This window comes from Populus nigra, chromosome 14 (genome assembly GCF_951802175.1).
Source record: "Populus nigra chromosome 14, ddPopNigr1.1, whole genome shotgun sequence".
Lineage (NCBI taxonomy): Eukaryota > Viridiplantae > Streptophyta > Magnoliopsida > Malpighiales > Salicaceae > Populus > Populus nigra.
Genome location: NC_084865.1, coordinates 6599696 through 6743874, shown reverse-complemented (window position 1 = coordinate 6743874; position 144179 = coordinate 6599696). Strand labels below are relative to the sequence as shown.

Genomic DNA, 144179 nt, shown 5'->3' with positions numbered 1-144179 from the left:
AAACAATTTTCTCGAGAAAACGAAAATACCCAAGGTCGGTGAAAGAAATTGACCGTGGTGTTACAATCTCCAAAACCCCACAAAACAAACAAAATTGGCACGCGAGAACAAAATTTGTAGATGATCACAAAGGCATAGATGTTCATGGTCTACTGACTGAACCATCTCAGAGACCTGTAATGTGTCCTCAAAGAAGTGAAAGCCGCTAATGCAAGCTCTTCCACACTACTTTTACTGAATCCACTGAAATATTTTCCAACACTGTCATAAATTGCTGGCACATCTAAGAGATAAAGAGAATTTGGCTAGTTCTCTTGATATTGCTGTCTATAAAGAGGATTGTCTAAATACGAGTCTCAGGCGATACAAGCTAGCAATGTCATGCATCTTACAGTTAACAATGGAAACTATGGTAAGTTACCAAAAAAAAAAATTAAAAATTAAAAATAGAGTTGTGAAAAGAAAAGGTTCAACAACTAAAGTAAATGGTGGGTGGGTTTTCTTGTGTGCATGGACGGAGATGTTGGGAAATAGCTCGATCTATTACTTTTTTTGTTGGAAGATTGGATATAACCTAATCCATTTTATTGAATTTTTTTATTGGACTTTAATTTATGTTATTTTGTTAGTTTTTAATTATTTAGTAAATTTTAAGCCCAAATTTAGTTTTCATTTGAGTTTTAATATTTATATATAATTTTAAAATTTATTTTATTTTTTATAAATTAATAAAATAATAAAAAAAACTAGCCATATCATTCATCTTCTCGAGCAATAGACCAACAAACATAAGCACACCCATTAGCCACCATGGCTGCCAATCCTTTCCATAGCTATGCAACCACCAACAAACAGCCGTCACGTTGGAGATAACCCTATACCTACAAATCCATCAACACAACCCTTGATTCAATCTCTTTAGTCGCTGCAGCCACATCCACCAACTAACAACAACAACCCTCTTTTTTTTAGCTACAATCCAAATGAAAAAAATCACATGGCAACCCAACAACAATCCACTTTGTTAATTTGTTATAATAGTTGATATAGGAAGAAGAATGACAACAAACAGGAAGAGAAGCTACCAACATTGGCATGAAATGTTGGTTGTGACAATTAAAAAGGCAGTTGGTAGTTAATCATGTGTTAAATAAGCTAGAGTTAGTTAGTAGTTATTCTATTAGCTGGAAAGGAGATTAGTTAATTAGTGAAGAGATCTTGTATAAATAAGGAGTCTTGTATTTATTAGATTGTAAGCAATAATAGTGAAATCATTTATGTAACCTATATAATTCCTTTATCTTCTCTAATTAGCCTATCTCTCAACCTCATTTCTTATATTGTTAAGGGAGACCTTAACAAATTGGTATCAGAGTCACTTTCCAAGATCAAAGAAAGGTTGCATTTATTCTTAGATAATCAACAATGGTGGAAAACAACAAAATGAATGGCAGAATGACAAGCAAGTGGAAGAACAGATACAAGTTCTTCATAAAAAAATACAATGATTTATGATGGAGAGTAAGAGACAATGGTGGAAGCATACTAAATGAAATGAATATCTCAATACACAAATGGAAACCTTGATGGTTACAATCAAGACTTTCATAAGTGGCCAAGAAATAGAGAAATAAGCAAAGAGTCACTATAATTCAGAAAGAGTGATTCGTTTGCAACAACACCATAACCAAGAGAAAATTATAGGATATAATAAAGGTCATAAGAATGTGTATAATTATCCCTACCTATGGTGGAATTGGCTATATTTCACATAGACAATCCACGAGGGTGGATCATAAATATAGAAGATTTTTTAAGCTACATTTCACTCCAATTCACCAATGGATTAAGATTGTTATACTATATTTAGAAAACACATAAAAAGTATGGTATGCAGGGTTCTTACTAAGAGACCATGACTTAGCCAATTAGGAAGAATTTATACGAGTTATTTGTATGAGATTTGGTAGTAGAAAGGATGTGGTGGAAGAATACAACAAGTTAGTATAGAGAAAAAAAATGGAGGAGTGTGTTGAAAGGTTTAAGGAACTCAATTCTCTTTTGATTACCTTAAATCCTTCACTAACTTGAATTGTACTATATCTCAAGTTTTGTTAGTGGCCTAAAAAATGATATCAAACCAACATTGAAGATATTAAAGCCTACAAGACTGGTATAAGTAGTTGACCAAGTAAGGTGGAAAGGAGAATATAATTACAGTTAAGAAGAAAAGAATGGCACAAAAAATAACTTATTCTTTAAACAATAGAAAATCACTAGGTAGCATACCTTTCAAAACTTCTAGCAATGCAAAAACTAATTTATCATTTAGGGAAAAACTTATACCTAAGTCATTATATGAATAAGAAAGAATAGATATGGGGAAAGGTTTATACCAAGCTATATATATATATATATATATATATATATATATATATATATATATATATATAACTTGAATATGATGAAAGGTGAAGAAGAAGATGATGATGATGAAGAAAGAGGAGGAGAAGAATAATTTTTAGAAGTAAATGAGGGAGTTAACAATGGAATTATGGATGAGGAGGATTAAGATGAAAGTCGTGGGTTATCCCTTAATACATTAGTTGAAAGTTATATGTCTAATATAATAAGAATAAAAGGTAGTTGTCAAAACTAGAATCTCATTATTCTTATAAATAGTTATATTACTCATAGTTTTATCGATGAACATGTTGTAAAAGAGATCAAAACTGCTATAAAAAGAACTATTGTGCTAACAGAAACTATGGTCAATAGCAATGTCATGAGGTGTAATGTATTATGTTTAAAATTTATATGGTTGATGCAAGGACATAAATTTCATGCAGATTTGAGAGTGTTGAAGTTAGGGGGATGTGATATGGTGTTAGGGGTGGATTGGTTGATTACTCATCAATCCTAATTGACTTTATCAATTTGAAGTTGTCATTTAGAAGGTAAAAAAATAAGGATGATTGAACTAAAAAGAATTTATAGATAATTTTTACATCAAAGGTACAAAAGAATTTGAAAAAGGTAATATTTGGTTTCGTTGGTCAGGTTTTCTCAATGGAAATTGAAGGAGGACAAAGGAAAAGGGAAATTAATTCTAAGGTTAGGGTTTTGTTAAAGGAATTTGAATAAGTTTTTGATGAACCAAAGTAATCACCTTCAATAATAACCTTGGATCATAAAATTTCTTTGATTCCAAGTGTTAAACCAATAAACATCAACCCCTATAGAAGCTCTTATGTCCATAAGGAGGGATTGAAAGAATGGTGAAGGAAAGGTTGCTTAATAGGGTGATTCAATATATCATCAATCATTTTGTTTCTCTAGTACTACTAGTTAAAAAAGAAAGACAATAATTAGAGATTTTATATTGACTATAGGCAGTTGATAATTAAAAACAAGTTTTTAATATCTCTGACTGACGATCTAATGAATGAGTTACATGGATCACAATTCTTCTCTAAACTAGATTTGAGGTATGGATATCACCAAGTGAAGATGCATGCAAATGACATTGAGAAGACAACATTCAGAACTCAACATGGACATTATAAGTTCAAAGTGATCACTCTTCTTTTTTTTTCCCACTTGGGTAGGTCACCCATTACAATGAGATCATTCTTTCACGTAGGTAGGTCACCCATTACAATGAGACTATTCTCTGTGTTTTGTTTTACTTGGGTAGATCACCCATTACAATGAAACCGTTTTTCACTTTTTTTTCCTTTTTATATCTAGGTAGGTCACCCATTACAATAAGATCACTTTCAAAACCTTTATATTTTTTCCATTTTGGTAGGTCACCCATTACAATGAGACCACTTTTCACATAGACTTTGGTTATGATTAAAAGAGATCACCAGAAGGGACCTCAAATTAGCCCAACCACACATAGATTCTAGCTTTGATTTAAGGGAGTCGCCAGATGGAATTTCAGGATGACTGAGCTACACACCAACTTTGGTTCTAGTAAAAAGGGATCGCTAGATAGAATCTCAGGTTGACCGAGCCGCCAACGTTATCTCAGTTTGGAAAAAAAACAGAGAAAAACCCTACCATTAGGAAATTCTTAAAAGAAAAAAAATAAGAAGGTTCAAACCCTGCCCATCAGGAAGAACAATTTTAGGTTTTGGTTAAAGCAAATCGCCAAAGGAGATTTTAGGTTAACCCAACCGAAGACAGAATGATGCGAACCTCATGATCATATGGTCACGCAACCCACACGCAAAGACACCAATTCTTGGAAAGCCAAGTAAATCAGGTTTGATAGGAGTGTGACACAAAGATAACTTGTACCTAGGCACCAGCACTATTGGAAACGGAGACCCCCACCCAACAAATATTGATTCACGAACGAGAAGTGTAAGGTTGACGCCACGAAGATGGTTGTTCTTCGATAAGTTGTTTTTCAATTCATTAGAGAACCATGGAAGCGAGATTATCTCACTAACAAACACACACAAAGTGTGGTAAACAAGAAGTTTTATTAATCTGAATTGTCTAACCTTACATGTCTGGTTATGCCCTTATTTATAGTGACTCCACACTAAAATAAACCCTAATGGACCCCTTATGTGGACTTATATGATGCTCACTTACAATTAAACCCAAATAATATAAATTAACCCTAAACTAAGAAGAAAATAATAATAACAATAATAAATCCAAATTTAATATCCTAAATATAATAGGATCAGATTTGTTGCCCTTTAGAAGTCCCATATAAGCTTGGAGAATCAAATCTAAAGGTAGAATTAATTATGAAATCTTCTTTCCTTTTTTTTATAGTTAGGATGAATAAGGAATCCTTGTAAGAAAAGGATTCTAAAACATTTATGAATCCTTGCCACACTTGGAAACTATGTTGCAGCTCATTAAAGATCCTTGTAGAATTAGGAGATTCCCAAAATAAGCTGCCACATTCTTTTAGGAAAAGAATCCTAGCCAAATAGGAAGTCCACAAGTCAAAAGGAAGTAAATAACAAAATTCGTAGGAAAACATGTCAGAAGATTTCACGTAAAATTTCAGCTCGATCCAACGATCGGATTGAGATTTGTGATTGTTTCTGTAAAACTGGATAGTTGCACATTTTACGTCAGAATCCGAATTTGACCTTTCCTGGATCGTATTATTTTGGTTAAAGCGAATCGCCAGATGAGATTTCAGGTTAACCCAACTGAAGACAGAATTCAGAGGATCGCCAGATCAGGATCTCAAGATGAGCAAGTTGCACATAGTTTTGATCATTAGTTTCAGGTTTAAGGGGATTGATATAAAGACAATTTCAGATCAACCAAACTTTAAGAAGATCAATTCAATTTTATTTATCTTTATAAAACTTACTACACAAATCTTTGATCCGTAAGCATTGTAAAGAGGAGGGCAACTGTCATAACCCATTTTTAGGTTATTCCCAAATTCATTTTTTTCCAACCTTAGAAAAAAAAACTAAAATAAACTAAAACAGTGTCGTTTTAAACGACACTATTCTACTTCTTCCCCTACACACGCAGAGGCAGGGGAAGAAGAGATTTTCTCCCCTGTTTTTTCCCGCTCCCCCTCTCTCCCACTTGTATAAATCCTGACGCAGCCCACACCCCTCATCTACTGCCATGATGAAGATTGGATAAGGGAGTCATGCCTTACGGGCGGTTGAGGCGACTACATAGAGACGCCTCAGCCACCCTACCTTGTCTATAGGATTGGATAGAGACAAGGTAGCTCCTCTCTCCTCCTGCCTATAAATATAGGGGAAGAGAGCAGAATAGGGAGGGAAAAATTTTGAAGAACGAACTAAAGATTTGAGAGAACAAGAGAAAACAAAACAAAGAAGAAGGAAGGAAATAACAGGGGAAAGGCGGGGAAGATTTGAAAACAGGAAGGAGTTTGTTTTAAAATAGAGGGGGAACGACCATTACTCTGCAGCAGCTGCCGTCGTTACTCTCCATCACCACCTAAAGCACTGGTGCCTCCAAAAGCCGCCACTATGATTCACTGAGAATAGGAGCACCACACGAAGCCACTACAGAGATTGGAGAAACCTTGTTGATAGAGGGAACGAAAAAAAATGAGAAAGAAGAAACAAAGAAAAGCAGAAGAGAAAATGAGAATAACCATTATAAACCACGTGTCATCCGCATAGCCACCACCAACGCCATCGCCAGCTGCCACTGTCCTCCCAGTTGTCGACAATAGCACTTTCACCATGAGAAACAGAAAAAGAAATAGAGAAGCAGAGGGGACAGAAACAAAAAGAAGAAGCAACGCAAAATAAAAGAGAGAAAAGGAGGATTCGTCATCTCTAGCAGTACTGCCAACAATAGCAACCATCGCAGGTCAGCCCACCTCCCCTTCTTCTTCTTCTTCTTCTTCTTCTTCTTCTTTTGCTTCGTCACCTTGGTCTTCACTATTCTGCTAATGAACAGTGGCTACTGAATTATAATTTACTCTCCACTGTTCACGTAGCATGCGAACAGTGGAGAGCCATTGTTCATGGCAGGGCCAATTATGGCTCAGCCCAAATAGCTGGGCTGGGCCGACCCACGTCAAAATAGTTGAGCCGGGTCCAATCCAAAAAAAATATTTTCAAAAAAATTTGTGATTGCCCCGTGTATTTTTGTCTCAATTTTGTATAATATTGGTTTGTATTTTTATACCGTAAAGATACAAATTCAGTATTAAAATACCCGGTTTTCGTCAAAACATTGCAAAATTATATATATATAAAGTCTTGTTTTCATGCATACGACCAAGTCTCTTGAAAAATTCATATCATATTTTCATACAACAAAGAAAAATTCTAAAAAAAATTTAGCATGCATTTCGGCTTTAATAACTAGTTTATTAAAGTCACAAGAACTAGGCTAATATTTAAAAAACAAAAAATTATTTTGTTTTCTTTTAGTATTTGGGATTACGAATTTATACGTAAAATATATTCCTGATATTAAAAAGGTATTCCTTTTGATGACACAGAATGATTAGGTTTTTACTCGATAAGATAAGGATCTCCTTACCGAGGAGGACTTTTCTTAAACCTTAGACAGACCAACAATTAAAAAACATGATAACACCTTAGCTTTTATCAGACAATTATATAATACAGCCTACTTTAGGTCGGACATATTTGGGGTGCTAATACCTTCCCTTTACGCAACCAGTCCCCGTGCCTGATCTCTGATACCAGTTAGGGTTCCTAGTGACTAAAATACTAGGTGGCGGCTCCCATTTTATTTTCCACAGATAAAAGACAAGAATCCCTTGTCCCCCTATATTTGCCAGATAGATAGATAGATACACATATACCTGAGAGTGGATGATTCGCCGCGACGCCACACACGTGCGACATGGATCACAATTCTTCTCTAAACTAGATTTGAGGTATGGATATCACTAAGTGAGAAGACAACATTCAGAATTCAACATGAATATTATAAGTTCAAAGTGATGCCTCATGAGCTTACAACTGCACTTACAACATTAAGAAGTCACATATAAGTATTAGAACTTTTTCTAAGGAAATTTGAGTTGATTTTCTTTGATGATATTTTGATATATAGCTTAACTTTAGAGTCACATATCAGTCATGTTAGAATTGTGTCGAAAACATTAAGAAGTCATTAGTTGTTTACCAGGCAATCTAAATGCTCATTTTATAAATTTAAAATTGAATATTTAGGGTATATTTTATCAGCTAAAGGGGTTGCGATAGATCCTAGAAAGATTGAATCTATAAGGAATTGGCCTACTCCTAAAACAGTACTAAAGCTTGAAGGATTTATTGGGTTGGTAGGGTATTATAGAAAGTTTATAAGAGGATTTTAAATTAGAAGTAGGTCATTGATTGAATTGCTCAAGAAGAACAATTTAAAATGGGATAGTATACATAAAAAGCTTTAGATGAGCTTAAAACAACCTTGTGTGAAGCTCTAGTACTTTGTATTGGCTAATTCTGGAAAGATTTTTATCTTGGAAACTTATGCTTGTACAACAGGACTAAAAGCAGTTCTTAATATAAAAAAAAAAGGAAGACCGTTGGCATTCCTAAACAAGGCTTTATGTTTAAAACATTTGGGGTTGTCAATATATGAGAAGGAGTATTTGGCCATTTTAATGGTAGTAGGAAGATAAAGACATTATTTAGAACATGATCAGATTGTCATAAAACAATTATCATAAAAGTTAGATATTTAATTAATAAAAAGATTAAATTAAAAGGACAGGACTAACAAAAATATTAGGATTACGATATTAGATTTATTATCGAAGAAAGAATAGAATAAGGCTACTGATGCATTGTCAAAGAGGTAGCAATTGATAATAAGGAGTTAAACATGGCAAACTAAGGTAGTCTAAATTTGATTTTAGCAATAGTACCATCTTGGTACAATAAGATAATGAATATTTGTAAGCATGATCCTCGATTATAAGAAGTCATTACTAGCAAAATATTAAGTGCAGATAGTTAGCCTCAATACAGTCTAATAGATGGAATATTGAGATATAAAGAAATGATTGTTATTAAAGGGAATACAAATATGAGAGATAAGGTGATCAAAATTACTCATGATTCTTGTATTGGATGTCATATTATTGTTCAAAATTCATATAGGAGGCTTAAAGTTGTATTTTATTAGCCTATGATGAAGAGAATGGTGAAATAATATGTGGAAGAGTATATAAACCTTGTGTTGAATAACAAAGATTTTAGTTGAAAAACAATGAATAAAGGAAAAAAAATTCTGACTAAAGAGAAAAATCACTAGTAAATTAGTTAAAATCTTGGGTAAGAAAATAAATATGAATCTATACAAAAAAAATATTGATGATTGGAGTTTTAATGAAAATATCATAGAGGCTATAAAATGAGTGACATTGTCATAATTATGGAGAAAAATTCTTCTCCCCCTGCTTAAAAACCTGTCAACCATTGGTGAAGAGGAAAGCTTGAGAATTTTTCTCTCTCTCTTCCTTTCTTCTCTAAATCCTCAAGATCTTATGGTTTGAGAGTATGATTAAAGGTGTTATACCAATAAACCAAATTAAACTAATAAACCATAGAGAGAGAGAGAGAGAGAGAGAGAGAGAGAGAGAGAGAGAGAGAGAGAGAGAGAGAGAGAGAATTGAGCAATTGAGGAGAAAGTGAGGAATCTTTGGAAATGGTTGGAAAGACTTATAAAATTGGATAAATTAGTTATGGTAAAAGGTTTCTATCCTATTAATTTCAACTGTTTACTTGATTTTAGTTAGGGGATTGAAAATTTCAAATTTTTAAGTTTTAGGTCTTATGTGAAAATTAAAGAGAAATGTAAATTTGTGTTACTTCTTGAGTAATGATAATGTATATTACATGATTAAGGACTATATAGGAGGAATTAAAAACCATTTATGGGGAAATTAAGGAGGGCATTAGTAACTGATCATGAATTAAAAATTTGGGGAAATTGAAAAGGGAGTAAATTGTATTGTTTTTGGCATTCTAATGATGTTGAAAATGAATATGATTGATTGTGAGTGTTGTAAGGTAGATTACTACAAGTTTAGGTAATGTTATCACATGTGTTTGGTATAATGATAGAAATGTGAAAAATTGGACAAATTATATTGAAATTAATGTTCTTATGATATTATGGATATTGTGTTTGGAATAATGATGGAATTGTGTTCGAGCTTGATTGAGATTCATATGAGATAAAAAAAACATTTAAACATTGAGTTATTTTTGTAAAGGGTAAAAAGAAAAGTATAAAAAAAAATGATGAAATTATGTGATGTTAGTGTTATAATGATGAGATATGCTTAGAATTACTTGGGAAGTGTAATTAAATGGTTATCTATATTGGGTTGTGGGTTAACAAGTTGATGATATGAAAAATGAGAGATATATGTTAGATGTAAAATGGTAGTAAAGAAGATGTAAAATTAAGGATAACAAGAGGTACTCATGGATTAGGTTTTGCAATATCTATACCCAAAAACAATTTTTTTACTTGAATCTAACTTGAACCTGATTAGGTATAAATGAAACCTGACCCAATCAGATTTTGGGTATCCATCAGGCATCCCAAACCAAAATTTTCTTTTGTCAATTCAATGACAAACTATAAATAAAGAATCTTCTACTATGAAAAGACAAATTACATCCAACAAAATCCAAAGCTATATTTTGAATCTAGTCTAATGAATTACAAAATAACTCATCTCAACCCCGGAACATAGACAAGGCATGCTAAAGAAAAAAAAAGTAAAATTACACAAAACAATTCATCTTAACCCTAGATCAAGATAGGGCACACTAAAAAAAAAAAAAAACAAGTAACAACATCTTTGGCAAACCATTTCCTTATAACCATTGTTTCAACTCTCAAACTCATGGCTCTTCTAAATGCATCAACTTCTTTAAAAAGATCAAACTCCCCTCTTCTTCATCAACTCCTCAACACATTTAGCCAACAACTGATCATCTTCCTTCTCACTCTCTAATAACTTCTTTAAATGGCATTCAACATCATTTTTATAACTAACAACCCAAATAATCCCCAAATAACATAAAAAAACATAATGAAAGGATCCATGATCTCTAGCAAGATTCCAACCCTCTAGCTTCAAAAGGGTCATTAGAGGATAAATTGAAAAGATGAAGCAAAGAAATAAAGTGGAAAAGAAAGAAGAATATTGAAGACAGAAGAAGCAGCTAGAGAGGAAAGATAGTTAAATGTGAAACAAACCCTAAATTTTTAATTTGTATATGCTTAGTAAAAATGTAATTTTTTCAAACTCTCAAGTTATTATATATTAATGTGGTTTATGTCAAGTTCGGGTAGGGTTTCAAGTCAGGTAGGGCAATAGGTAGGGTTTCAAGTCAGGTAGGGCAATATCCATACCCTACTCAAACCTGACCTTTGGCCTTTGAGTATTACCCAAACCTGACCCGAACCTAAACAGGTAAAAAAATTTCTTATCCATTCAAGTTGATTCAAGTCAATATCCATCAATTTTCGGTGAAATTGTCATCCCTATGTAAAATGGCATACAAATACAAGTGAGTAATATGAAAAATGTGAGATTGTAATGAGATATAAACAAGTAGTAAAGAAAGAATAAATTATGTGTTTAGACAATAAGAAAGGAATAATCATGAGTTGAATAAGTGTGAAAAATATATTAGAATGAATTGGATACTAATTAGAAATATTTCTTTGAGATCAGGAATAATTCCTTAATCATATCATATGAGATCAGAAACAATCGTCAATGAAGTTTTGTCACCAAGACAATAGATGTAATAGACAAATCATTAGCCTTATTACTTAGCTTTATTAATTTCTGGAAGTAAATTGCTCCGTAAAACATCAACAACCCTTCTATATTGCTCTATTTGTTGTAGCTTCTTAAGCCTTTTCAAATATTACAACTTTGTTTGAGTGGATTATTGAGCTTGAATTTCAAATAATGCCTAGTTTTTCTTTGAATTAAAAGTTGCTCTGGTAACAATCAATTTTATATAAAATAAGACTAGACATCTCTTGATCTTCTCGATAAAAAGAAAAGCACATACACACTTATACTAATTTAAAACAACAATGAAACTCTGAAAAACATATTCAACAGTTGGTAAGATAGCCAATAACATAACATGAATTCCATGCTCTTGAGATGGAAATAAACTCAAGTTAATTACCAATTTCATGCCCTTAATTACTTCATCTTCTCATGTCCTTTCTTCTATTCCAAACAACCCTAAAGCAACTTCAAGCATTTAAGTAAAGTGGAATGGAACAATCAATGTGTACAACATGCTCACCGCAAAATCCACGAGAATATTAACCAAATATCTATCTAGGATATGGCCCACGTTACTCATGGTCACAATGTTTCTAGCGTACCCTCTCAATTTTAAACTGAAGACTCAGAACCCTTCACTAGCACACCAAAGTTCTTAATGAAGTAGTTATCTTAGAACCTCCTTCATTAGATCAGAAAGAACCTTACACTTGACATCATGAGGTTAGTCTCTTCGTGCTTTTCTTTATAAGCATGTGTTATAAACTTTGAAAAGAAATTGGATAATAGAGGACTTATATTTCACTTGCAAACTAAACTTTATATATATACAAACAAGTAATAATGCATGCTATATATTAGATATGGAGTAGTGATGGTACAAGGAGAAACCCTAATGATAGGTTTTAGCCATTACATGCACGAGATAAGTTTATTACCTAACCATAAAAGATTTCTCGTTTGTTCAGTGGTCAGCCTCTAAGGGCCATGTTGGTGTACTAAACACACTCAAGTAGACAATCAAACAAGAGTTAAATGATTTCACGAGTCTTACATAGATTAATAGCCACTGGAGTATTGCTACTCCCTCACCTAATCTAAAGTTCAAGTGTTGTATAAAAGCATGAATCCAACAACAAAATGAAATAAGCATGGATGCTAAAAATTAAAGCAGAAGGTAAACAAGCATAACAAACATATTAACAATAAAAAGACAATAAGCCAAAGCTTAGTCCTAAAAATTTTCTGATGGAGTCACCATTCTTTCATATCCAATACCATATCCAATACCACGGAGAACCCAAAAAAAATGTATGGTATTTTAAAAACAGGGATCAAGAATTGGATAGCGACACCTGATATAATTGTGGACTTTGGCATAAAACTTGGAAACCAGCGGTTATTCTCCAAACAGCCTCGCACCACTACTAGAATAAAGTAGAAAAAAACAGCTTTCAAAAGAAAAGGCATTACTCAAGGCTTCAAGAACTAAAATACACAAAAGTAGATGATGTTTCAGACAATGAAAAAGGTTGGAAGAAGCTGGATAATATTCTACATATCCATACGTAATGCTCAAAGAGAAAAGGATCAAACAAAAACTAACTGCAGGAATCCAAACTCTTTTAAAAAAGAAAAAGTAATACTCACCCAGATTGGGTGAATTCCTGCATAACAGCAGCAAATCCCCTTACAGGTTGTGTAACAGAAATACATTCATTATGTGATATAGTAAGGATAAGAAATCAAATTATAACCAATCTTAGACCACCGTAGGCTATCAATCCTAGAGTGAATGGTTGAGAACTACTTTCATATAATTGGTGATATTACCAATTTTACCCCGCCAGCTCCCTGCTATTTCGAACTTGAACTCCATAATCTGGACCCATGCCCAATATTTGGCTTTAATGTTTGAATCTTTTGAATCGTCAATCATGCATATCAAGATATCAGAGAAGAATCACATCATCGTGTTTAATTTAGCTTGGTTTTAAAATTTTTTTATTATATATTTTATTTTAATTTCTTTTTAATTTTATCCTTTAAATTTGATTTTTATATAAACTTTTATCTTTATTTTTTTATTATTGTTATTTTTTTTCTTATCATTTTCTTAATTGAAAATCTTTATCTATCATATTTGGTCCCTATTCTTTTAATTACTATTTATTTTTATTTTAAATAATTTATAAAATTATATTTTTTAATTTTATCATCTTTTAACTTTTTATCTGATTTGGTTTTCATTATTTTAATTGTTATTTATTCTATTTGAAATAATTTATTATTTTTTTCAATTTCATCCTCTGATTTTTTTTATATGTATGATTTGATCGTTATTCTTTTAATAAATTTAAAAAAAAAATTAAAACATTAATAAGTTATTTTCCAACTTATTTTTCATGACATAGTGAGGTACTGAAAAGTCTTATCTAACACATTTTCTATAACACTGCCAAACATCATAAAATAATTTTCTTTTCAGGAAACTATTTTTAAAAGAAAATTACTTTTTAGGAAACAAGCCTTAAAGGAAAATAAGAGAAACAACATTTTTAAAATTAGGGTAAACTCGTTCTCTGGCTAGCTTTATAAAAGTTTATGCATGCATTTGACAAAATAAATTAAAAATAATTTGTGTCAATAAATACAAATAATAATTAATGATGACTAAAGATGAAAAATAAAATAAAATTATAAGACAAATATAGATTAAGATATTTATTCTTATAATACAAGTCATAAATTTGATTTTAATTAAATGATAATAGAAATATAAACACATATAGAACTGATTGAATAAAATAAAAGAAAAAAATATCATGCAAGATTGTCCATGTTAAACTATCAGGAAAATGTGACTTAGTTTTCAAGAAAATGTTTTTTTTTTATTTTGAATGGAAAACATGTTTCAGAAATTATAAAAAAATTAGAAATGTCATGTTATTTACTGATTATATCAAATTTGATCCTCAAACTTTTAATTGCTATATATTTTGTTTCGAATTTCTTTTTCAATTTCATCTCTTAGAATTTGATATAATTTGATTTTTATATTTATTTTGGACAGAAATCACTTTTCAAAAGTTGTAAAAAATTTAGAAATGTCATGTTATTTGCTAATTATATCAAATTTGATCCTCAAACTTTTGATTGCTATATATATATTTTTTTTCAATTTCATTATTTAGAATTTGATTTAATTTGATTTTTATATCAACTTTAATTTTTATTTTTATGATTGTTATTTTCTTTTCTTTTATTATTTTTTTAATTGAAATTTTTATCTATCAGATTTGGTCCTTATTCTTTTAATTATTATTTATTTTATTTGAAATAATTTATAAAATTATAATTTTTTTTAATTTCATCATCTTTCAACTTTATATCTATCATATTTTATCTCCATTATTTTGATTGCTATTTATTTTATCTAAGATAATTTATAAAATTAGATTTTTTTTCAATTTCATTCCCATTTAAATTTTTAGAGGTAAGATTTGTTCCTCATTATTTTAATAAACTTGAAAAATGATAAAAGATTAATAAGTTATTTTCTAATTTTTTTTTATGACATAACTAAATACTGAAAAATATATTTTAACTTATTTTCCATTACAAAGCTAAATACTGAAAAAATATTTTAATTTACTTTTTATGGCACTATTAAATATAAAAAAAAAAATTTAAAAAAATTTCACAAACAAACCGATCTAAAAAGTATTTTTTGAACCCTGCACTCTCTTAAACCCTAATAAAGCCTTTGAAATCAGTTTTATTCGTTCTCTCTTCCCACCGCCTTTTCCTACCAGTAGCTCCCGAGTTGCTTCACCTCTGTTTTTCACGCGCAACCGCCACTTCCACCATCAATTAAGCAAACCCACTTGTTAAAACTTTTATTTTTCAATTGAACCTATAATCAACCACCTAAAGTTCAAAACTTTAAACAAAAAGAGAGGGAGACAATGGCAGAGGTGAAAGAAGAAGTGAAGAGTTTCAAGGACTTAGGAATAAGTGATCAATTAGAGAAAGAAGAAGTGAAGAGTTTTAAGGACTTAGGAATATGTGATCAATTGGTTGAAGCATGTGATAGTTTGGGTTGGAAAAACCCAACAAAGATTCAAGTTGAAGCTGTTCCTCATGCCCTTGAAGGTATAATTTATTAACCTTTTCTTTCACGATTTTTCTTTTTTTTTTCTTTTTAACAAATTAGGCGTTTTTATTTTGTTTGTGACTTTTAATGGGTGCATATATATATACAGGGAAGGACTTGATTGGTTTAGCACAGACTGGTTCTGGTAAAACTGGAGCTTTTGCTTTACCTATATTACAGGCTTTACTTGAATCTTCACAGAAATCTGTTCAACCTTTCTTTGCCTGCGTTCTCTCCCCTACAAGGTTGGTTTTGTAGTAAGTCATGTTTTTGAAGCTGTTGTTGTTTTCCTTTCTTTTTTATTGTGTTAAGTGTTGGAAATAATGAACAAGTTGTTCTGTTTTGTTGGTTGTTTTTGTTTTCTGAAAGGGAGTTGGCAATTCAGATTGCCGAGCAATTTGAAGCTTTAGGATCTGGGATTGGTTTGAGATGTGGCGTGGTAAGTTTTCACTTTCCATATTATTTGAATTGGTGCTCTTGTCGTTGTCTACACGTTGTCCAATGAACTTTGATGGTAAACTTTCTTTGCTTTCTTTTTTTTTCTCTGCTGTTTCTTTGCTTTTAATAGCTTGTCGGAGGTGTGGATATTGTGCAACAGACTCTTATCCTTGCCAAAAGACCACATATTGTTGTAAGTATTTATTTTTGTTGTTATTTGTAAGTAAAATTCAAATTGCTCCCTTGTAGAACTAATTGAATAAGGGATTTTTTATGATGAATTTATTAAATCACGAATGATTGGTTATCAGTTTCTATCTACATTTGTAGGTTGCAACACCTGGACGCCTTTTGGATCATCTGTCAAATACCAAAGGTTTTTCTCTTCGTACATTGAAGTATTTGGTACGTTCATTTTTCTGTCCTTGTGCAAGCCATTAGATTCTCAAGTTTCTTTTGCATTGTTCTTTTTTTGGAAATATCCTTGCTTTGTGTTGAATTGATTGGATGTTTTCCTGGTTGTATGCATTTTGACCAGGTCTTAGACGAGGCAGACAGGTTACTGAATGAAGAGTTTGAGAAATCCCTAGATGAAATTTTAAATGTTATTCCACGGGATCGAAAAACATATCTGTTTTCTGCAACCATGACAAAAAAGGTTAGTAGTACATATGTATGCACAATTCTTTTGTTTATTTTGATCCAAGTCCTTGCATAAGTTAAACCTCTGAGGCCTACTATGCATTTTGCAAAATTTTGGGGTTAACCCTTTTTCTGGATTTTTCTCATGTATGATGCAATAAAGTGAAAGGGTATTTGCATATGGATCTTAAAAGTGTGAGAAGAAGAACAGCTGATGTAATATTGGCAATTTAACAATAGTTAGATGGTATCATTAGTTCAAGAAATAAAGGCGTATGGGATTGGTAGCATAAAGAAGGGAGAGAGAAATTAATGAGGGAATACTGAAAGTTTGATCAAGTTCTCTTCTTTTTACAGGTGAAGAAGCTCCAAAGAGCTTGTTTGAGAAATCCTGTTAAGGTATGATGACAATACCTCCACCCTTATTTATTCTTCCCACTTTTTTTCCTTATTGGTTTGGTACTACGTGTCATCTTTCAATTCTTTCAGATTGAAGCAGCATCAAAATATTCCACTGTTGACACTCTGAAGCAGCAATATCGTTTTGTTCCTTCTAAACACAAGGTCTGTCCTGTCTCTATTGTTTGGCATTACTTCATAAGATACTGCAAAAAAAAGACTAAATTTATAAGCAAGCATATACTTTTGATGTTTGACACTGATACAATGGAAATTCAACCTATTTGTATGCTCATTATGGAGTTTGTCTTGGCAAACATTTTTAGTCAGGAAGGATCCTATCAGTTTGTATGAGGTTATAAAAAATATTGGATCTAATGTGTTTGAAAAATTTGCTGGGATTCTATTCTGTGAGCCTGTGAAGGCTGTCTCAGAAGATTTTTACAAAAGAACAAGCGCATTTCTGTTTTTCTTCCCAAATTATGTTTCCATATTGGTATAAAAGAGAATTTGTGACTTCCAATTTGTCTGATACCTATATTCAGATGTCTTGGAATTTTTTTGATTTTGAAAGGAAAGGAGGAAATTTTTTTTGAACTCATAACTTTCTAATCTTCCACCAAAAAATAGTATTGGTTCCTGGATCTTGTTTTCTATACAATATCTGCATAGAAAGATCCTCCTTATTTTGGTATGTGTTTTTCCAAAAATATGTTGTACAAGAAGGTGTACATTTATCATTAAAATGCAATTTTCTTTTTGTAGATCTATGGTTGCATGCCCCAATTTTTTTGCTAATCAAGTGCATGCCTTAGGACTTGTGAACTATGTGGTATTGTTGAGCTGATATTTATTGGCTTCATGCTTTATGCACTAGATAACTTTCAATGTGCGTAGAAATTTGTTATTTAATGTATTTCTGATGTCTCAGTCAAGAATTGCTTCCAGTATTTTTAGTTTTTCTTTTGCCATAGTTCTCAATGTTACTCTTATATTTGCTTCATTTTTCATGCTTACAGGATTGCTATCTTGTATACATTCTGACTGAAATGTCCAATAGTACTGCCATGGTTTTCACTCGAACATGCGATGCAACTAGCTTTTTGGCTTTGGTTCTTCGAAATCTTGGTCTAAGGGCCATCCCTATTAATGGTCACATGAGTCAGGTACAAGCACCTCAACTGTAGTGTTTTGTGCTTGATTTTGCTCCATTTGTGAAGATCAGTTTTTTTTATCCCCACTTCAATTCCTTACTTAAATGGCGATTACTAGATCTGCACTCGCTTTGTTAATCAAAAGTTTGTGGCAGCCAAAGAGACTTGGAGCCTTAAACAAGTTCAAGGCAAGGGAGTGCAATATTCTAATATGCACTGATGTGGCAAGTAGGGGACTTGACATTCCAGCTGTTGATATGGTTATAAACTACGACGTCCCCTCAAACTCTAAGGTTAGATCTGCTAGTTTTGTGTGGATTCATACAAGAATACATTTAGAGTGCCATGTTTTAGACCTAGGTTCTGTTTGCATTGAATTATGAAAAGTGACTTTTGACTCTGAGTCATAATTCAAAAGTTAATATTCATAAATAACTTGTGACAAAAATGAGTAAAGTAGAAGTATGTTTGGTAAGAATTGACTCAACAACTTTTATGATGAAGAGAATTAATATAAGTTTGAATCAATAAGTTAGAAGTTATAAATTGAACTATTGATTGAAGTGTTGTTTGGCATTGATGTGTTTTTAAAGGACGCTTTTAGCTAATAAAAGCAGAGTTTGGTTGATACATGCTTTGGTTCGAAATCTAAACAATTTCTAGTTTGGTTGATACATACCATATTTGAGATCTAGTTTCTCAACAATTTCTCTGCAGTAGACAAGTTCTTTTGATCTAAACTATCAATGTTCACATGTTATTTCTTAATTTTTTTTAAAAAAAAAAGACAAAAAGAAAGAAGAATCTTCCTTAGATTCCTCCCCCATGCCCTCAAGCTTCTAATTTTTCCCCATCTATTTTTCTGATATGGCTGGCTCCTCATTATTTTGTGTTGTGTATCTGAACTTTTTCATCTATGCACTTAGTATTACTGGTTATAGTAGACAAAAAAAGGGAGTCATATCAAGACAATCACCTTTCTGATTCTCAACATGTTGCAGGATTATATTCATCGCGTTGGCAGAACTGCTCGTGCAGGGCGATCTGGGGTTGCAATCTCACTAGTAAATCAGTATGAACTGGAGTGGTATCTACAGATAGAGAATCTTATAGGTAAAGCTTGACACTGCAGTTTTGTTTATGGGAGGCATTTTTAAACAAGTGCTTTAGAGGCTAAACAGTTATGCAATGTTACAGGTAAAAAACTGCCTGAGTTTCCCGCTCAAGAGGAGGAGGTCTTGATGTTGTTGGATCGTGTTATTGATGCGAAAAGAATTTCTCACACGGTATTTATTAACTTGCTCAAGATCATTGCTGCTGTCACTGGTGTTGTTTTTGCTGATATTCATATTAGAATAACTTGTGATCAAACACATCTGCAGAAACTTAAAGAAGGTGGGGGTAAGAAGAGGAGGGGTGGAGATGACGAGGAAGAAGACGATGTTGAAAAGTATTTGGGCTTCAAGCACAAGAAGTCCAAGAAGTTTAAGAAAGGAGACAAGCAACACGTCAAGTGAATGTACACAGTTTTGGATGTTTATATACCGTTTCCCCATTTGCTCTTATGTTTGTCAGATTGCTTGATGAGAAAATTGTCATTAGATTTCGTAGTGAGAAAATTTTGGTTTTTAATATTTGTAGATTTAAGTTATTCTGTGTTCTTTTACTAATGATATTCTATTCTCACATGTATTTGGAGATGGATTATTACATCATGATGAACCAGCCCAACATAAATTTGTTTGAACTTTTCTCGACTCCTGACTTCGAAAGGCATATTTAGTTGCTCACATTTATAATAAATGAAAAAAAATAATCTTTTCCTGTCACAACCGCCTCTTCGGACTAGTGAATAGTTATGAATTTTTTTTAAAGGGTTTTTTTTTTAAAAAAAAATTTAAATTAATATATTTTTAATGTTTTTAGATTATTTTAATGCGTTGATTTTAAAAATAATTTTTTAAAAAAAAATATTATTTTGATACATCTTTAAATTAAAAATATTTTAAAAAACAATCGGAATTATACTTTTTAAATAATATTGAGTAGGAATGATTTTTTTAAAATATAAAAAGAAAATAAAAAAAAATTATATGGCTAAGCACTTGCTTTTGTATCCAAAGAACATGTTATTCGAACCGAACCTGTTAATATTTAAGGTTTTTTAAATCAGTTTAATTGGTTTTGTTTTTAGTTTGGTTTTTTCAGTTAATTTTTTTTGGTTTTCTCGGTTAATCGGTTATTTTTAACACCTCTAATGTTATATATTAAATCCAACTGTTATCTTGGATATGGTTTTAGTTATCTTAGATATGATAAAACCATGACCTGAAAAATTAATTCAAGTTGATATTTTTTTAAAAAAAAAATTTAAATGATGATTAGAAGATGACATATTAAATTAATTTAGGTTAATTTAAGTTAATATGTTAAATATATAAACAGGATTATAAAATAATAATTATTTTATAAAAAATAAATTAAAATATATTATTTTATAGGAATCAAATATATTGAATCGGTCAAGTTCATGGTTATAAATTATATTTATTTTTTATTTTTTTATTTAATTATATGATAATAAAAAAAATAAAAAAGAAACCGAAGGAAAACAAAATATTGAGCATCGTCTTCTGGAATAATAGCCTTGCACAATTAATATTGTCGAACTGATAATATATTATCTTTTGGCCTTGCAATTAGTGGAAGAAGTTCAGGCCTCTCAGCAGCAGCACTGTTGTTAATCTTGGTAGAACATTCTTGAAATATTGAGCATGCAAGATAATTGGATAAACAGCAAAACAAGATTCTCCTGGAGTCATCTTGCATGGCCTACCACGGGCACATGTGTTCTTGCTCTAGTAGTGCTGCAACTTCCTTCCTTCATTTATTTCGAGTGTTATTCATCTTAGAGCTTTGCTTGTGTTAATTAAAAATATATTTTCAAATCAAAATTATTTCACAAAATAATCCAAGAACATGAAATTCTCCGGTGAATCAAAACCCAACTGAACTAAACCTTTGACTAAAAAAAAATGAAAATGAACCATAAATAGCACCCCAATCTTGTTTCGTGATCAAACCATGAGAAGTCCAAACACACAAACGGTTGCCTACCTTTCCAAAGCGCACCCAAAATTCAATGCCTCTAACCCATCCCAGTTAGACTACTCTTCCTACATGAAAAGCTTACAACTTTGCATTGAAACAAAAGCTCAAAAAGCAGGCCATTTGATTCACAACCAACTTTTAACCAACGGGCTTGCTTCAAATCTTCACCTAAGCACCAAATTAATCATATTGTACTCAAAACTTGGTGATACAGTCAGTGCACGAAAGGTGTTCGATAGAATGCCTGAAAGAACTGTTGTGTCATGGTCTGCTCAGATTTCTGGGTACTCACAAAATGGGTGTTACCAAGATGCATTATTGGTGTTTTTAGACATGCTTAGAGCAGGTTTTAAGGCCAACCAGTTTACTTATGGGAGCGTGTTACGCGCATGTACTGGTTTGAGGTGTTTGCAGAGAGGGATGCAAATACAAGGGTGTCTCGAGAAGAGTAGATTTGCTAGTAATCTGATCGTGCAAAGCGCTTTGCTTGATTTGCATTCCAAGTGTGGAAAGATGGAGGATGCTTGTTACTTGTTTGGAATGATGGAAGAAAGGGATGTTGTTTCTTGGAATGCAATAATTGGCGGATATGCTGTTCAGGGTTTTTCTGGTGATTCATTTCGAATGTTTCGTTCGATGATGCAAGAAGGTATCACTATTTTTATTTAAAATCTTGAAAGAAAACGTTTTGTTCTTTGTTATATTTTTGTTTATGTGGCTTCTCTGATATACTTGAAATACAAGCACTCAATAGGTATGAACCCTGATCTTTTCACCTTTGGGAGTGTTTTAAAGGCGTCCGGTATGGCTAATGATGTCATCAGAGTCTGCCAAATACATCAATTGATCATCCAACTAGGTTATGGATCACATATTTCTTTGAGTGGTTCGCTAATTGATGCGTATGCAAAATGTGAAAGCTTAGCAAGTGCTCATTGCTTATATAAAAGTATGCCAATGAAAGATATGATATCTTGCACGGCACTGATGACTGGATATGCACGGGACAGTAACTACAGTAGCAAGGCCCTGGATTTGTTCAAAGAAATACAGCAGATGCACATGAAGATAGATGATGTTATATTATGCTCCATGTTTAATATATGTGCTAACATATCATCTTTGAGTGTGGGAAGACAAATCCATGCTCTTGCTTTAAAATGTAAACCCACTTATGATGTGGCCATGGGAAATGCTCTTATTGATATGTATGCAAAATCTGGAGAGATTAAAGATGCTAACCGTGCTTTCAATGAGATGGAGGAGAAAAATGTGATTTCATGGACATCATTGATTACTGGATATGGGAACCATGGACATGGACATGAAGCAATTGCCCTGTTTAAGAAGATGGAATACGAAGGTTTGAAGCCAAATGACATTACATTCTTATCTCTTCTCTTTGCTTGTAATCATTGTGGATTGACAGGCGAAGGATGGGAGTGCTTCAACAGCATGATCAGCAAATACAATATCCTACCGCGAGCTGAACATTTTTCTTGCATGGTTGATCTTTTTGCACGTGGAGGGCTGTTGGAAGAAGCTTATAATTTGATATACAAGATGAATATCAAACCTAATGCCTCGCTTTGGGGTGCCATTCTTGGTGCATGCTACATCTATGGCAATATGCCCCTTGCAGAAGAAGCAGCCATACATCTTTTCAAAATGGATCCAGAAAATTCAGTGAACTATGTTGTTTTAGCAGACATATATGCTGCAGCTGGTTCATGGGATAATGCTTGGAAGATGAGAAAATTAATGGAAGAAAGAAATTTAAAAAAGGCTCCTGGGTACAGTTTTATACCTTACATTCCACAATCAAGTTGAGAAGTCAAACTCATAATTGTCTTAATGTTTTGTTTGTCTTGTGAGAGGAAGTGGGTATTTTGTTTCAAACACTGGGATCTTAATTAAGTTGATAACAGAATACGCGAGAGCTCTTATTTTATCTTATAATACTATAAATAATGGGAACAAGAGCCCACATTCCTCGTCCTGGTTTGCTTCTTGGTGACCGAAAGAGGCTTAAGGACATCAAAGCAGTCTAGTAAAGTACTTTTGGTTCACATATTCATGCTCCCGAGCTTCTCAACACTGAGGTATATGCCATGAACTTTTGTTTTTCTTACCATGTTCAAGATGAGTGAAAAGAACTTTTAGTACTTGTATATATCTACCTGTTTATCTGAAGTTTATACTTTAGGTATTCCTTGCGTATCATCTTCTTGAAGAAGAACCCCTTTGAAAGACAAGGAATTGGAACTTGGAGTGTTCAAGACGGAAGAGCTCAACCTTTCTTTTTGCTAGCACTGGTGAATGGAGGGCCTGGAGGCCTTTTTATTTTGCCCATGGATCAAATAATGAACTGCAATATTCTGACCAGGTCCAATATTAGAATTTGAATTCTGGTGTCAAAATTTCTAGATATGTCATATTAGGAAGTCTTATATATTTTTTCAACATGATAAATTACTGTTTTCCTTCAGTTGAGGAGTTCAGTTCTGAATCAGGTAACGATTTGTTTCCTGTCATTGAAGCCTTTTGCAGAGAGCCTGCTTGATTTTCACCCAGCTTTTTATGCCAAGTTCTTGAAGAAATTACAATTGAGAGGAAGTTCTTGCAGGGAATAGAGAAGGGAGTACTTGCTGTGAAAAGAGAATGATATGAAACTGCCAGCCTCGTCCTATGCTTCATTCAACATTTAAATGCGGAGACATCTCAAGTAACTATTGTTCAGTTATTAGAGAAGCCAATCTCAAGTAAGCAACCCTACTTTCAATTGGAATTAGGATGTCACATGTCTAGTTTCTTTAGTTTGGCCTAAGATAATTAGCTGATTAAGTAATTTACATCGGATTGTTTATAGGAAAGGTGAGTCAGTTGAGCAATTGAAAATCTTGGAGTATGCCAAGGTGCTAAAAGAATCCCAAAACAGAAAAAGAGAATAATAGAATAGCTAAAGTATTTTCCTTATTTTGCTAGTCTTGTTGTATGATCCATACTAGTGAGGCAACATGCAATGGCATTCTAAAGGCGTTTGACCTAGAAAGGCCTCCTGTTTTTTTGCTCTTTGAAATTATTTCCTGTTTTTTCCTCTTCTAAAGAGTTATTTACTCAGTAACTTCGCCTATGATATCACTTATCTCCAGGATACTATCAGGTATAACCACATCTAACAAACATGGACCAGGAGCCTCTTAACATCTTAATTGTGTTGCCAAGTTCTCCTTACCCTGTCACAAGTGCAGCTGGTATTTCACAGGCTTCTGCAAATTCAACATTTTTGGAAATGTCTTAAGTCCTTCAATGGAGCATCCAAACAAGAATGTCCTCGCTGGAACTTTCTGAATCCATCTTGGCATTCATCATCCTTACGTAGATGCTGACAATTAAGAACAAAGATTTTAATTGGAAGGTTTTGTACTTGAATTGTTACTAGTATCGAAGATTCATTATAGAGCTACCATCTCCATCCAGGAGCTGCTCAAATTTAATGCTTCCCCATTAAAGTGGCAATAACCTTCTGCCTGTTCGATATTATGATGTAGAGTGTGTTTCAATTGAAAATGCATCAAAATAATAGTTTTTTAGTTTTTTTATTTATTTATTTTTAACATTAACATATCTAAATCATCTGAAAAACCATTATTTGATGTATTTTTAGGTAAAAAATAATTTGAAAAGCAAATTGCAACAATTACACAAAAACAAATACTTATAAATGATCTAAAATCACAATTACCACAACTGTGTACTTAGATGGAATTGCTACAACAAAACTTTTAAAACCATATGGATTCTTCTTTTTATTGTGTAATCTCATTCTCCATGCTAAGTGAAAACCTAGTTACAATACTCTCGAATATCGTATTCATTTCTTGTAATGAAATCTCGCTCATTTTCTTATATGTTGATCATATAAAACAAATATTTTTTTATTGGGTAAATTAAACTTTACATTGTGGAGTGTAGTTATTTTTTCATTATTTCATAAATTATAGTTTATGTTGGAAAAAAATAGTAGTGGGAAGAAACACTATAAACATGTCCTAAAAGGATTGTGTTGATCCATCATGGGTGATCCAAATCTATTTTTTCCTTTCATCTTCTATTCACACATGTTGGATCAACTCTCTTATTGATTTTGCAATATTCATACTTAACAAAGAGTTGTGTGACTAGGCATACTCTGAGAGCTCAATTGCTATATACTTATTGGGAATATATATCTTCTTGAATAATAAGACATAAAATATATGTAGTATACAATACCCTATATCATTTGTAACATTTTTATCTCTCATGATCTCATTAATTATATTTCTTATATTCATAATTATGTCTTATCATATAAACAAACATAATTGGTCAACCAATGAATACAAGTCTATGTGATATTACCAAAATGATCTTTTTTTTTCTCCATTCCTTAACTTCTACTTAACTCACTTTTCAAGTAATACCCCTGTAGATCGATTCATTCATAATCCTTTAACAACATACTAAGATAACGAACATCAAATCTAAGTATTAAGAAAAGGCACGAATAAAGATTACTTATAATCTTTAAGGTCTCACATAATATCAAATTGAGATCTTAATTTGTATTATTCTTATTGATCATATTATGAAACATATGCTACAATATAATCTCATTTCTCTTAAAGTGTATGTCTTTATCAATAATACCATACATATGATGGTTTTGACATACTCAATGTCTAACTTTGAGTTCACTTACCTATCCATTCACTTTTTGATGAACCATTCACTTTTGATTCATCAAAAACCATATATGGCAATAAGACAAATAAAGTGATATTTCAAATAATCATTTAGGATCAAAGCTATAACACATATTCCAACGGATATATATATATATATATATATATATATTATTGAGGGGACACTTCATTTATTAAGCTTGGGCACTCTTTTATTACTTAGATAACAAACTTTAAATTGTCTCATCTTTATTAATCACAATATAATGGAGACGATTGTTTGTGTGAGAATGTTAATTTTTTATTTGTCTAATATACTTCTCATAATTCTTTTAACGAGTATACTTAACACAAACATGTACTCATGTCCTACAAATTATGTAATTAGACATCGATAACATTGTGAAACTGAATATACCACTGTCATGAAAATTGTTTTAGACCATAAGTTGACTTCAACAGTCTTACACACTTTGTGTTCCTAACATTCCTTGATGAATCCTATAAGTTTTTCCATATTGATTTCTTCTTCTAATTCTCTATTAACAAAAAAAAGTTTTTACATCCATTTGATGTAATTTAAGATCTAAGTTAACTAATATAACTAAAATCAATCTTATCAAAGCAAACCTCATAGCAGTTGAAAATAGCTTTATATACTCAATTCCTTTATATTGTGTGTATCATTTAACCACTAATCAATCTTGCATTTTTTCTACTACCATCAGCTTTTCACTTTATTTTAATCACCCATTTGTTTCCAATGACCTTGTGTTCTTTCAGCAAATAAACCAATTTTCAAAGTTGGTTTGATTTCATAGATTCCAACCATTTTTTTCCATAGCTTTAATCTAATTTTTCTTGCAAGGCAAATAAGGGCTTCATTTATATTATTTTTTTGGCTCCTTTTCATCTTATGGAATAACAATAAGTGTTTCTCTTTTGATCTCAAAAGACGACGAGGAATGATGTAATGTCCAGTTCATCATAGCTGAAATTGATTCATTGATAAATCAATGGCAATGTTACTCCCACTCGAACCAATAATTGTCGATGGATTCACCATGGGTAGCAATTGAATTTCAATTGAAACTAATTCATCATCCCTTAAATTTCTCCCACTTAGAAGTAAACCCGTTTAGATTTATATAGTGAAAGCATTCTGCTCAGGAGTTTCATAAAGATATATGTCTTGACCTACTTTCTCCTATCTAGAAAAATCATTATTTAAGAATGTGACGTCTTGTGATTTAAATTCATTTATATTTCCCCTTTCTTTCTCACCTATGAATACATGTCTTTTTTAGTATTTAAAATTTCTTATAAAGATAAATTTTTTTCCTCGTAGACTTAGTCTCTCATTTTTATGAGAAGAATCATGAGCATAAGCAGCACAACCTCAAAACTTTAAAATACTAAAGTTAGGTTTACATTTTATCCATAATTCATATGGTGTAGTTATAACTGATTTAGAGGGTATACAATTAAGTATATATATGGCAGTTAATAATGCATCACCTCAATAAGTATTAGAAAAATTCGCTTGTATCATGATTGACCTATCAATTTTCTATCTTTTTTTTCCGTAACTCTATTTTGTTGTGGTGTTCCAAAAATAGTCAATTGTTGTTCTATTCCTCTTTCATCATATAATTCTTTGAACTGATCAGATATATAATACTCACGTCTTCTATCAGTTTGTAAAGTTTTTATTTTCATGTCTAATTAATTCTTGACAAAGTTCTTGTATTTTATGAAGCAACTTAAAACTTCTATTATATATATATAATCTAGTAAAAATAATATATAAATGTGATGAAATAGACACTCTCATGCCTTGCCTTCACATTTCTTAGACCACAAGTGTTAGAATTAATTAATTGCAATGGAAATTTGACTACAGTACATTTTCCAAATGGTTTTCTTGCTTCTTTTTTCCAACTAAGCAATATTAACAAATAGACATATTTATTTTTCCAACTTTTTCCAATTGATGCCTAAAACATAAATGCATATCCTTAACATCCATTAATTATACCAATAATAATTTCACATTGCATTTAGAATCAAAAGCATCATCTAAAATCCTAATGTGTCATTTAATTATCATCATAATTAATTATGTAAGGATCATATACTCAAAATAACATATGTTTTAAGATTTCAATAAACTACCAATTTCAAATTAAACATTTTAATTAAAAAAAAATGGAATTACACTACTTAGACTACCGGGTAATTGATGTATTAGTGTTATTAATACTAGCTTCAGTCATCTATCATCTCAATAACTAGATCAACTTTACAAATATATATCACACTACATTTAATTGCACACTAACATATATCAATTGGTAGATGAAATTAATGCATGCATGGCAATTAATGCACAAATTCATTAATACAAAATTAAACATGGAAATAAATGCACAACAATTACTACTACATCATTAATATAAATCATTAATACAAAGTGTATACAAAGATGGGCAATAACACGGTAGAAAGGAACATTTGATTTCAATTTGTTTTTGGCACACCTAAATTTAATTTTCAGCAGAGACATTTTGAATTTTATTTTATCTATTATACAAATAAAAAAATCCATGCAACGGTCCAATAATAATGGTTCGATTAATCCAATCAAACTTGGACGTGCCAAGTTTGAATCTTGGCCTTTACACTTTTGCTTTTTTATATATTTTTTTAAAAATTAAACTGATATAACTGAGGTACAAATTAAAATAAATTGTATGTGTGTCTAAAATAACATTTAGCCTAGTAGCAAAAGACTTTGTAACAAGGTTGTCAAAAGCACATTTTTGACACGACATGAAAAATATAATATAAACTCGAATTGTAAAATTGTAGTATTTTTTTCTATAGTCAAACACCTTAAAATACATAGTTCAAATAAAAATTCATACATAGTTTAAGTGGCTTAAAAATACAATATAATTATTCATGTTAATAGATTTGTTAGGCTACAATTTGCAAGCATGCAAACAAGGTTACATGAAATAGAACATTCCAAATAATCATATGTCACATAGGATAATTTAAGTTTCCAGCAAATAGATGTAATATCAAACTACATAATATATTTTAATTGAAACACCATGAAAACACATAATCAACAATGCCTCACATATTTTTTTTACAATTCAATTTTCAATTTCAACTTCATCAACTCATCATAACCCAAACAATACTAACAATGAAAACCCTTCAATAATACCAGTCACATAACAAAATCTAAACAATACTAACAATTTTTAACTTCATCAATAATGACTCATCATTCATCTCATTCAATTAATAATTTCAAATTTACCAATTTTTATCAAATATTTTTGAATCAAGCCAATATGTAAACAAAAAAAATCATTAACAACTTATTCTAAAAGAATTAACCACAATCATACTTATTATATCATGTTTGCTTCTTCAACATTAAGAACAAAAATAAGTTTTATTAAAATCATAAACATGATCAAATAAAAACTTTTCATTTAATTCACAAACTAAAATTTTCACTAACATCACAAACACTCAATTTAATCAATACAAAGTATTTTAACATCACAAATCTTACTCACAAATCACATTCAAACAACTAAATCAACCAAACAAGTATGTAACTCAAGAATCTAAACACAATGTCCAATTAAACTACAAACCAAATAAAAAATAGGGTTAACATATTAGTGTTTAGGATCTTAAAAATTAACCTTCAATGATGGAGTAGGAGGTCACCAAAGCAGCTAGAAGTGGTGGTGATAATGGCGACATGTTAGCTTCATGCACAAGAGAACCATCATAATTATTGATGTGTTTTCCCACGTGTTGATGAGGTCTGGAGGTGCGTGAAAATTAACCTTTATATGATACACTAATTTTTTCTCTTTCTATTGGTACCAAAGGTATAGTGCACCATCACTGGAGATGGGAGATCAAGTAGGTTGAAGTTTCAAAGCTTTCTCTCTCTACTTGTAACTGAGTCTTCTCAATCTTCTTTGTGGTTTTTCTTCTTCATTTTCTTGATTATCTTTTTATTAAAAGGCTACCATGGTGTGTGTTTAGTTTGTGTTTGATAGCTTGTAAAAGAAGGAGAAAGAGTCTAAGCTTATGTGTGTTTTAAAAGAGAGATATTTTTTGTTTTAAGAGAGGGAGATGTATTTTTTTTATTTTCTCTTGTTTTTGGACAAATAGAGAAGATGAGATTTGAGAACTAAGAAGAAAACTAAAGTTTTATTAAGAAACACACTTATTTTTGTAATGAAATAAGAAGTATTATATTTCTAATAAAAAACATAATACTAGTATTAAAATCACGAGTTTACTGATTCAACCAAGTTAGAACAATTTCAATCCATTTTTATCAGTTTTTAAGTTTTTAAAGTGATTTTGCATTATAAGTATATGCTGACTCGTAAAATTATGTAATTTTACGAGTCAACTCCTGATTTTAACAACCTTACTTGGCAAGTCATTACTCAATTCATATCCCAAACAACAAATATATATATATATATATATATATATATATATATATATATATATATATATATATATATATATATATAAGTTAATGATGTTACAAAATTTAACAGAAGGATAATCCTCTAAACTTATAAGAGCACAAACAAATGTATAATAGACAAAGATGTATATATGCATTTAAACATATAAATTTGCATAGTAAAAAAATGACCAAAACTAAAGTTCTCCTTTCCTTTTTTTTAACATATTCTATTTTTTAAAACATTAAAGATCTATAACTTCTTTATACTTTAACGCAAAAAAATTTATATAATATATCATTTGAAAGCCTGACAACTCTACTTTCAAGTGGTATTACTTTTATAATCTAAATTCTACTATATCATTAAATAATAATATAATTTATATTGTATTAGATGATAATAATGGAAGTAGGCTTCATAAACACTAATTTTGGTTGAAGTAAAAAATAAAATTTCAATGGAAAAAACTATTTTATCATTGAAAACATGATATAACAACATGCTCTGATACCAATGTTGGAAAAAATAGTAGGAAGAAAACAATATAAACATGTTCTAGGAAACTTATATAATTAGTATGAGATAATCACAGTAAATAATAATAAATCATGCTTTTTATTCATTGTCTAAATATATCTTATTTACAAAAACAATTTTTCTCAAAATTGATACAGTTTTCTTCGTAAAGTCCTTTTTTCTCTTTATCTTTTCTTCATACCTTTTTCTTGTGTTGTTTTCTTTTTAATGTTTGTTGCTGTTAATAGATATATTTACAAGTGTAAAGAGTTACAACCTTTGCCAGTTATTGTCAGGATATAACTCTTCATTATTTTCCCTTATATTACCCTAGTAATATAAATAATATTAATATGAATTGGATTAACCCATCATGGGTGACCCAAATCTATTATTTCTTTTAATTTACATCATTGATCAACTCAAAATTTAAAATAAGATAAAAAGATGAATTTACTCTCGTATTTAATATATTGGTTTCTTTTTTCAATATCTTACCATTCCTTCTTTCCTTCTCTCTTTTTATTCTCTTCTTTGTTTTAATCAAAAGAAAAGAGATTGTTTTAATCCAAAAATAGAAATTGGATACAAATTCACCACTTACCAAACAATTATTTGTGTACTAATAAGACGCCTTATGATTTCTCCCTCTTCAAATAAAAATCATTTAATCCTTCCAAAATCCTAGTAATTACACAGTCATAGCCACTCCACCATCCACAAAAACAACAACACATTGTTGACCATCCAAAATAGCCCACGTCAAAGACTAGTCACGATAGCTTCTTCATATCTAGCCACCACATTGTCAAACAAGCCCACAACCTAGGGGACTCCAACCAAGAATTTAGAACAAATTCATACAATAGCCACCATAACCAGGACCACCGATCATTTTTCTTCCTTGTCTTTACCTTAAACTAACAACTTCTGCCACCATTCACCCAAGTCAAACAAGGATTCCAACTTTCACTCCACCACAAACCAATCAACCTAAATTGAGCGAACCTAACAACCTCTATTCATCTTTCTTTGCCCTTACTAAATCAGCACAACCATCACAACTCAACCTTGATCCTCACAGCAACAACCAACACTTGTCCAGCAACAAACAAATTTTCCTCTCTCTCCATCACCAATGCTAAGAAACATAACATCAAGAACTTTTATGGGCATTGTTTTGAAGAATCAGAGGATATTATATTGGTCTAAGAACACCATATTTGGTTGGGTGCTAGTGCATGCTCGTTTCAAATTTTAAATCCTTTAATTCAACTTAGTGTATCAATTTCATATAAGGGTCGACTGGAGCTGGTGTTTTTGTGGTAGTGAGGATTGCATGGTGATTGTGGAGGAGATGAGAGAGAGGGGGTAGATAAGAGGGAAATTGTTGGTGAGACTACTTCAATAGAGGAAAAAAAAAAGAATAATTATTGTTGGTGGCTAAGGTTTTATGATTGGAAGGGAGAGGAATAGTTTTGTTTTTTCATTAGTTTCTTTTGGGTTTTTTTTAGCACGTAACTTAATGGAAATTTCTTTATTTTAACACAGCATAAACTCTTTAGTCATTAATTAAAATATAATAAAAATCTTGTAAATAATTTTAAAATTTTTTTATGCATTTCAATGAGGATGTAAAGTGTTACACAACTTATAAACTATAAGATGTAAATTATATTTTTTGAAAGAATAAAGGCAAAATAAAAATATAACTAAACTACTTAATGTAAAATGTAATTTACCTTTTTTATTTTATTTTTTTTAGAATGAGGGTAAAATTCAATAAATCTTTTTGTGTGTTTGTATTAACTATTATCTATTTTGTTATATATATAAACTATATTTTTTTTATTAAAAAGGAAATCCTCAAACCTCTCAAACATGTTGGGGGAAAAAAATTATTTCCCTAAACTCCAGAACGATAAAAAGAGATATAAATAGTGCAGAAACCATCCATCCTGATTCCATTCTTAAACCGAATCTGTTTAGAAAAAATATAGTTTTTAACTATGGTTGTGGCTTTTAAAAAGCTATAAATTATAAATTTAGAAAATAACACAGAAAAAGATATAATATTAACTTTTAAAGTATCATCAAACACTTAAAAACCACATTTAAAAACCATTGTCATAACTAAATTAGCGATTCACGGATACTATTTACAGATACTTAGGTTGTATTTGGAAATGTGATTGAAAACATGTTTGTTAAAATAAAAAAATTTTATTTAAAATTATTTTTTATATTTTTGAATTATTTTGATGTGCTGATATCAAAAATAATTTTTAAAAATAAAAAATATATATTATTTTAATATATTTTAAATAAAAAATACTTTAAAAAACAATTAGTTATTTTAGTCAGCTACCAACCAAACACAAATAAATAAAATGCTCTATCTACCATCTTCGCTAACCCACATGCACCACAGCATCATTCATCTACCACTGTCGTTTGAGCATCACATAGGTAACAAGTGGTTCTTATAGGACGACATGTCGTGAGTTCTTTATAAACAACAGGGTTCTAAGGGCCCTCCCTCCTCCTACCCTGCTCGACTTTACCATCTCGTGCACTTCAGATCCCTCCTCTTCTCTCTCTCGGTGTGTGTGTGTGTGTGTGTGTGTGTATTTCTTGGCTTTGTATTGGTTTTTGACTAGCGTCATTTTGGTGTCTTGTTCAGGTTTGCAAACCCCACAAAGACTTTGGGTGGCAAAAATAATTGGTGATAAACCCACGTACTCTCTCTCTCTCTCTGTCTCTTCCTTTCACTTTGATTCTTTATAAAGAAATAAATGCCCTCTTAAAGACTCTCTATTTCCTTGTTCTCTTGATATTAGAAATTCTTGTTGAAAATTCAGTTTTGAAGCTTTGATGAGCTCAAATCAAACACATCATATAACATTTTATCTTTTACCCTTAATTCTCTTAGCTTCAGTAATCACTGTCCAATTTTTTAGCGTGTTAATGTGTTTCTTGAAGGTTTTTCCCTAATTTATAAGACCCTGTTTCGGTTTTATTGAGATATTGTGAGTTGACATGGAAGCAAAACCCAGTTCTTTAGTTATCAAAGTTGGCTCCCTTTTGGTAAATTCTCAAAGATTGATTTTTTCAAGCAAAAACCCACTATGTAGTTCTTGTATATTGTCTGGTACCTTCAAGTCTGTGACATGTTCGACAATAAGCCAAACCCAATCCGAAACTGTATCAGGGGGTGGTGCAGAGCAACCAGCTAACTCGGTTGAAGTTCTGAGGAGGTATGGTTGTAGCGATGATGACATAGAGAAGATGTTCCTGCGACGCCCTTCTTTGCGCAATGCTGATCTTTCCCAGCTTCAATTCAAGCTAAATTTACTTTGGGGGTTGGGTATCACATCGAATGACCTTGTTAAGATCATTAATTGTCGCCCACGATTGCTTAGTGTTCGCATAAATCATTTTTTTGATGAGCGTCTGGAGTATTTTATGACCTTGTTTGGATCAAGGGAAACCCTACTCAAGGCCATTATTAGAAATCCTTCTCTCTTGACATATGACTTTCATAATAGGATTAAACCTGTCATCACACTATATGAAGGACTGGGTATTAGTAGAGAGGATTTGGTTCCCTTGCTATTGTCACGGCCTACTATGATTCCGCGAACTTCATTTAATGATGAGAAGATGGAATACATACGCAAAAGTGGGGTTTCCAAGGATTCCAATATGTTTAAGCATGTGGTTAGCATCATTGGTGTCTCAAGGAGTCAGACCATCTGTGAGAAGGCAGCAAATATAGAGAAGTTTGGGATGTCGAATGAAGAAGTTTGGCATCTTATCGGTCGTAGCCCCTATCTCTTGACACTATCTGTTGATAAGGTTCAAAGGAATATGACGTTTGTAGTGGGCACAATGAAGCTTCCTGCAAATGTGATCCTTGAACACCCATTTTTGCTTTACAATAATCTGGAGGCTGTGTTGAAGCCGCGGTGGCTTCTTGCTGGGAAGATAGAGGATATGGGTCTTTGCCCGAAAATTAAAGGATCATTGATGTTGAGGGCACTTAGGATGGCAGAACAGCGATTCTTGAAGGCATTTGTTTCATGTCACCCTGATGTTGTTGCTAAAGAATTGATGGAGTTCTATACAACGGCAAAATGTGTCAAGCGGCTGGCCGTGTCATCGAAGAAGGCAGTGTTTAAAGGATTTCCTTTCTGAGTTTTGTTGCATGCCAGGTGCTCATCATATTCCAGCTTTAATCCATCTGATAGTATGATTGAATTGCTGTGCACTTGGTGGGGACTCTGAAATACGAGTCATTGTTTACGCAAATGTAATGATCTTCTATGATGAGGTAGTCCACTTGTTGTTCATTGATTAGGAGATTGAGGATATTCAAGTTCAACTTATTGAATTTTATTTAATTATATTATTGGATGTGAATTTATGTTTTATTTTTTTATTATCTAGTGAGTTTTAAGGTCAAATTTGATTTTAATTATGATTTTACTATTTATTTGTAATTTTTTATATTGTAGAGAAATTACATGAGTTGATAAAAATGTTACATACTTTTGGTTTTACAACCTTTATTTTATCTCTTTTTAGCTTAATTTTTTTTTTATATTCAATCCTTTCCTTTCTTTTCTTTTCTTTTTTGTTAATTCTAAGCTTGTTTTTATTTATTTATTTAGCTTATCTTAAATCTTTATTTGTTCTGGTTTTGGTATTATAGCAAATGTTTTTTAGTTCTCGTAATTAAATGATGAGTATGAAAAAAGTTTATTTTAGCTTTTTTGTTTACAATCAATTTTTTTTAAAAAAAAAGTTTACTTGATCAAACACGTTTTTAAATTTATTTTACCCTAAACCCTGATAATTATTTACCAATAACCATCATAGTAAAATTGATCATTAATCTAAACATGTCATAACTATTCAAACAAAAACTAAAAAAAAAAGGATAGATTAAAGTAAGAGTTGAACCAATAAATCATGAGGGAACAAAACTATAAAAAACAAAGTTTGTTCAATAGAATTAGTGAATGGAAGGTTATAAAATAGAAAATTATATATTAGATTGTATATAAATTTGATAGGATTAGTTAGCTGCTATAAATTAGGAGTCATTTTTATTTAGGATATATGATTTGATTTGGTTCTTGATTTCTTGTATTCTTCTTTAATTATGAACTTTGTATAAATTATTTTTTATTCAAGTCAATATATTGATTTCTTTGTCTTTATGGTATCAGAATAAAGATTTGATCACTAACTCTTTTAAAAAAAAACTCTAGAATTATTTTTCATCCCCTTGTCGCTCTTGTTTACTATGTCAAAGAACCATCTCAACCAAATAGCTTAAGCTGTTAGGTGAGGTTCTAGGATATGATTTATATTATTCTCTAACACACCATCTCAAGTGAAAGTCCTTTGGACTTGAAACTTGCACAGGCCCACTTTACCTTGTGCTTAATTTTTATCCAATAAATGGGGATTGTGAGATTCGAACTCGTGATCGCTTGGTCATCAAGGCTCTGATACCATGTCAAAGAAGCATCTCAACCAAATAGCTTAAGCTGTTAGGTGAGGTTCCAGGATATGATTTATATTATTCTCTAACACACCATATCTGAAACAAACACATGTTGATGCTCAATCCTTCAATAACAAGCTAGAGTCAATCTAGATCACCACCATCCATTTTAATGGCAAAAACTTCTTGTGTTGGTCTTAGTCTATGCACTTGTATATTCGAGGGTGAGGAAAAATAGTTTATCTGACTGACAACATGAAGGCACCAAAAAAGGAGAACCTAGCATATGCTACCTAGGATTCTGGAAACTCCATAGATGAAGACATCGACTCCAATTATGTTTTATTCAACGACAAAGGAACTTTTGGATAATGTAACTAAATGTATTATGATTTGGGTAATCAATCCCAAGTTTACAACTTGACTTTGAAACTTGGTAAATCCATCAAGGAAAAAACAATATCACCAAATACTTCAACACACTGAAACTGTTATGGAGAGACCTTGATATGTTTAATGATTATGAATGAAAATCTACAAAGGATTACAACCATTACAAGAAAATAGAGATCTTTTGGATTTACAAATTTCTTGTTGGACTCAATGTTGAGTTTGATGAGGTAAAAAGGATCATAATAGGCATAAAACCCTACCTTTAATTGACAAGGTATTTTAAAAAGTTAGAAAAGAGGAGAGTCACGGAGGGGGGGTCATGCTTGGAAAACAAGAAACTATAGATCATATAGAGAACTCTATATTGGCTGTTGTTGATACAAATACGAGTAGGATTATTGCAAATCAGCGTAGGTGGATAACAAATCATTGTTTGTGGTGTGACTTACTAGAAATTTCATGGAAAACCACTTACTTGAAAAAATAACACACTTAGTGACAAACCTAACCATATAGTTGAGAAGAATCATTTTAGTAAAAAGCAAATGGACTAGATTATAAGACTTCTAAATTCCAATTCATCATCTGGTATTCCTTATGTTTCCTTGGTTCAAATAGGTAGTCATCATCATGCCCTATTTTGTTATTCAGATTCTGCTTCTTGGATCATTAATTCAAGTGTATCCGATCATATGACTAATCATTCCTATCTATTTACAAATTATTTACCATGTTCTGGTAATGAAAAAAAATAAAACTTCATATAGTAGTTTCTCACCTATTACATGAAAATGGTTAATAACAATTTGTGAGAGTATAAATCTTAAATTTATCCTCAATGTTCCTAAACTTGCTTACAATCTTATATCCATAAGTAAACTAATCAAAGATTATAACTGTTGTGTAAGTGTATTGCAAATATGAAGTGAAATTGTTTCTAATGAAGTCCTTTTGTAAGTATATCAACAACTTGCTCAATGGTTGAACATATAGCTGCAAATCATTCACTATCAATCTTTTATTTGATAAAATACTTATCAATTTTCACATGTTATGTTCTATCTTGAAGAACTGGATTATATAGGAAGAAGTACTATAAAAGGATCAAGTTGATCCAAATACTGACCTTTGGGTTTATACTAGAAGAAGAACTTATGTAATAGGTAAAGACATGTTTATCACCCCAACATAAGATCAACCAAATTATTTAAAAGATGGTCCTGAGAATATCTCAAACATTCCTACTTCTGTTCTTTCTAATAATAAGCATTTAGACATTTACATTCCTATAACTATTAAAAGGGAGTCCAATCATGTACCAACCATCCCATTACTAAATATTTATCTTACCAAAAACTTTTTAATAGTCATATAGCTTTTACCTCTAAGATATCTCAATTGTTTATTCCAATAAATATTCAGGAAGCTCTAGGTGATTCAAATTGAAAGCTAGCAGTTTATGGAAGAAATGAATGCTCTGAAGAAAAATGGTACTTGAAAAGTAGTTGACTTACTAAAAGGAAAAAATAAAGTATGGTGCAAATGGGTGTTTACGATTAAATACAAAGATGATGGGAGCATAAAAAAGTACAAAGCAAGGTTTGTGGTAAACGACTTCATGCAAACATACAACATTAACTAACAAGATACATTTGCTCTTGTAGCCAAAATAAACTCAATTCGGGTGTTATTATTTTTAATAGTGAATTTTAACTGGCTTTTATATTAGTGGACATTAAAAATGTTTTTCTAAATTGAGACTTGGAAGAAGAAGTCTTTATAAACATGCCACCTGGGTTTGAAGAGGGGATTGATAAATATAAAACCCATAGATTAAAAAAAAAGTCTTTTATGGCTTTAAACAATCTTTTATAACATAGTTTCAACGTTCTGGAAAAGGCCATAAGACGTCATCGTTACTATCAAAGTCAAGTAAATCATACTATGTTTTATAAACATTCAGAAGAAGGTAAAATTGATATCTTAATTGTTTATGTGGATGACATAATCCTGACAGGCGATGACAATGTCGAGCTAAAAAGACTTAAGAAGAAACTTGATAATGATTTTGAGATCAATGATTTAGGTGCTTTAAAATATTTTATTGGAATGTAATTTTCCAGATTTAAGAAAGGTATATTTGTCACTTAATATAAATATGTACTTGATTTATTTGGAGAAACAAGGTTGTTGGGATGCAAAGTAGCTAAAACATCAATTTAAGCCAACTTGAAGCTCCGACCTACCAAAACTAAAAAAAAATTATGAATCAAGAGCAATACCAAAAACTCATGGGTAAATTAATTTATTTGACCCATACATGCTCAAATATAGCCTTTGAAGTAAGTATGATATCATACATTCACCAAGCACAAAATACTTTGATGTTGTTAATAAAATCTTTAGTTACTATTTGAAAGGGACTTCTGGAAGAGGTATGTTGTTTAAGGCCTCGTTTGTTTGCTGGAAAATAATTTTTTTTTGGAAAGTGAATTCCAGGGAAAGTGAATTCCGGGAAAGTATTTTCCGATGTTTGGTAGTGTAATGAAAAATAAGTTGGAAAACACTTTACAGTGTTTGGTTATGTCATGGAAAATGAGCTGGAAAATAACTTATTAATGTTTTATTTTAATTTCTCAAGTTTATTAAAATAATAAGTAACAGATCTTATAAATTAAAAAGTTGAAAATGAAATTGAAAAAAAATATAATTTCATAAATTATCTCAAATAAAATAAATAATAATCAAAATAATAGAGATCCAATCTAAAAATTAAAAAAATAAAAGATGAAGAAATTAAAATAATAATAATTAACATTTCATAAATTATTTCAAATAAAATAAGTAACAATTAAAAGAATGAGGACCAAATTTGATAGATAAAAAAATTTCAATAAAAAAATGATAAGGAAAAAACAAATAGCAATTATAAAAATAAGGATCAAAGTTAATATAAAAATTAAATTTTAAGAGATGAAATTAAAAAATAAATATTCAAAACAAATTATATATAGCAATCAAAAGTTTTAGGATCAATTTTGATAAAATCAGCAAATAATGACATTTTTAAATTTTTCACAACTTCCGGAAAGTGTTTTCTGCCTAAATTTTTCAGGAAAACACTTTCCTGAAAACCAAGCTAAATTTTTCTTTGACTGGAAAGTGTTTTCCGTTGTCCAACTTTTCTAATAGCAAACAAACACAGGAAAGTTTGGAAAGTGATTTCCCGAAAACCATTTTCCGGAAAACAAACACAACCAAAAAGGGAAAACATTTTCCTGGAAACCAAACCAAATTTTTCTTTGACCGGAAAGTATTTTTCATTGACCAGAAAGTGTTTTTCATTTACCAACTTTCTTAATGGCAAACAAACACATAAAAGTTTGGAAAGTGGTTTCCTAAAAACTACTTTCCAAGAAACAAACATAGCCTAAGAAACATGAATATTTATAAATTAAAGCCTACACCGATACAGATTAGGCTGGAAGTATAACTAATAAAAGATCAACTTCTTGTTATTGTACGTATGTTGAAGGGGGTTTAGTTACTTGGTGAAGCAAAAAAACAAAATGTTATGTGAAAGCTGAATTTAGAGAAATTGCACATGAGATTTTTGAAGTTAAGTGGATTAAAAGGTTTTTAGAAGACTTGAAGTTTATTAACTCATCGCTCATTAAGGTATATTGTGACAATAAAGCAACCATCTTAATCTTTTGTAATCCAATTCTTCAAGATAGAACATAACATGTGGAAATTGATAAGTATTTTATCAAATAAAAGATTGATAGTGAATGATTTGCATGCTATATGTTCTAATCATTAAGCAAGTTGTTGATATATTTACAAAGGAACTTCATAAGAAACAATTTGACTTCTTGATCAGTAAGTTGGCAATTAAAGATATCATCAACCCAGGTTAAGGGGAAGTGTTGTCAAATAAAAAAAACACTCTATATTAGATCATATATAAATTTGGTAATATTAGCCAATTGCTATAAATCAAGAGTCACTTCTAATTAGGATATATAATTTGATTTGGTTCTTGATTTTATGCCTTGTATTCACCTTAAAATAGGAAACTTGTATAAACTATTGTGATTCAATTAGGATATACTCTGTCTTCATGGAAGCTATGATGTTTGGAGTTGTAAAAATTTTGATTTTGATTTTTCTGATAATCTTATCATTGTGGTCCACAGTATCCTTGGAATTAACATAGATTGAAAGTTTAGTGCATAGTAGTTTGTTAAAACTTTATCTGACAAGTGTTAGGTTCTGCTTTATCCTTTCTTTATTTATTAAGGTAACTATTGTTTTGGCCTTTCTTTATTACTATTCTACCAAATTCCTTTGTTTTTACTTTTATTTCTAATTCTAATTTCTCTGCTATATTGATTTTTAAAAAAGAGTCAAAATGAAAGAAAAAAAAGAGAAAAAATAGTAAAAGAAAGAAAGAAAAAAGTAACGTGACAGTAGAAAAAATAAAGAAAAAAGAAAGTGATACTAGCAAAAAGAGATCGACCGATACAACATTATACTACCTATTTATATTTTTGTTTCCCTTAATATAAGTTTATAAATCCTAGTATTAAAAATAAAAAAAAAATTGTTTTTTTGTGTGGTTCTGAAATTTAAGCTGAATTCTAATGGATATTTACAAAATAGTTGTAAAATTCATTAATTGATTTTTCTTAAAAAAGTAAAGAAAATATTTTTAAATTTACAAAAATTTGCATGAAAATTATCTTAGAATTTGGTCATATACAATTTAAAACATAAATCTATTTTTTTGAAAGTACGATTTTTATTTTTTTATTTAAAAAAAACTAGTTTATTTAATATAAAAATATTTCACAATCATAAATATTAAATATAAAAGGGTAAAAATGATATAAAAGACCTAGATGTGTGTATTTGGTTATTGTGACATTTGTGCTTTTATTTTATTAAGTAAATGATGTGATTATATGTTTTTTTATCTCCCTATGTGTGGTTATATATTGATTGTTTTTTTTATTAAAGAATTAACTCGGGAATAATATGATCCATAAATGGGTCTTATCCTCTAGTTATCGAGACTTGTTATTTTTATATAAAAAAATAATTTTTTTTTGTTTTTACCAAAGAATCAACATAGGGATAGTATGATCGTTAAACGGATCCTATACTCAAGAAGTTAAGACTTTATTTGTTTTCACATAAAATAAATAAAAAGTTTGTGTTTGTTTTTTTATTAAAGAATCAACCTGAGGAATGTTATGATCCTTAAACTTTACTATCCTTTGTAAGTTGAGACTTTGTTATTTTCATCATAAAAGTTTGTTTTAAAAGGTGATTAAAGATGTTTATTTTTTAGAATGAAATCATATAAATACTTATCTAATACTTACATATGAATATCATTTTATATTGTGTGAAATGTTTGTCTTTTTTAGGTCTTGGGATACATCCCTTATAATTGTAGAGAATGGACTTCGGCTAGATTAACACGATCTCACAAATTCCCATTGAGTGTAAGTGGCAGCCTTTGAGCCCATTATGAACATAACCAAATAAAATAAATCAAAGCTCAATTTATTATTCACTTTCCTCTCGAGTCCAACGCTTGTATTTAAAAAGTGAGGATTGGACCATATAGTTATGCCTATGTCCCAAATCACAGTCTTAAGTTTAGTATATTTTTTTTTACCACAATCACATATATTAGTTTAAGAAAATTCATATCATCAAGGCATAATAGCTACCTTTATCATTATATACAAACATGAACTTAACTTATATATGATCTTTTAAAGTGATTTTCGTCTTTCTTTTACCATAATCAATCTCTTATTTAGAACTCTGAAAGATCAATTAGAACTTTTAATTATTATAAAACTAGATGACAACTTCTTTTATTTATTTATTTATTTTACCTCTATCAATCTTGATTAACTCGTTTAAATATAGCTTATGACAAGTCACATAACATTGAAAACGAGGTTTTTCACCTCGCTCAAGATTTTGGGTTATTCTATATTTGTTGACCAAATTTTAGCTGAGATGTTCCAACTTTATTTTATCCATTCCATTTCGGGTGTAAAACCATTCAAACAGAGCTAGATTGGTTCAATTTGAACCCCTAAATCAAATTAGAAACCCAAGTATAAAAAGTTTCTTTTCTTGCCTTTTTTTTTTCTCTAAAACTTTAATCCCTGATTTGTCACCCCCCCTCAAAACAATCACAGATTCATAATCGACATTCCTTTTCTTATAACCTCCCCCCTCTAGTCTGCCACTTTGCCCTTTTCTTTCTTGCAAGTTGTAAGCTCCCCTTTTTGTCTTTGGCTCTTGTCTCTACCCTCTCTTTTCTCTATAAGTTTTTTAATTGGTTATTGATCATAATATATTGATGATCCCTTGAATATTTGTGCATTACATGACTTATAATGGATTTGTATCTTTTTTTCCTTAATTATAATTAAATCATGTTCAATTTGATTAGTTTTAGAAGATGTACTTAGTCTTGTTTTTTTGCTTGTGTGAGTAAGAAATAGATTCATGCTTTAGTCAATCATTTGTTCTCCTTCATCTTATGATATGAAAGTCTTGTTGTTATCCAGTACGATCCCTCGTCTCTCTTATTTGATTTTCTATTTATTTTGGTGGCTATTCATAGATTATATGTGATTTAATCTGTTTGTTTTAAACTTTTGGTCATGTTTATTAACGAAAACAACTCGGGCAACCATATCTTTTCTCTTGCCAGTCATGTTATTTTGGTGGTTATTCATAGATTATATGTGATTTAATCTATTTGTTTTAGACTTTTGGTCATGTTTATTAACGAAAACAACTCGGGCAACCATGTCTTTTCTCTTGCCAGTCATATGGCTTGTTAGCATACATAGACTTGGTGGATTATTTTCCCTCTCTGTAGATCCCTATTAATAATAATAGTTTATAAAAAGTTTAGAATATTCAATTTTTATTTTTTTTAGCATATTAGCAATATTCTTGTAAGTTAGTGAAATTAAAGTAATGTTTCTTTTGCAAAGTTATTTGTTCTATTAAACTCCAATGTAGAGCTTAAAACTCAATAATGCTTTTACCTTAGTATATTTGGTATTACTAGGCTGGAGCCTTAGGTTAAATTTGATTAGTTAAGTAAGGATATTAAATTGGTTTACGACAACTAGCCAACTACCCCGAACAACTAATTAGTTTTCCTTGTTTAATTTTCATGCTGATAATGACACATTGATTTTTTTAAAAAAATATTATATTCCATTTATCATATAAATGATTTAAATAACAAAAATTTCCTGGACCATAAGTTTCAAGTTACTTCCTTTGTAGATGAATCACTTAATGCCTATTTCAATAATATAGACTTTGATTGTTCTTAAGTTTCAAGTTCCTTTGTTGTCTTTTTAGAGCCCACCTTTTATTTTTATTTCAGAAGTAAAATTGTCTTTTAGATTTAACACTTATATTTTTTGCAAGTATTGGTTTAAATAATTCATTTTAGTTCAAAAGTTGTAATACATATTAATGTAATAGCTGCAATTAATTTTGTTTTATCTTTTTCTTCAAATCAAATCACATGGCTGAAAACTTATCAAGTGATGTTACTTGTATGGCTTTTGCTTATGCAAGATCAGATGATCTAATATGGGCTTATGGGCAGGTGGTTGTTGGTGCAAAAAAATCAATTATATATGTTCATTGTAGCAAGAAGATCAATGACGATGGTATTCCTAGTCTAAAGTATCATCTTAATGGTGTTAAACGCCAAGTTGAATCTTGTAAAAAATTCCCTCTAGTTGTGAAATGGAAAATGAAACAGTTGGTTGAAGACTTGATAACAAAAAAAGAGAAAAGAAAAGGACTTTGAACTGATATTGAAAAAAAAAATTTGGTAAGCAACTCATATTGAAAATTCTCAATCACTTTTCAATAATGAAGTTAAAGAGGATGATAATGCAAATTCTACTTCAAGTAATACTGGTTCCCAAGCAAATAAGAGAGTGACAATGCAAGACACAAGTGCAACCAAACAAAAGCTAACATTATTAGCTCAACAAACTATGTCGGATTCACAACCTAACATTTAAAATGTAATAATGCAAGTAAGGTTATGACAAGATAGTGGTATAATAGTAATGTATCATTTAATAGTGTTAAATCATACTATTATCAACCAATGATAACTACCATAACATTAATAAGACCTGGTTTTAAAGAACCATCATATCATGATTTAAGGGGAGCCCTTTTTAAAAGGTTCAATTCATGATATCCATGAATATCTTTTGGGAATCAAGGCTAATTAGAAAACTTTATAGATGCTATATTATGGTGGATATGTGGTCAAATAAGAGGAATATACCAATTATGAATTTTCTAGCTTATTTTTCAAGATGCATCATATTTTTCAAGTTAGTTAACACTTCAAATCTTCAAAAAGATAAAGAGACATTGTTTAAAATATTTCCTGAAGTTGTCAAAGAAGTGGGACTAGAAAATATTATCAAATTCATTAGTGACAATTAGTCTCATTCAATGTTTTACATCAAATGTATAACACTTTCTTTTGGTCTTTTTATGTTTCCCATTACCTTAATTTGATGTTATAAAATATTTCTAATCCAAATACTCTCTAATGATTTATGAAACATAACCAAATTTATATATAATTATGTAAGGGTTTTAGCTTTGATGAGGCAAGACTTTACTAATGAAAATGATCTATATCATCCTGCCATTATGAGGTTTGCTACTCATTTTTTAAGTATCCGATATTTACTTAAGTTTAAGAAAGAGTTTCAACAAATGTTTACTTGCTTGAAATGGGAAGAATTATGTTATAGTAAAAGTAAAGTTGGAAAGGAAATAATTGTTATAACTTTGCAAGATAAAGACTTTTGGCCTCAATGTAAACATATAATCAAAATTATTGAGCCTTTGGTGTGAGTTCTTTAATTAGTAGACAGTGAAGAAAAACCAACAATAGGTTATTTATATGAGACAATGAATAAAGCAAAAGAAAGATAAAGTTGAAAAATAAAGTATTTCAATATGGACTATATATCTAGGTAATTGATGCTAGATGGAATAAGCAACTTCATAGTCCATCACATGCAAGTTTTCTTAATCCTAGAATCTATTTTAGGCCTTATTTTCCAAAACAAAAGGAGGTTACTTGAGGTTTGCTCAACACAATTACTAGATTGATCCCTAATTGTGACACTCAATATGCAATTAGTGGCTAACTTGAGGAATATAAGAAAGCAACTAGTGATTTTAGCATGTCCTTAGCTATTTGTTAAAAGGAGAAGTTAAATCCGGGTACTAACTTTTATTGCTTATATTTTTTTTAAATATAAATGTTGTTTTGTATCTATAATATGTAATTTATTAAACTTTTATTTTAATTAGTTGCATGGGAAGCAACTTGTCAATGATACTCCAAAACTTCAAAAGTTTGGAATCCGAGTTTTTAGTTAGTGTTGTAGTGCAATTAGGTGTGAGAGAAATTAGAGTATATTTGAATTTATTCATTCTAAAAGGCAAAATAAGCTAGAGCACAAAAGACTAAGTGATTTGGTCTTTGTTCGTTACAATTTGAGAATTCAACAAAGGTAAATATCAATATTATCATATTAATAATATTATTAAAAATGATTATTACTATTTTCATTGACATTTGTATTATTTTTAAAAAATAAATTTATCACTAATATATATGGTTTATATTCATATTATTTTCTTTCATGTTTGTACTTTATAAAAAGTTGATCCAAACAAAAAATGTTTTAGATTTTGTTAGCTTTGATAATATTAACCTATAACCTATTAAATGAGTGAATTTGTGAAGAACAAAGCTTTTTTTATGGAGAGAATATAAGTTAGGAGGCTAATGAGATGCTTTTTTTGCTTTGACTTTAGATGATGAATATATACATTTTGATGATCAGGATGAGCTTAGTGAAAACATTCATTTATTAGAATGTTTTATTGATGATTTTTCTAACATACCACTACAAGATTAAGATCCTTATTTTTAAGTTAATAGTGGAGATGATGCTTGATTAATTTTTTATTTCTTTTGTACTACAACATTTTACTTTATCAATATTTTGATACTTTATTTATGTTGAATTATTTAAAGTTAAAGTTCTTTTTAGTCATGATTATTAATTATTTAGAAATGTTTTAGATTTTAAAATTATATTTAGATATTTGATATTGTATTTATATTATATAATTAAAGTTAATTTATCTTAAAATTTAAATTTAAATTATATATATATATATTAAATTAATATTTTAAATTATATACAAACACATATTCTTTGTATATTTTAGGGTCTGTTTGGCACCGTGTTTTTTTAAATTTTGAATTTTTTTATTAAAATTTTTATATATTTTATTAGATTGTTTTGATACATTGATATCAAAAAATAATTTTTTTAAAATAAAAAAAATATTATTTTAATATATTTATTAAAAAAAAAAACATTTTAAAGTTACATTATTAACAAAAACACTTGGTACGAGCAAGTAGCCGTGACTTTGAGTGATATCTAAGCATCATCCAATCGACAAAACGACACAGTGAACAGACAAAACTGAGCACTCTTTTTTGGCTTCGCTTTCTTTGTAGAATCTGACAACCCCAGAAAAAGAGCTTCAATCTATGGTCTCTGAGTAAATGGCGTCAACTATTTTAACAAAGAGTCTATTGGGTCATCGCTTGATTCACTCCTCTTTTTCTCTTGCCCATAAAACCCCACAAATCTTTACTTCTCTCTTCCCTGTGAGTGACTAGCTGCTGTTTAAGTACCTGGGTTTTGCTTAATTCTATGATTATTTATCTGGGTGTCTTTTTTTTTCTGCTTTTGAATCGGTGGTAGTGTTGAATTGTTGATTGATTCTGGATAATTGGTTGTCGATTTAGTGGTGAGAAGTAGGGTTTTTGAAGTGTATATCAGCAGTTTTAGTGATTGGTTTGGGTAAATTTTGTGACTTTATTATGATTATTAAGCTTGAATTACTTGTGTGGAATTTTATTTGTGTATCAAGATGAGAAACCTTCAATCTATTAGTGTTGAATATATGAACTGATTTTAAGTCTTATGCGTGCTAAAGTTCAAGCATTGTTATCAACTGTAGTTATATAATTGTTTTAGTTTTTCTAAACACTGTATTTTTTTTTCAATTTTTTTTTGCTGCATAGTGAAGGTCTAAATGAATTTTTAATCTCTGCTATTCTGAAAAGAATCGTGCTTTGTTATTGTCATGGGATTCTTTACCTGTTAGGTGTATTGTGCTGTGTAATTTTTTGTACCCTTGGTAAAAGTATCTAGCTTGATATTTGTTTTATTGCATTTGCATTATTGCTGATTACTTGGAGCATACTGACCGAACTTTAATGTGTTTTTCTTTTGTTTCACATTACTTTCAGGGAAGAACATTTCAGAAAAGAGCTGACCCCATCCATACATCATATAAGCCATCTCAGTGGGTTCGTTGTGTAGTTGGGACAAGAGCTAATTTCTCAACGCAATCTTTATCTTTGAACGAACCTGTTGTCTCTGTTGATTGGCTCCATGCGAACCTCCGGGAGCCTGACATGAAGGTACCTGCTAGTTCTTTTTTATAGAAAAGCTTCTCATCAAATTTATAAGAAGTAGGTCATGTATTTCATTTCATCAGAAGAATTGTTTTTTCATTTGAATTTCTCACACTTATGTAAGACTATTCTGTGCACCCAAAAGATGAATGTAGTTGTATGACAATATTTTTTGTTTTGTGGAAGGAATGCTAAAAATGATTCCATTGTTGTCTCTTTGAGAGTCTTAGGATTAAAACCTCATTTTTTGGCTAATAGCAAACAATTTTTGCCTCCATTCAATGAAGAAGCAAAAGAAAAAGCATCATGATCTTATTTAATTTTTTTTTAAGTTTATGTAAATAGGAAATGTTCCTTGATGCCTGCATTAATAAATTTCACACTTGAGTTATCAAAAGAAATTACACCCTTCATCTCTCTAAACTGGTCATGCTATGTAATTATCAGTCTATGGTTTCTGTTCATCTCATGGAATATTTTATTGTAGTCTAATACATTTGAATCCATTTTAATTGATTTTTTTACATCCTAAACATGGTCACACATCATTCTGTCATACATTGTTATATTCAGGTGTTGGATGCATCCTGGTACATGCCTGATGAGCAGAGGAATCCAATTCAAGAGTATCAGGTCTGATGACTATGATTTAGTTTTGAATTTGTTTTAATTTGACTATTTTATTGACAATCTAAACTGATCTTAATAATTAATTTTAGGTTAGAATTTCATAAATATTCTTTTATATTCCACTGAAAATATGCTCTTTTTCTTCTTTCATTCTTCAAGTTATTGATGTTATCTCATTTATTTTCCTTCAATGAATAACCTGGTCTACTAAACTTGCTCCTTACAGGTTGCTCACATTCCTGGTGCCCTGTTCTTTGATGTAGATGGAATAGCAGATCAAACTACAAATGTAAGATGCCCTCTCTTTATTATTTGTTACAAATATTTATAGTTTGGGCCTAGAATTGCTAATGCTTCTTTTCCCCTTTTTTATCATTTGAATCATCTTTAAGAATGCATTGTAATTTGTCCATATACAAGAACCACCCCTGTTATAGTTCATCTTGTTTACTTCACAGGTGATATTCTATAGTTTATTATTTTAATTATTGATTGTACCTTTTCCATTTTATCCCTTTGCTTATCTTGTAAGAACAATTACTTGTATCAGTTGCCACACATGTTGCCATCAGAGGAAGCTTTTGCAGCTGCTGTTTCTGCTCTTGGTATTGAGAATAAAGATGGATTGGTGGTTTATGATGGGAAAGGTATCTTTAGTGCTGCTCGTGTTTGGTGGTAAGTTGTGGGGTTTGATAATGTGCTGTAGTTTTGTGGAATCTAAGTACTACTTTTATGGTTAGTTGTCCATTCTAACATAATTTTGATTAAATGACAAGGATGTTTCGAGTCTTTGGGCATGAAAAGGTCTGGGTGCTAGATGGAGGTCTGCCAAGATGGCGCGCTTCAGGATATGATGTTGAGTCTAGTGCTTCTGGTGACGCTATCTTGAAAGCTAGTGCTGCCAGTGAGGCAATAGAGAAAGTATATCAAGGCCAGATAGTAAGTTCGTTACTCATATATATCCATATGTGCATGCATTATATTTTTAATAAATAATAGTATGATAAAACATGGCATGAACAAGGTATTTTCAAATTGCTTATGTAGCTTTTCCATCCTTGTTTTTTTTTTTAATAATTAGAAAACTGAGAATATCAAGAAATGCTCTGTTGAACAATCATGCATATGGATAAATGTATCTGCATGCGTGAATATATATGTTTCTATATCCTGCATGGTCTATTTGCAATTTATAATTAATAGCACATATGATTTGTTCTAATTTTCAAATTTGTTATTTATAATTAATAGCATTTATGGTTTGTTCTAATTTTCAATCATGTTATGATAAACTCTAATTGACTGTATGTTTTTATGACAGGTAGGACCAATCACATATCAAACAAAGTTTCAGCCACATCTTGTCTGGACACTTGAGCAGGTTGGTTACTATTTTTCAGTTGCTTATGTTCTAATGAAAAAATTACAAAGATACATTTTTTTAATCACTCATTAGTGACCTTATAAGCAATATATGTACATTATATCGAATGGCTGGATATGATCATGTAGCTTTGGCATTGGCAATTTGATATAACAACTACATTAGACCATTGACTTGAAGAGTGGTTGATATTTGTTTTACATTTGCAGGCACTTTTGAGAATGCCATAGATAAAACTTAATTCATGCATGTGTGACTTGTGGAGTAAATTGATGAATTAACAATTTTGGCAATAATCTTCTAAGGTAAATAGGGAGAGGCAGGTCTTAGACTTTGATGGTGATGATAAAACTGATGGTAATCCCTAACGTAACAAGTTTGTTCTTTTAGTTAGCAGTGATATCAACATCAATTTTCTAGTTTAATTGAAATTCATTGACAATTTTAAATTATTTTTATCAAACTGTTTTGAGCTTTACGTTAAAAGATCTTAAATTTGGGTATTGAAATTAAGTGGTTTATAATTATGTTCTCTCAAAAGAAAAGGGTGAACTTGAATTTGATGATAATGTACCGCAAATCATTCTCACCGTGTAGTGGTAACATGACATCCTATGACATTGCTTGTTGTCAAAGGGTTTTGGTCTGAATACCTCTCCTTGTGAAAGTTGCTTTCTTTATATAGAGATTGTCGCACATTACATGGCTGAAAACCAGCCATTTCATCAGACTATACAAGTTAAGAATAAAGCCTATCAATTATATACCTATATACTATCTATAGCTAGACTAAATTAGGTAGCGCATATCGAGTTGTCAATTCTACTAACAACCCCCCTCAAATCGATGTTGGGTGATCGAGAAGCATCAATTTGTCAATCAGGTACTGATGGTGAGGATGAGAGAGAGCCTTAGTGAAAACATTAGCGGCTTGGTATTCAATGGAAATGTGTGGAAGAGTAATCTCCTGACAAGCCAAGGCTTCATGAATTGAATGACAATTCACTTTAATATGTTTGGTGCGCTGATGAAAAATGAGATTGGCAGCAATCTAAATAGCATGGTATTATCAACATGAAGTGGAGTAAGAGTAAGTTATGGAACACTAACAACCTGTGAAGCCATACAATTTCAAAATAGTTAGACAATATAGTTCGATATTTAGACTCAGTGGATGAGTTTGAGACATGAACCTGCTTCTTACTCTTTTAAGAAATGAGAGCATCGCCAAGGAACATACACCAACCCATAACAAAACAATGAGTATCCGCACAACTAACCCTGTCGGCATCATTAAAGCCCTCTTAACTGTAAAGAATTCCCTGAAGGGAAGAACAAGTTGTAACAAGATGTCCCTTTGAGATATTGAAGAAGACGACAAACAACAACCAAATGTGTATGGCACAAAGCTTGCATAAATTGATTGATTTGCTAAACAAAAAACAAGATATCAAGTTGAGGTCAAATAGTTCAAACTACCTACTAGTTGTCAATACATTGAAGGATCAGATAAGGGATCACCATTCGCCTTATGTAACTTCAAATTTACCTCTATAGGAGTAAGAACCGAATTATTGTCTTGAAAGCCAGCTAAAGAAAGAAGTTCTTGGGTATACTTATGCTGATGTAAGAGCGTGCTATTCGAACAAGGTTGAACCTCAAGTCTAAAAAAATACTGCAGAGGACCAAGATCTTTCATATGAAAGGAAGATTTGAGGCGCTGTTGGAGCTGATCAATTAACTAGAGATCAGATCCAGTGATCACAATATCATCGACATACACAAGAAGTATAACGATCCCAAGGGTAGTCTTGTGAAAAAATATTGACTTTGAGTGAAAGCGAGATGCAGTAGAGTAGTACGAAACTTCTCAAACCATGCTCGTGGTGCTTGCTTCAAACCATACAGAAACTGCTTTAAGCAAAAAAACTCAACAAAAGATGAAGGAAACAAGCCAAGAAGAGGACACATAAATAGTTCTTCCTTTAGGTCACCATGTAAAAATACATTCTTCTCATCCATCTTACGAAGTGACCATCCTTTTGAAACAACAATGGCCGTAACAATCAGGACAATAGTAATTTTGGCCATAGGAGTAAATGTTCCCTTATAATCAAGCTTATACTCTAGTAGGACAAGAGACAATGTCCCAAGTATGATTTTCTTTAAGAACCTAAAGTTCGTCCTACATAGCTTGGCGCTAACACTTTTGAGTATAAGCATGAGAACAAGACCTAGGCACAAAAGTATTATCAAGAGTAGCTTGGAGAGTGAAAGAAGAAAAACCATACCAATCTGAGGGCTAGGAAACCCTAGTAGATCAGCAGTGTGCATGCAATGTAGGATTAGTGGCAGTTTAGAGGAAGGAAGAGGCAGCGGGCGACGCTGCTGATGCACAATACCTGACTTAAAATGAGGAGTACTAGACATGTTCAAAAAGAGGAAGCGAAATAAAGGAAGACACAAAATTAGGACGAGACAGAAAAAAATATTTATTTTTAAAAAAAATCACATTGCATGAAATATGAAGCTTGTTAGCCTCTGCATCATAACACATAAACCCTTTATGAGAGTTACTATAGCCAAGAAAAGCACATTGAACTCAATCTTGTGATGTTTATTGGTTTTTTAGTGAACAAAACAAACGCTATCAAAAACATGCAGAGAATTATAATCAGGAGGAACATCAAACAAACGAAAATATGGAGATCAAGATGCAAAGTAGGAGAAGACAATGATTAATCAAATAACAATCGTTGATAAGGCTTCTAATCAAAATCTAGAAGGAACATAAGACTCAAGCATCAATGTATATCTAACAAATGTGATTATGATGCTCAGTGGTACTATTTTGTTGAGGGTTAGAAGGACATGAATGTTGAGAGAAAATACCCGTTTGTTAGAGAAAAGATTGAAAAACATGAGGCACGTATTCTCCTCCAAAATCTGAGCATAAGATCTTAATTTAGGTAGAAAATTGGGCTTCTACATAGGCAACAAAAGTTTGGAAGGTGAAGAGCACATTAGCTTTAGAACAAAGAAAATAGACCCATATGAAACGACTATTATTGTCAATAAATGTCACAAAATACCTGTATTGAGCATAAGAAGGAACATGACTTGTATCCCAGGCAACAGAATGAATAATTTCAAAACATGTAGAAATGCAACTACCCTACAAAGGAAAATGTAAAGATTTGCTTTTGCCAAGTTTACCAGGAAAGAAAAATTATTTTTATTTTTCAAATAACCATGTTTCATAAAATGTGTCAGGATTACAAAGTTGGAATGACCCCATTTGTTATGCCAAAATTGACAATTATTATTAGTAATAGTAGAACAACCAACATAAATTGAATGAGGAATGAAAAATGACTAAAGAGGAAAAAGACATCCCATTTTAAGCTCCTTTTGCTATCTCCTATCTCGACGCTTGATCCTGCACGCAATTGCAACTAGAATGATCAATATGAAGAGAGCAATTTTCTTCTACTAATTTTCTAACTGAAATGAGATTGGCAGATAAATCAAGATACTCAAAAAGCATTAGTAAATGAAGACCCCATATTTCCGATCATAGGAAGAGTACTGCCATTGGCGATCTGCATATGTTGCTTACCATCATAGTTACGAACATCATGTAAAGCTGCCAGATTGCCAATCATGTGATTAGAAGCCACAAAGTCAATTAACCAAGGAGAAGTAAGAAGATGTTTCTTACCTTGGAGACCAAGAGCAGAAATGGCGGAAATAATCATTTGTTGAAAATGTTTGGGAGTAATGTTGGAAGAAGAACCCAGAACAATGGGTTGTACAGAATATGTAGGCAAAAAAGTGGACTGAACAACAATATGAGATCAGTTCTGAGGGCGGACATGACAATCCTTAATGATTTGACCTTGCAATAATAGCATAATTTCTAGCTGCAAAATTTTGCAATGTGTCTAATTTCCTTGCAACTATAACATTGTAGCGGAGATCTGGATCGTCATCTTCCTTGAGTAGCGTAGGCCATATTAACCTTCTCAGAACTACAAGCATTTTGAGCAAGGCCAAGCTGTAAGGCAAGATGTTCTTCACACATGAGTCCACCCAAGCAAACATCCGAAGATGGGACATGTTGGTGATTGATTAACATAGCTCGTACACTTTCAATCTCGGGTCATAGCTTCAAGAATTGATCCTATTGGCTCTTAGATTGAACCGCTTATAGTGTTGCTAAAGTTGCTTTGGGAACCTGGGAATGCACCAATCCAAAATAATCATGTTATAAATTAATAAAACTAGAATAAAATAGCTCAATAGTTTCTGATGTCTAATTCCAATTGAAACTTTCGAGCAAAATTATCTTGATAATAAATTCGTCAAAGGTAATCTAACATTGTCTTAGCAGTAGTGAACCCATGAATATTATTGACTATATGAGGTTCAACAAAACCTAGTAGCCAGGTAGCATTTTTGTCATCCCTACTTTCCCATGAATTAAGTTCCTTGGGATCAATGGGAGCTGTAGAAGACCAATCCAAATGACCCCATAACTCCTTCCCTTCCACAAACATATATATTTGGAATTCCTATCTAGCTTAATTCTTGCTAGTAAATCGAACAATAGAATTTTCTCCTGACATAATAACCACAAAAAATTGATAGAAAAAAATCATCATAGCTACAAGACCTGCCGATAGCCACCAAACCAAAGACAACTGAAACTCTAAACTAAATAAGCACCACACCATCGAGAAACCAAGAGATAATTGAGAACCAAGAGACAGCTAAGAACACCACAATAAAAAACTAAACCTCCAAACCAGAGAACCACTTCTGCCAATACCAAAAAAAAAATCTTGAAGTTCTGCTTTCTGTCGCTACCCACAGAAAAGTACCAGAAAAGAAACAAGGAACCAGAAATAAATAAATTCAGCCAAGCCGAGAGAATGCTATGAAGAGAATTTGGGGTTTTGATTCCATGCTAAAGAAGGTTTTGATCTGAATACCTGTTCTTGTGAGAGTTGCCTTCCTTCTATAGAGACCATCACACATTAAAAGGCTGAAAATCAGTCATCAAGTTAAGAATAAAGCCTATCAATTATATGCCTATATACAATATATATTTCTGTATTAGCTAGACTAAATAAGATAGCACATATTGAGCCGTCAATTCTGCTAACACTTGTGAATTTTTTGTGGATACTGGAATCAAACATTGAGTTATTTGTGAAATTAAATTAACATTTGTTTGGAATGATATAAACAAGCATCAGCTTGACATCAGGACAACACTGAAACAAATTCGAAATTATAATGGAGTTTCTCCTTGATAAGTCCTGCATTCATTCTTCCATTCCTTGGAGTAAAAAGGTTGACAAGTTTGTGCATATTTTAGCTGGCGTCTTATTTGGTGTGGCCATGGATAAACTTTTAGTTTCCGTAACCATCTAATATGTCAGCAATCAGAAAAATTTAGTTATCTGCTTGACTTACGTAGTCCTCAACACATGAATGAATCTGCACTATATGCTTTCTCTGGGCCAATTTTCAGGTTAAAAGTAATATTGAAGACAGGACTCATCAACACATAGATGCTCGTTCAAAGGCCAGGTATGTTCAGTGATTTTGTTTAATTGTATTAATGATAAATGGTTTTCATATTGCGAATGCAATATTGTTATCTTAGTAGAATAATTATTCCGAATCTTCTTAATAATAAATGGCTTTCCCTGGAAATGCTATTGAATGGTGCATTTGAGGTTTAGCTATTCTCTTAATTGATTAAAGTGTATGATAAAGTTTCAAGTAGGGTTTTAAATATTATCTTACTTGTTAACGTGCTTTCAACTTCCCTACACTTTAAACTCTGTTATGTAATCAGATCTGGCGATTCATGTCAGTTTATGTAGCCTAACAGCCATCACAGCCTTTGTCTCTTTACAAGGCTCAACTTTCCAGACCCCCCCTTCCATTCAATCTGCTAACTTAAATTAAATCATCTAACTATATCTTACCAACTTTAAACTGCAATGTCTACTTTTACTTCAAATATCAACATTCGACTCTTCCTATCAATGTGATCTAGGATTGTTTATTGAAGATACGATTTTGATCAAGGACATATGCTCTTCTTGCAGGTTTGATGGCGCTGCTCCAGAACCTCGAAAGGGAATAAAAAGTGGTCATGTTCCTGGCAGCAAGTGCATTCCATTTGCGCAAGTAATAGATAGACTTTACAGTGTTCTTAAACTAATGATTATTTTTGAAGCTGACAGGTGGTTCTCTCTATTTTCCTTTTTCTTCATTAGCGTGTTTGTTTTTTGCAGCTGTTAGATTCTTCACAGACACTCTTACCAGCAGATGAGCTTAAAAAACGATTTGATCAAGAAGGTAAGGAAGAACCTTTATGTTTCTGGGTGCCTGCCTAAAAACATTAGTTCCACAGATCATGATCATACATATCAGCATTGCGCATTTAGATGAAGTCCATATCTCAGTATATGAAATGGTTTTTTTGTTTTTTTTTTCATGGATTAGTTTTTTTCTTTTTAGTTGATCAAATGGAGGTTTGTTAGGTTTCTAAGAAAAAAAGTGATTAAAGAAAGGAAAACATAATTGTTATTTGTCAGAGTTTTCTGATTTCTGCCTTTATAATAAGACATGATGGAAAAACTGTACTTTAGCTGTCAGCATTCAGCTTTACTATCTATTCATTATCTTACATTATGCTTCAAGAGTGTATTTCTGTTTGCTAATCTTTGGTTATTTGGTATCTGCTCAAGGTTTAGTGGATCTGACACAGTTTTATACAGGCATCTCTTTGGAAAGCCCTGTTGTTACTTCATGCGGGACTGGTGTAACTGCTTGCATTCTTGCTCTGGTATTTATCCTTCCTATGTATTACAATCCATCCTGAAAAATTTCATGAAATTTTTTCCACTATGCGATGTTGAACCTACTGAGTGGAAAACCACGAAGCTCAAATTCTTGATTCTTGTTTTGCATTTCCGGGAAAATTGTTGGCATAAATATAGTCCGATCTTGTTAAAGTGCAAATGACACCGGCTCATGTCTTTCAGGGTCTCCATCGACTTGGAAAGTCAGATGTTGCAATCTATGATGGATCTTGGACTGAATGGGGAGCTAATCCTGAAACACCTGTTGACTCTTCATAAATCTTACTAATGTATCAGATGTCAGCAGCCACATGCATGGCGTGAAGTTTTCCTGTTAAATACTCAGATTGTGATGAAAGATGTGCCTAAAACAGTTGGATATAAGAGTTGCATTTTTTTTTTCTTGTCAATTTTGAAGTTGTAATTTGCATTTCGTGCTCCAAAACATTGGCATCAAAATAAGAATAGAAAAAAAGAGTTCTGAAGGAGAAATTGATTTTAAATCAATCCCTCTCTCTCCTAATTAAACTATGACTATTACTACATTTAATACATGTTAATAGCTAGCTAGCTGTAATTTTCTTTTGAAAAACCCAAAAGCACTATTAGCAATCCATGGAATGCTCTCTATATACAGCGAGTATTCGTAGGATGCTTTAATCATCTATCTCATAAAAATTTCAACTTTCAAATAATATGGCATTGCAAGCACATTTAATGACAAATATGATGCAATTTATAACAAAATCTAGAAAATAAGGGTATTTAAAACGCTAGGTTTACTGTTATAAACATCTGACCGTAGAGAACACTGTTTTTATAACTTTAGAATTTAATAATAATAATCTATATTTTAAAAATTAAGTATAAATTGTTTAAATAGTGGTTGAAATTAAATAAATTTGTATTAAATTAAATAATAAAAAATGATAAAAATAAAAAAATAACATCTTTTAGATCTATAGACTTTTCCAATCTTGGTTGATTATAGTGAGTTGATCTTCATAATATTTTAATAAAATTTAGGCATTGTTTAATGACCAAATTCAAAATTATATTTATGTTAAAATGATCATTTGACATGTTTAAACTTTTTACGTATGTTCTTTGTCCTTTTAGCCTATAAATATATTTACTATATATTTTACATTAGTCCTTTCCACTTACAAAAAGCTCTACTTTGAGTAAACATTTAAATTTAGATATAACTGCTCATCATCATAATAAGAATAATACCAAAAACATTAAAGGTTTTAGAAAATCCATATTGTTTGACATATTAAGAATAAAAATATGACATTTACTTTTTTTATTATCATATTTCTTCTACTATCGTAGTGTGTTATATAAAAAATAGTGTCAGATGACATGTCATCTGACACTATTCTTTATCTTCTTTCTCTAAACCCGGAAGAGCTACCTGAAAAGCCTTTCTTTAGAGCTATTTAATGTGTTTGGTATTATGGTAGCTGTTGTGGTTGTGATTTAAAAAAACTATTTTATAAAAAGTATTTTTAGTTGAGGTTGGTTTGAGAAAATATATGTTTGGTTAAAATTGTGTTTGAAATTGAGGTTGAACAAAAAATAATTTAGTGTGTTTGGTTAAGAATGCTTTTTAAATTGAGGTTATAAAATAATTAAAAAAGATATATATTAATATTGATGGTTTTTAATTTAAATATTGTAAATTTAACTACTGTTATTATATCATGAAATAACTAATACTTTACATAAATATTTTTTATTGTTTCATTAAACTATCTACAATTCCATCACGTACGAAATTCATCGGACAAGAACTACAGTTTTCATGGTTTTTTGAGCGTGCAACAAAATCATGTAGAATATCATCAGAAATAAAATTACAATTACAATCAAATTCTGCAAATATCACGCAATCATGTGATCTTCTTTTAATTTATGTAGTCTTATTAAATAATATTAAACACTAATTTTTTTGAATAAAATACAATTAAAAATTAAAATTTTTTACTGTTCATTTTTTTTTTTTTGGAGAGTGAATTAAATTCACTCTCCACGTAGACAAGGAGAGCACATAAATAAGACTAGGAAGAACAAAGGGAAAACAAAAGAGAAGAAAATGGTTTAAGTAGGCCAGCCCTCCATCACCGTCATCATCATCTTCAAGTGCAGCAATAGAGGAAGAACAAAAGAAAAATTGTTAAGGATAGCCCTCGTGGTTGAACAAAAGGAAAATGGTTTCAGTACGCCAACCCAGCTATCTCCCTCGCCTCCAGCAGCGGCACGCCCAAGTAAGAACAACCCTCATGGTTTTCTCATCTGGACAAAATCCACCCATACCCGAAGCACTGGTCAAGGAAGGAAGAGGAGAACAATTTTATACTGTGTTTAAACACAGTTACAATAAACAGGAAATGAAAAGCATGCAACTTTTGGTTCAGCGAAACTGAGTTTTGAACGCAGATAAAGGTGGGGCCCATGCATGAAAATTGCGGCTTGTTTTGTAACCAAATAGTATGTTGCAACTGTTAAATAAAAACGCAGCCGCAAACGCTTAACCAAATGAACTCTTAATGCACTACTCACGCCTTTAAAAAAATGACAAATACACCATTTAATAAAGCTCAAGTTGTACAACACTCTCAGTTATATTCCCATCGATTTTCCATCAAAAAACAGCCAAAAAGTTGACCCAAAGATATTGACCCAGTCAACTTTACAACCCATTTTTTATAGCCCAAGGTATCATTTTCTAGCCAACAATTGAGATCCTTCATGTAAGAATCAAAGGCCAAGATTCATGCCCAATAAAAATCATATGTTCCTTTTTCATCCCTATAATAAGGGTGAATTTCGTGCAAAAAAAGAAGAAAATCATGTGGAGAAAGGTAGCTAAAAAACCAATTTTTACACACTATTTTTTTAGTTACCCAACTAGCAACCTTGATCCCCCTCCAGCAGCTACCATAAGCCACCAACATCCCTGAAGGCGCCACCATCAGACAATCAACAGTCGCCTCTCATCCGGGTAAGCTTATTCAACCTCTTTTGGTTCTTTACATAATATTTTACATAGACTAAAGTGAGTGTAACTCTTTTTTTTTTTTGGCAATTTTATTGCCAAGAAAATTCTATCACTAGGTTGGGCCAATGATAAAAGAAAGGGTTGCACCCTCAAGCCAGCCTAGCCCATATGGCTGGGTTAAGTCTAGCCCATATTTAATGGGAAAAAAAGAAAAAGAAGTTTGTTGGGTCGACTGTCGGCCCAACAAAAATCGGGTTGGGTTGGACCTCAGCCCAACCCGTGTGCATAGCCTAGGTCCTTGGGCCCAATAGACCCTGTTCATGTAGTTGGCCAATCCCAACTCAAAAGCTAAAGGCATGGTTGGCTCGCGTCAATTTTGTTAAGAAAATAAAGCTTTGTTTGGGTCCTTAAAGCATGTTTGCAAAACACGGCCTTAAGATATTTTTAATGTCTTTGATTTTAGACCAATGGCGTGATTGACAAACTCGCTTTAAGGTTTTTTCTTTAGTTTTAATTTGTCTTTATTTTAGAGTCTTGCCAAACAAACCCTTAAAAATTTCAAAAAAAAATTGTAAAAAATTTAGGGCATCAATTTTATCTGATATTGGATTGTATACTTATACTATGAGATACAAACCTGATATTAAAAATACCTTATTTTTCTCCAAAAATTTCAAAAAAAATCCAAAATAATTGCCTTGTTTTTTATAAAATACACAAAATGTCTTTCTTCAATAATTTCACTTAATATTGAGTTGTAGACGTACACTGTAAGATATGGACTCAATATTAAAAATACATGGTTTTCATCGAAATATCAAAAAATTCCAAAAAAAAATCTTCATTTTAAAAAAATACAAAAATATGTTTTGTTTTCGTGTATACGACCAATTCTAAAGTTTTTTCATGCATATTTTCTAAAAAACAAAATGAATTTTTATAACGTTTTAAAAGTTCAAAATGAATATCATAACTAATTTATGATTATCCATTAGGATTTGAGAAAATTTTCAAAATTAACACAAAAATTAATTTGTTTAATTAATATCCAAGATATGAATTTTACAACATAATGCATACTTACAATATTAAATTAAATTAATTAATAGCAATAAACATTATGAATTAGATGTATCCAAAAAACAAGTGTGATGTTAAAGTTTGAGCCTTAGAATAGTTAAGATTTAACCCATTAAGGTAGATTTCCTCACAAACGGAGATTTGTCTTGAACCTTAGATAAGATCAACGGATACAAGCACAACTTAGAATAACAATCAATCAACAAAATAACTTATCTTAGGTATGGTGCACTAGGGGTGATGTGTTTTTCCTTTGCACAACTAGTCCTCTTACCCAGGCTTTCATAGACAATAGGTTTCCTAGTGACCATGATACTAGATGACAACTCCCTCAAATTATAACTTTATGATTAAACCCAAACACCTTTCAATCCAGGAGGCAGCTCTGTCATTTAACATTGTGCATGTCATAACAAGAGGTAAATAGAAAAAAAAAATCACCACTTAATTTTATGGTAACTAGAAAGCCTCATACTGATCTTTCAAAGATTCTTAAGTAAGGGATGGTTATGTTTACAGAAAGATAAAAATTACCCTAATACATCGTACCTATTGTAAAACGCTTTGTGTTTGTTTGTAAAGACAAAAGTGTCAGTCGAGCTTTAAATTATGGTTGCTTAGACAAACATGTGTTTATTATTATGGCTAAAAGCCTAAACTAAACTAAAGGAAGTGATTTGGGACTTGAGCCTGAAGAAGGCATAATCCTCACTTTTATGAAAATAGCCTTTGAACTAATGATCAAATGAACTTAAATCCATTTTAACTTATAATGATCAAAATATGCTTAAAAGTAACCACTCAATCTCAATTAGCTTGTGTGAGATAGCGTTGATCCAACTTTAGCTCACTCATTATAGAAAGGAGGGTTATATCTCGAAAACTAAAATAAATAAACATTCAAAAATACCATCATACATAAGTTAAGCAAAAACATTTGAGATAATTAACAATTTACAAAAAGTATTTATAAATAAAAATTTATGTTGATATTTTATCAATATTTACAATTAAAATTAAGCTAAATAGTGATATGGATGCATGATCACAACTCCATATCCAATTCCAGAATAAGAATAAAATAAAGATGTATGAAACAAAGACTAAAAAAACAACACAAACAAAGATATATGCAAAAGTAAAAAAGAACAAATCAAATATATTAAAAAAAAACATACATTATTTATTTATTAAGAAAAAAACATAATAAAAATATTCAAAGCTTGCATTAAATCACATAAAGCATGTTATCATTGAAAACAATAAACAAAGTTTAGCCCTAACATGAATCCCTAGTGGGGTTATCATGCTATCGTAAGAGATATTTCGACGAACTATATGGAAAAAGGATACATAGGACAAAAAATATGGCACCACCTACATTTAAGGTAACTAGAAAACCTTTTATTGATCTTTCAGAGATTCTTTAGGTGATTCGTTGCACATTCTAATGACCACGAAGGCATATGATCTGATGGATTGGGCATGCCTCCTTTTTATCTCTCTTCTTGTACCAACGGTGAAGATGAGCGATACTCATGGTGGTAGATTAAGCGTTGAAAAGTCTTAGCCTTTCTCCCTTCCTCTCGCTACTAGTTCAATCTATAAGGGTTATTACTGTTATGTTTCGATGATGGGGGAAGAGAGGTGATTAGTGTGGAGCTATTGGTGGCTATCATTACTCTTACTACTGTTATTTTTGGATTCTGACAATGATAAAAGGATGGTGACTAGTCTTATTGGTCTGACGTTTCTTGATATATAGTTTTTTTACAAAAGTGATTTTTTTGTAGAGGATTTTTTTTTCTTTTTATAAGGTATGTCGTACCCTTCGCAAAAGCGCGACATAACAGAGACCCTTCCCAGACAAATTAAGAGGTTTTTGGTTGGATAAGGAGTCACCACCTAGTATTATGATTATTAGAAAGTTAACATGACTTTAAAGATTTTAAGCAAGAGACTAATTGCATAAAATAAAGGTATTAGCATCCCTAGTACACTTTACCTGAAGTAAGTTGCATCATTTTTCTGTGTTTGTGGTTGTTATGGTTTAATGGTGTTTCTAAATTCTATCAGCCTACTATGGAGGGTTTATTATGATGAACAAAACCTGGTTTTCTAGATCAAGAACTTGGTCTAAAAAATTTCGGTTTAAAAAGATATTAGAAAAGAGCAAGCTCATTCACAACTCATCTGTCGTGAAGGAGCTAAAGTTAGAAATTCAAAGAGAAGATGATGGTTCGTTGTTAAAAGGAGCAGGATTTAAAGGATAATAGTGACGTGAACCTCATGATCACGTGGTCACGCAACCCACAATCAAGATTGAAATTTGATTTTGAAAAGTCAAAAGAGGTCTGATAAAAGTGTTATACAATGAAAACTTGTTCCAAAGCACCAGTACTATTGGAATTGAATTGAATGATGCCTCAAAACCAAATAATCTTTGATAAGTTATTTTTAGCTCTTTTAATAACCAAATGATGCAAAAATCACTCTTACATGTTAAGTTGAGAAAACTTTATAATTATTATTGATCAAAATGTGCTAAAACTTAGGCTTACAAGAGTTTAAGTACTTCTGAAAACTTAACCATAATGGATCTATCCTTTTAGGCTGAATTGACTCATTTACAAAACTAATCCAACACCTATACTAGTAAGCCCAAACCCTAATCCAAATAAGTCTTGGATCCTAACTGAAAACAAAGTATTAATTAAGGCCAAACAAGTCTTGGATTATAGTTGATGTAAAAGAAATAAATTCCATAAGTCTGATTCGTATGATGTCATGAGAAAAAAAGAAAAAAAGAAAATATTGTAGGTCTGATACAAGGTATATTTATAGCCTACAATGTTTCCAATAATCCTAGGAACTAAAAGAGAAGTTACCGCCAAAGTAGTTTCCTAGATAAAAGATGATTTTAATTGTAGCCTTGTATTTATCCCTTTTTTTAAAAGAAAAATAGTTATTGTCCTTATTTTCCTTCTTTTGTTGCCATTAATTTTCCTTCTAATATTAAAAAACATGATCAAAGTTATTGAAATATTCTCATTGCATACTAGAAAACCTTATCGCCACTTATGTTTCTCAAATCAACTTGGATTCCTTTGTTTTCTTTATTGTGTTTTCTCCTCACCTGACAAGGAAATAAATAAAAATAATAGAAATAAATATTTTTCCCACACATAATAGGAAATCCTTAAAACACATGAAAATTGAAATAAACAAGGCTAATCAAAATTGATACAAAAATTAACAGCCTTGTTGTTGAGAATTCATAACCCAAATAAGATTGGATTAGACTCCTCTAATGGATCTTTAAGATCTGCCTTGTCTAAAACTTGTAGAACCAACTCATTCAATGTTTCTTTCAATGCATTTGTTTCGAATTGTGTAATTAGCCCATTTGACGCATGTAATGGGTATTTGCTAGTGTGTGGGCTAATCCACATCAAATTGTCTAATAGTGGTGTCTATTCTAACGATGTTATTGTTGATGTTGTCATTATTTAAAATGGGAGAGAGATACATGTTCTTTTATTTTCTTTTCTTTTTGGTTTTAAGTCAAAGTATAGTGAAAGTGTGTGTGTGTGTGTGTGTGCGTGCGCGTGTGTTTTGCTGGTGGCTAGTGAGGGAGAATAAAAAAAGGACTAATTTCAGCTCATAGTGGCTGCCAATGATAGTGTAACGATGAGAAACGTATGTGTTTGTGATTTTTGAAAGATTAATAGGTTTGATTGTTGGTCGTAGTTAATTGTGATTTTTAGGAAAGAAATAGAGGCTATGGTGTTAACTGAGAAAGGGTTATGGTGGTGTTGGAGAAGATGGCCCTCATAGTGTTTTTTTTATGTTCTATCCTTTATATGGCTGGTGGTTGGGTTTAGAAATAATGGGTCTAGGATTTTTTGTTTCTTTTAAGACAGTGTGTGACATAAAGAGAAAAGTGTGGCAAATCCTTTTTGGCTTTTTTTAATCTTTTTTTTCTGTGATTTTAGGAGAGAGTGTGTGATTATGTGTGTGGCTTTTTTATGCAATAATTAATTCTTTTTTCTTTGGCTAATGCTTCTCTAAAATTCTCCCTCTCCTCTTTTATGTGTGAAATTCCCTTATTATTTATATGAAAAATAATTTATCTTTTTCTTCTTATTACTTGGCCACCAAGCAAACTTAGTGACCAAGAAACCCAAAATCAATTTGGTCTCTCATTTTTTTCTTTGAATTTTAATCCTCTTCTCCAAATACTTTTATTTTAAAAAAAAAGGCAATGACAACATTGACTTGATGAGCAAAATAAACCAATAATTTTTAAATGAGCGCGTTAAAAATTGAACGTATAGAAAGTAAATTTTTAATTCTTTTGAAAAGATGATAAAAATGATAAAAATAACACAATACATCAAAAATATATATTTTTTAATTTTATGTTTTTCTTTTTGCTATTTTTTATTTTTTAAAAAAATAAGAAAAGATGGGTAAAAAATCGACTTATGACAGTTGCCCCCTTCTTTACAATGCTTATGGTATAAAGTCTTATGAGACTTTAGAAAGTAAGTTTGTAAAGAAAAGAAAAATGTGTTAGGTGTTTGAGTGTCAGCCTTCTGAGTGAAAATATCTAAGATTTTTCATAAATGGTCTCTATTCAAGTGACGTACTCATGGTTTATGATCAAGAAACTTGCTTATGGTTTCTAATCGGGTGACTTGTTCATGGTTTATGTTCGGGTAACCTATTCGTTGTCTATATTCAAGTAACCTACTCATGGTCTTTCGGGTGTCCTGCCCATAGTTTGTGATCGGATAACCTGATATGATATGAAAAATATCAAGGATTTGTCATATATGATCTTTTTTTGGGTGACCTATCGTGGTTCGTGATAAGGTAACCTGGTTGTGGTCTTTGTTCAGATGACCTACTCGTGGTTTGTGATCGGATAACCTACCTATGTTTCGTGATCGGGTAACTTGTTCTTGGTGTGAAAACTATCTAGGATTTTCACGAATGGTCTTTTTATACAGGTGACCTACTTGTGGTTTATGATCGGGTAACCTACCTGTAGTCTCTGTTCAGGAAACTAGCATGTGGTTCGTGATCGGTTAACTTGCTCGTGGTGTGAAAAATATCTAGGATTTTTTCATGGATAATTGATTATGTCTTGGAGATGTTTTACTTTCCTTTTCTTAAATGGACCATTTTCTGATTTTTCTTTAGATTGTCCATGTTGGACTTCTAGTCATCTATTGGAACCTTATTAGGTTTTTGCTTACTGGACCTTTCTTTATTGGAATTTTGTTGGGTTTTTTTATCAATTAGAGCTTTGTTGGGCTCGAATCCTCACTGAATTTCTAATCAACAAGAACCTTGTTAGGCTTAGAACCTTGTTGAGTCCTAATTTGCAAGAGTCTTGCTGGATTTTTTATTTAAAACCTTGCTGGGTTTTTAATTAACTGAAGCTTTGTTAGGCTTAGAGCCCTGCCGAGTCCTAATTTTCTGGAGTTTTGTTGGACTCTTTCTTGAAAACCTTGTTGGGTTTTTAATCAATTAAAGCCTTATTGAGCTCAGAACCTTGTCAGGTTTTAATTTATCAGAGTTTACTGGATTATTTCTTTGTAGCCTTGCTGAGTTTTTAATTAATTGGAGCCTTATTAGGCTCAAAACCTTATCGTGTCTTAATTTGCTAGAGTTTTGCCGAACTCTTTCTTTAAAATCTTGTTGGGTTTTTAATCAACTGGAACCTTATTGAGCTCAGAACCTTGTCGTCCTAATTTGTTGGAGTCTTGTTGGACTCTTTCTTTGTTAAACCTTGTTGAGTTCTTAATTGCTAGAGTCTTATTAGGCTTAGAACTTTGCCAGGTCCTAATTTGCTAGACTTTTATTGGACTCTTTCTTTGTTAAGCCTTGTTGGGTTCTTAATTGCTAGAGTCTTAGTGGGCTCAGAATCTTATCAGATCCTAATTTGTTGGAGTCTTGTTGGATTCTTTCTTTGTTAAACCTTATTGGGCTTTTAATTATTGGAGCCTTACTAAGCTCAAAACCTTGTTGGGTCCTAATTTGATAGAGTCTCGTTGGAATTTTCTTCATGAGTTTTCTTGGAAAATATCTGCAAAAACATTATGCAATGATTTGGGATTAGATGATATGTATGCATCCTTACCTAGTTTGAAATATAGGCTCCAATTTCTTGCCATCTCTCTATTGCTTAGTGGATGAGGTTTGCAATTTCTGAAATAAATTCTTTTGATCTTTTGACTCTTCAGCGCACACGGGTTTTATCTATTTGGTCAATGTGTTTGATTGCCTCTCTGTTGCATAGCCTGGACCTTTAGGTGATAAATGAAGCTCTACTCAGTTAGTTATTTTTTTAGAAGTGATAAATTTTCTTAGCCGTGAAATTGCTCCCTGGTTAGATGATGTCCCCTTTCATGTTGATATTCTTGCACCATTGCCCATTTAATTTATTTTGATGGATAAGTAGTGTTATATTATTCTTACTTCTTTGAAAGAGTTTTTACAATCATCTACATCAATGATTGTTGCAAATCGTCTCTCAACAGCTCCTTCATGTGATAATATGTTTTTCATGTATCATAGTCATCCTTCAAAGGGTAAACCTAATCTTTGGCCATGAAGATGCCCCTCAAGTGCAGTGTTACTCTCAACTGTTGTTGGAGTTCACCAAGTAGCATACTATCTATGAGAAAAGTTTCCTTCTTTTAATCTAGTTGTATTCGTTCTTCTGATTATCATAAAAACACTTGTCATTGTGAGATGTTATTCATAGCTTCGATGGATTTTATTGAATCATCATTTGATTATTCACAATATGCTTCTTTGCCCCCAACTGGTATGTTCACTTGTTTGATATAAACTAAAATATTGTTGTGTTTTCTAATCATTTGTCTATTTTAAGTTTAAGAAAGTCATCCTCAATAAGAAGATATCTTATCAGGTTAAAACCTAACTATTCTAATGTCAAAAAATATTTTTTTATATATTTTTCTTTTAATATCGGGAATACATTATATTTATAAGTTCATAATCCTTGGTATTCGAACAAAAAAAAAATTGTTTTGATATTTTTAAAATGTAGGTTAAGTTCTCATGGATTTCATAAACTGGTTATTAAATTTAAAAATGCATGCAAGGATATCAACAAAACTATTTTCTTGGATTTTTTATATTTAATGATGCTAAATCATGCCATGTATTTTTTTTATTTATGCAAATATGATATTTTATTTATTTTTGAGAGATTGGTTATAAGCAATTTAAAATAAAATTGTATTTTTGAAAGATTTTTTTTTTGTGGAAGGAAATTGATTTATTTAATACCAAAAAAAATATCTCACGTGTAGATCACAATTTCAAATATTAAATATAAAAGGGTATAAAAATGGGGAATTCAAAATTGATTTCAAGATGATCTTCCAAAAATTAAAAATTTATGAAACTTGGACTAAGGTCGTGTTTGGCCGAACATAAATAAAATGTTTTTATCAAGCTATTTTAAATATGATATTCACTCACGATGAATTATCGTTCATCAACTCAAAATCGAGTAACACTAAAAATCCACACAAATCTTATTAATTTCATGAATTTTGTTCAAATCGCATACTAATTCAAATGACTCAACACCAACCCAAACATAATTAATGAATCAAAACTCAATACTCAAATCAACATAAATTCAACCAGAATCCCAAAATCAACATTTAATGTTCAAATAGAAATCACAACCTTAAAAAAATAAGTTCATAATCCAACACAAAAAATCAAGTTATTTCATAGTTAAAAGACACATCAAACCAAATTAATAATGTCCAAACAATCCAAAATTATATATAATAATCAGCATTTTGTCCTAAAATTTCATAATTTTTAGCAATTTGTCAACAAAAATGATTTGAGATTATAGATCAACCTTCTAAGAACTAGGAAATAATTGGAGAGGCCTTTGTAACCAAGGAAACAATGTTGGAGAACTTTGGAAAGTGGAAGAATAGTGGCGATGCGTGAATTCACGTGTTATCATCGGTGAACAAAAAAAAGGTAGATATGGAACTGCTTCTTCTCCCTTTTCTTCTTGTGTTGGTGGCAAGGGTCACTGTCACATGCAAAAAAAAGAAAAACCACGCAAACCAACTTATTCATTTTATTTTTTTCTCCTCGATTTAACTTTTTTTTAATGTTTCTTGGTCTTTCTTCTTCTTTTGTCGGGTTGTTACTGAAGGTGGCTGTAAGTTGGTCTATTCACGGGGAGAAGTTGAGGATGTTGCCTCGGTATAGTGGTCATTCACCGACAGAAGCAAGAAAATATGTTTATTTCTTGAGCTTGACTAATTGTTAAATCCAAATTCTTTGGATTTATCATGTTTATCAGGCCTATTTTATTTTTGTTTATTTTTAGTTTTTTTCTATTTATAAAAATTTATAACAAAAAATGTTCAGTAATGTACCAATTGCATAGATCACCTTTTACTAAGGTTATGTTCTCCTCAATTTAACTCACTCCTTTCCAGATCACATCATTGTCCATGCATGGATCACCGTTTTGCCATAACCAAGCTATTGGTTTGAATGCTTTTGAAGTGTTTTCATATCATTATTTGTTGTTTCCCTGATTTTCATAACTATGGTTCTTAAATAATAAATTTGTATTAAAATTTTAATATTTTTTCAATTACTATGTATCTAATAATAATAATAATAATAATAAATTGTTCATAAGAACCTCATTCAAATTATTTTTAATTTTTAAAATTTCTAAATAATTTTTGAAAATAATTTTTATCAGATTTATGATTTTTTTTTAACTTTCAGTCATATATAAAATATAAGAAATACTAATTTAATATTTTTTTAACTTGCTTTAACAATTATGAAATATTTTTTTAACAAAAACAATTATTCTAATTAAAAACCTTATGTTCTTTAAAATAAACAAGAGACAAAATAACATTCAAAATAACTGTATTTTCAAGTTTAACAATAATATAAAACAATTTTATGTTTTTTTTTTCTTGACATTTAAAAAGAAAATGTATCCCCTGCAGTGTTGCGCAGATACTAGTATTTATTAAACCAACTGCCACCTTCTCTTTGCCCCGGAATACAAAAAGGTATATATATATATATGATATTCACAGAGTTACTCAAAAGAGATCGCGTGGCCTAATGGATAAGGCGCTCGCCTCCGGAGCGGGAGATTGTGGGTTCGAGTCCCATCGCGATCGTTTATCAACTACTTTTCCTTTTTGTACTTTCATTATAGGAAAACAAAATCATATCATACGTCTCGAGTTCCTCCTTAAGTTTAACCTTAGCTTCTTTCTTTTTTTCGTTATGGCAAATATTTAATATCAAAATCTGAATAAAATGGTCATTTTTTTTTATATATATATGTATATAAAAAAAAAAGACCTAAGAACTAAGCAATTTGACTTTTCGTAAATGAACCCATGAACGAAGGAAATTTACAAATGTTAATTTGAATGAGTAGAGCGTATATACTAATCCACCAAAAAAAATATATATATATATATATATACACAAGTGTTTCCTTTGTAACCATCTTTTTCATGGGACTAAGATCGTCCACGAAATATCCAGTGGCAGACATGGGTGGCAAATGGATTGGGTACAAAAAGCAAACATGCTCAGGAGTTACAGGTGTGGTGGGTTTCAGATTGGCTGTTCACCTCATGACGTAATCATCCTTCGCGTAGGCTTCCTTCTGCAAGAAGATGGGTCCAAAAAGCAGAACCCCATTGTGTTTCAGCTACCTCTGTGAGGAATCCATCCATATTCAGAGTTTTAGTACGACCTTGTAGAGTCACTATTTTTTCAAGAAAGAAAAATGAAGGAAGAAATTTGTCTCAGAAAACACCAAATTCTAAAGCTACTAAGGTATGTAATTCACCATGATACCTCTTGAATAAGAGAACCAGTACAGGAGCTAAAGGTCGGTTTAACATCTGGAACTTGCAGCAGATCCAATTATCAACTGATAATCCAGAAGCAAAAGCTTCAACAGTCTCCAGTTCTTCCCTGGAAGGTATATGCGAAAGATAAATCTGACACATCAGTTGAAGATTAAAAAGAAGACAGAAACATATGACCCTTGAGATAAAAACATACGTCAGTAAGAAGGGACTATGATTTAATTCTAGAATATTTCCCAGAAAAGGAAATAGAAAATGAATAATATCAAGAAACAAGACACTGTAGATAATAGATTTGGGTGCTATATAGTAGTTAAAATGACCAGCACAGTTGTGAATGGGTTCATCCTACATTCATAAATTTCATTTGACGGTGAAAATAATAGATTTTTACAAAAAAAACACATACAATATCAGATAGAAAGAGAATACTTGCAAGTTCCAAGTCATGAAAAGTCGAACTCTTTAAGAGGTTCACAACACAGTGCAGCACTATATGGAGCAAAACGTTGACTTGTCAAGGGCAGAAAACCATATAGCACATGCAGAAATCATAACAAAATGAAAAAAAGAATCAAGTCAAGCAAGAAATTTACATTCCACCAGGATGCCCCACATACACAACTAAACTGATCAGCCCTCCAGGAATTAATATTTTCTTTGCAGCCTCCAATGCCAATTGTGTTGTTTCTGAAACCGTGGTTATCGTTTTGTCACCTCCTGGAAGATACCCCAAGTTGAATGCAACAAGCCTGGAAGAAAGAAGGAATTAAATCACTTCAATGGGAGTATGGAGTACAGATGAAGTGTAATTTATTCAAATTGGAGATATATTGATGTGGGGAATTTTGAACAGATGGATGTGAATTTGTTGCAATTGAACCAAGTGGAAAACCTAAAAGATATATTTATGAACTAGTGGGATAGATCTAAGTTCAAGAAGATGCATGGTCAAGCCAAACAACCTAACTAACCAAAAGTCACTTTTGATCAGATCATTACATCGCACTCAAATTTTGTCAAGAGATTCTACATGCCTTGTTCTAAGAAGGGAAGCCCACTTCGTTGGTTCACATCAGGAAGGCCTTCAAAAAAGGCCTAGAAGGTACTGTTTGATTTGTTTTTTTTTTTGGTTTAATTTCAGATCTTTAGTCTTAATTTCAGATTTTGTTTTTATTTCTCCTATCTGTTTAGGGATTCTGATTTTCCTTTCTTGTAAGAGTCCGTTTCATACATATTTTGAAGGGTTGTAATTAGGGATGTTCACGGTTCGGTTCGGTTCGGTTTTTATCAAAAAAAGTAACCAAACGGAAATTTTTTTTTAAAAAAAAAAAAAAACCGAAACCGAACCGAAATCGGTTCAAACCGACCGGTTTCGGTTCGGTTCGGTTCGGTTTTTTAGAGCAAAAACCGGTTCAAACCGGTTTGGCTCGGTTTTTTCGGTTTGGCTCGGTTTTGGCTCGGTTTGGCTCGGTTTTTTCGGTTTGGCTCGGTTTTGGCTCGGTTTTTTCGGTTTGGCTCGGTTTTGGCTCGGTTTGGCTCGGTTTTTTTCCGGTTTTTTTCCGGTTTCGGTTCGGTTCGGTTTTTCCGGTTCCAGACTTAAAAAACCGAAACCGAACCGAACCGGTCGGTTTTTTCAAAATTTTAATCGGTTTAATCGGTTTTTTTTCACGGTTCGGTTTTTTCGGTTATTTTTTTTCCGGTTTTCTCGGTTTAATCGGTTTTTCGGTTTTTTTGAACACCCCTAGTTGTAATCCTTTTTGGAGAGGCAGATAATTAGAGAATAAATTATTCAATAATAAAGCACGGTCAGGGCTCTTGTTTAAGGCTCTTTTCAGAAATTCTGTCTTCCTTTGATCTTTGATTCCTAATCAGATTAGGTTCAGGTACATCATATATTCCAACTATGTAAGAAAAAGGTTCACTGAAAAAGCAAAGCAAGTAAAGGGAACTTCAGAGGCATAAGTACATCAAATAGAAGCAAAACTTGAAATCACTAGCCTCGACAATCTATATCTAAAAACTACACATAAAAAGTCAAGAGCAAGAGAAACTTGAGCGGCAGGAAATACCTTACAGGGCTATTTGCAGGAACAATTTCTTCCATTCTACTGTGACAGATGGAGAAGAGCTTCACAAGTTCTTTCTGCACACATTGAGTTTCAGTAAGGACTACATGAGTATATATAATCAAAATAACCTCTTCATGAACAATAGGGTCAAAGCTTTCTGCTTTTTTGAAGATCAAAACACTAACAACAAACAAATTACATGTTGAATTGAAAAAAAATAGTGAGCCATACAACCATAAATGGCTGGATAAAGCATCATAGATGTTAACATAGACCTTATGAGATGCAGGATTAGCACCCCTGGAATTATATTGCTACCTCAAGTCTCCAATCATTAAAACTGAAATGCTGGCCATAAAAATTAGGGTAGAAGTCTCAATCTTTAATTATGAGTTCCAAAATTGGTGAATGGAAATACATAATAGAAATTTTAGACAAGTGGTAAATTAAATACGCGATAGAATTACCTCCTTCAAAGTGACACTTTCATCCAGCAAAGAAGAAGTTCTCTTTAAAGCATCTCCCTGTATGTCCATCCCATAAACACGACCCCTGCCCAATTCATCAGCCACCATTTTCAGCATGGCTAAAGTATCATAACCATTGCCACAAGTAGCATCTATAACAGTATCACCATTTTGAACAACACGTTTCCATATCCTAAATTTAAAAAAAAAAAAAAAAACCAAAAGAATTAACAAAAACTCAAAACCAAAACACTCGTGTAAGAAATCATCCAAGTGTTTTCAAAAGAATCAAACTTTATACTCATTTTCTAAACTAATGAATACCCAAAACCATGAAAATAATAAAGCAAACAACTAGACAAATGAAGTAGCTAGAAGTGAAAGTACTTAAACATGTAAGAAATCATGAACAGGTTCGTCAGAGTTTCAAAATTTATACTCATTTGCTAAAACAATGAATAACTAAAACCATAAAAACAAAACAACAACAAAATAGACAAATTCAAGTAAGTTAACAGAGAAGTAGCTACAAATGGGCTACTTCAGTTGCCTTCTTCTTCCCAAAAACATAACCCACCAAATCCTCCTCAGCACCTGCAAAATTACATCATAACACAATAACTAATATTTTCAGCATCATATTTAGACTGTAAGAACAAACAAACAAAAAAAGTACCTGAAAGGGGATACTGCATTAAGGATGTAATGGCAGTGTTGGCAGACAATTTTCTTTTCTGGTGAATGGAAATGGGTTTTGAGTAAAAGGGAACATTGATAGAAGGGAAATTAAGGGTAAGATTTGAGTGCAAGGGAGGTTTTAGTATTAGCCTCCTGCTTAAACAGTTCATTGCTGTTAGGGTGGACAGGTCAAGAAGCTTTGGTTATGGATTATATGTATGAGCCTCCGGCTCTCAGCAACCTGTGCAGGTGGACTAAAAAGCAAGCCCACATGAAACCCATATTTTCCAGCCTTTGCATTTTAATTTTAATTTATTATTATAATTTAACTTGTAATATCATGACTTTATTGATTATTTCATAAATATAGGCATTAGGACTGATGAACTACAATCACGACTGAAAGAGTAGTTGGGAAGAATTATCTTAGGAGGAAAAATAATAAAAATGCCGAAATAAATGCTTTTGTAATCTACAACTTGAAAACATTATAGAATTTGAAATCCATTAGAAAAGAACAAAAAATTTTAGAATTTTTTTAAATAATAATAGAAAATACCTAAATTTTTTAAAGTTTTTGTGCTTAAAAATTATTAAAATAATATTTTTTATTTTAAAAAATTTATTTTTGAAATTAATAAACCAAAATAATTTTAAAAAATAAAAAAATATATTTAAAATTAAAAAATTAAATTTCAATAAAAGAAAAAAAATCACTAAAAAAAATTAAAACTAAAGAAAACTTTAAAAAACACTGTCCAACATAAACTAAAAGTAATTTTTCAAAAAGTAATTTTTTTCTTTTATTATTAGTATAATTAGACTATACAAATAAAAAAATTGCAAAAACATTGCCTATAATCTCAAAGGAGGGAAGGATTCCTTTTAAAGAGAGGTTAGAGCTTCACTCTTAAAAGTAGAAACGTAACTTTTTATTAGAATAGTATAATTATTATTATGCATATACTAAAAGAAAATAAATTATGTAGAAATAACATGATATTAAATTGTTAATATGCATATTTTATTATTGTATATGATCCTAGCTATATTTTATTATATGCAAGTATTGACTTTTAATTCACAATAATATTTTTACCTGTTGTCAAAAAAAAAAGTTAATAACACCTATACATTAATTCTTTTACATTAAAAAAATATTCAACTTGCAATGAGAGGAATTGAATAGATATATTAACAATTTTATTTATATTTATTGGCATAGATGATACTTGATTTATTTAATTAAAAACATGCATATATTTTTTTATTTGTTATTAGGAATTTTTTTATAAAAAAAACCCTTTAAAAAGCTTGCATATTTATTTTTTTATCAAAAGAAATTATTCGATCCATTGTTTTCTTTATACTCGGCATATTTATCCTTTTACTCTTGGCATATATATCACTATTTTTTATAATATTTTTTTAGTTTTTTCTTTTTTTCTTTATATTTGTTTTTGAAAAAAAATATTATTTTTTATTCTTTACACTTGAAATATTTATTCTCATTCTTTTGTAATTTGTTTTTGGATTTTTTTTCTTTGCACTTTTTTTTTAGAAATTATTATACAAAGACTAAAAAAATAATATTTCATTGTAGCAACTGCAACATCATTCCATTTTTTTATTATGTTAAAAATTAGTTGAGATTTTATATGTCTTTATTAATGCATATGATCTTCATTATATTTGATTATATATAAGCATCGACTTTTTATTTCACAACTATATTTTTTACTCAAAGTAAAAAACCATATTAATAACATCTGCACTTTAATTCTCTTGCACTAGAAAAAAAAATTATTCAACCAACAATGAGGCGAGTTGAATAGACATGTTAACACCTTTTTTTGCATTTACTAACATAAATGGTTCTCAATTTATATAATTAAATGCATGCATAGGCTTTTTAATTTATAATTAAGATCTTTTTGTAAAAAAAAAATCATTTGAAAAGCTTGCATATTTATTTATTTATTATAAAAAAAATTATTCAGCTTGCAGCAAAACATGGGTCAAATAACTAGTTTTAACTAAATTATTGATGGCTGATGTGTTATGTTGACAAAGAAGAAGAAGAAGTAGTAATCTATTTGAAGTTTCAATAATAATAATAAAGAGAACAAAGCTAGTTAGGTCGCGTTTGTTTTTCACTGGCTTTTGCGTTTGCGGTGAAATAAACGCAACAAGGTGTTTGGAAACAAATCAAATTGTATTTTATACTGCGAGGTCCACTAAAAAATTGAGTTTGAAATTGTAACAAACCTGCCCAACATGCTGTATATTTTCTGTTTTGAGCCTTACCGCCCTCACAATTTTGTTCTTGGTGACACGAGCCTACTTCTGAGCCTAACGCTCCAACAAGTGTATGGTAGAGTAGCGCAGCGACCCACACCTGTCATATACTGTCCACTTTGGGTCCCTCCCATCCCAGGGTTGTTGACCCGCATGGTTTTCAAACGCGTATAACATGTTAGCAACCAGCACTACTAATAAGGCAATGGCTCTAGACGCTCGCTTCCAATGTGGGATATCACAATCTCCCCACCTTAAGACGAGTCGTCCTCAGCTCTGATACCAAAATATAACATCCTCATATCCGGGATAAAGCAACGATCTCATGTTAACTCATAAACATTGTGGTTGATATGAATGATGATTTTTGTGGGATTAAAACCCATGATGATTGGATTGAATTGAGTTAGGAGATGTTGTATATTAGAACAGTAAACAAATCGTATGTCGATAACTTGGAACCTCTCAATAAATGGAAGACTCCGTTAAAATTTCGGTAGACTTTAATACAAACACCATGAATTGATATAGAAAAAAAAAATTAATCACTCTCTTTATCAATTAATATGAGATCGTTGCTTTATTTCGGATATCGGGATGTTACAGAAATGCAGTTTTTGTGTAAATGTTTTTACATGTTTTTTTAACTGAGTTTCGTAAAAATTTCGCAAATATTTTATACATGTTTTTTGCTATACATAAATTTCAACCATGATTTTTACCAAACACATATCTAAATTCAACTAATTATAGTTAATAATACTTTTTTAAATTTTAGTTTTTTCAAACCACAACAAAAAAATTACCTAAAAATAAACAAACTCGTTAGTCAGACCTTCAAATTAGTATATATAATAATGATAAAAAGGTACTTATTAACTAATACTTTAAAAAGCATGGAGAAAACACCATAGCTTTACCCGCATCACATGCTTTTTTTTTTGTTTTTTTGTTTTGTTTGTTCATTCATTTTTTTTTGTTTTTTTTGTTTATTCATTTTTTTTGTATTTCTTTTTTTCCCACATTTTTTCCTCTTTTTTAAGCTTTATTTTTTTTTCTTTTTTTTTTCCAACATTGACTTTTTTTTTCTTTTTTTTTCTTTTTTTGTTTTTTCAAAATTATCTTTTTTTAATTTTTTAATATTGAACTGGTTGAAAATTTAGTTATGTAGTTTTTTTCTTTAAAACATTATGGATTACTACATTATTTCCTTATATGGTTTTTTTCTTCTTTTTTTTTGAATTTTTTTCTCTTTTTTTTCAAAATAGTCTTTGTCAATTTTGCTTTATAGTTTTTTTCTTTAAAACACTGTGGATTGTCACGCCACATGCTTTTTTTTTCATTTTTTTTGTTTATTCATTTTTTTTGTTTTGTATTTTTTTTTCTTTTTTTTCTTTTTTTTTCCCACATTTTTTTCGTTTTTTTAGGCTTAAATTTTTTTTTCCAAGATTGAATTTTTTTTCTTTTTTCTTTCTTTTTCAAAATTACCTTTGTTTATTTTTTTTTAATATTGAATTGGTTGAAAATTTAGTTATGTAGTTTTTTCTTTAAAACATTATGGATTACTATAATATTTTCCTACATGGCTTTTTTTTTCTTATTTTTTCTTATTTTTTCAAAATGGTCTTTGTCGATTTTGCTTCATAGTTTTTTTTAAAAAAAAAACACTGTGGATTGTTACAATATTTTTCCACATAGTTTTTATTTTGTTACAGTATTTCCCCACTTGTTTTTTCTAAAATTATCTTTGTCGATTTTTTTTTACTATTGAGCTGATTGAGAATTCACCTTTAAATTTCCCTATATGTTTTTTTTTCATTTTTTCCCAAAATTGTCTTCTTCTTCTTTTTTTTTTTTAATTTTTTATGTTTTTTTTAAAAAATTGTTTTTGTTGATTTTATTTTTTTAATATGGAGCTGGTTGAAAATTTAACTTTGTATTTTTAAAAAAAAACACTGTGGATTACTAAAGTTTTTCCCCACATGGTTTTTTTTTATTTTTTATGATTTTTTTGTTTTTTTTCTAGAATTATCTTTGTCGATTTTATTTTTTTCATGTTAAGATGGTTGAAAATTTAGCTTCGTAGTTTTTTTTCTTTAAAACATTGGATTGCTACAGTGTTCCCCCCACATGATTTTTTTTATGATTTTTTTCAAAATTATTTTTATCAATTTTAATATTGAGCTGATTGAGAATTACAACTATAGATTTCCTCATGAAACACTATAGATTGCTACAATGTTTCCCTGTAAGGTTTTTTTTTCCTTTCGTTTTTTTTATTATGATTTTTTCTAAAATTTTATTTTTTATTTTATTTTTGAAATATTAATCTGGTTAAAAATTTAGTTTTGTAATTCTTTCCTTGAAAACATTGTAAATTGCAACAATTTTTTTCATATAATTTTTTTTTAATTTTTTCCATAAATCCACAATAATACACAAACAGGCCACAAACCCGCGGCATTGCACGGAGATGACATCTAGTCCTCTCTCTATACAGCGACACACGAACATGCAGACATCATTTTTGCAGTAGTGAAGCTTCTCAATGGGAAGATCTCTAGGTCAACATAAAACTCGATCCTTAATCTTTGTTTTGTAAGCCCCTGGTTCATTCAAAATGAACTCTTACAACTGGGTAGCAAAAAAATGTGAAATCAAAGGTAAAAACAGAGCACAAAATCACAGATATTCAAGATCAATACATGTGAAATCTTGGGCTTTCCTCTTTTTTTTTTTTTCTTTTTTTCATGGAGGCAAATGGGCAGATGGCATGCATGGTTAAGGAGCACCATAGGATAACTGTAAGCACCTGAACATTTACTTTCATTCTTGTTTGGCTTTTGTCAAGAAGCTCAGCAACAAAGAATGACTCGAAGTAATTTTGAGTAGTGTAGTTTAACTGGTCATACTTTAGATTTATTCTCTAAAGATTACTAGTTTGAATCTCACACACCTCAGAGCCACTAGAGGGTTACATGATCATTAACTTCAGGGGCCGTGAGATTAGTTGATGTGCGCGCAAGCTGACCCGAACACTCACATTAATAAAAAAAATAGAGAATGACTCGAAGCTAGCAGAGGACATGGATGAGCAACCAGCAGGTAAAAAAGGATCCAAACCCCCCGACCATAGACCCCGGGGAAAAAAGGCCAAAACAACTTGCATATAGGAGTGATTATTTTTTGTTTGATTTGATTTTTACTTATAAAAACAACCAAACCAAAATTTTATAAAATATAAAAAATAAAACCAAAATCGGTTCAAACCGACCGATTTCAGTTTGGTTTGGTTATTTTATATTAAAAAACAAAACCCAATTGACTTGTTTTTATTCAGTTCGGTTATGGTGTGGTTCGGTTATTTTTTTGAGTTTTTTTTTTTACTTTCTAATGAGTTTGATTTGATTCGGTTTTTTTTCAGTTTGAAAAAAATATTTTTAAATATTCTAATCAGTTTTTTTATGATTTGATTTTTTTAATTATTTTTTTTTGTTTAATCAGTTTTTTTTTCTTACCCCTGTTTGCATACCACAACGAAAGTAGTACAAAAAAATCAAGAAAGAAAAACCCATAGTCCAAGAGACTTGTACACCACAATTATTGATATACATGTTACCAACTAATAATAATAAAAAAAAAAAAAAGAGGTACAGAGACTTTCCCTGCAGCATAGGCAAGCAAAAAAGTCTAGTTTAAAATGTGAATACGTCCCATCTACTTCGCCAGGAGAAGGACCGGCACCGACCACATTTGTTCAAGGGAGTCATAGGAAGTTACTAGAGTTTTTTTTTGTATTTTTATTTTGAAAATATATTAAAATAATATTTTTTATTTTTAAAAAATTATTTTTAATATCAGTATATTAAAATAATTTGAAAATAAAAAAAATTAATTTACAATAAAAAAATCAAATTTTATTCAATTTCTATTTAAAACAATTTTTAAATAAAAAAATTTTATTTACAGTAATATCAGTACAGCCCGATGATAAGGTTGTAAAACTATATAAATACGAAGGTCACAGCCAAATCTTCATGGATTTTTCTTTGATTTCTTTTCTTGTAAGCTATTCAAAAGCTGAGCAGCAATGTCGATAACCGGCCAAAAAGTATAAAGATTTTGTAATGAAACGTGGCATGATCTGATTTGCTGTATAGTTTGGCATTTATGATTTATTTAGATGTTAGGGCAACGGGGAGGTGATCCAATGTGCTCGAGTATACTTGAACTTGCAAAATAAGTCAAATGTTTTTTTTTGTTTTTTTCTCACCATTCTAAACCATCAAAGTTTGGATAGATCTTAGGAAGAAACATTTATGAGAAAAAGGGAAAAATAATGGCAATAACCAACAAGGCGATCCAGGGGATAATTATTAATACAAAAATGGTTTCTTTTCTCTTTTAGAAAAGGAAAAAAGAAAGAAAAATTGCTCAAGTTCACATCATTAAATTACATAGATTTTTTTTGGAAGGCCGTCTTTTTTAAAAAAGAAAAAGAGAATAGTATGTACTGTATGAAAAATAAAAAAGATGAGAAAAATTCAAATTGTACTTAGAACTAGTAAATGCTAGGTGTTTTACTGAATATCTAAAAAATTATAATTAAATATTTAAATTCTTAATGTGTTTTTTAACAGAAAAAATCAAACTATGTACGGATTGATCTGATTAACTTGGTAAGTTTAAAGATAATTCGGATGGTTAATAAAAATATAATTTGATTAAAAAAAATAAGATGATATCTTTTTAAAAATATATACACGACAACATATTAAATCGACTTAGATCAAACTCAAATTAACCTGCAAAATCCGCTACCTAGATCATGAGACCCCGATAACCCTATAGAAAGCAAATAAAAAGAAAAACTTTTAAACTAAATTCTTAAGCAATCAAAATGTTATAGGATGAAATTAAAAAAAAAAGTTAAGTCAACAAGGGTTAACCTATCAAACTTGAGTTATGAGACCAGGATAACCACACAGAAAGCAAATTAAAACAAGTTATGAAGCTTAATTATCAATTAACCCGGTGTTGAATGATAAAATTAAAAAAATCAATTAAAAAAGAACACAAAAAACATCTTGAGTCAACTAAACAAATTCGTGACATAGATCATAAGACCGATATAACCTCATAGAATACAAACTAAAATAAATCATGAAGTCTAATTATCAATCAATCCAGTATTAAAAGATGAAATTGAGAAAACATCAACAAGAAAAAGAAAAAAAAAACCAAGTTAACCGACCTAACTAGCGACTCGGGTCATAAGACCGTGATAACCCCATATAAAAAAAAATATAAAGTTCAATTATCAATTAACATAATGTTGAAGGATTAAATTGAAAAAATTAAATAAAAAAAGGACAAAAAATAACCTGAGTCAACCGTGGTTAACATCACGAACCCAGGTCAGGATACTATGATAACTGCATAGAAAGAAAATAAAATAAAATAAAATAAAATATAAAATATAATTCTTAATCAACTTCAATATTAAAAGATGAAATTAAAAAAAAGTATTCAATTCAAAAAAACTTAAGTCAACCTGGCTAACCCATAAAACTTGTGACTTGACTCATGAGACAATGATAGCCACATAGAAAACATATTAATAAATAAATAAATTATGAAACTCAATTCCTAATTAACTCAATGTTAAAAGAAAAATGTTGAGGAAAAAATAAATTAAAAAATAACAAAAAATGACCTAATTCAACATGACTAACTCGCAAGACTCGTGACCCTAAGTCAAGATACTAGAATAACTCTATAAAAAGAAAATTAAAACAAATTATGAAGTTCAATACCTAACAAATTTAATATTAAAAAATGAAATTGAAAGGAAAAAAAATTAAAATAATCCTTAAAAATTTTGAGTATCAAAATGAAAAAAACTTGACATTTCATTATTTATTACTGTAATGAAATACCAAGTGCAATTAGTATGGATTAATAATAATAATAATAATAATAATCCTGAAGGATATAGTTCAACTAGTTAGATCTTGAGTTTGCTTTCTAAAAATCATCAGTTCGAGTCCTATAAATTTTAGGACCATTGAAAGCTTACATGGTCATTAACTTTAAGGCCCATGAGATTAGTTAAAATGCACACAAACTGACTCAATCATTCACGTTAATAAATAATAATAATAATAATCACAAGTAAAGTTTAATTTACATATATAAGAAGTATTGTTAACTCTTTCTTTGTCGATGGTGCCAAATCCTTTTAATCAACTCTTGGACTTGTTTTTGAATAAAATTCATTATTTAATGAATAAGATCTTCGTACCTAAGTTTTCTAACTATCAAATATGATCAAATAGTATGAAAAGTTACGGTAAGTCTCCCAACTATAAATATATATTAAAATATTATGAAAAGTTGTGGTAAAAAATCATGATGTAGTTTGATGACAAAACCATGTAATTTTTTTTTTAATAATAATCACAAAGCTCAAGGTTTAAAAAATTATTTCAAATAATAAAACTAAATTTTTTTTTGAAAAAAGTAACGTCAAAGAAAAAAACCCAAGTAAATACATGTTAACTTGATTAACTTGTAACCCATGATATAAGATCAGGATAAAATGAGAATTTTTAAAAAAGAAACCAGCAAAAAAGACATAAGTTAAATAAAAAAAGCATTGGAAAAAAAAACTCGAGATAACCCAACATACAAAAAAGAGAAAAATTACAAAGCACAACGGTCAATAATTTAATGTTAAATGATGGAATAGGAAAATAAATTAATTTCATAAATAAAAAAGTCAAGAAAAAAAAAAGTAAACTCAAGTTAACACGACTAACCCACCGCTCATGATATAAGATCGGGATGAACTCATAAAAACAGCAAGTGGAACAAATGATAAAGCTTAAGGCTTAATAACCCAAAGTCAAATAATGAAATTGATTTTTTTAATTAAAGACCTAAAAGAAGACCGAACTTAAATCAAACTAATATTCTAAACTAGTGACTCTCGTTGTGAGACTGAGATTATTCTCTAAAAAGGAAGACATGAAAAAATCAGGAAGTAAAATTTCTAATCATAAAAAAATTAAAAATAAAATAAATAGCAATTGAAAAAATAATAACCAAATTTCGTATAAAAATAAATGAAAAAAATAAATAGGGACTAAATAAAAATAAATAAATAAAGATAAGGATAAGAAAATGAAAATGAAAAGAATGAAAACTAAAATTGAATAAAAAAATTAAAATATTAAGGGATAAAAAAAATAAAGAAAAGAAGAAGAAAAGAACAATACAAAAATAAAAATTAAAATTGAATTAAAAAAGTAAATAAAATAAAATGTTGAGCGATAAAATAAAAAAAATCAAAAGAACGTTAAGAAAATAGCAAATGAAAAATAAAGATCAAAATTAAATAAATAAATAAATAAATAAAATAAAATATCCCGAGATGAAATTAAAAAAAATTAAACTTAAAAAACATTAAAAGTAAAAAAATAAAAATAAAAATTAAAGAATATAATTAATTTTTGAAAGGTTCACCTGAATTTCTAAATTACAAAAAAGAAAAGATAACCAAAGTCTAACCATACCTTTTTCATGCACACATGCCCCACCAATACAAAAGGGACGACACATCTCTCCAAACGCGGTCGTGGACGCGTGATTTTGGAAACCATGCGTTACTTGACTGTTCAGAAAAATGAAAATATAGAAAGCCCCCTTTGCAAGTTTAGGACATGTTTATCTGTCGTAAAGTAGTTTTTAGAAAATTATTTTTTAATTATTTTTTGTATTTATTTATAATTAAAAAAATTAATTGATAAAAAATACTTTTTGGTTAATAAAAAATTTAACTTGGTTTTCAAAAAAATATATTCCTGAAAAATTTAGACAAAAAACACTTTCTGGAAGTTGTTAAAAATTTAGAAATATCATATTATTTACTGATTATATCAAATTTGGTCATCAAACTTTTGATTGCTATATATATTTTGTTTTGAATATTTATTTTTTAATTTCATCTCTTAAAATTTAATTTTTATATTAACTTTGATCCTCATTTTTATAATTGTTATTTGTTTTTTCTTTATTATTTTTTATTGAAATTTTTTATATCCTCATTCTTTTGATTGTTACTTATTTTATTTAAAATAATTTAAGAAATGTTAATTATTATTATTTTAATTTCTTCATCTTTTATTATTTTTATTTTTTAAATTTGATCTTTATTATTTTGATTATTATTTATTTTGTTTGAGATAATTTATGAAATTTGTTTTTCAATTTTATTCTCATTCAAATTTTTAATTTGTAAAATTTGTTCCTCATTATTTTAATAAACTTGAAAAAATAAAACATGAATAAGTTATTTTTCAGTTTATTTTCCATGACATAACCAAATACTGAAAAGTATTTTTCAACTTATATTCTATTACACAATCAAACATAAAAAAATAATTTATTTTTTTAGAATTAATTTTCCAAAAAAATAAAATACATTTCAGCAAACGGAACTTATATAATTTATCTGCAAAAAGGACTCACTTTATGTTGTCCAAAAAGTTCAAATTTTTAGCAAAAAAAAAATAATTCAAAAACCCAATGAGAGAAAACGAGAGGAAAAGGAGAAATGTATTTGCTTTGTTGTTATTATTTGAGCTTACAGATAGATCCTTTACTCGGTTCTTGAAGCAAAAACCAAACCTTTGAGACAGATAAGATAGCCTTTCTCCTCATATTTCAGGTATTTATGTTCTCAAGCAAGCTGAGAGAAATAATTTTTTTTGGGTTTTTTTTTATGAATTAATTGAAATAGATTCTTGTTTTGTGTTAAGGATTTGGATAGTTAATTGATGGTGAGATATCATATCATTACTCTAAGTTTGTGTAGCTTTTAGCTTTAGTAGGTGGTAGTTGAATTTTGAGTCTTGATGTGTTGCTTTGTAACCACTTCTATCTATTAGTTGCTTCGCTTGGGGGGAGGGTGTTAAAGAGGTTTTATTGTGTTTTTCTATGTTTGAAGTTCAGTTGGATTCTCCAAAATTTGGTAATATTACATGTCTTAATGAATCCCAGTTTGTAAATTGACTTGCTTTTTTTGTTTTCTTTGCTGTGTGGATTTCTGTTCAATTATTTGCAATGTATCCTTTTTCTTAATTTTTTTGAGGGTTGTTGACGCGTTTGAGCATTTTTACCATTCTTTTGTCAGGAAATTTTGTTGCGAGCGAAATTTGGTATCTAGTTGATGGACTGTTTGTGTGAGTGTGTTTTGTGTTGTTTTCATGCGTTTAAAAGATGATGTGATGGAAGAGTCAGAGATATATAAACAATATCAATACAATTCTGGGGATCCCAGACATGAGAGATCCCAGCCTGCTTCTCAGGCATATACACCAGACCCTGCAAGCAGCAGAAATTCCAATATGAGACTTGCTGACCTAAATGCACCACCACCAGAAGTTAAACCTGTACTTAACTATTCCATTCAGACAGGTGAGGAGTTTGCTCTTGAATTTATGCGTGATCGAGTTAATCCTAAGAAGCCTCTCATTCCAAATGCTGTTGGTGATCCCAATTATGCTACTGGTTATCTGGAATTAGAAGGCATTTTAGGCATTAGTCATAGAGGGTCTGAAAGTGGATCAGAAATTTCGATGTTAACTATAGTAGAGAGAGGTCAAAAAGAATTTGAGAGGACGAACTCGTCTTTACATGAAGATAGAAGCAACTATGGGTCAGTTCAGTCGGTTCCAAGAACTTCAGGTTATGAAAGTCGTGGAGTGCCGCTACATGGCTATGCTTGCTCCTCTGGAGTCTCCGATAGCTCCTCTGGGAAAATGAAAGTTCTCTGCAGCTTTGGTGGTAAAATCCTACCCCGTCCGAGTGATGGAAAACTGAGGTATGTTGGAGGTCAAACACACATCATGCGCATAGCAAGGGACATTTCTTGGCATGAATTTAAGCAGAAAACTTTAGCAATATATAGCCAAGCTCTTGTGATAAAGTATCAGCTTCCTGGAGAAGATCTTGATGCCTTGGTTTCTGTTTCATGTGATGAGGATCTGCTAAATATGATGGATGAGTGGAGTGGAGTTGAAGATAGAGAAGGATCACAAAAACTCAGAATGTTTCTCTTCTCAATGAGTGATTTGGAAGATGATCAATTTGGTCTCGGCATTGGAGGGGTTGATTCTGAGGTTCAGTACATAGTTGCTGTCAATGGCATGGATGTGGGAACCAGAAGAGAATTGGTCCTGCATGGTTTAGCAAGCTCTTCAGGAAATAACTTAGATGAGTTAGATGGATCAAACACAGACAGGGAGACAATTAGTGTTGCAACTACTTATGTTGGGCTCAGCGCTTCACCTTTGACTGACATTTATCAGTCTTCTCAACCTACTCTTCAAAGTTTTTCCAATGCCTATGAGGCCTATCCACAGCTTTATCGTGGCCAGATGATGGATCCTAGAGACACCAAGCAGTTTCCATTGCACTATCACCGTCACTCATCTAACTACTCCTCCTTGGGAGAAATCCCATATGCAAGACAACTTCATGGGCTCATGAGTGAAGAAGCAGATTTGTACGAGGGACAGCAATATAATAGCTTTCAGGTAAAGAATTCACAGATATCTGTAAAGGAGGTGAAGCCAAGGCCTGATGGTTCAATTCAACAAGAGATTGACCCAGGAAAAACTCATCCAATAGAGAAAGGTTACCCTGCTCCAGTTGATGAAGTACTAGCAACAGCTGTTGTTCCAGAAGGAGATATATGTACTGTGCCCTCAAAACATGAGGGAAAACACCTAGAACCGAAGAAGGTTTCTTCTTCCGCTGATGATGTGAATCAAGTGCAGGCACCTAAATCTTGGGAAGATGATCAACACTCTGCACCCAGTGGTGCTTCTGGTCCAGGAAATGCTGATTCCGCTTCTAATCAAATTGACTTGAGCTATCTTGAGCTGTCTATACCTCAGAGGGCTTATTATTCAGAGAGAATACCCCAGGGGCAAGCAGAGTTGCTGAATAGATTATCAAAGTCTGGTGATTCACTTGGCATTCAGTTGCTCAATACTCATTCATGTTCTGACATCACTGAGAACAATCCAACTACAAAATCTGTGGAAAATTTCCATGAGAGTAATCTGGCTGCCCATACTGAACACTCTATTTCAACTGAAAAACCATCATGTACAGACTCTCAAATCATGGATGATGGAGTCTCTGACTTTGAGACAGATATTACCACAGGTAATCAAAGGAAGCCCCTGGTTGATGAAAAGGGAGAAATGGGATCTGGACATCCAGCTTTGTGCCAAGTAACTTCTGTTGTGCAGCATAAGGATCCTGCAGCTGATCCACCAGATGAACAGGATGAGATAAAAAGCAGGGATGTCTCTGATAAGGACAATCTGGGGCATTCTCAGCCATTTTTTTGGACAGAGAGCTCAACTAAAGATGTTGAAGGAATACCTTCTGTTGGTGTTTCGTCAACCAAGCAGGCAGAAATCCAAATAGATATTAACGACAGATTCCCTTGTGATTTCCTTTCTGAAATATTCTCAAAAGGGATATTTACCAAGGATGCTTTTGTTGTTAGTCCAATACATAATGATGGAGCTGGTGCGAGTGTGAACATGGAAACTCATGAGCCTAAGCACTGGTCTTATTTTCAGAAGTTGGCAAAGGAGGGGTTTGTTAAAAAAGATGTGTCTATTATTGACCAGGATCACCTTACTACTCCGTCTGTTCTAACAAATGTAGAAGATCATAAATCTTATCATTTCACACCTTCAGCAGCCAGTAGAGATTCAGTGGGCCATGACTATTCTCAAATTAATTTTGGCCAAGACAATCAAAATAATTTACCTGGAATGGTAGTAGCTGATTCTACAATGATGTCTGATTTTGATCCTTCCCAATTGAAGGACACTGAAAGTATGCAGTTTGAGGCTATGATGGAGAACCTACAGTCGCCAGAGTCACAGTATGAGGTGTCTCTTCTCAATTTTAATTTGATTTGAGAGCTCATTTCCTACCATGCCAGCTAAACTTCACTCTGATGCTTATAGGATGGGAAGTTGGATAACAGGAATGATGGCCTTCCTCCTCGTGATCCTTCTCTGGGAGATTTTGATATCAATACCTTGCAGGTATCTATCCTAGATATATTTACTCATCTGTATTATGATGTAACCTGTCCTGTTTTTAGTGTTCAAAGTAATTTACTTGTGCCATGCCTAAATATTAATTGACTCAAATTTCAATTGGTAATACATATGAAAAGAAACCAAACCTGGAGATAGACCACAATATGCTTCCTAACTAGTTTTCCTTTTCTCCTTTGTGCTTCTGTGACTGTGATATGAATATGATGAGTTTGCAGGAACTTATGGATGCATTTCATTCCTCTTGCATGCTTATGCTCTTCCATCTTCTACTTTAAAAAGAGTTCAATTTACTATTTACCTTAGAATAACATCTGCTTAATTCCTTTTTACCCTTTTATGGGTGATTTAACAGATCATAAAAAATGAAGATCTTGAAGAGCAGAAAGAGTTGGGTTCTGGCACTTTTGGCACCGTGTATCACGGAAAATGGAGGGGAACGGATGTTGCCATTAAGATGCTAAAAAAGATATGTTTTACTGGACGATCATCAGAGCACAAGAGACTGGTAACTATTGCACAACTCCTGATATGCGTTTTCATTTTTTTCCCCTAAAAATAATTGTTGTTACCTACTTTTGAAAAAAAAAAAAATATAAGAAGAAAGCCTAGAAGATTGTCTAAGTTGGTGGTAAAGGACCAAGATGACAAGTGGAAAAGTTAGAGACCAAAATGTATAAGATTGACAAAATTGACAACTCAATTTTGACCGACAAAAGGCCTCATTGGTGAAAATATTTTTATTTAGGGTAAATAAATACAAATTTGGATGGTTAAGGACTCAATAAGAATTTTGGAAGGCTTAATTAATTTTATTGAGGACTTGATTGCAAGGAAAATCAGTTTTTGGAGTCAATTTAGGTATTAATTGGAAGAAATTGAAGTTTGGAGATTGAAATTAGACTTTGGAAGGTTTAATTGGTCAAATCAGGGGCTTAATTGTGAAAACATTAAAGTTTGGAGGCCAATTAAGGACTTAATTACAGATTCCCAAGACCAAGGACCAACTTGTAAGTGGCACGCAATTTCAGGGGTAGACATTGGTCAAATCAGGGGCCAAATTGAAAGGAATTGAAATTTTGGCTGTCAATTAAGAATGAAATTGAACAAATTGAAAACCAAGGACTCGTTTGTAAAAGGCACTGAATTTTGGAGCTGATATTTGAATTTGATAGGGGTACAATTGCATGCAATTAAAAGTTAAGAGGCAATTATGAGTGCAATTAAAAAGAATTGGAAGAGTAAGGACCAAAATGAAATTTGTCAAATTTCAAATTAAAAAAACTCTAATTTCTAGGGTTTAACCTAGACGACATGTCGTTCACCCACTATTCATCTCTTTCCTTGGCAATTTTGGATAATTGAGTAAGCATGTTTGGGCGAATAAATGTGGCGTCTTTGATCATCTCAGGGGCTGTAACCACCACCACCATTCAACTGAGAAACACCCCTTTTACAACCCCATGCTCGTGAAATTGAACGTTTACACCCCAATTCTTCCTCAAAAGTCTCCAATATCTTGTCCCCGTTTAGCTTTCTCTACATTTTTAGATTCTGGGTTGATCGAGTTGACACATTTGAACGAATGAATGTGAAGTTACAAATCTCCAAATTGAGCAAGATTGAATCCAAACAAAATGTGTGCACCTTCTCTACCAACTTTAGGTGGTTTCCGCTGATGTTTACATCGAAGTTGCTTCGGCGAAGCCTAAAAAATGGTCAAACCCAATCGGCCTTTTGTGACACCCATTTTTCAAAAACTAACCATTTTTTTCATGTGTTCACTCTTGAAAGCCTTTTAGAGGATTCTTATCAAGGGTTTTAAAACCTCACTTTTAAGATCAAAAGGCCAGAAATAGCTCTTTGCCCTCTAAGTCTAGCAAAACCACCAAGGACAAAAACCACCATTGTAAAAAAAGCCTAGTACAAGAGTTTCCAATTGTTAACTTTTATCTAGAATCTTCTCATTTTGATCAAAGGGCTAAGCTTTGATCAATCTTTGATTGAATTCACCAAAAAAATCCTAGAAAAAACCTATAAATACTCACTGAAAATATGAAAAACAAACAAGGAAAAGGGGTAGAAAAAAAGAAAAAGAAAAACGTGGGGAAATATTGTCAATAGACTCTATTGTGAAGGTCCAAGAGCTTAACATAAAAGGTCTAACAAGCTTTGAAGAGAGAGGTGAAAGGGAAAGAATGAAGGAAAAGAGAAGGAAAAACAACAACGGATAGCAAGCAAGCTTGGAGAAGGTATAACCATGTAAACACTGGAAGTTTAAAGGGTGGAGTCCATGTGGCTTGCCCGTTTATGCTTTCTTAATGTTTAATGACATTTTAGGCTTATTTTGGTGTCCATGGTGTTAAGTTTGGATGTTGTTTAACGTATAAAAATGTAGTTTTTTTTTTGCTTGATTTTGGTTTGAGTTAATTGTTAATGTTTCTGGATGTTTATGAAACGTTTGGATGTTGTTTTTGCTGAGATAAAATGATTTTTGTAATCTGCCAAAAGTAGCAGTGGCTATTTCTGAATTGTTAGCTCATGTCCTTGGTTCCTGAGCTTGACTTTTGTCCCAAAGAGTTAGTTTTCGATGTAAATTTAATGCATTGGTTGGCTGTCAATAGAGCTGTAGTTTTGGTTTTAGGAATTTCATGTATATTTTCCATGATTTGTGGTTTTTTGTTGTTTGTTTTGATTAAAATGTTATGAATATGGCAATATGGTTGTTATGGTCAAAAACTAGAAGTTTAAAGCTTCAAAAGGGCATTTCTGGGTTTTTGCTGTTGAATGTTCTTCACGTCCATCCGAAGAACATTGTCTTGAGTACTAGTTTGAGGTTTCATTTTGATTCGATTTTGGTTTCTGCATGTTTGTATGACTTGTTTAATCGATAATCTAAGGTCTTCATGCATCAATAACAATTTTTTTTATGGATTTTTAATCCTAGGATTTTAGTTTTGAACCAAAACCTATTTTGACGAAATCGTGTTGATTCTTTGATAATCGAAGTGAATGGATGCTTAATTCTTGGTCCATGCATGATTCCGAATAAAACCTTACCTTTGATTGCTTGAAAACTTGTCTGGATTGAGATTTGTGTTGTTGGGTTCGGTGTTCTTCGTGCTCTTCATTTTCTCTGGTTTTGATCCGTTTTGACGAATAATTTTTGAGTTTTTTGTTTGTTTTTTCAAGTCTGATTTGTATTGGTTTCTAGTTTAAGTTTTGGTTTGTTTTTCGGGTCAAACCAGTGGTCTTTGGTTCGGTTTAGATAGAACCAAGGGTTTTGGGTCGAACCATGGTTTTCGGTTTGATTCAGGGTTGAACTAGTGTTTTCGAGTCGACTTGAGTTGTTTTGTTTTGGGTTAGGTGCTTAGGCTTTGTTTGGTTGATTACTTTTTTGTCAAGGCATTTTTGGCCTAACGGGTGTTGTTCGGCAAATACGCTCTTAGATTTATTTTGACAAACACACTCTTAGATTTTTTTTGAATAAAAATGGTTTTTTTGCCAAACATACCTAAATAAATTCCTAAAATTCTAAAAAATTTCAAGAACCAATTTAAAATTATTTGTGGTCCCTCACTTTACTTATTTCAGCAACTTTATTTAATATCGGGGTCGTAGACTTACACTGTAAGATGTTGATCTAATATTAAAATACCTGTTTTTTGTCGAAATCTCAAAAATTTATATAAAAAAAATTCTCATTTCAAAAATACAAAAATGTATTTTATTTGGTGTGCATTCGGCCAAGTCTCTTAAAAGATAAAAATTATATTTTTCTTAAAAAAATATGTATAAACATATGGTATGATATAACATTTTTTTATATATACATAAAAATTCAAAAAATATCTTTGCATGCACTTTTGAATTTAATAACCAGTTTATTGAATTCATAAGAACTTGACTAATATTTCAATTACTTCTAAAATATTAATTTATGAGAATTAATGGTTAATATTCTAATGTAAACATTAGACCTACAAATAGATTGTCATTTAAATACTAGAAGTTGACTAGAAAATTCTCATAATTATTTCGGGTATTTACCAAATTTATTCAAGAATATTTTTTTTCGCTACAATAAACAAGTTGTGAAAAACTCTTTTGCTTTCAAGGATAGATGAACCTTCTCAGGACACCTATATAGATTCTTTTCACAAGAATTTATTTAGGCATACGAGTCCATAATGTAATTGAAACGCTAGATTTATTCATGAGAATAAATCGTTATTTTAAGTCATAGATGGACCATCAGTTAGGAATCTATTAATATATTTAAGTCACATCTAGACCATGCAATACCGTTTACCTCAGATAAGGTGCACTAGAGATGCTAATATCTTCCTTAGCCATAATCAGTTCCTTATCTTAGAATTTCATATGAGATTAGTCTGCCTGAATTTTCTAGTAACCCTAAACCAAGTAACTAAATGAGGTCTCCTTGATCCCGATGCCCTTCACGCTATGTGGACACCTGCCATAATAATTTTATGCTATTTTGTGCTATAGCCATCATTGGAGACGTCTGTTTTTAGTTTTCTGCAAGATGTACATTGGCCAGGATCAGCTTCCAGTTTCCTCTTCTTGTCATATCCTTTTCTTAACGCCATGTTATATAATCTATTTTCACTGGCATCACCAGACCTTAGAGTTTTGGCGGGAAGCTGACATCCTTTCAAAGCTCCACCATCCAAATGTTGTAGCATTTTATGGCGTGGTTCAAGATGGACATGGGGGGACATTAGCTGCTGTGACAGAGTACATGGTTGATGGTTCTCTTAGAAGTGTTTTACTTCGCAAAGATAGGTAAGTTGTGCACTTTTGCAGCTCTTTGAATTTCAGTTTGGCTAAGTTCCAACTAGTTTGGAATTTCATACACAGGCAGTCAATTGTGTTGTGTTCTCCTGTTCCTTATTTTTCTAAATCTTAACTTGCAGGTATCTAGACCGTCACAAGAGACTTCTCATAGCTATGGATGCTGCGTTTGGAATGGAATATCTGCATTCAAAGAATATTGTGCATTTCGATTTGAAATGTGACAACTTGCTTGTGAACTTGAAAGATCCCCAGAGACCAATCTGCAAGGTAAATTCTAGTTGTATGAAGAACAAGCCAATTGCATCAATGATTGTGTACTTTCTATACAGTTTCTTATGAATGGATGGCTCAGGTTGGTGATTTTGGCCTGTCAAAAATCAAGCGAAATACTTTGGTTTCTGGAGGTGTAAGCGGAACTCTACCATGGATGGCCCCTGAGCTGCTAAACGGAAGCAGTAATAAGGTCTCAGAAAAGGTAAACGTTTCACTCCTGAAATTACTCTTGTCAATGGCATGAGAAGAGTGTAATTTTATAGAATTGTACAGAATTAGATTTTTGTTCCATTCAGACCTCGGTTAAGTTTGTTGCTGACATGGTGGAAGTTTCAAAATCTTCGTTGGCATTTGGTGGTTGAAAACTTTATCTGAATCTCTACTTTCTGTTTCATCTAGTTTGTGACAAGTTGCCAAGCTGGTTTAAGCTTTAAAATTTTGTCCTGCTTTTATTACCTTTTAGTTGACATATACGGAACTTGGTTTATGCAGAAATTTATCTCGTCATTCTTTCCTTTCTCCATCATCTGTAGTCCTTGTTGTTTAATGTCCCTTAAGATCAGTTACTAATCTTTAATAGATCTCAGGTTGATGTGTTCTCTTTTGCAATTGTCTTGTGGGAAATTCTGACCGGTGAGGAGCCATATGCCAACATGCACTATGGTGCAATTATAGGTATAGTTTCTGTACTCCTTTTCTTTTGTTTGTGCATGCACGTGTGTACCAAAAATGCCAGTGGACATCTACTAAAATACAAATTTGAATTTAGTCTTTCTATTCATATGGATTTATTCTCACTGCATGAATGCACATATACGATATGTATTTATACGAGGAAATAATGCTGAGATACTTTAAATGATCAAGAGGTGATGAAAATGAAAACTTGCTTGAAAAATCAAGTCACTGGGTCTGATATTGTTCTGTTATAGACTTGTGTCTCATGTACTGAAACTGGGCTATCTGTGGATCTTGAATGGGGTTTTGTTATGTGATGGTATCTAGACTTGGAATAGTTCCATGCCAATGGGCAAATTGTACTTCTAGGCACAATCTAACCTCTGGAACTTGGAATATTATGCACATTATCTGCAGCAATTGCACAATAAATCTGCTCCTCTGACCTGTTGGTGTGCTATTGATGTCAGTTGCATTTATACCCTGTGCTGTCTACACGTGTGAATATTTATCCTTGCGTGTAGGAGGAATTGTAAACAACACGTTGAGACCAACAATTCCAAGTTATTGTGATTCTGAATGGAGAAGGTTGATGGAGCAATGTTGGGCCCCTAATCCTGCTGTTAGGCCTTCTTTCACAGAAATTGCCCGTCGTTTGCGCACAATGTCATCAGCTGCTAGCCAAGCCGAAGGACACGAACACAAGGCATCAAAGTAATGGTTTCACATTTCCTAGTTTTCACCCTCCCATGATATGTTTCATCGTAAATTGATTCATTTTACGCTACTCTCCAAAAGAGAGACTTGTATCATGTTAGGAAGGAGAGATCGGCTTCCATAATGTTTTTGAAATGGAAGTGATTCTCTCTTACAAAAATCTGACAAGTACTGTTTTATTTCAAAATATTAACTTTAAAAAATAATATAAATCATGTTTTGAGTTGAATTGTTTTTTTATGCAGTATCAAAGTCTTGATGATTAAGCGGTTAAAAGTTCGAATCTCACTATCTTATTTATTTGATAAAAATTAAGCACAATGTAGTGTAAGCTTGTGCAAGTTTTAAACCTAAAAGGGTTTTTAATTGAGGGTGTGTTAGAGAATAATAGAAATTATATTATGAGATTTTATTTAATGGTTTAAACTTTTAGATTAAATTAGTTTCTTGATAATTATATTTATTATTGAATTTTGTACTTTCATACTTGTCTACCCTCTCATCCTTGGGTCCTAATTAGTTCTTTATTGTTGATGTTGATTTTTAGTTTGCTAGTTAGCTTGACATGCATTTTATGGTTTTCATAGAGTAATTAATGATATTTAATTAGTTATATGTTATGGCTATTTTGATGAAAGAGATAGATGCAAGAGGTTAGAGAAAATAAAATCTATAATTCATTAAAAGTTATAAAAATAAATAAATATATTTATTTAGGATTTTTTTTTCTTTTATCTATTTATTTTTTAAAATAAATTTCAAGAAATAACTAATAAAATATTATTAATTATTTTTTAAATACCATAAAATTTCTCAACTTTATAGTTCTAACTATATGCATGATATAGCAGTTTAAATTTTTGGAGAACTTGCGAGTGTACTTTATCACTTGAGTCAACATTTATTCTTTTTCAATAGTTTTTTCTTGTTCTAATCTTAAGTTATCATAAAATAATAATAATAAGTGGCCATGTAATGAGATTTCAAAAAGAATTGGTGACATTATTCCAAAGATAACTTCCATATTAAATATAAGATAGGTATCCATGTATTTTTTTTTTCTTGATGAGTTCCCTTGTAAGAAAATTGATAAAATACTATATTTTGTCCCTATCAAGTTTTGTTTCTTGATGAGTTCCCTTATAAGAGAATTGGTGAAATATATTTTGTACATGTCATGATTGAAAAACATGATCTTCAAATTTATCTCTATTCAGAAATGCAACATTTTAAATAAATTATGAAATGAGCTTCACAAATCATGATGAGAAGAAAGGAGAGAGAAAACAAAGAAACAAACTCTGTAAGTTCACTGAAACTCTGATTATAACACCACCAATATCATCAAAAAAATATTGAGAAAATAAATTCAATAACATCAAGAAAGATTACCAATGATAATTAGAGAGTGTCATGCTTGTCGTCTAAAGATGGCAAGTGCCTCACTTGCTTTTGACAGCAAGTGTGATCCACTTCAATTATCATTAGTGACTCATCCATTGCATTTTAGTATCCACATATTTTTTCTTTCAATGAGTTTCTTTGTAATTTTTCCTATAATATCAAATAACACATCAATAATAAAATAAATAAATAAAGAGTTTAGTTTATGCCTATGTCATAGCAAAGACAATGTAATTAGTCTGTGTTTATTTTTTTTATTAATTAAAAAAATTGATGAAATATCATATTTTGTACATGTCATGACTGAGAAACATGACATTTCAATTAAATTATGAGAAGGGCTTCACAAATTACAATGAGAAGAGAGGAGAGAGAAAACAAAAGAAATAAAGAAATAGACTCTGTAAGCTCACCGAAACTCTGATTATAACACCACCGGTACAATCAATTTCGAGGAGATAAATTCATTGGCATCAAGAAAGGTTAACAACGATAATTAGAGTGTGTCACACTTGCCGTTTAAAGGTGGCGAGTGGCTTACTTGCCGTTAACGGCAAGTGTAACTCGCTATAGTCAGTTTGTGACCTTTCTTGGTGTCATTGGACTTGTCTCGTTGAGATCATTCTGATAATACTAATGGTATTGTAATTGGAGCTTTAGTGTGCCTCCTGGATTTTTTTTCTTTTTGTTTCCTTTTCTTTCTCCTCTCTCTTTTCATAAATTACAAGGAGAAATGAAAATAAAGAAAAAAGCCTTGAAGACACACTTAATCTTTTATTACAACACCATTAGTATCATATAAAAAATTCTCGACGAGAGAAATCCAACATCACTAAAAAGTTCACCAATGGTTATTACAGTGGGCTGCACTTGTTGCTATAGGCAAGTAAGCCACCTGCCATCTTCAGATGGCTAGTGTGGCTCACTTTGATCACAATTGATGATCTTCTTTAATGTTGTTAGATTTATCTCGTCGAGATTTTTTTGATGGTACTGGTGTGTCTTTTAGGGCCTCTTTGACATATCTCATTTCTAAATAACAATAATTTTGAATGTTGTTTGTTTTTTCAATCGTGACATATATAAACTATACTATTTTGCCAACTTTTTTAAAAATTATGTTATTTTACTAATTGTTTTTGAAAAAAAAACCATGGTAATGTGAGTTCTCACGGCTATAAAAGTTTTTTTTTCTATTTTCTTAATTTTTTAAGCATAAAAAAATGAGAAGGGGTTCTACTTGTTTATAAATTTAATAGGACACAATAAGTCTATGCTGCCAATGTTGGTTAACATTGTGCACATTAAATTGGTGCTTAGATAAACATGTTTTTCACTAGAAATCCTATCACGGATGAAATTATTTTATATCAAAGATTGTGTTATTTCTAGGGTTGAGGATGCTCCATTCTTTGAAATAGTTATTGTTGTGCTGATTCATCTGAATTTGGCAGGTATGTTTTTAAAGATGCATCGGTATCTTTAATGATGAGGGCATTGTATATTTTTTAATCTTCAATATTTGGGTTCTAGTTAGCGAATGCTTGTGGTGATCTTATTTCATCATCATTTAAATTATCTAGTGAAAGTCTTATGTTTCTTCAAAGGATAAAAAACATGGAATTTTTTTTAGCAAAGATAATTTCCAAACATAATCATAGACTTGTTTCTAATCAATGCTTAGTTTTGTGATAAAATCCAAAAAGTACTTTCTAGGATCATATCAACATCATAGTTAAGCTCTTCTCTTAAACTCATAGATCTTATTTATTATCCTGATATTATATTGAAAATGAAGTCTTTAAATTCAATAGTATATCATCATTAATAAAATTAAGGTTTAGAAATGAAGAGAAGATATCTCGGGTTAGCAACTTTGCAAAAAAGTATAATGCTCATGAAGAGATGCTATGTTCATGGAGAGGAAGTTGTTAGGACAACTAACTTCGCCAAATGCTTTTGTTCATTCTCTATCATAGCTTGAAAGTCTAACGGCTTTTCAAGCTGATTGAAACATGGGATATATATAAAGCAGTTGATGGTTATATATATAACCATCAACTGCTTTTAGATCATAAAAAATGGTTTTTCATTTGACATAATTGAGGAGCATTATTATAAAGTATAACTATTAGACAACAGAAATAACATACATAATTTGACTATTGTTACGTCCTTTTGACCATTTTTTTGTCAGTATCCTAAATGTTTTTATAAGGTAATTACAAGCAATAAAATGTTCTAGTAATAATGTTGTTTTAACTATATTTGAACTACTATGTCAAAATTATTTTGTCTGCATTTGGCATTCTTAAAAATGTGTGAAGAGAATCAGTTGTTGGAAAAACTATATTGAATGCTGCAATGGAAAGTGTACCTATAAGTGCTCAATAAGAGGGTCTCAAAAATGGATTGAAAATTACAAGAGTTGTCAAACAACTTTATAAGGACAAACAAAGCAACCTCAACTATACACTTATATATGCCTTTGCTAATGTATTTGAAAGGTATTTTATAAGCATTTATTGATAACAAATTTTAATATTGATTTGAGATTGGTATCTAATAAGAAGCTTTTATTATAAGAGACAACATGGTAATTGTTGAGATTTATATTCCTTTTCATAACATATTTTGACTAATCATCTTAACATTTATAATAAACAAAACCATTCGCATTGAAAATAGTTTTTTACTTGAATTTTTTTTTAGAAAACACTTTGAGCACTAACCTAATTTATGCATAAAGCTTCTATATTGGCAACACTATATAGATTTTGTGATAAGAATCAAAAAGTAGCATATCATGTTTTGACAAATTATCAGAGCAAAAGCCAAGATGATGAAAAAGGCATTCAATAGACTTATTTATGACATTTGAGTCGAGCAAGTTTCGAGAAGCCCTTTAAAGTGGCGTCAAACATAAAGTTGAGTTCAAAGGAGGATCAAGCTTTGATCATGAAACCCAAGCAAGAGACGAGGTTGTTTAACATGTCTTAGAGCTTGGCTACACAACTTTATATTGATGATCATAACTTTCAATTTGATTGTTGGATTGAGCTGAAATTTTATCATGAGATTTTAATGACCATGTTTCCTGCAGGGTTAGAATTTTATAGTGATCAAATATTGGAAAGCCCTTATAATAAGGCCAAGAAGTTACTTTAGGGATTGAGATTTTATTTATACAAGTCTTGGGCTTTGTGTTTTATTTTACTTGTACTTTTAAAATAGCTTATATTTGGGTTTTAATTTAGTTCAATAATTTAGTAGGGTTTATTTTGTTGAACTATTAATATTTTTTTCAGTTTTTAAGTTGTAACAACTTGATGATTTCAGAAACAATATTAGAAAGGATATCTCTTGCTCTTGGTTCTTTATTCAAAACTTATCAAATGTTCTTTCTTTGTGATGTTCAATCTTTATAACTTCGGTTCTTGGTTCATTATAATTGTCAGGATTTTCATTCAATAACTATAATTTCTTAGTTTAGATAATCACTGGGTCAAGTTTCATCAAATTTGATTTTGGATTTCTTGGATTAAGATTGAATCTTGATTATAGATTAGAGAGTTCTTACCCTCTAGATTCACATCATTATGAATCATAAACTGGGAGACAATGTTTTAGCATTCAAGATTAGATTATTTATCTAGGATCTCAGTTAATATGATCAAATCAACATGTTAAGCATTGTGACATTTGAACTCAAATTCAAGCCAAATTAATAGATGGCAATATGGTAATTTAAAAAAACTCAATAAAAAAACATCTAATAAAAGTGGGAAAGCAATGAAAATGAAAATACAACAATTACTCACCATTGAAAAAGAGGAAAAAAGTTCATTACCACTAATAGTATGACCAAACAATTTCCTTGATTTAATGAAACTTGTCGTATCATTAAGCTTAACTTAATGAATTTGTATAATGGTATTTGGCTTATCTTAATATTTGTACATCTTTATTTTGTGAAGCTCTCTTAAAATCTCAAGTTAATTTAAATTCAAGTAAATGTAATAAAAATATTTAGATTACTATAGTGTCTATATATAGCCATAAAGTCTTGGTCATTATTAATTATATATACCATGGGCTACCAATAAAAGAAGAAGGGACAATGATTTTCCAGTAATTGAGCCATTGACATCACCCTTGAGAACAACATCATAGATGCCTTTATAGCTTTTTGGCTAACATTTATATAATCAAAACAACTTTTCTCAACATTGACAAACACATCAATAAAACATTATTGGTACAACTGACCACCTATAAAAAAAAGTGTTATCTTCAAGGTGTTCATTAATCCAAAATAGTTTACAATGCTTGTATTTAAAAGTTCTATCACCAAAGTCTAACATATTCATCATATCTACATGTATAAGCATTTTTAAAGAAGTCTATGAGGAAAAAACAGTAAGATGCATCAAAAAATGAATTATAAAGAAAGTGAAAAACATTGTATGGAGGCTTACACTTCCAAATCCTTTTATAAAAAAACCTGGCTAGATAATCTTGATTATTGAGTAGGTGAGAGATATATGTTATGGTTGACATTAGAAAGTGCGATAAAGGTAGATACAAACCCTTTATTAGTGGAATCATTAGGAACTTACAGGTCAGATCGATGTTTTTCAACTCTATAAAATGATGAAATATTTATAATTTTAAAAGAAAATAATAGGATTAATCAAATTTAAAACATGGTTAGGAGATGACCAACTAAAGCTGATAGTGTGTTATAAAAGTAAAGGCCATCGGCCATGAAAATGATAAATATTTGATAATAATTTGATTTGAAAGCTTGTCTAGAATGAAATCACTACCGTTAACTTATGCATGACTAACTGAATCAATAATGTCATCATCCTAGTTATCATGTCGTAAAATATGAGAAAGAATATCATATCATAAAAAGTGATCAACATCATTGTGATCAATATTTACTTAATAATTAGAACAATCAATTCTATACATAAAAAAAAGTTCAAATCGGAGTTTGTTAAGGATTATTTCACATGGGTCAAATTTTGATGTGATCCTGGCTATGACATCAAAGGATTCATTAGGAGTGTTCATTTAGTCTATTCTAAGGCCTAAAATGAAGTGGATACAATAATAAGTAAGTCTTTGACTTACTTAAGACATCAAGACATTGTTTTCGTTAGAGTTATAGATTTCATTCACTACAAGAAGTACTTAATATTATTGAGAACTTATGTTGTAACCTTTGATTTACTAATTTTACAAGGATTCCATATCAAATATGAAGAATTAACTGGTCAGAAATTTATTTTTATTTTACAAGGCATCATGTTTTTGTTCAGCAAGTATTCTTCGACAATTATTTATCTTAGGTATTTTTCCCTGTCATATACAACAAAGGGTGAAAAATAGTTTTGGACTATTATTTTATTTATTTTTATTATATCTAAACCTTATTTTAATTAGTTTGGACTTGATTTAAATTGGGCAAATTTCTAACCCATTAGTGTTAGGGTTTTATAATAAATACTCTTTGTAAGGATGAAATAAAAAAAATATTTGATAATATTATGGTTGCCAAATTTATTCAACTTCTGTGAGAAAGATTCTTATATTCTTAGTTCTTTAACAAACTAAATTGACTTATCGAAGATTAATTGGTTTCATGACATCTTTCTTATACTTCTCGTTCATAAATTGGTATTCGTAGGGTGAGGGTTCTCATTCCAATAATGTTAGTACCTTATGATAGATTTTCATTGTGTCACACTCATATTAGACCTGTTTTGGTTTTTCAGGATTTGTTGTCAATCTAATTATGAGTTACATGACCACATGATCATCAAGTATGCATCAATTGGTATCAGAGCTAGGCTCTGAAATTAGGTCGGATCTTTTTTTAAAAAAAAAATTTCTTTGTGTTTCACAAGTTTAGCTCTTTGTGTTTTTGGCATCTCATAACAAAAAGAAAGTGTTTTTTTTATATTTTTTTAATTGTCCTTAAACATATAAGTAATATAAAAGGCCAAAAAAAAAAACAAGAAGAATAGATGCTATTCAATCTAGTTTCAATTTTGTTATGAAAACATAAAAAATAGAGAAATCAAATCAAACCATCTTAAAGTCACTTCAAAATTCATATACTGCTTATTTGGGGTGAAATAACACTATATGTTAAATTTCGGCTCTTTTTTATTTCATTTGATTGGGGTTTCGATTCTAAGTTAAATTATATCGCAAACTTAACATATATGAGTTTTCAATACCTAGGCATAAGATAACAATTTATAAACTAACATATATTAGTGATAAGGTACAAGGATACTACATATCAAACTTGAGATTGTTCCAATATCATTTGGTCTGAATTTCAGTTTTGGTGCTTAAAATTATGTAACGTGTCAGATTTGCGTCTAGTTATAAAAACATGTTTAGTACTATTTTTTTAGTATTTTGAGTTTATTTCTTTTATATTTGGGTTATTTAAGAGTCAAATAAGTGTTTTCATTAAAAAAATTTTGTTTTATTTCGAATTTTCGTATCATCTATATTTCGTATGAATTTGCTTTGTTACTCTTGAAATCATAATGATAATTTTGTTTTACTTGTTTTCAATATATTATTGATTCTTGAGTCACTTTATATATATTTGGATTGCGTTACGATAACCATTGACTTTGGTTTATTGATTTTCAATTTTGAAATAACAGTAATAAGGTGAGCCGAGAGCTAAAAGGCAAAATTAATTAAGTGAAAAGCCTTAAATTGTGTGAAATACAGGAGTTATAAGGATTTTTTTTTGTTACTAATTAGTTTTGTAGATTCAAAGATATCTGAAAATAATGACTCCACTATATTGAAAGCAGATAACATCTTTCAGATGCAAGCTTTCTTCAAACACTTGAGCTAATAACTAAGGTGATGTAGGATCTGGAAGATGAGATGACTTTGATGAGACAACAAAATAGTGGAGTTCAACATAAAGTTAATCGGAGGGAATTCAATACAAGTAAGGAAAAGAAATTTAGGTCACGAGTTTCAAATACTTGTGATCATAATGCTTTTATGATGATAGATAAAGAGCACAAGGCAGAACGAATTACAAAGGTTTATAAGGAAATCAATAAAGAATGTGAAGAATTGAGAGTTTTGGTTCAACGCTGAAATGATGAAAAACAAAAAAAGAGCACCAATAGTTATCATTCAAAAATATATATACAAATGGATGGCAAGAGGTACTTATTTGAAATTATTACCGGCTATTACTTTCATACAAAGTTATTGGCAACAAGTGCGAGCAAAAAAAGAACCTCTAACGAACTAAATTAACCTACAAAGATTAACTAGTTTCGTGATATTCTCCTTATACTTCTCGTTTGCAAATTGGTATTTGTAGGTAGAGGTTCTTATTCCAATAGTGATGGTGTCTTAGGACAGGTTTTCATCTTGTCACATTTCTATATGACTTGTTTTGGCTTTTCAAGATTCGTTATCAATCTTATTATGGGTTGCGTGACCACGTGATCATGAGATTGGCATGAAAAGAAAAGAAAAACTAAAAGGAGGAAAGAAGCAATGAGTTAAAAGGAACAACCAAAACAAACCTAGGTTATAGGTGCCAAGCATAACAAATCATGATATAATCATTAGCTAGCCGAACACCAATTTTCTTGACATGTTAGGTATACATACACACATGGATGTGGAGGTGTGAGAAAAATATGAAAAATTCAATTAAAGTATAAATGAAGACTAATCATTATACTTAAACTAAGATAACTAGAAAAGACATTGAAGATACAAAAAGCAAGAAAAGTATCAATTGGTGCACCTTGCATGAAAGACTAAGCAAACCTATACAATCTTATGATATGACATAATATATATGAGTCAGATGGTTAATTAAGCTTTCATATCAAATAACATCAATGACACTCTTTATAAATTAAAATGAAAAAAAAATCCTAAACAATGTTGTCCTTGTAAGTGGAAAGACATAAAAAGACAAGGAGAAAATACATCAAAACACACTCAATGAAAAAAGGAGGCCAGATACTAATTCAATTCAAGAAGGAAAAACCATGTCTAAAAAGCAAATAATTAGATAAGCAAAGAAATTTCTTAAATACAGAGAAAGATGCAAAACCCAGATTGAACACAATAAATTATGATGGAAAACTAGACTAGGCATTCCCAAAAAAAGAATATAAGCTATAAGGATGAATAAAAAAATAAGCAAGAGGTCAGCTAGAACACAAAATAACCAATGGACATCAACGAAGCTTTTAGAGAAACAAAGCATATTCGTATGTTGCATCTAATGTATTGAGCTTGATCTTCGTGTTAGAACAAAACAAAAATAAAAAAGTAAAAAAAAAAGGGGGAAAGTTGGATTAAAAAAGCAATAAAAAGGGGAAAGATGTTATAGAAACATTTTGGATATTAAATTAATTATAATAGCAAACTTATAATATTTTAAAAAGTTTTTTTTTGTTGATTGAGTTCCCACATTCCTATCTCGTATGTAAAGCATTAACAACTATATTAATGGTAATATGTCGAGTGTATTTTTTTAAATATGGAATAAGAAGTGTAATCACAAACAAATATTAATAATTTTCACCGTGTGTTTTCACCTATTCATAAAAAAATTGCAAACAAAATTTATCTTGGGTTCTTGGGTAATTAAGCACTCTTTTTCATTATATAATTCATTGTTATAAGCTTTTCTGTTTATTTCTAATAATATCTTATTGCTCTTTATAGATGTTTAACCAACAACATTATAATAGATAAGCTTTTTCAACGAATTAATAAAAATAATGAGATTAATTTAAATAACTCTTTTAATAATGGAATAATAGACAATGAATTGAAGAATAATAATTATATCAAAACTTAAGAAACAAGCAAATTAAGCACGCCGATGAATGTTTTAACAGTTACTTAGGCTATCTTGTGCAAACAAAGACTAAATCTATCTTTTTCACCCATTTCCAAACTCAAGAGTTAATGAGAAATTATATTTAAAAAAACTAGTTTTAGAATAGAAACAAAGATTGGCTAAAATTCAAAAAACATTGTTTAAAATTAATTATTTTTATATTTTTATGTTTTGATATGTTGATATTATAAATAAAATTTAAAAAAAAACATAATTTTGATGCATTTCTAAATAAAAAGCAATTTGAAAAGCAATCTCTGTCATATTCTCAAACACCTATTAAATCTAGCATTCTTTAGTTTTTGACTAGTTCATTAATTTTTCATCATTTATTGAACACATTCTAAATCATAAAAAACAATTACAAACAAATTTTTCATAGAAACTAATGCATTGACCTAGTAAAACATAAGCCCCATGAATCTTAAATGATTAGTTTTTACAAAGAAAGTAATTGTCACGTCTATTAACAAAAGCTAAACAACAAAGGGGTTTCACTATAGCTTTATACACATATTATTGTGGATTGCTATAGTAAAATTACTTTTTTACTCTTGAATGAGTTAAATTTAAGTAGTGAAATTACCATTTTACCCTTGAATGAGTTAAATTTAAGCCTTTGATTTGGGGTTTTTTGGTCTTTCCCTCTAGCTTAGTGGTTATTAAAAGATTGTTTGGGGTGGTATGTGTCTTTTTAAATTTTTTAACACAGTAAAAACATTTTTTCACCTCTAGAGTCAATAAAATTTTGAATTGTTAATTAAAGGCTTTCTTGATTTTTCATAATTTTTATAATCGTAAAAATATTTCTTTGCCTTCAAGATAAAAATAAAAATAAAAAATCAGGCTGCTATTTCAGGTTTTTTCACTTTCCATGTACAGTAAAATAACACCTTTAACCTTAGAAAAGACAAAAATAAGCTTTGCCTTTAGGGGTATTTTAGTATTTTTCACATGGGTATTTTGTGTAATTAAAAGGGTCATAAGGGTGTTTTAGTATTTTCATGTTTTTTTAATTGTTTAATCCAAAAGCTGCTAGCTTGTGTTCCACACGCACCAGTGAGTAGGTAGCGCATATGACGCTGCCCCGTGGTCAAATCTGGCTATTTGTCATTTTTCTATATACGCAGTCGTGCTCTCTTTCACACGGTGTAGCGCGTGTAGGCTGATGATGGTTGGATTGCCACCGGTGATCAATTTTTTTAGTTTTTTCTTTCTTTTCTCTCTCTTGACAGCTAAAGTGCACAATTGTCCTCTTTACTTGTTGTTTTTCAATTTTAGTCCTTATTTTTTTATTTTTTTATTTTGTACTTATTCCTTTTATAGAATTTTTTTCTTCAATTTTATTACCATTGTTATCAATAAGTAATATCATAATTATTATAAGTAGTAATAATAATGATAGTGAAAAGAATAAAAATAATGATAATATTAGTTATAGTACCGGTGATAATAATTATAAAAATAGTATAAGCAGTAATAATAATAACGATAATAATGTTAGTGATCACGATAATAATACTTATAATAATTATGATATTACTTATTGATAATAGTAGTAATGATGATAGTTATAATGATAGTGACAATATTAATAATGATAATAATAACAATAAGAAAAGTAATAATAATAATAATAATAGTGATTATTCATCGTTCGATATTATGTTTGTTGGGAATTGAGTTTCACTGTTTTTTCATTTATGGTATTTTTGGTCTAATATCCTGATTACTAGTTTGAAAAGTTTACATAGCTCGACGTTCTCTTTTATTTTTTGCCTTATTTTTTTCAATTTTATCATTTAACATTGATTTTGAAAAAAAAAAAAGTCATCCAAGTTTCCTTTAAACCTATTAAATAAACTAATTCATATCGAGCTAGCTCTTAAAAATTTATAGTCTTGCTTGAGTTTATAGCATTGCAAAAAAATCTCTGCATTATTAATAACTTTTTTTTACATTTTTAAAAACATGGTTCGGCCCGCAATGGAACGTTGGCAAATGAACTAATTTATATGAAACTAGTTTCTTGATACGTGCTGCGCATCAAAATCAGGCCTAAAACGTTTAAAATATTTTTTATATTCTTAATATTAACTTGTTACGAAGCGTAGGCCAATATACTAGTTAGATACCTAGTTTAATTTGCTGATCAATATTTGCATATATTTGGTAGTATCATATTAAAAAAAAAATTTCCTTTTAGTTTTTTTTTTTTTCAGGGTACAATTATTTTAAGGTAAGATAACATGTTTATTTTTAAAAAAATAAGATAGAATATTTTGAATTTATAGATAAAAAATATATATTTTTATCAAATAAAAATACAAAATCCATTCTTTTATAATTATAATTATGGATTATATATTTTTGTATAAAAAGTTTATAATTAATTTTTTTTATAAAAATATTTTTTAACCACAAATTCCATAAACTTGATCGGTACTCCCTGACTTTGGGGATGCAATGTTCGTGTTGAATATTCTTCCTAGAACTTTCCCTGAATTCTTGTTTTACCCTCCTTGTTTGTTGGAGAATTTAATAAGGTGGCATTGACTTGGAAAATCTCCTCTCCTTAACAACCCCCACCACGCCTTCCTTTCTCTACCACTCTCCTCTCCTCTCCTCTCCTCTCCTCTTGATTATTTGACTATTGCCACTCTCCACCCTCTTCACAGTATCAACCATGTCTCTCCTTAATGATCTCATCAACATCAATCTCTCTGATACCACTGACAAGATCATTGCTGAATACATATGGTACTCTCTTTTTTCCCCTCTTTAGTCTACGATCATGATCACCAAGTTGTTTCACTCATGTTAACACTTTTTTTTTGGTGTGTGTGTGTAGGATTGGTGGATCTGGAATGGATTTGAGGAGCAAAGCAAGGGTGGGGTTTATTTTCTTTCTTTTTTGGAGTTCTTGATCACTTGGGGCCAGTGTTTTACCTTCAGTTTTGTGATGTATTTAACAGACTCTGCCAGGTCCCGTGACCGACCCTGCCAAACTTCCCAAGTGGAACTATGATGGTTCTAGCACAGGCCAGGCCCCTGGCGAAGACAGTGAGGTCATTTTGTAGTATGTACCAATCTTTCATCACTCTTAATTTGCATATCACTTTGCTTTCGATCTTGATCAGTGGCCATGCTATGATTTCTCGACGAGTAATGGTAGATCTTGCTGAGTATTTTTCTTGAAATAAGAGGGTTCGATCAACAGGTTTTTTCTCCCTCTGCATCTAACAGTTTGATCCCTTTACTTCTTGAATCTTGACTGTATCAGCCCACAAGCAATATTCAAGGATCCATTTAGAAAAGGAAACAACATCTTGGTAATTAATTCTTGGCCGTTAGATTCAATTTTCTCGAATCAATCCCGTGAAGGGGAAATATAATGTCTCTTGGGCTTGAACCAAATTTTAGGTGATGTGTGATGCCTACACACCAGCTGGTGAGCCAATTCCAACAAACAAGAGGTTCAATGCTGCCAAGATCTTTAGCAACCCTGCTATTGCTGCTGAGGAGCCATGGTAATTACCTTTCCTGATTCTACAGAAGAAAACATACCTAACATCTCTCTGAAAAATAATAGCTTTTATATATATAATACAGTATGTAGTAACATATTATAGACATGGATATATAAAATATGGTTTAATTTGTGGTTATCACATGCTAGATGGTATTTATTGTGTCACAGTAATATAATATTTTATATTTTTAGATTGTTTTATTATGTTAATATTAAAAATAATTTTTTTAAAAAAAATTATTTTAATATATTTTATATAAAAAATATTTTAAAGAATAATCCTCGCACAATCAAATACCATATAATATTTTGGCAATTTTGGTTGTGATTTACGGCGGTGTCCTTTCCGAGGGGTCCAAAGCCATTATTTTTCTTTTCTTTAAAATGACATTTTTTTTGGCCTCTGTATACGAAGCACATCCGCATCCCAACTCGACAATGGTGCCCTTTGGAATCTTAAAATGGTCAAAGTCATTGTCTTTATCGATAACAATGGTTAATATGTTTGAATTTTTTAACCACGAGATAGTGGGATGTGTGCATAGCTTGGTTGCCATTAATATTTTCCTCAAGTCAATTTTTTTTTTCTTGGCTAAAAGTCCATTGAATTGGTTATATAGTTTTGTTAAACTGAAAAAAAGGGTATTTTTTACTATTTATCCAACATGAATTTAAGGATATTTTTTTAGAGCTTATTTTGTATTTCAAAAATATTTTTAAAAAAAATTCAAAAAATTCTATTTTTTTCTTTATTTTAAATGAATTTTTTATATATATTTTCAAACTGTTTTGATATGTTAATGTCAAAAATAAATTTTTAAAAATTATTTTTTAACAATATCGAAGATGCTCTTCATAACTAATTTTAAAAATGTGTTAGATTTGTAGTTATCTTATAATACCAAATACAAATCTTTCATGCTTAACTATAGATTTAGGGCTTAAAAGTATGAAATTGATATAGAAATTGAACTCTTTGGTTTTGTTTCACCAACTTATTTATGGTAATAAGAAGATTTAGAAATAAATAAATGTACAGTTTTATTGTTTTGTTATGCCATATGTCTCGATCTGTCTAAAGAGAGGATTTGATAGACTCGCTCACATATAAATTGCTTTGCATTGTTGTTGGAAACTTTCTTGTTACCATCATCATCATCATCACAGGAATTAAAATAAATTGTTTACATTATTAGTTTATCTATGTATACAACTTGCACATCTTCTCCAAAGTTTCTTGTTGCAATAATTTGAACTATGTGAGGTCATCGAGCTTCTAATGCAACTAGGGCTTGAACCAAGCAATTGTTTGTCCTACATGGACATTTTGAGCTGGGTTGATTTGTGTTATGGGGTCGGCTTGTGTTTTTTATAGCATTTTATCTTCTGTGATATCACTTTCTTTACACTTCATGATTGAATAATTTACATGGGGTTTCAAATTTATTTGTTTATGCTTCATTTGGAGTCAACTATTGGGGCATGAATTAGTCAACATTGGGCTTTAGAGTTTTATAAAATAAGGTTCGGAAATTGCTCTATGCTATGATAACATTTTGTCAGCATGATGTGTTTTTTTTTTTTTTTTGCCAAGGCTTGACTTCCTTTCCAATTTTTTGCCTGACCTTGGTTTTTCTATGAAAATAATAATTTCAGAAAAAAAAACTCTTTTGGTTTAGGACTTTGCCTTTGCCAAGTGGTAGTAGACATGTCTGCAAAGATAAAAAAAACCCTTCTGGTTAGGTGTCCGCTACTGTGACAGAATCAAGTGCTTAGCTACCACCTCACAATAATGACTTTATAGAATTTAGTAGTTGGTTGTTCATTTGCTGGCATGTGAGGATCAGTTAGCATCAGAAAACAACAATGGTTTTGACCAAATCCTTCAACTATCATGATGATCATGTATAGCATAATAGATGATCATGCCTTTCACTTACTAATTTGCTCCTACACCGTAATACAAGAATGTAAAGAATCTTGTACACCTAGAATGCTGTTTTCTACCCGAACAACAAAGGTCAATCATCGTAAACTGACTCAAGATCTATCCAGAAACCATTAAATATATTCATTAGCTTGCAAAAAAGAGAATTATTTATCTGTAGCAATTATATTTTGTTTCATGAACATTCTGGGATCGCCTTCTTTTATTGCATTGACCATAAATTTGATTTCAAATAGCATTGATACTTAATTCTGGATGTCCTGTATGCTATGATCAGGTATGGAATTGAACAAGAATACACTCTTCTCCAGAAGGACATCAACTGGCCTCTTGGGTGGCCAGTAGGTGGCTTCCCTGGTCCCCAGGTTCGGAATTTGTTTCGATATCTTCTGAGCATGATTAATAAAATAAATTATCCGAATGTCACTTTACAAGTTCTGTGTTCATGCAATTCAGGGTCCATACTACTGTGGAGTGGGGGCTGACAAATCTTTTGGCCGTGATATTGTTGACTCCCACTACAAGGCATGCTTGTATGCTGGCATCAACATCAGTGGTATCAATGGTGAAGTCATGCCTGGTCAGGTATGCTTTTGATTACCATTGTTGTTTTGCTGGTCTAATAAACTTATATAGTATTCGTGCTCATGTGTTGGATTAATTGACAGTGGGAGTTCCAAGTTGGTCCAGCCATAGGAATCTCTGCTGGTGATGAAGTGTGGGTTGCTCGATACATTCTTGAGGTATGTATCACAACTACAAAGACATTCTTGTCAATATATTTTCCTTTTCAATGGAATCTTCCAACATCTTATTCTGCGTGGTCACACAGAGAATTGCTGAAATCGCTGGCGTTGTGGTTTCTTTTGACCCGAAACCAATCCCGGTTTGTCTTCCTTACAAATCTATTTTTTTGTCAGCTTGTTTCAGAAGGTTGTGCATTTAATTAAATCCCTTGTTTTTCATATCCATATCCAGGGTGATTGGAATGGAGCTGGTGCTCACACTAACTACAGGTAATGCACTAAACCAAAATCTCTTAAACGACCTCACTATATGCTCATAGACCTTCGATTCTTTAGAGCTTAAACATGTAAAAAATGTACTTGTTGATGGTTTGGCCTTAATTTTTCCCCTCAGCACCAAGTCGATGAGAAATGATGGAGGGTTTGCCGTGATCAAGAAGGCCATCGAGAAGCTTGGTCTGCGCCACAAGGAACACATAGCTGCCTACGGAGAGGGCAATGAGAGAAGGCTGACAGGTCGCCATGAGACTGCTGATATCAACACTTTCTCCTGGGTGAGTTCAGCTCCTTAATTTCCTTTTTGTTTCTTTCACACACTATAGAACCATGCCATCCTTTTATTTGGCTTTCTGTTCAGTAACTTTTTCACTTTCCAAACCATACAGGGTGTTGCAAACAGGGGAGCATCTGTCCGTGTTGGTCGTGATACTGAGAAAGATGGAAAAGGTAAAGCACATCCTGTTGATTTGGATTCATGACCTCACAATTTCAAATTAAGAGCATGAGCTTATATAACTTCGTTATAATTGACAGGTTACTTTGAAGATAGAAGGCCAGCATCCAACATGGATCCCTATGTTGTCACATCAATGATAGCTGAAACTACCATTACCTGGAAGCCATAGAGAGGGAATTGAGTATTGGAAGATGATGGATGACAACAATTTCTAAATTTCTCTCGATCCAAGAAAAATGAAATAACCCTATTTATTTTTCTCTGCTTTGGATTGATGGCTTGCTTTTCATTCTGTTCCCATTTTTCTTATAGTTTCCTTTAAATGCGATTCTGTTGGCTGTTGATTAGTTATGAACATATCCACTCCTGTTTAATAAAAAGGTTGTTTAATTAGTCGTAGTGTTCTGCGAAGGTGTTTAAGATCATCCATAGCTGTGCTTATCTTGTCATGAATCAAAACATGCTTGCACACTAAACCAAATCCTTAAGAAAGATATCTCCATCGCCAGGGAACAGTAGCATCAAATGATTCATAAGCCCAGGCAAGCAAGAAATTTCTTGCGGCGTTTTTTATGTATTGTTTCTTTCTTCGAGGTGCATTCAGGAAATAACTAAAATGATACCAATAGTTGTTAGTTATTCCCCATCACCATAAAATTTCCTGGTTCCGGCAATCAACTGGTATCCATTTCTGAAAATTTCCTAAAAGGTTCTCTTTGTTCTTTATTCTTTTGACATTTCTATCCACTGCCAATGAGAAAGAAATGCTTGGGTTGATGAGAATTCTGTGGCTTTTGATTCAAGATGGCCTTCATCTACATTACGGAGTGTAATCCTCTCTCCCAATCCAAGACGACCACCGCGCTGTTTCTGTGATTAGAAGTGGAGACCCCCTAGTGAAAATCCCAAGTCTAAACTGCTTGGACGTCCCTTTGGAGACCTTGAAGGTTTTTTCTTTTTGGTTACTTTGATGTGGAACCTGAAAGAAGTTTGTTAATCAGCAAGAACAAGTAATCTGAATTCTCAAGAAATTTGTTAACTGCTGCAAGACACCGTTGCTTTTTGGTTGGAGATGGTGGCACCGACAGAAACAACAACGAAAAGAGCGAAAGCATGGGCGATAGCTGCAGTGATGAGTCCAGTGGGCAGCAGCCGCAGCACTGTCTGTGACTTTGGCAAGGGCCATGTCGAACCCTTCATCGGCAAAGACAACAATAATAATAAGGGTGGAGATGAACTCAGCCAAGGCTTCCTTCAAGGCATCGAGCCGAGTCGGCTCATGGTAGTGGCCCACGACCATGTTTTTCATAAAGATCAAACGATGGAGATTGCTTTTGTGTTTTTTTTTTTTTAAAAAAAAAAACATTGACCACACGTTAGCTTTCGTGTTTTGTTTTGTGGTTAAAATATTATTTTTTTAATTAATTAATTAATTATTATATATAAATTCTATTAAAAAGTTTTTATTGTTATGAAAAAAAAACTCTAATTTATATATAATATTAAACACACACTAGGAGTACTGGTCTTAGCTAACATGTTGTATTGTTTTTCTGTATAAATTTTAAGAGTGACAAGTATTGGTATTAAAAATGTGACTCTATACAGTGTAAAATAATTTTCTTTTTCTTTTCTATAATCAAATATATATGTATTTCATATTTACAAGTATTTAAATTGATTTAGATTTTCAAGAAAGTATTAGTAAACTTGATTCATTATTTTGAATTATTGATCAATCAATTGTAAAAGAATATAATTTTATTTTTTACATTTTAAAAAATTGTAAAAGAATTGTATAATTATAGTTATTTTTATTTTAAAATCAATGCACATGGTTAAAGAGAATATGTTCATCCGTATATTTATACCGTAAACATTACTTTTTTTAAAAAAAAATTATCAAATTTAAATTATCTTTTGTGATAACAATAAAAGAGACTAAACTGCATAATTATAATTATAACATTTCTATAAATAAATTAAACATACTTAAATATTATCTATAAAAATTGGAATTCAAATCTGAAATATCTTGGTGAATCTTCTTCTAAAGATTTTTCTCGTGGTTAATCTTCCTCAAAATATTTTTAAAAAAATTAGATAGTTAAATAGAGATAGGTAGAGTTATCATTAACTATAAATGAATTTAGCGTGGATCCCTCATATGGCATGGCACTGTGTAAAAGTTTTTCGCAATGACTTTATTTTTGTAATTTGTTTTTAATTTAGCCCTTATTTAACTTAATTATGGGCCAAGTTGTTAGGGAATGGTGAGATTGAATTTTCCAAGTGAAACACGGATGAAATGGATGGCAGAGTTTGGGTGAAATATTTATTATAGTCCTCATACTTTCTAAATTATAAAATTACATCCATTTAGGTTCTAAAATTACATCCATCTTATTTTCTTTATTTTTTTGTTCTTAGTTTGAGAGAGGTGAAAGAAAATTACCAAAACCCAACACTAGAAAGAGAAGATCCATGTTGGCACCGATTCCGGCCACAAAAACTATCAATATTGGTGTCCAATTATTTCATTTAATGAGTGGAATTCATATTAGATGTTTTTTTAATCTTGAAATTGTTTAGAAAAACAAATCTGAACTTTGTAAGATTTTTTATTTCAAGTTTTGAAATGATTTTTTTGGTTTTCTGACGTCATGGAAGAGTTTATCAAGTTACCTAAGATGTTTTCTAGATATTTTTGGTTAAAAAAAAGGTTGAAAAATCAATTTTCAGGTCGAAAAAACTTCTCTTTTTATTTTTCAAGCCACCGTGGTGGCCGAAAAATGAGCAATATCAGACAACATGTTATCTAACTTCTTCTCTTTTCAAAATAAATGCCCCATCAAAAATAAAAATAAGGGCGGCCCTTACCACATGCACCAACACACTAGCTTTTTCCTTTTTAAAATGCTTTTTTAATTAATGGTTTTTTTCAATATAATTTTTAAAATTATATTTAAATTAATACTCATTCTCTCTTTTATTTTTGTTTATCTAGCCTCTTTTAAATAACAGTTATTTTGTATGCATTTAATTTTTTAAGAAATTGTTTTAATTTATCTATAATTTCTTTATGTTTTATATAAATGAAACTTATTTTAAGAAAATAAAAATATTTATTTTTAGATTATGTTTTTAATACGTGTAACATTACATAATATTTATTTTGTAATTTATTTTATTTAATCAATTTCATGTGTATTTATTTTTATTATCATTTAATTAAATAAAAAATAATTTTTGTGAACAAAATCATTAAACACAACTGTGTCAAAGATCTAAGTTACGATACCAAATATCTTAATTTATATTTAACTTTTATTTTTTTTAATTTTTATATTTATTTATGATTAATGAATTTTTATTTATTTATTAATATAAATAATTTTTAATTTATTTTATTAGATGTACACATAAATTTTCAATTTTCTTTTTTGATTTTTTTTTTTAAAAAAAACACGTTCAAAACACTTATATATTTATTTTTTTAAGGAAAATATCCACGCCAAGTAGCTGGTTCTTACCATAAAGGGTACCTAATCACCAGGTTAAAATATTTATTTATTTCGTTAAAATATTTGTATTGGTTGGTGTTTAATTTTACAAAAATAATTTTAGTTTTATTGATTAAAAAATATTTAAAATGTAAAGACCCAAATTAACATTATAGGCAAACACAAGTTTTTTTAACCATTAAAAATGTGCCTTTTATTTTATTTTTTTGTGATTGCCTTCAAATTTTGTCAAACTTCTTTTTCAACCCTTAAGTTTACGCACTAATAATTGAGTTTAAGAGAGGGGAAGGAGAAATGAATTCATTTTCTCAAAAGGAGTTTAGTAGTGATGGTTTTTCTCTACAGACATGATCAAGGTGCATTTCTTTGTCTTTTAGTAGGTTGAGTTTTATTTTTAGAGTAATTCTAGGGTGTTTTTGAGCTTGGAAATATGTTTATAAAGGTTCTCAATGTATTTTTGAGATAATTTCAGAAAAAAACAAGTTAAAATCAGTTTTTAAAATAAAAAAAAATGATTTTAATTTTTTGATTACCTTTATGACTATTAAAAACTATACTTTAACATAAGATATCGTATAATGATATGAACATGGATAATGCGTCATTTATTTTTTTTAATAAAAAACAAATGACAAGCCGTTTGTTCTCATATAAAAAAATAAATAGATCTATCATATTTGTGGGCCTAACTACGCCTAGGTACGTGAATCTAGTTTTTTTTAATTAATAAATATCTTTTTAATGTAATTTTTTATTTTTTATTGTTTTTTTTATTTAATTTTTTATTGATAACCTTCCTATTACATTTTAAATTATTAATCATTTTATTAAATAAAAATAATAATTTTAAAAAATAAGTTTATTAAACATAGTAAAAGCCACCTTTTTTACTCCCCTTTTCATTTTTTTTTGTTATTTTTTTCTTTGATTTTTTTAATTTTATTATTTAACATTGAGTATGTATTGAATTTTTTTATTTTCAATTTCATCCTTCAATCTATCTTTTTTTTTTTTCATTTCCCCCCTTTAATCTTACATTTTCATCTTTTTTTTTCTCTTTAATTTCATTCTTTAATATTTGATTATTTTTGAATTGGTTTTTATAACTTATTTTAGTTTACTTTTAATGAAGTTACCATAATCTTTGTTCTTGATTTTACAAAAAATAATTTTTTTATCGTATAATTAAATAAAAAATAATTTTAAAAAACAATGTCATCAAACTCAATGGAATTCACAATCCGAATTGTTAGTTTTGCTGGTTAAGCAGCAAAGCCCATATTTATCCATATATTTCTTAATCTTAGTACTCAAAAAAATAATATTATCTTGAAAATTAATTTTAGAGTTAAATCATAATTTTTATCTATCATCCGAATTGCTTTTAAAACTATCAAGTCTATTAGGTTATATTAAATTAGTTTTTACATGATTTAATTTTAAATCCGGATTAGGTTTAATATTTTTTCTTACATTCAATTTTTTTTATCCGAACTGCATAATAACACACAGGCTGTGAAGTAAGTGATTGTTTAGAAGTGTAGTGAACATTGTTTTTTAATTGAAAATATATCAAAATAATATTTTTTTAAATTTTTTTAATATCAATATATCAAAACTAATAAAAAACATAAGTCATAATAATTTAAAACAAACAAAATTTAATTTAATTTAATTTTTTAACTAAACAACTTCATAAATTAAAACCAGCTCCTCCATTGTTAATTCCTAGAGCCCATTTTTGTTGTTATTGTAGACAAGAGCCCATTTCCATAAAATTGGATTAATAAACCTATTGACCATTAATGGTAGATTTCTGTACTTATATTATATATACATATTTTTAATTAATGGAAGTGGATTGAATAAAAAGAATAACAAAGAGCATTTAGCTTTGGGATCTTCCTAAAAACACCAATATTAGGATCCCAAAAGTTTTTTCACCATTGATTGGATCCAAATGGAAATCCCCAGATTAAGGGAATTCATAAATCTTAATTGGAATGGAATCTTTTTTATTTTTCAAAATAATAATAGATACTTGATGACTTAAAATTTATGGTCCTATATACTTCTTATAGGTGTATTAAGATTCCATCATTCTTTTTTTTTTTAATTAAACTTTATTTGATTAATATTTTATTTGAAAATAAAATACATTGCTTGGCTATCTTATATTTTACTTATCTGATCATAGTTTTGAAATCCAGCCTGGTCAATGGGTCAATTCGGGAACCGGATCGAGCTGAAAAAATAAAAAAAGAAAAAATCTAGTGTGACTCGGTTGACCCGGTCAAAAATCCAGTTACAATTCGTTGATTTTTATTTTATTATTTATTAAAATAATATTATTTTAATTTTAAAAAAATTATTTCAGATGACACGGTTAAAACCCAAAATCTAAAACCAGATCTGAAAACTATGCATTTGACTCAAACTAATACTCAATAGTAATAAAAACAAATCGGTCCTAAAATATAGGCCAAAGCGCCAGCCCACATAGACCCATGATGTACAAAACAGGACAACCTAAGTACTTAAGAGTTAAAAGTTTGAGAATGTGTTAAAATTAGTTTTTTTAAGGGTTTTTTTTATAAAATTTTTAAAAATATTAAAATAATATATATATATTTTAAATTTATTTTATTCAAATAATGCAAAAATATGAAAATAAAATTAATTTAAAACTAATTTGTTTTTTTTTAAATTAAAAGCACGGTTCTAGCAAGCTCTAAAACAAAGCAGAAGAGAAAAAAAGAAAACCTTGAAACCTACATCAACAGATGTTGCCTGCAACATAAAACTTGCGACCACAACGAACGCTCTCACCTCCATATCCTTGTCTGCCCCCCTTCCCTCTCTCTCGACCCCAGATCTTATCTCTCCCTTTTATCAGCAACACTTTCGCATTTCCTCTTGCTTCCACTTTTACTTCTCTCTCTGTCAACAACGAAAGAAAGAAAAAGAAAAGAAGAGAAAGAGAGAGCTTGTTTGTATGCAAGTAATATGGGCATGTGACTTCACTTTTTTAACTAGGTTTTGAAGTTTCTAATTCACTAAGGTTATTAATCTTTATCAAGATTTTTTGGAGCAACTGGTAAGTATTCTTTTTGTTCATGTGCGTGTACTGCTGCATTAGAAATTCTTGGAGGGTTTGTTGACAGCCTTTTTTACTTGAATTTACAAGGGTAATGGGTTCATCTTATATTTTTATATTCTAGTTCTTTTTTGTTAGTGTTTTTGATTGCTCAAAATATTAGAAAGCGAAAAATTGGGACCTTAAATGTTCATTTATCATTTTCTTTGTTCATCTGGAATAATTGGAATGGCTAAAGGAATAGTTTTTTAAGGGCAAAATTGCTAATCGTATGTCGATAGTTCTTTGCCATTTATGTTTATACATTGCTGCTTTACAATTTTTTGGGGGCTTGTTGCCTGCCCCTTTTTTGGTTGAATATATAGGGAGTGGCAATGGGTTCGTCTTAGATTTTATAATCAAATTCTTGTTTTAGTACAGTTTATGATTTAATGTGAACCAAGTCTCCTCGTTTTTTTGCAGCACTGTAGGAGTTAGTAGGAGCAAGGAGCTGCAATGTATACTGGAATATTTAAGTGTAGGAATCAGAGATGGTATTCTTTCTTTCATCCATCAAAGCATTTCATTAGGCCAAACTGCCAGGATCGGCCTCTGAGTTGTACAACAGTAGTGAGGGACCACTTTTCACATGTTAGTTTCATTAAAAGACAGCTATTACATTCAATTTCATCAAGGAGTACTGCCTTTGGAAATAGTGATAGTGGTTTACATATAAGGTCTAATATGTGTTGGACGAATATTCAATTCCGCACATGTAGTTCGGGAGCCAATGGAAGGAATACAAGTGAGGATAAACATGGCCCGGTGAAAGATGGGGCTAGCTTTGATAATGAGAAGACTCAGCGAGAAAGAGTTAGTGAAGATGCGAAGCATTGCGATGCACACGCTCAATTGGGGGAACAAGATCAAAAGGAGTGGCTTCATAATGAGAAGCTTGCTATAGAAAGTAAAAGGAAGGAATCTCCATTTTTGACTAGACGAGAAAAGTTTAAAAATGAATTCTTGAGGAGAATTGTTCCATGGGAGAAATTACATGTTTCTTGGGATAATTTTCCGTACTACATCAAGTAATTACTCCGACTCGTCTCTGTTATTTCTCATCAATATCTTCTTTTATCTTAAAGTCATTGGATTTTGCTATCACTAAATCAATCAGTTTGGGAAGGAAATAAATGATTTCTGTTCTCTGCCAGTGAGCACACCAAAAATACTCTGGTCGAATGTGTTACTTCCCATTTGAAACATAAAAAATGCACCACTTCCTATGGGGCCCGTCTGACATCTTCAAGTGGGAGAATTATGCTCCAGAGTGTTCCAGGTTTATTACTAACCATTTGTTTTATTGAGTCCTTTTGGTGTAAAAACAAAAACTGAGCTTTTGAATTGATTAGCCATGTGATGATGCCATCTACAGGAACTGAGCTTTATCGGGAAAGAACAGTTAAAGCACTTGCACGGGATTTACAAGTTCCCCTGTTGGTGCTTGATAGCAGTGTTCTTGCTCCTTATGTAAGATTAATGTATCCTTTTGCGGTGATATTTCTGTATTTCTGATATCCAAACTGAGTTTTGATGATCATTATTTGATCTTGTACCAGGATTTTGGTGATGATGAGATTGAATCAGATGATAGTGCAGGAGAGGAGAGTTGCTCGGAGTCAGAAGTTGAGGATGATAATGATGCAGTCAATGAAGAGGAATGGACAAGCAGTGCAGAGGCAAAATCAGATTGTAGTGATGACGATGCAGTTGACTTGGAGGCAAATGCTGAGGCAGCCTTGAAGAAGCTTCTTCCCTGTAGCCTTGAAGAATTTGAGAAGGTATGTTCTCTAAAGTATCAGCTGTCTGATAGAAGGTACTTTATTGCTTCTCTTCCGGTGCAAATTGGAGGAATGGTTAGGAGGGAATTAGGAATGCGTTTTCTGTGAGATGCTAGCTTGATCTCAGCAACAGTAGGTCTGGAATTGGGAATAACACAGTGACTTGGAAAGCAGCTCCAGTTGTTTGATACAGACGAGACATGAGTGTTTGAAGGGAAGAGACTTCTGATGATGATGTCAGAAAAAAAGGCTTTTGATTTTTTAATATGCCTGCCTATTTGTTTCTGATTCTTTTTGCAGCCGATCTTTATGAATTTATGGCTGCTGTTGAACTTTTCATAATTATAATTTATTGCTTTCAATTTTTTCATAATTAGGATTTTTATTTTCTGTATTGTGGGCTTGACAACTGTGAAAAGCTGTAAATATTCTCTAGTTTCTGGCCAATAGAAACAATTTTTTCCAGTAAGGACATGATAGGATTTCTTATTGTGTATTCATTTTGTGGCAGAGAGTTTCTGGAGAATGTGACAGTTCCTCTGAGTCCTCAAAGAATGAGTCCGCAGGCACTTCTGAGATCCCCAAAAGGCCACTTAACAAAGGCAACTATTTCCAGCTAGCCTTGCACTGTGCTTTTATTTTTTTGCCATTTTAGAACTAAGCTCTGTAATATGTTTTTTTCCTTGACTGTTAATGTATTCTTTCTCTAGTTTCTGTTTTTGAAACAAGTGAGTGCAAAGATGATTCTCCAATAAACTTTGTGTCCATTGTTAGCTTAAGGCAGTCATTACAGTTTGCTTTGTGGTGGCAATGTTTCTAATAGTAGTAACTGTTGCATGTTTTTTAGGTGAAGATGTTTGCATGGCTGTTCTTGGATTGTGTTATGTTGCGATGGTAGTTCAATTTTGATTGTTTCATCTTCTATTTGAACAAATTCAATTATCAATATTCACAGTATATTTTTGTTAGTATTGATTTTAGTCGTTTCACTTTATTGGAATTTTTTTTTCAAAAGAAGGTTGGCATTTTTTTTGGTTTTCTCTGTTCATCCATTTATCTTGCTTTGTTCATCTTTTACTAGGGGATCGGGTGAAGTACATTGGGCCGTCCATACGCATTGAGGCTGATGACAGGTGCCTTTTCATCTCCCTTTTTTTTGGCATATAGAGATGTAACAAGCTTTTTCTTGTTTTACACAACTAATATAATAGTGAGTTCAATAACATAATTAAATATTTTGAAAATGCATTTATACAAGGAATTTGTAACTCATTCAATAATCTATTGAAGGACTTGTTATAGATCTTAAGGGGTTTGATTCTCTGCTTTGTTATACATTTTATTAGTGGCATGTTGTGTATTGTTCTTTTGTGGTTTTGCTTGTTTGAAATATTGATATGTGACATGGTGTATAGAGTGAGTAAAAACTATGGTTCTTAAGCTCTAAGATTACTAACCTAAACTATAGAGAAATTTAGAAAAAAACTCTCTGGTGTTTTATAAAATCTGAATAATAATAAACGAGGATTCCTAATTAAAATCAAAATCCTTTATAGTAAATGATTTCTAATTCAAACTTAAGTAATTAATATAATTCTCCTAACATTAGAATTCCTAAATAGTAAAGTACTAATTAAATTAAAAGTCCTAATCTAAATAGAAAAAAGAATCCAAATGCAATAAGGAATAAGGTACAATCCTACATAGTAACTTTTGAGCCTTATTTGAAGGCTTTCTTGATCTCTGATCATCATGAAATTTTAAACCAATAAGAAACAGGGCCTTCAAAATCTTTTATAAAAATTGTAGCTCAATCCAATGGTCATATTAAAAGTTATGCTTGATTTACCAAACTGAATCTTAAACTTCTCAAAAACTAAAAATCTTAACCATTAATGAATTAATGCAATAAATATTATTATGCTAAGAATATGGAAGAAGCTTCCCCACGTCAGTCTACTCTACTTTTGAAAAACTCGCCTTCGAGTTATCTGTCACAAATTGAACTCGACCACTCCAAAGGAAAACATACTTCGAATATAACATTGTAGCTAGTCTATTCATGAAGTTGCATGTCTTTGACCAGTGAACTTCAAAATTTAATTTATGGTGTGCACATGTGAAAGAAAAATGCATATCTAGTGTTATATTTTCTGTTCCTATGAAGACTATTGTAGTTCCTCCACACATTCTCTAACTTCAAACTTGAGTTCATCATCATCTATGACCTTTAATACTTTAACCATTGTGTGTAAGGGAACACCAAGATAATCTTCCATATTAGCTTTAAGAAAATTGTCAGAAATTACCATGTCCCCATGACTGGAAGATCATCATTTGCCACTGACTTCTTCAACTTAAGGTCAAAAGATTGAAATTGACCCTCTCTGATCATGATATCTTCAACATGATTGGTTAACTTTGAAATTTTTCTTTCACCAAACTCCTCCAAGTGTTTCCTCCTTGCCTTTTGAGAAGGTTAAACACAAGGCAAATAATAATAATCTATTTTCTTGTCTATGAAATATAAAATCTCTTCATAGTCATCTTATATAAACTCCAAAATTAATGATTGTCTCAAATCTTGCCAAGATGAAATTAAAGGCATATCAATACAAGCTTTAAAGTCTAGAAATTCAAACCACCATTCTCTAAAGTTTGTTTTTGATGATAAGGAACATTGTTGAATTAAAAGTAAGCTTCCAACTCTGCCTGCCAACCACTTAATAAATCTTCTCTTAAAAAACCTCTCATCATAGAATGAAATTCAGGAATAGGTCTGGGGTTTGGCCTATTTCGAGATAAGTCTTTGGGCAAGTTCCTTTCTTCTTCATTATCCTTGTTTGCGTTACCCATTAGCCGAACTAGATATGCTATGGTTAGCTCCAAACGAACAAACCTTTGTTCCTAAGGACGTAGTTTCTGCTCCTAAGCCGGCACAATGACTTGGAAGGTCTCCACTCCTGCATCGCGGAGTGGGTTCTATCATCTTTGTCCATGAAAGAGACCAACCTACTCTGATACCAATTGACACGATGTATAACGTTAATAAAAGCTTGAGTTCTCAAGCCCTAAGGTATATACTTAAGCTGTAGAGAAATTTAGAGAAAATTCTCTGGTGTTTTATAAAATCTAAATAATAATCTTCTCCTCAAAATAAACTAGGACTCCTAATTAAAACTAAAATCCTTTATAGGAAAGGATTTCTAATTAAAACTTGCCTAATTAATGGAATTCATTTAGTATTAAAATTCTTAAAAGTAAATTACTAATTAAATTAAAAGTTCCAATCTAAACATGACAAAGAATCCATGTACAACAAGGTAAATAAAGACAATCCTGCACAGTAATTTCTGAGCTTTATTCGAAGGCCTTCCTAATGTCCAATCATTATGAAATTTTAACTCAATGAGAAATAAGGCCTTCAGAATCTTCTAAATCTTTTATCAAAATTGCAGCTTAATCCAACTGTCAGATTAAAAGTTATGCTTGACTTACCGAACCATGTCTTAGACTCTTAAACTTTTCGAAACCTAAAAATCTTAACCATTAATGAAATAATACAATAAACATTATTATGCTAAGTATATGGAAGAAATTTCCCCACGTCAATGTGCTATTTCTGCATCTAACAGTTTGAATTTTTTATGCATGGTTAGGGCAATTTCCTGTCCTTAAAATTTTTATTTTTTTTGGTTCTTAATTTGATTTTCTTTTCTTTTTAAAAGAATGTGATGTATTTTATACGGGTTTGCTAAAGGCACATATTTGAAAATAAGATGGTGTCAATCTATTTATTGGTTTGATGCCTAACTATTATGACTACAGGTATCATGATAAGAGGGTGTTCTGGTAAATTCTTTTTAAAAACATTTAGCATAAACTCATCAACCCCATAAACTTTGACATCACAGGGTCATATTGGGGAAGATACCAACATCTGATGGTCTGAAAAATGCTTATACAACTATCCGTGGCAGGTGGGTTGGTAATTCGTCCTGATGTGTAGAACAAAACTACGTAGATGACATTCTTTTCCTTCCTGTTCATCAATAGGAGAAAGTTAGGAGAGGTTTATTGTAGTACAAAAATTAAAACAAGAAAATTTCATAATCAGAAGAAAAAAGCTCCCCAATCTCTCTACATGTCTGGTATGGATACTCCTTTAAAACTTTTGCACCAAAGACCCTGATGAAGTCAAGAAAACCAATTTATCCTGAAGTAGCTGAAAAGGGCAATGCATATTTCAAACGATTCTTGTGTTGTGTCCATTTCAAATGTGATTATTATTGTTAACGTTGATATAGATGCCATTGCACCGCTGACATTTTATTGGAGCTGAATGTGCTCTTGGTTGCTTCATTTTCTGTCAGCATACAGTTCCAAGGCAGCTCCTTTCATTTGTGCAGTCTTTCTTGTGATTATTGCACCAGACAGAATTATTTTCTTTGGTGGGTGGGATTACATGGTTCACAAAGATGGAGATATTAGAGGTTCCTGCCTTCTGATGTGTGCTTTTGCATTTATATTCTGAATCAAGCAATTCCAACTTTGGTCCATTCTAGAGAGCAAATGTAGATGCATTTGCTATGTTGAATCAAACAGTTAAAATACTTACATGCTCCAACTAATTAGCACAGTTCCCACATCCTTCCAAAAGTCTTCAGCTACCCTGCTAATCATGACAATTTTCTTTTAAAGGATAATTGTCTGGGATGGAGACCTATCTCTGTAACTTTTTTAAAGTACTTTAAGTGTAGCAATCATTTTTTCCCTTTTTCTGAAGCATATCAAATATTTTTGCACCAGGGATTTAGCTTATTGATTTTACAAGAAATTTTTTAAATCAACCAGAACTTGTAGCTATAAAGACACCAAGATCTGCATAGCTATAGTTAACTAATTGAAGCAAATACATAGAAACTGAATGAAGCTTAAAAACATCACTGGTCATGCTGATAACAGTTGCATGCCTTATGTACTGTCTAAAAAGGAAACAATTAATATATGTTTGTCTTCATATGAAACTTTAAGGTATCAGTAGGAAACTGATAATTTCCTTTCAGCAACTTTACAGCATATAGATGTGACAAGAGACAAATGCAAAGTTGTATAGTATCAGCACCTTTGAATTGATTAGCTAAACGGCTTTTCTTCAATATTTGTTTACTAGGTTAAGTGACAACTATTGTCCTTGGCAATACATTCTTCATAGAGTGGATGATTCTGATGAAGTTGTAACCAGCAAACTGTTGGTGCACAATTCTAGATGATAATCAGTTGATGCTGCGTTTCTGGTAGTACTTGCTAGATTTGGTGTGGTTTGACATACAGACAACTTTGAGGTCACATAGTGTTCTGCTGCTATCACAATCTTTTGGCAGCATTGCATGCCCTGCTTTTTCCAAGTTCATATTTTTGGGCAAACACAGCAACTTTCAGATTTTTAGGCATATTACTTTTGACAATTTGAAAGAGCAGAAAGAGTGGTGAATAAATGAACAGTCTTTTGCTTTTCCGAGGCGTTGTCTTCTAACATTTAATTCTCAACTTTGACGATGTAACATATGAAATCTTCTGCATCTTTTATGATTTAGCCTTGTATGCTACCCTCTGGACTAATGTCAAGTGAAACTTGTGGTAATCATTCTAGCCATAAATTTTCTTTGGAATTGCCTTAACCAGATATAAGCTCTCATTTCCTTTCAGATGTGTAGGCATGTTACTTTTGACAATTTGAAAGATTAGAAAGAGTGGTGAATAAATGAACAGTCTTTTGCTTTTTTGAGGCTTTGTCTTCAAACATTTAATTCTCAACTTTGATTATGCAACATATGAAATCTTCTGCGTCTTTTATGATTTAGCCTTGTATGCTACCTTTTGGATTAATGTCAAGTGAAACTTGTGAATCTGTGATAATCATTCTAGCCATAAATTTTCTTTGGAATTGCTTTAACAAGATATAAGCTCTCATTTCCTTTCAGATTTGTAGGCATATTACTTTTGACAATTTGAAAGAGTAGAAAGAGTGGTGAATAAATGAACAGTCCTTTTCTTTTCCGAGGCTTTGTCTTCTAACATTTAATTCTCAACTTTGATGATGCAGCATATGAAATCTTCTTCACCTTTTATGATTTAGCCTTATATGCTACCCTTTGGACTAATGTCAAGTGAAACTGGTGATAATCATTCTAGCCATAAATTTTCTTTGGAATTGCCTTAACCAGATATAAGTTCTCATTTCCTTTAACAGCTCAATTACACCTTTAGTCTCATCAGACTTGTACTTTGCCTTGGACTATCAAAGCTCAGAGAGTTTTGGCCATCAGCTGTGGGAGAACACTAACTCAATTGGCATTACAGTGCATGAACTTTTATATTCATAAAATTGACAGGCAGAACTTTTGATCAGAGAGTGTTATGTTTTCAGGCCTTTATCAAGCGGTCAACTTGGGGAGGTATATGAGGTGAATGGAGATCGAGTCGCTGTGATTTTAGATATTGGTAATGACAACAAAGAAGATGATGGAGAGAAGGATGAGAAGCTCATGGAGCAGCCTGCAAAAGCACCAGTTTATTGGATAGATGGTAATTTCTTGCATCAGTGAGGATTTAACTACCTATTTAAACTGAAATGATGTAAAGTTGATCACAGTCATCAACTGTATGGAAATTGTATGAGGTGTTGAAGCAACATTTGGAATTTCTGAATTAAAAAGTCAATTTTGAAATTTAAAACTGGCTTCCCCGTTAACTATATATTTGTCAGTGTTTGTGTCTGTAAATAACCTAACTTTGGCTGTTGTGTAGCTAAGGATATTGAGCATGATCCCGACACTGGGATAGAATATTGCTATATTGCGATGGAGGTTTTATGTGAGGTATTATTGCCTGGTATTTCCTTTTCCCTGTCCAGTGTCCCTCTCCTTGATTTTGCTGTTAAGAATTGATGTTTGTTCTTCCCTCATTTGCAGGTTTTGTGTTCTGTGCAACCCCTTATTGTCTATTTTCCAGATTCTTCTCAGTGGTTGTCTAGGGCGGTTCCCAAGTCAAACCGCAAGGATTTTTTAAGCAAGGTGCAAGAAATGTTTGACAAATTATCAGGTCCTGTTGTTTTGATATGTGGGCAAAACAAAGCTGAAACTGGGTCAAAGGAGAAAGAAAGATTTGTAAGCTTCTAAAGTTTTTCAAGTTATATGCACACATACATACATGTTGGAAGCATTTGATTCCATTTTCAATTGTTTTCATAAGCTATAGATACCATTCTCTCCCATCCTTTTTGTTTTCATTAGTATCTTTTCTCTCTGAAACTCATATTCAACAGACAATGCTACTCCCGAATCTTGGACGGCTGGCAAAGCTGGTAAGGCTTGCAAAACTCTTAAAACGTTGTAAATTTGAAAGAAAATTATTGATTAGTATCATATTTATCCAAGGCAGCTTTTGAGCTTTGTTATTGTTTCTAAGTAATTAACTGAGAACTGATTTATCTTTCAGCCTCTCTCCTTGAAGCACCTCACTGATGGACTCAGAGGTGCTAAGAGGTCCAATGAAAATGACATAACTAAGCTCTTCACCAATATTTTGTGCCTCTATCCCCCAAAGGTAATTGACTTTTGTATTTAATCTGACCTGTTTCAAATAATGAAAAGATGGTAAATGACTGTTGTATTTATTCTGATCTGTTTCAAATAATGAAAAGATGTTTGTTGTATAGTATAACTGTTGTGTACTAGTGTCTTGTTTCTCATGTTTTTGTTTTACTTATTCTTTCCTCCCTTGCCCCTCTTCTTTCTTGGGATCCTGTAAAGTGCATTCTTTGATACCATGCTTTCTAGGAAGATGAGTGATGTATGGCTTAGAATCAATAAGAGTGCATGAGTGATCAGTGTTCTACTAAAGCTAAATGTTAATTTAGGAGCCAAGAAGTTGTTAACTCGCACAATTTAATAAAAATGTATAGTGTGCCGTTTAGTGCCTAGAATTGAACAAAAGTATGTTATTTGCTGGCCTGACTGTGCTTAAGTGAATATGCTTTCCTTTTAAGGAAAATGTAGTGGTAGGGATTCTTTTACAGGCTTTGGTGTCTTGTGAGACCATGACTGAAGCTTACTTTCAGGTTTAGATGGTAGGGTTGGAACTAGAGATCCTTCTTGTCAAACTGCACTGACTTCTGTCCTGATTATATATAGTACTCTACTATATCTTAAATGTGGCATTATCTCTTTAATTTTTTTATATTTGTTTTGGTTTTATATGTTTTGGTTTATATTTTTGCTTGCTTCTTACAGGAGGAAGATCTTCTTAGAACATTCAATAAACAGGTTGAAGAGGACAGAAGAATTGTGATATCAAGGAGCAATTTAATTGAACTGCACAAGGTAGGGAGTCACTGTCAAAGTTCGTTTCAATCACAGCAGTGTTTTAGTTTTAACTGTTGCATGGAGTGGACTATTTGAAATTGCAACTTGCACTAGGAAATTTGATACCCATTTGTCTTTGAAATTTACTGATATAATTCTATTGCAGGTTCTTGAAGAAAATGAGATGTCATGCATGGACCTATTGCATATAAATACTGATGGCCTCATTCTAACAAAGCGGAGTAAGAAACTGAAGCTTTTTATTTGAGCCGATTTCAGCTTATTATTGAACTGTTGGTTCCGTATTCAAGATCACAATATCCTTATGTTGACTATGGATTTTTAGGGAAGAGAAATACAAAATGAAAGTTTTCTCCACCAGAAAAAAGTCTCAAGTTTAATATCAACCTGATAAACTTTACTGTTGTTTTTCCAAAAATATTTACGAGCCTAACTAGTTTGACAAGTTCAACTTTACAAATGAAGGTTGAAGAATTTCTTTTCTGATACACCATTTGGATCTGGGCTAAGAATTTCTTTTTTTCTTTCTTTTTTCCTCAGAGGCTGAAAAAGTCATTGGCTGGGCTAAGAATCATTACTTATCATCATGCCTGCTCCCATGCATAAAAGGGGATCGATTGTCTTTGCCCCGAGAAAGGTTTGCCTACCCCATCGTTGTATGTTAGTCAAATTTTTGGCACCTAGAAGCTGATATCTGTTCTTTTTCATGGGAAGCCTTGAGATGGCAATTGTGAGGTTGAAGGAGCAAGAAACCATATCTGAAAAGCCATCACAGAATTTGAAGGCATGTGTATACATTTTCTCTTCTCAATGCTACGAGTATGTTGAAAGCTTTACATACTATGTGCTGATCTCTATTGAATATAAATATCAGCAGAACTTGGCCAAGGATGAGTATGAGAGCAACTTTATCTCAGCTGTGGTAGCTCCAGGTGAAATTGGTGTCAAATTCAATGACGTTGGTGCTCTTGAAGAAGTGAAGAAGGCTTTGAATGAACTTGTCATTCTTCCAATGAGGAGACCAGAACTTTTCTCTCATGGAAATTTGCTGCGGGTACTGATTTTACTCTTCACATGAACAATTATTTGTTAGCCTTATTTCAGAGTGTGATTTTGTAAAGCTTTTTTCCAGCCTTGCAAAGGGATTTTGCTTTTTGGACCTCCTGGAACTGGGAAAACCCTTCTTGCCAAAGCGCTTGCAACAGAGGCAGGGGCAAACTTTATCAGCATAACTGGTTCAACTCTTACTTCAAAGGTACAATAAAAAATGGATGTTGTATCCATTAAGTGAGGTTCAGGTTCCAAGATGAAGAATTTAGCCATGTTTCACATTCTTTTACCCACAATAAAAGAACTGCTTTTATTTTCAATTTTTTTCCAGAAAGAGTCAGGTAACAAATTCATCCTGCCAGTGGGTTCTAAACCTATTAAGGATGCATGGGACAAAAGAGTACAGAGACACAAGAGCACAAAGCTCAAAAGCTCTGTATTTCATTTCTTATGTGTGATATATGAATTCATGGCATTTTAACACTTCCAAACTGATATTGATCTAAAAACATCAACTTAAGTTATAAAGGACAAAGCATCGCATGCTTTGCATGTGATACAAAGGCTATCATATACATAAATGCCTGCTTGTATGTTATCTTGTTTCTTTACATTAAATTTGAGAAAAAAATTAGCACCGGTATACATATGCTTCTGTTGGTAGTTTTTCAGAAACATGTCTTCTATACAAAATACTGGCTGCTAAATCATTGATTATTGATATAGCTGAGTACTTTCAGTTTGTTTAGTCATTGTCTTTTGTTTCTGTATGTTACTTGATGTTTTCCTGTTTCCCGAGACAGTGGTTTGGAGATGCTGAAAAGCTCACAAAGGCTCTCTTCTCCTTTGCCAGCAAGCTGGCTCCTGTCATTATATTTGTTGATGAGGTGAGTTTCTCCCTTTTCAGTGTACGCGTGTGCATGAGTGTGTGTGTGACAAAGTAAATAAACTGGTTATTGCATTGCATAAAGAAACCAACTTTTGCACTTGTAAAGTTAAATTTCGTTGTCCTCGTGATATAATATTGTTCAGTATACAATTTTTACCCTTAGTAAAAGTCAGGATGTGAATAATAGAAAGAAGCTATTGTGGAACACTGAGAACTTCCAGAAACAGATCAATCTCACTTCTTTTTTCATGCAATAAAAATGTTGTTTACAAAATACAGGGAAATATGAAAGTTATCTTCGCAAACCTTCATCCTTATCTTCCCTTCTAGTTCTTAATCTGACTACTTCAATTTGGATGCTGGTGAAGCTTCCTCAGCAAATAAGATGACCATGGAGTTCTTATAACAGTTTTTTTTGTGTGCACCAATGGCCTGTCTCATGATCGTCACTGAGATTTATGATAGATTAATGGGTTAAGTGTTAAAATATCGGTGGAAATTGATTTTGAATTATATTCTCTGTAAATTGTAGGTCTCTAATGTCCTTGCAAAGTGACAAATATTTGTTGTTTGTATCATTGTGTCACAAATTGTGCTGTGAAACTTTTTTTTTTTAAATTGAGAAACTTTTCAGTATCTGGAGAAATTCTTGTAGAAAATGTTGTCATAATTTAATAATTGGGGAAAACAAATTTCATCTTTCTCTAGTTTCACCATTTCTTGCCTGTAGGTGTCTGTACAATAATCAGGTGAATGGTGTTTTGATAAATAATCTTCCTTTCCCTTTTCTACCTCATTTGGGGTCATTTTGACAACAAACAGCGTGAACATTACTTTCTTATGACATTTCCTAAACACCTCTTACATTCGGAATGCTATTCTGTTAACTGGATTTTGTATGTGTAGGTTGACAGTTTGCTTGGTGCTCGTGGTGGCTCTTTTGAGCATGAAGCTACAAGAAGAATGAGAAATGAGTTCATGGCAGCGTGGGATGGTTTGCGATCAAAAGATAGCCAGAGAATCCTTATCCTTGGTGCCACAAATCGACCATTTGATCTTGATGATGCTGTAATCCGCCGGTTACCTAGGAGGCAAGTTTGCTTGGGGAAATGCCTTGGTATTTTTAGTATTGCAGCCTATCTTTTGGTTTAAGAAATCATATTTACCATGTTTCCATATGTCTGCTGCTGTTTGAAGCTTGCCATGTTTCCATATGTAGTGTCTGCTGCTGTTTCAAGCAATAGCAATATCACTTGTATAATTGTGTTGTATCATTGTTTAGAATACACGTGGACCTACCAGACGCTGAAAATCGTATGAAGATTCTCAGAATAATTCTGAATCGAGAAAATTTAGAAGCTGACTTCCAGTTTGACAAACTTGCAAATGCAACTGAGGGATATTCCGGAAGTGATTTGAAGGTAATGCAGTATTGGTTGCTTCTAATTTCAAATTTGCGTTTCTTGGAAGAAAATATATGGCCTTAATTGTCTCAAATTTTGTTTTTCAGAACCTATGTATCGCTGCAGCATATAGACCAGTCGAAGAACTTTTAGCAGAAGAAAAGGTGATTGAGTTTAATATATTTTTTTCCATGATTTATGCTCTCCTTCAATTTATACTGGTCCTGGGCACCCAATGTCTGTTTTTGTTAGCATCCTTGTGCTTGGCTGACATGGGGAAATTTCTTCTATATTCTTGGCATGATAATGTTTATTGTGTTATTTCATTAATGGTCAATATTTTTAGGTTTTAAGGAGTTTAATAAAAGTTCAAGATGCAGTTTGATAAATCAAGTATAAATATTAATCTGAATGTTGGATCGAGATAAAATTTTGATAAAAGATTTTAAAGGTCTCGTTTTCTATTGGGTTAAGATTTCATGATGATTGGAAATCAAGAAGGTGTTCAAAGAAGGCTCAGAAGTTACTGTGCGAGATTGTTTTTATTTTCTTTGATGTATTTAGATTTTTTTTCCTATTTAGATTAGAACTTTAAGTTAATTAGTATTTTACTATTTAGGAATCGAAATTCTAGATGAATTCTATTAATTAGGTAGGTCTTAATTAGAAATCCTTTCTATAAAAGATTTGAGTTTTAATTTAGAATTTTTTTCCATAAAGAATTTTAAAACCAATATAAATAGAGGTGTCTAATTTATTTTGAGAAGAAGATTATTATTAAAACTTCTAATAAAACACCAGAGAGTATTCTTTAAATTTCTCTATAGCTTAGATATGTAATCATAAAGCTTGAGAACCCTAGCTTTTAACCAAGTTATATGGCACCGATTGATATTAGAGTAGTTTGGCCTTTTTGATGGATGAAGACAGTAGCAACCCACTCTGCAATGCAAGAGTGGAGGTCCCTTGTGGTGCTGTGTGGGTCCAGGAACAAAAACTAGATTGTTTGGAGCAAACCATAACAGTTAGCTCGGCTAATGGGTAATGCAAACAGGGATCGTGAAGAGGAGAGTAACTTGCTTGGAGACTTACCTCGAGACAGACCAAATCCTAGACCTGCTTTTGAATTTGATGAGATTCCTTTCAATAATGGGAGATTTTCAAAGAAAAGATTTATTAAGTGGTTGACAGAATTGGAAGCTTTTATTTCAATAAGGTTCCTTATCAACTAAAAGTAGGATTTATCGTATACAAACTTTCTTGTGGTGCTAGAGAATGGTGGTTTGAATCTCTAGACTTTAAAATTCTATTCGTATGCATTTAATTTCATCTTGGCAAGATTTGAGACAATCATTAATTTTGAAGTTTATACAAGATGATTATGAAGAGATTTTATATTGGGTGGATAAGCAAATAGATTATTACTATTTGCCTTATATTCAACCTTCTCAAAAGGCAAGAAGGAAAAACATAGAGGAGTTTGGTGAAAGCAAAAATCTCAAAGTTATCTAATCATGTTGAAGATAACGTGATCTAAGAGGTTGTTGACAAACAATTTTAGTCTTTTGATCTTAAGTTGGAGAAGCCAGTGACAAACAATGATTTTTCAGTCATGGATGAAAATCTTATAAACAAAGACATGGAGGACATGGTAATTTCTTACAATTCTCCATAAAGTATTTTCAAAGATTATCTTGAAGTTTCTTTATATTTAAAGGTTGAAGTATTGTAAGTCACAGATGATAATAAGGTCAAGCTTGAAAAACAAAAAGTGTGAAAAAACTACAAGTGGACTTTGGAGTAGAAAATAGAACATTAAATATGGAATTTCCTTTAAAATGTGCATATAAATTTGATTTTGAAGTTCACCAGTCAAGGACATGCTATTTTGTGAAAATGCTGGCTACAATGTTATATTCAAAATATTTGTTCGCTTAGAGTGGAAGAATTCAATTCTTGAAGATAACTTGAGGGCGAGTTTTTTGGAAGTAGAGGGAACTGATGTGGGGAAATTTCTTTCATATTCTTGGCATAATAATGTTTATTGTATTATTTCATTAATGGTTAAAATTTAGGTTTTGAGGAGTTTAATAAGAGTCCGAGATACAGTTTGGTAAATCAAGCATAATTTTTAATCTGACCGTTGGATCGAGCTAAAATTTTGACAGAAGATTCTGAATGCCCTGTTTTCTATTGAGTTAAAATTTCATGATGATCGGAAAAGGTGTTTAAATAAGGCTCGGAAGTTACTATGCAAGATTGTTTTTATTTTTCTTGTTGTATTTAGATTCTTTTTTCTATTTAGATTAGGACTTTAAGTTAATTAGTGATTTACCATTTAGGAATCCCAATGCTAGATGGATTCTTTTAACCAGGTAAGTGTTAATTAGGAATCCTTTTCTATAAATGATTTTAGTTTTAATTAGGAATTCTTTCCCATAATTTTTTTTTAAAATTAATATGAATGGATGTGTGGTTTATTTTGAGAAGAAGATTAAGATTTTTAATAAAACACTAGAGAATTTCTCGAAATTTCTCTACAGTTTAGGTCTGTAATTTTAGGGTTTGAGAACCCTAACGTTTAACCACGCTATACGCCGTGTCATTGGCAGTGTGTGAAGTGAAGTGCTAGTTTTGATCTTAATTTCGATGATAGTCATCTTTCCTTGCATGTATACCTCTTGCATTTGGTCATGTTATTTTCAATTTGAAACTAGGGCACCTGTTTGGTTAGCATCCAAACAGTGAATATTTATATGTCTTTGCAAGCAAAACAGGTTAGATGTTTCTGCCACATTTCTCATTGCCCCACGTTTTTGTGAACATATGATCTGCAAGGTACCTTCATCAACAATTAATGACTTGCGCAAAATATAAGAAAGCAATTTAATGCTGGTATGCAATAGGTTGTGGCATAGCATGAAAAAAAAAAAAACTGTTCTTTCTAATATAGTTAGTTTATCAAGTGTCCATTGTCTATTGTATATTGTGTGAAAATTGTAAAAGAGCAGAAAATCATTACTGCCTTTTAGTTAGGTTACACAGCAGACGGTATCCTGATTCCTGAACTTTAGACCTCGCCCCAAATGCCCTAGGGAAGCACCTCAGAAATACCCTTGTTTGCCGGTTGAACCAACCCTCCTCCAGCTGCAGACTTCTAATTCTTCCTACCATGTGTTGCCTGAAGTCATTTTACATCTGATTTGTGGCCAAGTATTTGACTCTGCTCTTTTTTCCACCTGGTCACTTTTTCTACAGGGTGGCAAAAATGGTGCAACTCCGGCATTAAGACCACTTAATTTGGAAGATTTCATTCAGTCAAAAGCAAAGGTAACAATTTAGTTAATTGACTGTTCTTAGCAGTTTGATACAGGGTTAAGATGGGTTGCAAAATCATGCACTCTCCACATTGATATTATGAAATCTGTGGTAGATTGATATCTATTACTTGTTGTATAGGTGGGGCCCTCAGTTTCCTTTGACGCAGCAAGTATGAATGAGCTGAGGAAGTGGAATGAACAATATGGAGAAGGTGGAAACAGAAAAAAATCACCTTTCGGTTTCTGACACTTCCTCTATCTAATCAGGTTTCGTACTTCAATTATTCTTGGGGTGAAAAAGGGTGAAGAAAAGAAATGAAAAGACCCTTTCCTAGTAGCAGCTAATCCTCGAAGTAGAGCTTCTGCACTTTTTTGGTGAACGCTGGGCAAGGGAGGCAGCCTCGGATGATATAATGCAATGTCACATAGGCTTCTTGTAGGATTCTGGCCCTTATTTACGGGCTACTTTTCTGCCATGTATATTACCCCAGAAGTTTTGACATTACATGAATTCTACATTTATATCCAGTAATTCTCAATAATAGAGTACAAAGTAGCTGGTTATGCCAAATCTATTTTTTTTTGTAGTTCGTCTTACCAAGGCATTGGGATGTGGCATGTACAAGGCCGTGGAAGTTCTTTAGATCAATGATTTTAATCTTCTGTTACTGCTTGTTAATCGTAATTCTACAATAAAATACCATTAGGGCTATTAGCATTCATGCAATCATGCTTGTTGAAGTAAAGATCACTGTTGTCCTGATCATAATGCCACTCTTCTCCCCAATTAAACATTAACATCAACAAAACTACTACAATAACTGGGATTTGTGATGATGCTTCACTGCAAAGCACCTCACCATCTCTTTTATATTCCCCCCCCCCCTATTTTCATGCCTTTTATTTGTTTTCTTTTTTCCTTTATTTTTTTTTTCCTTTTTTTGGGTCAAATTAGATGAGATTAAATTTGAAATTGAGATTAAATTTGAAATTGTGGTAGAAAAATTAAATTAAAAGATAAAGGATTGAAATGTAGAATATTGACAAAATACATATTACTATTAAATTCATGAAAATTTTCATTTTGGTTAAATTTATATTTCAACTCAAGAGAAGAGATTGAAAGTCTCTGAAAATAGCGAAAGAGAGAAATTTGTTATTTGTCATGATTTAGGCAATCAAAAGAATTAAATTTAGTGTTCTCTAAAAAGTTTTTTATTCAACGAAACAAATTTAATGGTTGTTGTTTTTAGCCTTTATCTCGATGGAAAATTAGATCGAGGTTTGCAAAGTTATGTGATTTTGGTTTTTTTTTTTGTGATTTTTAACCATTTTTTTGCTATTTTAAAGTCATAAATAGGTTTATTGAAGTTTTTAGCTCCTTTTTTTTAAGTGTTTTAGTGTAAAAAATTAATTAAAAATGAGTTTTTTTGATCTAAAAGTTAAAAACCCGACTTTCTAGGAGGTTTTCGATCACCTAAGATAGCTGAAAACTAGACAACAAGCAAAGAGTTGATTTCTTTAATTTTTTTGAAAATAAAAAATGCTTTATTTTAGAAAAATAATATAAATTTACATGCATGAGTCTAAGTTTTCAAACCTAAGCGAGTTTGAACTTGGGTGGTTGGCTAGTCCAAGTAGAATCTGGCTTGTCCCTCTCACCTTTTTTTTTTATAAAATTTTTAATTGATACCTTCCCTTATTTTTTAATGCATTTTTAGTTTATATTAATTTTTTTATTTCAAATTAAATTAATACCCCCCTCTTTATTTTTAAAATTATTTTGTTAATTTTTTTAAATAGTAGTTATTTTTTTATTTTGTTTTTATTATTATTTTTATAATGTTTCAAAGATATTATTATTATTATTATTATTATTATTTTATATATGATATAAATAAACTATATTTATTTGTATGATGTATTTTTTTTTAAATAATTTATATGTTGATGAAATACCATTAGGGCTATTTGCAATCATGCTTCGAGTAGCGATTAGTGTTATAACTGTTGTCCTGATCATAATGCCATCCCCCCAATCAAACATTAACATCAACAAAACTACTACAAGGCACCTTTTCAATTTTTCCCCCATTTTCTTTCCTTTCCTTTCCTTTCCTTTTCTTTTCTTTTTTCCTTAATTTTTTTCTTTCTTTGGTCAAATTAGATGAGATTACATTTAAAAATGTGGTAAGAAGATCAAATTAAAAGACAGAAAATTAAAATGTAGAGCATGCTATTACTAAATTCATAGCAATTTTAATTTTGATCAAAAATTTTATTTTATTTATATTTTAATTTAAAAGAGGAGAGTGAAAGCCTTTTTATAACGGAAAAGAAAAACTTGTCAATAGTCATTATTTAGGCAACCAAAAGAGCTAAATTTAGTGTTAAATAGGTTCCATTTAACGATGTAAATTCAATGGTTGTGGTTTTTGGCTTTTATATTTATGGAAAATCAGATTGAGGCTTGGAAAGTTATGTGATTTTGGGTTTTTTTTTGGTGATTTTTAACCCTTTTTTTTTCTATTATAAGATCATAAATAGGTTTATTGAGGTTTCTAGCATGTTTTTTCAAGTGTTTTCATGTAAAATATTAGTTAAAAATAAATTTTTTGATCTAAAAGTTATAAACCTGACTTTCTAAAAGGTTTTTAATCACCTGAGATGACTGTAAATTAGACAACAGGCAACGAGTTAATTTTTTTAATTTTTTAAAAATAAAAAAAGTTTTATTTATAAAAATAATATAGGCTTGAGCTCCCGTGGTTAGCCAATCCTAGTAGCTAGAACCTCATTTGTATTTCGCACTTATTTTTGACAAAATTTGTAATTGATACCCTCCCTTTGAATGTATTTTTTAGTTTATATTATTTTTTTTATTTCAAATTAAATTAATACCCCTCTCTATTTTTTAAATTATTTTGTTGACTTTTTTTTAAATAGTAGTTATTTTTTTTATTTTTATAATGTTTCAAAGAGATTATATATATATGATATAAATAAACTATATTTATATGATGTATTTTTTTAAAATAATTTATATGTTGATGAAAAAAGATAACCTCTAAGATAAAAATAAAAATAAATAAAAACTCATAAATTCAAAATAAAAGTGGGTGTTAAATATTTACACACTCACATGTCTTTTGCTTTAATAAAAAATGTTCGCTGAAAAATTTAGTATTTAATTAATATTAACAATTTTTTTATAATTTATTGATAAATTTATTTTATTAAATATAGATTTTGTCTTTGTATTTCTCAATTAAAAAAGAATTATATAATAAAACTTATCCATAATATTTGTATATTAGTTTATTATATTAAAAATTAACTTGAAATTCTATAGAAATATTGATGTTGTGAAGCAACAGCCACGTGGAAGAACACAAAAAAGAGATTATTGGTTGACTTCAGCCCTCGCCAAAAGGCGGTGGAGCAGTTTCACATATTGCTCTGTTGCAGTAAAATGGAGATGTAAAAATCAAGTTGAATATAATGGAGAAGATTAAACTGTGATTATTGGCAGCTGCCATTCAAAAACAAAGGTTAAAGCAAAAATTGAATCACAATTGAATGTAAAATGGGATTGTAAAAGAATCATGTGATTTCGCATCATGCTCAACAAGTAATGAAAGGAACTGTGAAAGAATGATGCGAAAACGTGAAAGGAAAGCAAAATCAACAGAGGCAACATCATCATTTACAGAGCAAAAGAGTGATCAGAAGCGTGGATCTCATTAATCATTGCGCCTATCAGATCGATACCAATCTGCAAAGGTTGCCATTGGTTCAATGCAACTAAGACAAAACCAAGAGTATTGATTTAGAGCAGCCTTTCCTTAGCTTGCTGTTTTTCTACAGGATTTTACTCAAACAAAACCATATTGGTTTATCTTTCCATCATGGTGCTGCAAAGAATTCTTAAACCCTTCTTTCCAGTCACAATCACAGAATTTTGAAGGAATTACACTATTATTTTCTAACCTATGCAAGAAATGATGAAGGGCAGGAATGACAAAGATGTTCGTTGTTGAAGCAAGAATTACTGTAAAGGGCCGGAATGACAGCAAAGTTTGATGCAGCTGTAGAGGTTGTAAAGGAAACATCAACACGTTAAAGGGCAGGAAGAAAAGTGAAGGTTGCTGTAGCAAAGGCTGACGAAAGAAGACAAAGTTGTTGAAGAGAAACTGCATAGGGATTGATTTTTTGATTTTATTGTCAAGGGCAGGTATGGCAAAGATGTCCAATGCTTGCAAACGATTGCTTTGCACAAAATAATGAGAGGAACATTTTATTTCACTGAGAGAAGGCACCTCAGGGGCCGACGATGCTAAGGATCACATTTTCCTGACGAGTACTGTTTTCGAGTCATCATGGTCGAAGAAGAGGGCTTACCCCTGCTCCAACATTTTTTGCCAAGATGGTCCCTTAGCTTTCGATGTGACTGTTTTAAAAAACTCAGAGATTGATAAGATTGTTAGTTGTTTATGCTGGCCAAGGAAAAAAGATTGGTTCGTTAAGCTTAAAGATGGTGTACGATAACTTTTAGGTATTGTTCAACGATGGGTAGAAAGATGTATATGAGTATTCTATACCTTTCATATGTCGCTGTAGCGCTAAACTGGAGCTTCTTCTTGCTTGTGGTGAACGAATGCGTTAGAGGTTGTCGTGGAGCGGTGATGGCTGTTTTTGCTGCTGCAAAGATCAGCGCGAGGTGGACCGAGGGCTGCAGGAGTTGTTGGGCTTGATGGAGGGGGAGCATTAGAGTTCGATGCAATAGGTTGCATGGCCATTGAAGCTGCTGTATCAGTGTAAGGTGGGCCAAACATTGCTGGAGGAGGAGCTCCAGAGCTTGACGCAACAACTGTCATGACTGTTGAAGGTGCTATAAGAGCTGTGTATCTGCAGTGATGGGGTCGTTGTCAAGCCTGTTTGTCACGACGGTTCCACATCGATACGACAGATCTGAAGGCCCCAAAACACAGCTGGAAAATGAAAGTCTTGGTAAGTTTTTGAATCACCAGAGATGGGAAAATGGATGGATTGTTGTAGATGAAGTGGTGTGTCGATGATCCTAAGAAATTCTCAGCAGTTTTTCCAAACACATGAAAGTTCGTGACATCCTCTCTGTCAGTGATGATGCAGTCTGGTCTGAACTAGAAAAAAAAATTGAAAATTAATTGAATAAGTAACAGATGATGTGGTAAAATAAAGTATCTTTTTTTCAAAGGAAGATTTAAAATAATAAAGCTAATTGCTACGTGGTTACCATGAAAGATATGTGCAGCCAATTGTTAGCCCATTGTTCAATATTGATATTATTCATATAAATATATTTAATTTATTAATAAAAAATTATTTGTTTTTAATATTCATTAAATATTTTATTAATAAATATAATATTTACTTAATAAATTTAGAATAAAGATCAAGTTCTTGGAACAAAAATATTATGGAAAGAAAATTATAAAGTTGTTATAATTATAAGATTTCTATTGCATCAAAGCATTGTACCTAAATGGTCATAGTCAATACTTTATTAAGACTAGATATTAATTATAGCCGTTGAGACTAATATATATTATGTTCTTTTTTATAAGGAATAAAACAGTTTTTCTCATAAACTGAGGTATGAGGGATATTTGGAACTAACATGTAGATTCTAGTCAAATGACATGTACACTAATCCGACCCGCATCAGAATTTCATATGGAGAAATTATTGTGTCTATGGAAAGGTTCACAAGATAGTTGTGTAAGTAATCTTTAAACTTGATATCACTACGTTATCTTATATAGAAAGTGTTATATTTTGATCCTATTACACGTTGTTCTAATTAATGATAATAAATGAGTAGATATTGGGTATAACATAAATTATATAAAGGTATTTAAGTAATAAAGAATTGATTCATCACCTTTGGTGAATTAGGAAAATTATGTTATCTCTTCTCAAATAATATTGATTGTAAATCCTTGCGTAAGGTGGAATAAGATTTAAAAATAATTTCAAATCTTATTTAGGCACCATTTGTTTGCTGGAAAGTAGTTTTCTTTTAAAAAGTGAATTTCAGGAAAGTGAATTATTTTCCGATGTTTAGTAATTAAATGAAAAATAAGTTGGAAAACACTTTTCAGTGTTTGGTTATGTCATGAAAAATGAGCTGGAAAATAACTTATTAATGTTTTATTTTTTTCAAGTTTATTAAAATAATGAGGAACAAATCTTATAAATTAAAAAAGTTGAATGAGAATGAAATTGAAAAAAAATATAATTTCATAAATTATCTCAAATAAAATAAATAATAATCAAAATAATAGAGATCAAATCTAAAAAAATAAAAAAATGAAAGATGAAGAAATTAAAATAATAATAATTAACATTTCATAAATTATTTCAAATAAAATAAGTAACAATCAAAAGAATGAGGATCAAATTTGATAGATAAAAAATTTCAATTAAAAAATGATAAGGGAAAATCAAATAACAATTATAAAAATTAGTACCAAAGTTAATATAAAAATTAAATTCTAAGAGATGAAATTGAAAAATAAATATTCAAAACAAAATATATATAGCAATCAAAAGTTTGAGGACCAATGACATTTTTAAAATTTTCATAACTTCCGGAAAGTGTTTTTCGCTCAAAATAAAAGGAAAACACTTTCCTAGAAACCAAACCAAATTTTTCTTTGACTGGAAAGTGTTTTCCGTTGACCACCTTTCCTAATGGAAAACAAAAACAGGAAAGTTTGAAAAGTGGTTCCCTAGAAATCATTTTCTGGGAAACAAACGCACCCTTAAAGAATCAATGACTATAGTGTCAAGAATAAATGTGATTTGACATAGTAGACTCCATGATTGCATGTTTAAATAATTGTTCAAAACCGGAAAAAACATCTAATCTTCAGATAATCTTTATACAAATCTTAAACAACTCTAGATTTGTCTAACAAAATCTTTAAAACTCCTAAAAAAAATTTAAATTTACAGTCTCTATTGTATATATGTGTTTTGGGAATCTCAATAGTGGTATTAGAGCCATTGTTAGACAATTAGGTCATTGAAAAATTATATCATCTAAGATTCTTACGCATATTCAGGAAAAAAAATCATGTCAGAAAATCATGTGGAGTTCAGGATTATTGATTAGGTCTGCCATGATGCAAAATGAATTATTAGGGAGATCGTATCCTAAGGGAATGTTCTAGTCCATTACATGAGAGGTAAACTTTCTACCTGGTCTAAAAAAGGTTTATAAACTACTTGATGACCACCTTACGTAAAGACATGATAGGGGTTTACAAGGAATGGTTGAGGCACATTATGATCGTCATTACCAATAAAACACTCAGTTCATTGTTGGATGTTTCACGAATTTGAACTCCTACTATAAGTCATAAGGCAGACTGCTACTCTCCACCTAATCTAAAAATAAATTTATTCACAAAATTAAAATACATGAAGGCATCAATTGATACCCGATGTACCTATGTATGACATGAAGTAAAAATGCATGCTAAAACAATATAAATACAAGCTAAAATTCAATAGACCAAAACAAACAAACAAAGCTTAGTCCAACCAAACAAGACATTCCCTAGAGAAGTCGTCATCCTGTCGCAGCGTGCGCAGCGTCAAACGACGAGTCTACCTCCTAAATGATGGTGAAAAAAGGGTTTGGGGATAATCATTATGATTATGAGTTTAGGATTCGCTTCCTAGTATTATAATTACTAGAAAACCTATGGTCTGTGAGAGTCCGAGTACATGATTGATTGTGCAAGGAGAAGACGCATTACTCCCAGTG

General features: G+C 31.2%; 8 protein-coding genes and 1 non-coding gene across 24 annotated transcripts; 8 read left to right on the top strand and 1 right to left on the bottom strand.

The window, feature by feature from the left end:
* Positions 1-15043: 15043 nt before the first annotated feature.
* On the top strand, positions 15044-19832 carry LOC133672667 (DEAD-box ATP-dependent RNA helicase 10-like). The gene is made up of 13 exons (XM_062093148.1): positions 15044-15451; positions 15562-15697; positions 15822-15891; positions 16021-16083; positions 16221-16295; positions 16429-16548; positions 16890-16931; positions 17022-17096; positions 17951-18097; positions 18241-18378; positions 19087-19198; positions 19283-19371; positions 19468-19832. The coding sequence occupies exons 1-13, from the start codon at positions 15265-15267 to the stop codon at positions 19600-19602; spliced, it is 1389 nt and encodes a 462-aa protein (XP_061949132.1). The 5' UTR covers positions 15044-15264; the 3' UTR covers positions 19603-19832.
* A 957-nt stretch (positions 19833-20789) lies between these two features.
* On the top strand, positions 20790-24798 carry LOC133672848 (pentatricopeptide repeat-containing protein At3g20730). Of its 7 annotated transcripts, none has more exons than XM_062093393.1 (5): positions 20790-21845; positions 21951-22559; positions 22626-23298; positions 23403-23582; positions 23686-24798. In XM_062093393.1, the coding sequence occupies exons 1-3, from the start codon at positions 21170-21172 to the stop codon at positions 23024-23026; spliced, it is 1686 nt and encodes a 561-aa protein (XP_061949377.1). In that variant the 5' UTR covers positions 20790-21169; the 3' UTR covers positions 23027-23298; positions 23403-23582; positions 23686-24798. The 7 variants fall into 7 exon arrangements, with proteins under 7 accessions (XP_061949377.1, XP_061949376.1, XP_061949371.1 ...); XM_062093392.1 differs by having other exon boundaries at positions 21951-23298; positions 23686-23709; positions 23823-24798; XM_062093387.1 differs by having other exon boundaries at positions 21951-23298; positions 23686-23958; positions 24349-24798.
* An 8701-nt stretch (positions 24799-33499) lies between these two features.
* Positions 33500-35387, top strand: LOC133672867 (uncharacterized). 2 transcript variants are annotated; one of them, XM_062093418.1, is made up of 3 exons: positions 33500-33568; positions 33649-33703; positions 34177-35387. In XM_062093418.1, the coding sequence occupies exon 3, from the start codon at positions 34254-34256 to the stop codon at positions 35160-35162; it is 909 nt and encodes a 302-aa protein (XP_061949402.1). In that variant the 5' UTR covers positions 33500-33568; positions 33649-33703; positions 34177-34253; the 3' UTR covers positions 35163-35387. The 2 variants fall into 2 exon arrangements, with proteins under 2 accessions (XP_061949402.1, XP_061949401.1); XM_062093417.1 differs by having other exon boundaries at positions 33649-35387.
* A 12036-nt stretch (positions 35388-47423) lies between these two features.
* Positions 47424-57895, top strand: LOC133673199 (thiosulfate/3-mercaptopyruvate sulfurtransferase 1, mitochondrial-like). 2 transcript variants are annotated; one of them, XM_062093907.1, is made up of 12 exons: positions 47424-47674; positions 48323-48496; positions 49064-49123; positions 49347-49409; positions 49653-49795; positions 49897-50059; positions 50442-50501; positions 56044-56102; positions 56630-56711; positions 56819-56882; positions 57305-57372; positions 57572-57895. In XM_062093907.1, the coding sequence occupies exons 1-12, from the start codon at positions 47570-47572 to the stop codon at positions 57665-57667; spliced, it is 1137 nt and encodes a 378-aa protein (XP_061949891.1). In that variant the 5' UTR covers positions 47424-47569; the 3' UTR covers positions 57668-57895. The 2 variants fall into 2 exon arrangements, with proteins under 2 accessions (XP_061949891.1, XP_061949892.1); XM_062093908.1 differs by having other exon boundaries at positions 47426-47674; positions 49671-49795.
* A 12740-nt stretch (positions 57896-70635) lies between these two features.
* On the top strand, positions 70636-70708 carry TRNAR-CCG (transfer RNA arginine (anticodon CCG)). The gene has a single exon. It is a non-coding gene; the product is annotated as a tRNA-Arg (tRNA).
* A 322-nt stretch (positions 70709-71030) lies between these two features.
* Positions 71031-74851, bottom strand: LOC133672837 (tRNA (mnm(5)s(2)U34)-methyltransferase, chloroplastic). 4 transcript variants are annotated; one of them, XM_062093374.1, is made up of 7 exons: positions 74632-74851; positions 74486-74549; positions 73956-74148; positions 73489-73562; positions 72013-72168; positions 71395-71522; positions 71031-71259 (listed from the first exon to the last, which is right to left on the bottom strand). In XM_062093374.1, the coding sequence occupies exons 1-7, from the start codon at positions 74801-74803 to the stop codon at positions 71186-71188; spliced, it is 861 nt and encodes a 286-aa protein (XP_061949358.1). In that variant the 5' UTR covers positions 74804-74851; the 3' UTR covers positions 71031-71185. The 4 variants fall into 4 exon arrangements, with proteins under 4 accessions (XP_061949358.1, XP_061949361.1, XP_061949359.1 ...); XM_062093377.1 differs by having other exon boundaries at positions 73956-74040; XM_062093375.1 differs by having other exon boundaries at positions 71031-71310; positions 71403-71522; positions 74632-74850.
* Positions 74852-85472: 10621 nt separating this feature from the next.
* On the top strand, positions 85473-95804 carry LOC133672906 (uncharacterized). Its single transcript, XM_062093464.1, has 9 exons — positions 85473-85662; positions 86128-88912; positions 88991-89071; positions 89442-89594; positions 93732-93895; positions 94027-94174; positions 94260-94382; positions 94768-94855; positions 95383-95804. Exons 2-9 carry the CDS (start codon positions 86201-86203, stop codon positions 95574-95576), a joined length of 3663 nt encoding a protein of 1220 aa, XP_061949448.1. The 5' UTR covers positions 85473-85662; positions 86128-86200; the 3' UTR covers positions 95577-95804.
* Positions 95805-108430: 12626 nt separating this feature from the next.
* LOC133673520 (glutamine synthetase cytosolic isozyme 1-1) lies at positions 108431-113266 on the top strand. The gene is made up of 13 exons (XM_062094375.1): positions 108431-108671; positions 108763-108802; positions 108887-108990; positions 109195-109243; positions 109335-109441; positions 111669-111756; positions 111848-111976; positions 112060-112134; positions 112224-112277; positions 112370-112407; positions 112532-112691; positions 112803-112863; positions 112951-113266. The coding sequence occupies exons 1-13, from the start codon at positions 108598-108600 to the stop codon at positions 113040-113042; spliced, it is 1071 nt and encodes a 356-aa protein (XP_061950359.1). The 5' UTR covers positions 108431-108597; the 3' UTR covers positions 113043-113266.
* A 5854-nt stretch (positions 113267-119120) lies between these two features.
* LOC133673088 (uncharacterized) lies at positions 119121-137031 on the top strand. Of its 5 annotated transcripts, none has more exons than XM_062093721.1 (25): positions 119122-119494; positions 119957-120561; positions 120688-120812; positions 120909-121003; positions 121093-121314; positions 121826-121916; positions 122396-122447; positions 125229-125294; positions 127745-127902; positions 128125-128195; positions 128289-128483; positions 128642-128680; positions 128815-128922; positions 129609-129698; positions 129847-129922; positions 130242-130338; positions 130416-130485; positions 130576-130755; positions 130834-130956; positions 131555-131638; positions 132547-132731; positions 132923-133061; positions 133151-133207; positions 136302-136373; positions 136503-137031. In XM_062093721.1, exons 2-25 carry the CDS (start codon positions 119990-119992, stop codon positions 136608-136610), a joined length of 3075 nt encoding a protein of 1024 aa, XP_061949705.1. In that variant the 5' UTR covers positions 119122-119494; positions 119957-119989; the 3' UTR covers positions 136611-137031. The 5 variants fall into 5 exon arrangements, with proteins under 5 accessions (XP_061949710.1, XP_061949705.1, XP_061949707.1 ...); XM_062093723.1 differs by having other exon boundaries at positions 119123-119494; positions 130579-130755; XM_062093724.1 differs by lacking the exon at positions 125229-125294 and having other exon boundaries at positions 119123-119494.
* Positions 137032-144179: the final 7148 nt, after the last annotated feature.

What these genes read in the sequence shown, in the direction of transcription:
- LOC133672667 (XM_062093148.1), top strand. Translation starts at nt 15,265, where the DNA reads ATGGCAGAGGTGAAAGAAGAAGTGAAGAGTTTCAAGGACTTAGGAATA. An exon ending in TGCGTTCTCTCCCCTACAAG is followed by an intron (nt 15,698 to 15,821) that starts GTTGGTTTTGTA and finishes GTTTTCTGAAAG; the next exon opens with GGAGTTGGCAATTCAGATTG. An exon ending in ACGTCCCCTCAAACTCTAAG is followed by an intron (nt 18,379 to 19,086) that starts GTTAGATCTGCT and finishes AACATGTTGCAG; the next exon opens with GATTATATTCATCGCGTTGG.
- LOC133672848 (XM_062093388.1), top strand. Translation starts at nt 21,170, where the DNA reads ATGAGAAGTCCAAACACACAAACGGTTGCCTACCTTTCCAAAGCGCAC. An exon ending in TCGTTCGATGATGCAAGAAG is followed by an intron (nt 21,846 to 21,950) that starts GTATCACTATTT and finishes AGCACTCAATAG; the next exon opens with GTATGAACCCTGATCTTTTC.
- LOC133672867 (XM_062093417.1), top strand. Translation starts at nt 34,005, where the DNA reads ATGGAAGCAAAACCCAGTTCTTTAGTTATCAAAGTTGGCTCCCTTTTG.
- LOC133673199 (XM_062093907.1), top strand. Translation starts at nt 47,570, where the DNA reads ATGGCGTCAACTATTTTAACAAAGAGTCTATTGGGTCATCGCTTGATT. An exon ending in TTGTCTGGACACTTGAGCAG is followed by an intron (nt 50,502 to 56,043) that starts GTTGGTTACTAT and finishes GCCAATTTTCAG; the next exon opens with GTTAAAAGTAATATTGAAGA. An exon ending in CTGCTTGCATTCTTGCTCTG is followed by an intron (nt 57,373 to 57,571) that starts GTATTTATCCTT and finishes CATGTCTTTCAG; the next exon opens with GGTCTCCATCGACTTGGAAA.
- LOC133672837 (XM_062093374.1), bottom strand. Translation starts at nt 74,803, where the DNA reads ATGAACTGTTTAAGCAGGAGGCTAATACTAAAACCTCCCTTGCACTCA. An exon ending in AAAGTGTCACTTTGAAGGAG is followed by an intron (nt 73,563 to 73,955) that starts GTAATTCTATCG and finishes CAATGTGTGCAG; the next exon opens with AAAGAACTTGTGAAGCTCTT. An exon ending in CTTATTCAAGAGGTATCATG is followed by an intron (nt 71,260 to 71,394) that starts GTGAATTACATA and finishes GATTCCTCACAG; the next exon opens with AGGTAGCTGAAACACAATGG.
- LOC133672906 (XM_062093464.1), top strand. Translation starts at nt 86,201, where the DNA reads ATGCGTTTAAAAGATGATGTGATGGAAGAGTCAGAGATATATAAACAA. An exon ending in CGCCAGAGTCACAGTATGAG is followed by an intron (nt 88,913 to 88,990) that starts GTGTCTCTTCTC and finishes TGATGCTTATAG; the next exon opens with GATGGGAAGTTGGATAACAG. An exon ending in GTAATAAGGTCTCAGAAAAG is followed by an intron (nt 94,383 to 94,767) that starts GTAAACGTTTCA and finishes AATAGATCTCAG; the next exon opens with GTTGATGTGTTCTCTTTTGC.
- LOC133673520 (XM_062094375.1), top strand. Translation starts at nt 108,598, where the DNA reads ATGTCTCTCCTTAATGATCTCATCAACATCAATCTCTCTGATACCACT. An exon ending in GTGGCTTCCCTGGTCCCCAG is followed by an intron (nt 111,757 to 111,847) that starts GTTCGGAATTTG and finishes CATGCAATTCAG; the next exon opens with GGTCCATACTACTGTGGAGT. An exon ending in GGTGCTCACACTAACTACAG is followed by an intron (nt 112,408 to 112,531) that starts GTAATGCACTAA and finishes TTTTCCCCTCAG; the next exon opens with CACCAAGTCGATGAGAAATG.
- LOC133673088 (XM_062093721.1), top strand. Translation starts at nt 119,990, where the DNA reads ATGTATACTGGAATATTTAAGTGTAGGAATCAGAGATGGTATTCTTTC. An exon ending in CAAAAGGCCACTTAACAAAG is followed by an intron (nt 121,917 to 122,395) that starts GCAACTATTTCC and finishes ATCTTTTACTAG; the next exon opens with GGGATCGGGTGAAGTACATT. An exon ending in TCATTCAGTCAAAAGCAAAG is followed by an intron (nt 136,374 to 136,502) that starts GTAACAATTTAG and finishes CTTGTTGTATAG; the next exon opens with GTGGGGCCCTCAGTTTCCTT.